At 40.6% G+C, this 144,179-nt stretch overlaps 2 protein-coding genes across 6 annotated transcripts in view; both read right to left on the bottom strand.

Annotated features, from left to right (window-relative positions):
- Window positions 1-55,784: 55,784 nt before the first annotated feature.
- CRLF2 (cytokine receptor like factor 2) lies at window positions 55,785-104,748 on the bottom strand. Of its 5 annotated transcripts, none has more exons than XM_063340515.1 (10): window positions 104,417-104,733; window positions 98,909-99,004; window positions 92,211-92,322; window positions 91,281-91,453; window positions 89,572-89,711; window positions 88,686-88,848; window positions 86,597-86,711; window positions 85,492-85,576; window positions 65,291-65,391; window positions 55,785-56,902 (listed from the first exon to the last, which is right to left on the bottom strand). In XM_063340515.1, exons 1-10 carry the CDS (start codon window positions 104,475-104,477, stop codon window positions 56,887-56,889), a joined length of 1,062 nt encoding a protein of 353 aa, XP_063196585.1. In that variant the 5' UTR covers window positions 104,478-104,733; the 3' UTR covers window positions 55,785-56,886. The 5 variants fall into 5 exon arrangements, with proteins under 5 accessions (XP_063196585.1, XP_063196594.1, XP_063196566.1 ...); XM_063340524.1 differs by having other exon boundaries at window positions 55,787-56,781; XM_063340496.1 differs by lacking the exons at window positions 55,785-56,902; window positions 65,291-65,391 and adding an exon at window positions 82,333-84,283 and having other exon boundaries at window positions 104,417-104,518; window positions 104,623-104,748.
- Window positions 104,749-142,000: 37,252 nt separating this feature from the next.
- The window catches only part of LOC134522497 (interleukin-5 receptor subunit alpha-like), a 17,835-nt gene continuing 15,656 nt past the window's right edge, over window positions 142,001-144,179 (bottom strand). Inside the window, exon 10 of the mRNA XM_063350253.1 lies at window positions 142,001-142,426. Within this exon, the coding sequence (XP_063206323.1) occupies window positions 142,301-142,426 (126 nt within the window). The 3' untranslated portion in view covers window positions 142,001-142,300. The remainder of the gene's footprint in view (window positions 142,427-144,179) is intronic.

The raw sequence follows: 144,179 nt of genomic DNA on the forward strand, positions 1-144,179 counted from the left end.
CCATTTGATGAGTCATACACAGGTGGTTGCATTTGCATGGGAGGCATTGATACACACTTTTTCACTGTTGGCTAAAAGAAGTAACAGTAGATGGTGAGATCAATAGTATCTGCCAGAAGACAGGAAAGTTACAATTCTCTACAGCTCTGCCTTGTAAGTGGAACCTGGAAGCAGAAATCAGTACTACCTTCAGTCCTCTGCACCATATGCAGGGGCAAGGAATTTCAAACACCAGCATTTTTTCCTTCTTTAGCGGTGTACAGGGGGTAATTTTTTTTAATGCTGGAATAAGGTCTTGGAAACCAAAACACTGTCTCTTCCCTGTTAGCTACTAACCATGAGATAAAAGACACACCCCCACCGTATTTGTTTTCTGCTTCAAGTTATCTACAACATTTTTCTGAGTAGGATGCATGGAAAATACTGTCATCCTGAATATCCTAGTGGCTGGCTGTAGTTCTCTGCCATGGAAACCTCTCAGAGGTACCTAAATCTGGCCAAGGGTCTTGAAGACCTGTGATCCTGCTTCTCAAAAGAGCAAATATGGGGAGACATCCTCAGCTGTCTACATCCCAGGAGAGGATTACAGGCACTGAAGTCAAAGGACATTTCTAAACTACAGTGACAGAGATTTCAATGACAGCCTTCACCAGTGCCTTGCGAACAGGGTAGCCCAAAGAAGAAGCTGACTACAGGCAGGTCCTCCTTCACACCGCTGATGGTTTTGATCTGAGACCTGCTTCCCCCATCATCCTCAGAGCCTCTCCGGCACCTGCTCCTGTATGAGTCTGTCTTTTTGAATGTGGGTGTGAAGTACACGTTACTTCAGATTAAGCTAATCCCAATGTCACCTGAAAAAGCACCAGTTCTTCCCTCTCTCTACTGTAAATGTGTCCCTTTCTACATCCTGGCAGTATGTTTGTCTCCCTCATGACAGTGTCTCTCGCATCTTACTCCTTCTGTGATTAAACAGGCAATGAATAAACCACATAAAAACTCATTATATGAGTTGGGGTTGAAAGCAGGCAATTTACGGGTTGGCAGCTCACTCAGAGATCAGTTTTAGAGCTCAGACTGTAACTAAGTCGTGCACCTGACATTGTCCCTTCCTCTTCCCTCTCCACCTTCTGAATGAAAGCTTCCTGTTGCTTGCCTTGTTTTGCTGACCATTTACACATGCCCTGTCAAATGAGTTACAACGGTTCAGATGAACCAGCGCTACCAAATTTCCTTGCTTATGAAGCCAGTACTCTTAGAAGAGGGAGAAAATTGGTTGATTTGGAGTGATCTACCATTCTTCATTTTATCCCATTTTTTATTTTCTTCACTGGCTTAGTTGTTCTTCTGTTCAAAATGCATTAATGCAACTGCTCCTTTAAGGGTCAGCAGTTCATTGATTAAAGTTTAGACCATTTTTTGAAAAAATAGAATAGGAATTGAAGGTCATTTCCAATGTTAAATCCTCTATTAAAATCACTATAATTTCCAAAGACAGTATTAATATAGTAAAATAGGTAATGTTTACACATAAATGGCATGCAGAATGTACAAATTTGAGCACTATATTAATGTCCGAGTGACAAAGAGGTAGCTGATTTATATGAGACACTTCTTTGTGGAGAAGCAGAATTTTAATTCCTTGTTTCCATTCTCAGCATATTGGAAATGATTTCGCATCATGACGTGGATTTTAACTGGTGTATACATCCTTGCAAGTGATAATCACGCACATTTGGGAAATTACTCCCATAAATGTTATTCCATTTGAGAATCCTATGTTTTAAGTATCATGTTCAGCACATATTGGAAAGAAGCTTGTGGTTCATATATGGAAACATCATTTGTATTTAATCACACAGTTGGGAGTAGTTATAGTAACTAAGTAGATGCAGGCAGTTTAAAATGCACAGATTGTTACTGCAACCTAGCTTGCCACGGGCACTTTTTCCCTTTGATAGCTCAAGTGCCGAATAAATAAAGTACAATCAATGCTCAGAACTGGTCGAAAAAGCTGTGCCATGTAGGTTATGCTGTCAGTCCTACTAAATAAGTCCGCACAACTTAGCTACAACAGTGTGAAAACAAAGGGCACATGGGCAGCCTTCTTACTGCCTTTTGTGCATCATCTCTGGCATCTGGAGGGCACAGCAGCAATTTCATCAGGTTTAACTGGGGTCCCCTCTGTGCTGTTTTTATTTTATTTTATTTTATTTTTATAGCAGATGGAAGCTGGGCTAGGACATTCACCATGTCTCCAAGCATCTGTGTGATGCCAGCTGCACGCACAGGGTCAGAGGTGTGACAGGGTGGCTCCTGCATCAGGTCTCACCAGGCAGTCTCTGTTCAGCACCTTTCTCTTCAGGCAGTGTTTAAGCCAGTGTTTGACCAACATTGGAAAATAAACATGTGCTTTTCCAATAATCATTCAGGGACTGAGTTTAAAGAACAAATGAAATTAATCTAGATCCTGAAATTATTTTCATAAATGTATCAATCTACAGGCATAGATACAACAATGGTCAAAATATAAATCTATAGACCTTTTGGTCTTACTCAATTTACATCAAAGTTATCAGCTTAAGGGTGTTGGGGCATAAAATCTTAATATCCTTTCTCATTAAAAATTATAAAAATATATGCAGTTGTATGTATGTATTGTGTGTATGTTCTGATACATGTGTACATACACGCACATGCGAGAAAGCCCTACAGAAGAGGATGCAAATGATTCTGTGTTTGTCTGAATATAATCTGATTTGGTGTAAGGCACTGAAATACTGCGGAAATGGCCCTTAGAGAAAAGCTGAAGCTAGACAAATAGATCTACACCTGTACAGTAGCATGCCTAGTTTTTAAAGATTTACTTACACAAGTTTCCTATAAAACATTAAAACATATCTATGCCCATGTACTATGGCAGAATTGATACAAATTTTGCTGCCTCCTACATTAACGTCACACACACGATGTTTGTTTTTCCTTCCCTCCTTTTCCAAGGTATAAATGAACTGCTTATGTGGAGTTCAGTAACATGACTGTACAAAATTAGTTACAAAGAGAAATGTCAGAGTTGATATTCCTGACACAGCCTTTCTAACTCTTGTTATGTCTTAGGCTCGCATATTGGAGATGGAATAATGCAGCAGTCCAAGATCCCAGGAGGCTCCTGCTACCATTGTCTTTTAGGTTTCTAGCCTGTGGCCTTGATTGAAAGGAGAGCTTCAACTGGGACTACTCATTCCTTATTATTAAAAAAATGGGTATTCTGGCATGCCTTTGTGAGGGAAAAAAAAGAAAAAAGGACAAAAAAAAAAAAAGGAGGAGTTTAAAATATTTGCTCTCTGTTCCTGTGTAAAAACTTCTTAGATGGAGTTTGGCAATTGATGTTGAAGTAGAGCTAGACAGCCTTTGAAACACTTACTTAGTTCACTAGCATTATGGAGGATCTAGTTCACTGCAGTTTAGATTCATAGACAGCATTTTGCTTTTCTGTGATCAAAATGCCTGTGCAGTTTGAAGGGCTTATCATCAGAGTTGAATCCACACAGAGCCTAACCTAAGAACAGCCAAGAAAAGCATACATTTAAAGGGCTTTGATGCTCCATCACATAGCCATTCAGTGGCTATAATGGAAGAGGAGTACATGACAGACTTTGCTCATGCCTGTCATTCATAAATCTCAGTTACATATACCAAGCGGTCCAGATTTCACCGTGAAATTGCGTCGGTATCTCGCTCAGCTGCAGAATAAACTCTCACTGCTTTAATCGTGTATATTACTTTTCTTTACTCATACTACTGAGGAACATATATGCCAAAATTAGATTGTTTTATTTTCAAGAAGAGCTCTTTAATATATTTACATATTTTAGCAGATGGTGTAACCTACCACATCACAGGAAGCAGGCTTATTGATGTGTTTCATACCTCTGGTTAAAGAATAAATATGTGCAGGTGCTTAAAGTTGAGAAGTAAGCTGAAAAATAACAGATTTCAAATATTAATATTACATGCAGGATATTTTTTTCTAATTTGTTCAGTCAGAATGAAGTCCTTTTTAAAGCAGTTTGGCAAAGGATTAGGACTTGTAAAATGTGTCTGGTTGAGACAGTAAGTAGATTAGCCAGAAGCTGCGATATTTTTGCCATTCTCTTCAGCAGAGGCAAGATTTTGGCCCATGGTCTAATTTTGCAATCTTTCATCAAGCAAAATTCATGAGTATCAAATATACACAGAAGTGTTCCCACATGGACCGTCACTAAGGCTGTGAACACACAGTAAATAATGTAGTGGAAAGGGCGAACTTTTTTTTCGGGGAACGTAGTCATTCAGACGAGTGGTTATTGCCAAATGCCACTCTGTGTAATGACTTTCTCATCATCTTCAGATGTATTTCTGGTAACACAGCTCTCTCTTTTGCAGCATACTATCCTTTCTTAATCCAAAAGCACGCGGTACTTCTATATTGTTCTATCTATTTGTTTCTCTGAGATGAACATTACCAACTGCATCAGCTCTTTCTTGATTCTCATTTCTGAAGTTGGTTTATACATTGTTGTGTCGTTTCATTCTTGTAACCATGCGCTTTTAATTTTTTTTTATTTCTAATCCTTAATAAGAATCTTTTCTCTTCAGTAAGAATACATACTTCAGCCTTGCATATTTCCCTCCTCATTTCCTCCCATTTATTCAATCTACTATTCTTATCAAAGCAATTAACAAATGTGCATCGATTTTTATTGTTTCAATGAAAAATGAACGCTTACATTATTTTAGCAGAGGAAAAATCCTGTCAAGTAAAGACCTATTCAATTGTTTAATCAAATAATTCTTTCTGAAAAGCAAAATAAAATCTCCAGATGCTTGGTAGCTATAATAATTACTAGGGTTGTACAAGCTACATCCGTACATTCCCTGAGAATGCAAATATTCGTCTTTAATAAAGAAGTCCCATAGCCTCCTCTTGGTATCAGAAAACCTTGTGCATCCAAATGCATGTACTGCATGCCTCTGGAAGGCACCCCAGGTGAGAGGGCCCTCAAATCCTTCAGAGAGCAGGAGTCAGGAGTGGGCTCGTCTTTTCCTTGATGCTCTCCCCTCCCTCCATGGCCTGTCACTCCCTGAGTGCCAGTGTCTGACCGCAGCCCTCCTCCCCAACACCCCCCAACTCCCCCTCCTCCCCAACACTCCTCTGCAAGGCCATACAGGGGCTGCTTTTCTTATCCAGTGTGATATTTTTAGCAGGCCTGCTAGTCTTATCCTTGGAAGACGTCTGCTACTTATCCTGCTCCCTGGAGGCAGCACACAAAGAAACTTGGAAAAGAAAAAAAATATAAAAATCATCTATACTTGTAGGGTAGCACAAGCAGAAGTGGTCACTGGAGTCAAGATTTCACTGTGTTCTGTTCTTGTGCATCAATGTGAATGTGTGACCTGTGGCACAGTAGCAAGGGATGCCAACAAGACTAACAAACAGCACCTTAGTAACCTATCGTCAGATCCTGAACTTTGATGTACTTCCTGGAGAGTAATTTCCCTTGAAATGTTTTCCTTTTGTCTCTTGGCAAAGAGTTTCCACTGGGCAGCCCCAGGCCGGCTGCCTCCCCGCTGCCCCAGACGTGGAGCTGAGCTGAGAATGAGTGCTTGTGGGGCAGAGGACGGAGAGCCCCTGTGTCAAACCCCAGAAGGAGCCCAGTGAGCTCTCAGCAGCAGAACAGCCTCCTCTGTAAATGTCTGAGGCTCATGGGCCATCCCTCTTCATCGACACAGATCTGTGGCTGAACCTTGGTTTTCCACTTATATTGGCTAGAAGGTTTCAGTCTGGTTGACGTATTCGTCTAACCCACATCCATCCAACCAAGTAATCCTTCAGGCTCTGCCAGTGCAGCGGGCAAAAAAGCCCCAACTTTTACTGAGATATGAGCAGTGCTAATTGCCTGCTCTTTGCCAGACCGAGCAATATGTTTTCCAGATTCCCTAAAAAGAGAGTGACTTGCTGGCTCAAAACTTTTTGTCTTCCTTCATCACTTCTAGTATTTATTATCCTCTAATTCTACAGTAATACCCTAGGTCTAAATTAGGTCAGTGACTCAGTAATTGGCAGTGTTCTCTGTAATACTGCCACTGAAATGGTATGGGGACTGGATTTCTCAATCACTTTTATATGGCCCAAACTATACAGAAGTCAGGTGAGGAATTTTTCCTCTTGCAGATTAACCTCCAGGTTCCAGTCTTTATTGAAGCCTGTCAAGAGTTTTCCCCTTGACCTCAGTGATTGCTGGCTCTAGATTAAAGATAGATTGTCACATGGGTGTTTTTTTCAGTTCTTATAAGATCTCTGGGATTTACAGCCAGAAATCTGTCTATAATTGCATTTTCAATCCAATTATATTGAGTCATCTGCCTATCTATTATTTGGTAGATAATATTTTAAATATTCTTTGTAAAATTTCTCTATTCCACCTTAGCCATAGCTGTGCTGACTCCATGGAACAGAGCTATCAACATCCTCCATGATACTGTTCTTGCATGCCTCACACAGCAGACATTTCCCAATGGTTTGTGGGTTTTGAAAGCAAAACATTCATAAAAATGCTACCATTTGTAATCTGCTTTGATCTCCAGCACCACCTGGGAGTTCATAAGATCCCATTGTTGATCTACAGGAAAATCATTGCTGGATTTGACCTGTTCACATTGACAGTCACTAGACTTAAAATAAGAAAATCAAAGTACTGTAGTACAATAAAGTCACGAGTTGAGTTGCATCTCTCCCTCACAGGGAAACTTAAAAGAGCTGAGAGAGTTTCAGTGATAGTCCATGTCTGTTATATAAAATATGAAAGCAAAATGAGGAGGAAGAAGGCGTTCCCACCTGAAGGGACTTTACAGTATAAAGCAGCAGTGAAAATACAAATGTTCCTGAATTACAAAGGAATAAAAAGAAATGGGAAATGTCATGGATCAATTTGCTAGTGGTTGTGGAGACTCAGGAAAGCTCTTAAGCTTACGATTCGGTGTAAGCATGTAGGTAAATCACTTCTTCCCCTCCCTGCCTCCACCCAGGAATAAAAGTATACTTCCAGTATGATGCAAGGAAAAGCTTCTGTAAAATATTGTCAGGCAAATCATTAAAGGAAGGATTTTTAAAAAAAATAATAATTTCAGCACTGAATGGAGAGTGCTGAGACACTATGGGACCCAATAGGGTCAGCCAACCACAAAAATGGAAAACTATAGAGAGATCTTTGCCATTTATCTAAGCATTAGTTTCTTGTTCCATAGCTTTCCATACCTCCCTTGTCTCCCAGAAGTGCCATATGTGATCCTGCTGCTCATCTGATATATACTGCAGCTGCAGAACAATGGAATGATGCCAAAGAAAGCAGAAAGGTGAGTGAACCGCTTCCACCATAGCAAACACTAAAGGTTGGTAGCCCCATATAGGAACTATTCAGCCTGAAATGCTCTTAAAATAAAGGAGACTACTAGTAGACGGTTTGTCAGTAGGTCTATCTCCCCAGCAGGCATCACCCCTGAAGCCTGTGGGCTGCCCCTCACAAGCTGTCATTTCCTCTCAAGCCACATTTTGGTGCTACTGCTGTCCCCAGAAGAAGGAAAGGAGAGTAACAAGTGGTGCAGCGTAGGCACTGCTGGTGACCTTGTCCTTTAAAGGTAGGCACAAAGAACTGGAAAGGTGTGCAATAAAAAAACAACAAAAAGGAATGCTTTTCTATACATAATTAGGCTGTGTAACTCTCTTCCGTAGCTGTTCTTTGTAATTATTTCAGAAGAGTGACTAGATGTGCATGATCTTACCAAGAATATTTGGTTATCACCATCAGTAACAACAGCTTGGGATGAGAACCTTGAAGATGAGAACCTTGAAGACCCTGGTACTGGGCTTTGGCAGAGACACGGAGAACCTCAGGATCGATCCATTCATGTGATTCCTGGCACACCTAGCCACTCCATAGAGCAGTTGTCATCATTTTAGAGTGCTTTAAAACTCAGGGAATATTCAAACAAATGCCTCAAGACTGTCATCACCAGAAGGACATTAAACAGATGGGATTTGTTTCCCTCGGAACATCTATTACCCCTTTCAATAAAAATGTTAAGATTTTGGTGAGATTGATTTGCCTTTGATGCTTTGTCCTGTGCTGTGGAAAATTGCTTAAGAAGGTCAGTAAGTAGAAATACAACATGGATCAGCTGAAAGATTTCAATAATGATGTGGCATACATTCAGGATGTTCTCTGTGTCAGTGACAGACGAGAACAAGAAGTTATTTTGTTTCTCAGTTTTGCTGAAACTTGCGTAACTCTAATGGGAAATTTACTACAGGCCTGCCTGCCTTCTACTGAAAATGAGGAGAAACTCCCATTGTCTCTGTGAAGCTGAATGTATCATTTTGCGAGAGGAGAGTATTGCAGTGGATGGGTGTGTGCAGTAGATACAATCAGTGACTAGTGCTGCTTTATCATATTTTTTAAAAACAAGGCAGTAGCTCAGTTCCTTTGGAAATCATACAGAGGATTATCTGGATTTTAAATCAATATCAATAAGTCTGGGGCAATTTGCTTGGAACATCTAATTACTTTTCCCCTCCCACTAGATTTTCAGGCCAGCTGGTTACCTCAGGGCTTCAAATACCTTGGGATCCATCTTTCTCTCAGAATTGTTCTCAATTAACTTTGCATGCCTGCTTTAAGATCTTGGAGTTGGCAGTCCTAGGTGGCAAAATCTTCTATAAATTTATTGGCAGCGCCATTCTAATAACACAGTGTATGCATTTTCTATGCATTGCATATGTTCACATCCTGCCAGTATTGCTTTTAAAGATGTTATGGGAAGGAACAGAGAAAGATACATTGCAATTTTTTTCTGGTGAAGATAAATAAATAAATACATACATACATACATACATACATACATACATATACCAACACCAAAATAACCTTGTAGCTGTTTGTTAGGACTACGATATCCAAAATTAGTATTGGAATTCATCTAAATATCTGAGAATTCTGCAAATACTGTATATAAAAGACATTGGCTCTATCATGATGGAAGTTAAACAGGTGGCAGAGCCTCATTTGATCACGCAGCCCTAGTTTCTCCTAATGGTATTCATCCTCTTATAATCCGGGGTTACCAATGGTAGAAAGTTATCAGCAGGATTGCAGCAACATGTCTGCTTTCCCTTTCTATCATTTACAGCAGCTCCTTGGGATGGGCTCTGCCAGAAATCGGAACAGTCTCCCATAGAATGTGTGGGGAAGCCTCGCCATCACTGAAAGGTCTCTTTGTACCAGACAAAGCACTAGGAAAACCACAGGTATATCCTTTGTTGACAAGGAAAAGGACTAGATAATATGCATCCAAACAATAATTAGATCTGGGAAAAGGCACAAGGGAAGGAATGATGGAGATCTGAAAAAATTATGAAAGGAAAGTCTATTTGGAGCAGCTGTCCGCTGTCTCCTCCAATACATGAAGTAAGGGGCACCAACACAATGGTGAGCAGTTCAAAAGAAACAAAAGGGTAGTTTCCTAAACGTTAGTTTGTTGCCACAGGTAGTGTGGAAAATAGTGTGAAAGCATACATGGGTTCCAAATAGCTGCTTCAGTCAGCTGTTTTCTGGAAGTCCGTACTGGGGAGGAAGCATCATTACATACGTTCTGATTTTCATTATCTTCCCCAGATAGCTGATATCGTTCACTGCCAGAGACAGGATATATAACTAGATGGTCTGACCTAGTCCAGACATTCTTGTATATTTTATGTGAAATATTGTAACTGACTGTGAACTGAAATATGTTCCCTGAAATATGCTATCTTTTTCTTTTAAACTCAAGGGTTTGAATGAGTCTCATCACTATAGGCAAGGAACTTTTTTGTCTGCAGGAGCTCTGGGATGCTCAATTAGGTTTACGTGAGCCTAAGGGAGAGTCTAGTGAATGATTCCACCAGGATTTCCTCACATGCTGTGTAGCATGGGGCTTGGGGTGGGAAAGAGTGAAGGAGAAAAGACCGAGTTTAAGGCCAGAAAGAATCGGCCAAGCACCTAGACTGCTGCACAGATAAACACGAGTCAAATACAGTAATTTACAAACAGAATTCTGCTTTTTAGGCAGCAAAAGATGCACTATTCATCATTTCTTTGGGTTGCTCCAGTACTTACGCTTACTATTAAAAAAGCATGCCATAGTATTTTTACCTTCAAATTCCAGCCAGTGGTTGTTGTAAGATCAGTATTTGTGAGACTGTTGAGTCTGATAGGAGCTGCTATATTTTTCTTACAGATGTTCTTATACTTCGTAATCAAACCATCTCTCAGTCTTGTTTTTGAAAAACTCTCCTTCTTGCTCTTTGCTTCTTATTGTGAACGTTTTGTGCAGTCTTTAAACGTTTTTGTGTTACACGGAGTTTTGATTCTTTGTGAAATTTAGAGAGTGTTACTTGCTTGATACTGACGCCTTCCTTGTTGCTATGTCAAAGTCAACCCTCTAGACCACCTGGGAGTCTTCATTGCCATACCAGTAGATCATAAATGCCACTTCAAAAATGACCCATAAAGCAAATGCCAAAAGCAGAATCCACTGTGGTCTTGATATGTGTAAGAGCTATGTATGGGGAAGTTGTAGTGAAGACTAACTTACATGCCTAAATGACTACTTTAGATTTCTAGTTTGCAGATTCATTTTAGGACCCTAGTGAGTACATCCACCTGAAAAAAGGGCCTAAGTTTAATGGAAAATGGTGAGTGTTTCTGAAGATTTCTGGAGTGTACACATTAGCTGAACTGGGATCTCTCTCTCTTATAACCTTTACGGGCACTTATGTCGCTCCATTGACATGACGGGAAGCCTTAGGAAAGTTTTTTTAACAAACACTCAAAATAAATGTACTAATTAGGTGCCTCATAATACCACTTGATGTTACACACAGCCCATCTATCAACATACACACAACACTTTTTAATGTCTGAAGGCAGATATGCTTACCCCAGCTCATAAGTATTCTGACATAGTTTAATTAATCAACAAGAGGATAATTGCTGGGACTCGAAGAGGAACAACCACCCAGGTATACTGGTATCTGAGTGGAAGGACCTTAATAGTAAGCATAAATTCTAACCAGGCTTATTGGAACCTGAGGAGGAACGAGGGGAACATCCCTGCCCACAGGAGTGGTGGGGGAAAGACATGCTGTCCTTGTGTGTTAGTGGTGAAGCGAGAGTTGTCTCACAATCTGTTGTTCAACATTCATTAAAGCAGCACTGGTGAAGGAGGCGAGGACTGAACTCTGAGGCTGTGAGTTAGATTTCCACTTCTCTTGCAATTATTGGTAGCTATTGACAGTGAGTCAAGCAGCAAGCTCAACACCTTGGTGGTACCTGTAGAGTTTGTGGACTTCTTAGGAAATAAATTGTTGGGTAAAGCCCAGTGGGAAATATGGACAATTCACATGCAGTCTAGTTTATTTTTACTCAACGAAGAATATTTCTCAAAAAGAAGGAAAGAAAGAAAAAAAATAATTGTTCTACTACAGCAGCCTGTAAATTTCTACCATTTTAAGTGTCATTTTCGAGGATTACGCTGAATGCTGCAAGAGAGCTAAGTAGTGAAAAAGCTAGCTGTCTCTTCCTACAGGAGGAGGAAAAGATGATCCTGGCAAATGGGGCATGCTGGGAATATGGAAGTTGTCAAGAAATTCTTGTTTTGAGGTTACCAACACTTTTACCCACAGCTTCAGTCCTCGCCAGCTCTAGCCCTCTTTCAACACACCAGTCAACTCCTAATTGCACATTGGGATACAACATGCACTTTTGACTCCAGAGTCTAATTTAATGAAAAGGTTTGCCACCTCTATGGCCAGAGAATGTCAGAGGTGCTCTTTGCATAGACGCTGTTTTTTCAACCGGTTTACTAACATCATTTTGCTATTCATACCTAGGGGATTTAGGAAAAACACAGTTCCTGACACAGTTACCGTGAAGGCCTAATGTTCATAAATGCCAGGTTGTCAGTCTCATCAGGTCTAAGCAACCGAAATAGAAGGTGCTTTTTAATGCTACCCCAGAGTCAATTAAAATACAGTAATGCTGACATCTGCAGAATACAGAATGATCAAAGTAAAGAATGCCCATACAGCTTCTGACATAAAAACAGTGTGTTTGGCGGCAGAGTGACACAGTGTAACAGGTCAGGTAATTATGAGAAAATCTATGATGTATCTGTTGCAATTGCTTAGCTTCTTTCCATTATCAGAGCCATCAAACAGAACAGCGCTCTCACTTCTCCTGATGGATCGTAAAGCTAGTGACACCCTCGCTCTCCTGATACAGATGGCATCTCAGGAGCAGCTGAATTAATTTGACAGTAAATAGGTGATAGCAATTGCTGTCTTCTCTTTTTTATTATTTTTATTATTTTATTAATTGCACCAGGACAGCTTTTAGCACTTCTAGGAATAGCTCAGAAAGCCGATGCCGTGATTAGCAGTGTACCCTCCTCTCCTGTAGACCCCTTCCAATGCTTTTGCTGCTGTTTTATTTACATGATAATTGCTCAATGGCAACAAAATTTTATTCTCCCCCATCTCCCCACCAGTATTCTCCCCCATCTCCCCATTCTCAGTATGAACTGTGAGCGTTAATTATGATGATTAAGGAATTCTCTCATTTTTTTGCCTTGATGTGTTTATTAAATTAATGAAGGAATCTGACACATGGGCTTGTATGCTTAGGGTACAGTTATGCTAAAGTCATGGGTATATTTCAGATGGCTGCATATTTTCTGCCTCAGTAACATTATAATTGGCTTAATGGATTTTCAGTTATGTGCATTGGCTTTCTACCCTCTCCAAAGCAGACTAATTACAGCTTTTTACATTAAATTCTAATAGATTTCAATTTATCTCCTCTAAATTATCACCATAATTACAGTAATAAATTAGGCATGTAGCTGTCATTAATCTAAACAATTTCAATTGTGTATCATAGCAGCACAGACTATGTTCCCTAAATGTGTATTCAAATATATTCCTAACTGTATAACCATTGTGTGGGAGGGTCTCATTTCCCAACAAGCTGCAAAACCCAGAAGGCAGAATGGAAGGCGAGAGGGGAAGAGAAGGGGGTGGGGAAGCATGGAAAAGGGATGAGAGAATGGAGTAAAAGTCAAAACAGCCCAAATTTGAGGGACCACTGCATACAATTAACAACGTCTGAAGAATTGCCTTGGACAGGAACATACCTGAAGCATCCTGGCAGACCTCAGACTCCATCACTAATCCATGACTATTTTTTTCCCTCTTATATAAAAACGTGTTGCAAATGTTTCTTTACTCAAGCACACCTACTTGAAATTGCAGCTGGCTGAAACATGAAATTTTACCTTTCATAGGAAATTTTGGCAGGGACAACTTTGGTTTTGTTTCTCATTTAGCACAATTTCCAATTATTCAGAACACATCACAAAATGGAAATTCTGAAAAATTTCATGGAGGAAACTCATGTGACTGTTGCTTTTTAAATTAAGAGCATTCCTCGCTTTTACCTTTCCCCTCCACCGAGAGCTATTGAGAGAAGTATTGACTTGACCCTAATCAGCTTCACAACTGCTCTTCAGCAGAAGGCTGCAAGGCACTGATGTGCTCATGCCACTTTCCTTGGCAGCTGCCAGGCTTGCAGGATTTAAGTTTGGGACAGCTCCCTTAGCATCCCTGTGTTTCTTCCCTTCCTGTCTAGGCATTCAGAATTCCAAAACATCTGGCTCCCCGTGTGCCTGAAACCAAGGGCAGCTGGACCCTTCACGCCGCAGCATGGTCACAACCAAGTCTGCCTCAATAGCAGTTCAGGCAGGATTGCAGCAAACTAAGACCAACAGACATATCACTCCTCGGCTATGGTGTGTGTTGGCTTCTGTACTGTGCTGTTCCCTCCCCTAGAGGTTAAAGCTAGGTTGGCTACACCTACAGTAATGCCTAGCCATGCTGATGTGCTACACAACCCCTTCCCAACCACAGATCCATGAGGATGGGTGGGACCACAGGAGTTCGCTGCCCTGGCAAACATGTGGACACAAACGTATGTCCACCTGTGGGAATATGTGGACACCTTGCACTGTTACCAGAAGGGACATCCAGGTTCTTCTTCAAACACAAAGCACTGCTGGTTCAGTGAAGGGCCATTTTCTTATGGCACATACTCTGCCTGCATAGTTTCCAATTAGCTCCATTGACAGTACATTTTAGCAACATACAATACTGGGGTACTTTTATCCTGCAGAGGGGAGAAAGATTTAGATCTGTGTTGTAGCCAGCACTGCTTTGTTACCCCAACATGTAACATTATGTAACACCTGGACACAAATTTGTATGTACTGAATAATTCGCTGCTTCTAATCATCAAAATACTAAACTACAAAGATCCTTATATGGTTATGGTATATATCTGTGAAGCTTTCGGCTGCTTCTGTTATGAAAGTGCAATGGAATTTGTGTAAACGTTAAAAGGATTAGAAAAGAGAACTTTGTAAAAAAGTCCAAAATTTCAAACTCCTGTACTACAGTAAAATAAAGTAGCCTCAGAACACTGATACCATATATATATATATGTATATAACATAATGTTTAAAGCTTTCCTGAGCGCCGAAAGGGAATACCTAATGTGCAGTTTCAATTGAGTTTCCATATATAAAGACACTTACTACATTTCTGTTATACCTCCTCTAGATGAAAAGAAGTCACTAACATTTTTCGTAGTGACTAAATCATTTTGCAAATTCAGGCTGTTCTGTGAATTTGGAGAGGTTTAAATTGGTAACACTTAAAATAATAGCACATTGATTTGTGCAGCTCCGCAATGGAATTCCTCTGGAAGGATGTATGACCTCTCCATTAATATGAAATGAGCTCCTTGTGATACCTTAATGAATATGCAGCGTCCCCTTAGTGACATGAGTAACATTTGAAACCTTTATGCATTTTCAAAGGGCATTCACCTCAGCTAATCCTCAGAGCAGGTTCATTCATAGTCATATTTCCTGTTATCTGCTTACAAAGTTAAGATGTTCTTACTGTTTGAAATTTGTCACTTACTCCAGAAGAAGAAGGAAAAGAAAAAGCAAGCGATGGCTTTAATGGGCAATGTGCCAAGATAAATGGTCCCTGCTGTGCATGTTAGATTTGATGCAAGTGTTCTTTGTGTAGATACTACTTCCTGTACAGAATATTGCAGCCTTATGGCAACCTTTGTCCTTTGTCTTGATGATTGTATGAAATATTAATCTCTGAAACAGTAATGCTAAAAAGAAGCATTCTGCAGTGTATCTGGTGGCTACAGCTGTGGACAGGGATTCAGATGTCGGATCCTATTCCTGTCTGCACCATAGTCTCAATGGGTTCGTTTTTCTGTCTCTCAGCTCCCTCACTTGTCAAAGAGGAAACATTATCGTTAACTAAGTCCTAGGGGGTTTTCTGCACCTTACCTAGATAAGTTTGGTAAAACACACTGAGACACCATATGGGATTGGATGGTAAAGCTTTCTGATTATTCTAACTAGAATTAATACTGGACAGAGCATGCCATGTTATTTTGTTGGCTGACCATAATAGTTAGCCTTGAACATCCTGACCTAAGAAGAACTTTCCAATCTTACATTCTTGAAAGGTTATTGCAGTTATTCCTCAGGATAATTCAGTGTGTTTCTGTTTGAAGGCACATCCTTAAGGATGTATTTGTGAAGCTTTGGGAGGCTGATAGTCTCACAGTTCATTTTCATCTTTTGGGCAGTGAAAAAGATCAAACAATGGGTACACCTTTTCTTCAGGTCCATTGGTAGTTAACATTCAGAATGCATTGTTTAGAGATGATAAAAAAAAAAACACAACAGGTTTTTTTTGTCCTACACGTCACTCATGGAGGGTATGAAAAGCCTTTGTAGACTATTATCCTCCTTGTTTCTATATGTCCAGAAAGAAACACACCAAAACAGGCATGTTCTGTACCTACATATCCTATATGGAGGAGGCAGTTCTTTTCTGTAACCCCTTTTCCACTCTAAAGAATCTAGAGAGTACATCAGTTGAAGGGAATAACAAAGCCATTTGCTGCTTTTGCTTTGTTTTTTTTTTTCACCCACCCGATGTCTCAGGCTTCCTCAGAGGCCTACTTACATCTAGAGTTACTTCTTTTCTCTCTCTTTTTTATTTAAAAAAGACCCACACCTTAATTTATTGCTAAAGTGATTGCTGGTATTTAATGCTCTCCACAAAGCCTACAAAAGCCTGCTATAGAAAGAGCAAAAAAGGGAGAAGGGGAAAATAGGGATGTAATGTGCTTGGGTTTTTTTTTCTTTTCCCAGCAGTCCAAAGCTTACAACATCCATCCCTGCTTATATGGCTGTATTTCCACATTGTTTATAGCCAATGGACACAGGGATGAAAGGCGTAAGTAAAGGGAGAGGAAAGAATTGCATAATTAACTTTTTAAATTAATTCATGACCCAGTTAAAAGGACAAGGAGGGGGTTATTAATTAATTAAGGTGGGAAACCCTGTGGGCATGTGAGATTTAGAGAGTTTTAACTTACCAGCCAGGTTAAAAGGCTTTCTAAGGGTGTACTCAGCACTCAGTGAATCTGGAATGCAGTTAATGCAAAAAGAAAAGGTGAAAATATATTGTAAAAGGTTTTTTCAAGGGGAATAAAAAGTCTAAAAAGACTGAAAATTAATTAGGAAGAATCCTGACAAATGTTTAATCAGAATTTGAGAAAGAGCCCAGCCCAATTCTTAGCTTTTTTAAGCCTGCTTAGCTCTACTGAGCACAGTGGATGCTTGATTCTGTAAAGATAGAAATTTAGTCATGAAATTTATTTTTAAAATCTTCTCAGGTCCTAAGAATTTAAGCAGAATTGAAGGATTAATAGCTATAGCAATAGTAGCAGTAATAACTGATGTCATACTAAGTGAACTTTTTTGACTCTCTGAAGATATTATAGACTGTCTTTGCAGATGTGGCACTTAATCAAAACACATTTTAAATTAGCCATCATGAGTTCCTTCTTCTCTCATGCATCTGTGACTGCAAGTGCCCATTTATAGTATATTTGTCTTTATTTCCCTAAAGGCTGGCATCACCTGTGCTGCTTCCAGCTCTTGTCCAGGTACCTTGGGGTAAAACTTAAAATTTAGGTGAGTGTAAGAAGACCTTACAACTTGTTTTTTCTTCCTATTGTCTTTCTTCATATATCTAGGTGTCTTTAGGCTTTGCAGTCTTTAAAGTAAGGGATAAACCTTCCATGAACTATTGGCACAGCCAACAGCAAATATGCTAGTCCAAGAGTTATTTTATTAATTTATAAAACAGAGTGTTTTTTCTCACTGATAGTATTTGAAGTGGATTGCATGGTTTACTGTTTGTTTATTTAGCAGGTCTCACATTTCAATCATTTAATGATAGATATCAAGACTAATCACTTTCAACTGACTTTAAATGCCACCTACTTTCGTTAGCTGATAATGGCTATGTGTCTCTGTCTCACCTGTGTTTGGCAAAATCTCAATCACACTTCAGATGTTGTCACAAAAGCTAATTATGCAGAAAACCTTTGCTTTTTCCCAGTTGCCCACCTTGAAATATCAAAGATTTTAAAAAAAAACCCCAACAAACTAATAAACAGAAGATGCCAGACAAAGTGATATGAAAGTGGTACTACAAACCATTTGAAAATTATGGGGTTAAGGGGAAAAGAAAATTATGATCAGTAGAGACAGGCCACTGCTAATGGAATTTGGGTCTTTTTATACACAAAAAATGTCATACTAGCTGTGCTGTATTACTGTTCCCTAGGCAAGTAGCAATCTTCATTGCTTTATGATTCTCTTTTTCTTTATCATACTGCAGCATTTTGGTGTGAGAATTTTAAAATTAAATCTCCTTATTGTGCAGGCAGGATGTCCAGTTTTATTCTATCAAATGCCACGGAAACAAAGGGAACAATCCATTTTTCCTGATAGAAGCCAACAGTTCGTAAGAGGTTTGAGATGAGTGTAAGGATACAATTTGCCTAGAGAGTGCCTGAGGATCAAGACAACCTGACTTTCCACGGAATGAGTCTGTCAGCTGGCATCTTGCAGTAATTGCTTCCCATGGCAGGACCTTACCAGCCGAGGGAGGACTGCTCTCGTCAACCCAAGAATCAATTTCTACAGTAGCTGAATGATAATTGTTTGCTAAGGCTCGGGGAACTTGTTGCCAAGCCTGAAAAAGGGGCTGAAGCTATGATTGGCACTCATTAACCCGGGATTTGGATTTGATCATTTACCTTAGTAGAAGAATGTGTGGGGGTAAAGGAGGGAGAGGACTGCAAAATGTTCTTTTGTTTGGAAGAAACAAATGCGATCAACTGCAGAACGGGTATCTGAATGTCAAGCCTGAAACCATATCTGTCTTCGCTCAAAGGGACCAAACAGCATGCACTATGAGGTGATTTGAATGCTTTCCCTCAAGTAGAAACATCTCTTTGGAATTTTTTTTCCTGATAGATACCTCTGTTTGTATGTTTTGTTCATTATGGTAAGTACGTCCTGGTGACTGATATCCTGAAGTTAGATTGCTGAGTTACATGGCAAAGAGAGTGGGAGAAGACATGCTAGATGTCCAGAAGACTAACTTCTGACTTACATAGTCACAAAAGCTTGTGCTTTTGCAAGAGGCGATCACCACTGTCTACCTCTGCTGCAGACATTCATGCCCAGCTGCAGTTGTGCCCAGCAATGTTAGCTGGACAGCTGTATGTGGTGTGTTCTGATCCTCACTGAAGTATGCCTAATGCCAGGTTTCCTGCCACACAGCAGTTTAGCAGGTAGACCAGACACCAGATTTAGAGTATCATCAGCTTCCCATACTGCCTTTACAGCTGTCTTTCCTAGTGCCTGTGATTATTTATGTGACCTTTCAAAGTCTATTGATCGACACATAAACATTTTTATTTGTGTATCACAACCAGTGCATTCACACAAGTCTGCCAGTGCTGGTTCAGGGAGAAGCACAGGGCAGTACCTAAGTGGTATTTATGACTAAGTAGTACGGTATTTAGAAGACTGCTTCAGAGTCACACTCCATCAGGGAGACCTTAATCATCTTTGGTACCTATCAATGTTTTTGGAAATTCCAGACCAAGCTCTTCACCTCAGCCCTCTCTTTTACTCTTCACGTATATGGGCATTACTAGAAAAAAAAACAGTCTCTGTTTCATGACTCTGGTCTCACCAAGACTGTCCCTTTCAGATCCTAGTGTGTTAGGGTCTCCAGAATGGCAAAACTGTGGCTCTTGTGGCCTGAAAGTGGCCCAAGGGTGTCTGTGGAGCCAGTAGTGGCTCTAATGAGTATTAGGTCACAGGGATCTCAACACAAAGTTTTGTAGTACGTATTTCAGCATCTTCCTGTGCATATAAAGCAATGGACATTGAAAAGAATAACATTGTGCAAAATAAGAACAGTATAGTTTGTTCAATATCAAGATAATACTAACATGACAAGGATATTTAGCTGTTAAGCATCAGGAAAAAAACCCAAACAACAGCCATTGTAACTTTCTCCTATGCAACCTTATTAGTGCTCATCCCAAGTTGCCTCATGCTGAGCATCTCCCAAAGCTCACCAAAAGATGTGGTGTATGGATCCTGTAGAGACAGGAAGGATGTCCTCTTTTGCACAACATCACAGCATTGGAAATGCAGCAAATCTGTAACTCTTCTGTGCAGGCTTGTTTTGCAGGTCTTCCCATGCCTGGTTTGTGTGCACCTTAAAGCTCACTTGGCCATCCGCACTTGTAATAGAAAGAACAAAACAATATTCAGATCTGGGGGACTGTCTCATCATCAATTAGAAAGTATCTGTACTCAGCCATGGTCTTATTCCCCACCTACAAGACACACAGAGGTCTTTCATTTTTCACCCTGTCCAGAGGTAGTTTGGAGTATTTTCTCACAACTTTCCATTTCCAGGGAATTTCAGCTCTGAACTTTATTAGGTTGTTGTTTCCAGTGCGTTCTGAATGCAAACTTGGTTATTCAATTTACATTGCATGGCACAGACAGTGTCACATCACTTGTAGTCCCTTAGCAGATCAGTCGTGTCCTCAGTGGCAGCAGTACCAGGGTATTTGGATGTGAATTTGGCAGTTAGAGTAATTAATCGCTAGACGTGCTAGTTTGGAGACAAACATCCTGCAGTGAACTGACCTGTGGAAATCTCCATGTTAAACATAACTCCCCTGTTCTATGGCCTTCTGATTTGCGTAGGTTCATGTGAAACACTGAGTGACTTGAGAGGAACTACATAGGTTCAATGGCTTAGTAGAACAGAATTCCTCAGATACTGCAGAGTGCTTCTTTAGCTCATGTGACAATTATATCTCAATTTGATCACAGGGGAATACATTTCCTCTTTTCTAAGACTTTGGACATTACATGCTATACCTCCAGTGCTGGTCTACCAGCAAATCAATGTGAACAGATGTCAAGTTACTGAATCCCAGCCTGGCGATGGGTTTGCATTCAGATTCAACTGGGGGAAAGCAGCTTTGTAAAAACGCCAACTTTTCTAAGATTCACAGCCAAGAAAGTTATACTAAATGAATCTTGCACATGCAAAAAGCCACAGTCCCTTATTAAACCAGTCCCAAAAGAGCCAATGTCCTTTAACTAGAAGGATGTATTATCTAAGGAACATGATTCTCAATCTAAATCTAGAGGTTTATATGTGCAATACATGCACAACCAATGGAAACAGTGATTTTATGTCTGACATACTTTCTTACGTATTTTCCAACTGGTTATGAACTACTCCTTCTTAGCGAGCAGATATGGTACTTCACACGGATTTGGAATATGAATGACTGCTGTTCTTTATACCGCAAGAAATGCTACGCAGCTGAGTTCTTCTGATCATGTATCCAATGGTTTGTATAAAACAACTAGGGTGACATGCCTCTTTTATGTGTCAGACAGATTTAATCTGTAGGCCTGATATTTTCACAGAATAAGGCCCTTAAATGAGTATCTTCAAAGGAACTGCGTGCCTCCAGCTGTTCTGGCGGGGTAGTGCCTAGCCAGAGATGCAAAAGGAGAAACACTAGTTTGAAGTCCAGGTAATCTGTCTTAAACTGTGGGTTTAAGAAACATGAAAAGACAGAGAAGAAACCAGGCTCACCAAAGTTACAGGAGACTGTTGCCATGGAAGTATTTTGTGACAGTACTTTGTTTTGATGGCTGGTTTGGAAAAGGCAATGGCCTCTCACCTGCACTCCTAATTTTGTTGGGGCTACTTCTGTACTCCCACCAGGCAGGCCCATCACTCAGGAGAAGCTGTGTTTTGGGGGCTATATTATGCAAACAAATGTAGAAGCCCACTTCTGTGTTTCTCATGCTCCTCCCCTCTAGTCTGCTAGTGGAAAGCAATGTGGCACTGGTTATCTCTGATGTACATTTTTCAGCCAATAAACATTTGCATTCCATACCTTTATTTTCCACATTCCTGTAGAATTACAGGAACAGTAAGCATTAGATTTGTACTTGTGCTTTCAAACAACTTACACAGAAGTTGAATTATGCAACTTGCTAGGATGAGGATAAATCCCTGCACACTACCTTGAAAATATGAGGTTTAAAGTGAACATTATTGTATCAAAGTATTTCACAGCCAAGAGTCTTTGAAGGTTAAATCGATGAAATATGATGAAATTAACAAAGTGAAACCTTATATCCAAAGATGTTTTCTTTGTTCTTGAATAGAACATCTTACATCAAGGTCTCTATTTGAATGCCCTTACAGCATACCAAAATAATAATTAGGAAAAAGTCCCATCAGGTTATATATTTTGTGGTTAATGGGTTCTGCTGTGTTTCATTTCAGAAAAGCAGCTCAAGAACTGCTTCCTCATTTATGTTCTCCTTGGGACAAATCCTAATCCTAAACTGGTATTAATTTTCTTTCAGTGTCTAAATCACCCTGTGTACAGATGTCTCCATTTATATAACTGGAAATCATTGCAATTATTGTGTTATCTCTCCCTCTCTCTCTTCATCCTTCTGCTGTACCCATAACCCATGGCATCCTATCTGTGCTAATGTTTGTCACCGCTCTCTCCTGGAATGAGATGTGTCGGAGGGTGTGTGATAATCCTAATTCGTAAGAGCTGCTTAAAAAGAGGATATAATGTCAGCACAGACACAGCTGACAGCTAAAGAGATATTCTCCATCACTTCAGGTGTTACAGGTGTCTTTTGGAGAAGAATCTCCTATGGCCATAATCGTCAGTAAATCAGCCCTGTTTCACTGAGAGTGAGGTGATTCCATGGCGCAGCCCCATTAAGCAATTAATGGTGCTGTCAGCTTCTAGGTGTGAACACCGCTGGCATTTGTGCCTTTTTCCTGAATGACTCACCCAGTCAAATTTACCTCAGCAATAATAGTGTTTCCTCAGCAATCCCATTCTCTGCAGGAAAAGAACATGGACTTAGAACAACACTGATTTAGGATAGAGATCAGTAGCCCATGAGGTTTTTTGTTTCTGTGAGAACCTATGAATTTTTCCAAATTTTGTGTGGGCACATCTGTTAGTCTCCCCTCCATGTGGTGGATTCGGAGTCAGCAGGACTTAAACGGTCTCCTGCCAAAAACCACATAGCTGCATGAATGCCGTGCTGAACCTGACCTTATAAGCCCAGCTGGCTTGTGGGCTCCTTGGAGGATATTTTTATCCTAACACTGATATTTGTTTTCTTTCAGCATATAAATCACCCCATGTACAGTTCTCCACTTACACTGATGGTCATTATATCATTATAATGTGTAGTGTTATTAGCTTGGCCCCTTCACTGTTCTTACACAGTGTTATGGCTTTTGAGTTGAAGATGTCTTGTCTCCTTTTGGCTTGGGGCACAAGGATATGAATGCATCACTCTCTATGAACAGCTGTGTAGGCATGTGTCACGCTTAAGGAAACCTAGGCTGGTGGAATTACCAGTTTTAGTTAATTTCTATTTTGATTGCCCTCTTCTTTGATTTCTGCCCTTATGGTTGTGAACCGCCAGGTAGCACTCCAATCCACACGATTTTTTATGAGGATGTTGCAAGCATGCAGTGCCTGTTTATTCCTCAATGGTGAATAGTTCTCTGTTAAAAAGAAAAAACCCAAAGCCACTGTTCTGCCGTCATTTACTATGAGTAAAGTTTGTTTCCCTTTATTATGTGATATAGTTTCTTACCTCTTCTATAACTCAGCAAGTAAAGCTCTACAACTGGGCCACGGGGGCATTAATAGCATCCCTATTGCAGAGGTGGTGGTGGTGAGAGCGGATCAACACAGGTAGCTGGGGAGTTACCCTGCCTGTGGTGCCTGCCCTGCTGGGCTCACTGCCATGCCAGCAAGGCCACCAACGCCAGCAAGGCCACCAACACCAGCAACGCCAAGGGAGCATGGGAGCTCCTGTGCACCACCACTCTGATAGCATATCACTCCCAAAGGACCCCAAGCCTGGCATCTGCCCTCTGTGTGCTCCCTACAGCCTGTGAAAAGGAAAATAAATGCCTCACTTGATTTTTTTTTTTTTTTGTTGGAAAACCCAATAAGCCAAACTCTTCAAATACACACTATGTGAGGAGGATTTAAATGTTTGGGAAAGGTTGTATTCCAGCGCACATCACTGGAAGGCTGCCAGAGGCAGCCTGGAGCCAGCGAGGAGAGAAGTGTTTATTGTGGTCAGCGTGGTAATATTGAGGGCAGCAGGGACAGACCAGAAGGAGACTGAAACCAGAACAGCTGAACGTAGAAAGTACACAGAAATTATAACCTAATAATAAGCCTCTGAGAAAGCAGGCGTGAGAAGGAGATGCCTGATCTGTGGAAAGGCTCAGGTAGCTAATTTCAGGAGCCTGGCTGAGGCAGAACGGCTGCTGTGACAGGGGCACTGATTTGTTGCCGACCTTTGCACTAGCAACAAAGGTTGGGAGCAAAGGGCCCTATCCTTACACCTCCGGAGCCGCTTAAAAACTCTGACCTCAGCGTCTTCCCAGCTCTGACTGAACCTGCATCTGACAGCAGGCAGAAATGCTCTTCCGTGCTTTCCCTGCAAAAGGGTTTTACAGCTATTTTTCTACTTCCTTGTAGTTCCCTTCCCTTCTTTTCTTTTTTTTTTTTTTTTTTTTGTGTCTTATTTTCCCCTTCGTAATGGAGGGAAAAAAGGTTAGATTAGAAAACTTCAATTAAGCCTTTAAAAAGACCATCTGCTGAATGCTGACTGGGGTTTCATGTAAACAAAATGCCTGTGCTGGTTACAAACAAATGATCTTATCTATTGTATTGTGTTACAAATTAAAATTAGATTAAGCCACCTACATGGTACCGCCGCTGAATCTTAAATTTCTTATGGAAACTGAATGTTTGCTGCAAGTATTCATTCGGCCTGATGAGAGCCTCATTATTTTTGTACCAGCAGTACACACTGGGTATAGCATAATCAAAGCCTGGGGGTACGTATTAATTATCCTTTTGAATAGTGATGAAATTTTAAAAAGATCTCCTTTAGGCTCACATCATCAGCAGATGAAACAAAGCTTTGCACAGCTTGTGAGCAGTGGCTCACATGTGTTTTTACATCTGTTCAGGATATTTCAATTTGAAGCGCAACAAGCCAAGTCTGGGATTAAAGACCCGGAGAAAGAGGGGGGAAAAATCTGCAACAATAACCAGACCCCTCCCCTTCCTGTCTGCAGCGGAGAGGGAGAGTGCCTTCTCCATAGTAAAACCTGGCTCCATTTTGCTTTTCCTTTTGGTGGCGGTGGAAATATTATTTAGAAGAGGGGTGTAACGCTCTGAGCCAGTGCACTGCCTGTGGGTGCCAGGACTAATTACGTGGTCCCCTGTTCTTGTCTGCCCATTGCGGCACCCGGTGAGGTTCTAGTTAAAGCTGTCAGTGCTCCTGAGTTTAGTGATGTTTCCTTCTCTAGTATGGATTACAGTCAGGTTAAAGACAGGAAATGTTTGTGCCCCTGCCCCGGATTCCTGCAGATGCATGTTTGCCAGCTTGTGAAAAAATGGGGAAACGGGGATGCCCTTCGTCAAGAGGGTTATGCCGTCCTCTTTGAATGCCATCGGGTGCACGCCGCAATTGCTTTGCTGGAATGTAAAAGGATCAGTTCAAAATACTTTTAAAAGCAATGTCAAAACTGCAAGCCACAAATTGCACAGGTTAAGTCCTACCACTGTGATGAGTAAAAGCAAAAGTGGTCAGTCAGAATGGAGATGTATTAGCTTTCGGTGGGAATGGATTGCTGTGGTTCGGTGCTCAATCAAAGGACCGGATTCTCAGGCAGCCATAAAGCTAGAACCCTTCTGAAGTCTGCATGAGCCCTGACTTGATAGACACTCAAAGATCAAGCCGATCATGTTTACAAGCCCGTACGCATACTGCTATTTGGTGGGTCTTCATTTCTTTTTTTTTTTTTTTCACTGCTTCTCTTGAGAGAGAGGCAATAGCCACATTAAAATAAGAGAGGCAAGGGCAGGACATGAACAGAATCAGTGCTGCTGACCAGACATGAACTGAGATTAGGTGGTTTTTAAAAGTTTATTCATTTTTACTTATCAGAGCAGGCCAAATTCTGCACTCATATACTCTGCTTTCTAAAGATGCATCTTGATTGTAGCCTAGAATGTCCTCCAGAACTTGATTTTCTCAATGGACTTGAGTGAAAGCTGTATAAATCTACTCGCAAATAATCTGTGGTTTACAGGTTAAAATACATCCTTCAGTTTTTATGACAGATCAGAAATATTTTAGCTAATTGTTTTAAAAGTACATAGAGACACCACCAAAGGTAAGTCATATGATCTATTGAAAATTTTTACTTCCTTGGTCACGTATGGTGTTTTTGAAGCAGAATAATCTTCTCAAAGGATATGATTTATAATTCACTTAGTGGATTGAGGCTGGAAGACACATAGAAACAGAATCAAGAATCTCCCTCTATGGGCCATTTTGAGATACCATAAGCATCTCCCTGTCGGTGTTATGTTGTAAAACAAGTGGGACTCAGGAAGGGATCCCGGGCCCACCAGAACATCTGTTCCCTATGGGTCAGTTGTGTAGGTGGCAGGGGATAACCACACAAACAGCGAGAGAGCACAGTTTTGTTCACAAGTCACAAGGACTTGAACCCTTTTCCACCGACAGGGTAAAATTGACTTAGAGCTCTGTCTAAGTAAGGACTGGTAGGAGAAGGCCCTACACTCTACTTTCCAAGCAACAAATGAATGCTGTCGTTATTAAAAATTAATTATGCTAATGAGTCGAAGACTACACTCCAAGTTGTGTGGCTTTTGCAAGCTAACAGCTGTTGCAGTTCCTTCTCTGTGCTCAAGCCTGCACGGCCTGTCATTTACTATTCCTTACAGAGTCTGGACCACGGATCATAACAATATAAATATGGATATATGCTTAAAAACATGATTAAAAATAGTTACTGCTCATGGACAGTAGCCAATTTGCCAACATGAATAAACACAACGCTATTTTTAAAAATGCAGCATGACATATAATGGACAAGCCTGTAAAATTCAAATAATGAAACTTTTTCAGAGTTAGAAATGACTGAGTGTTAAAATCTGCTTTCCTATAAAATAAAAAGTGACCAAAAGTATTTTTTTCGTATTTATGAAAAAAAAAAAAGTGCTTGCAGGCTGAGTCTTTGCATGCCAAGTTTCAGCCTAAAGCGAAATTTAACAGCTGAGTTATAAACCCCTAAAAATAGGTTTTTGTAATGGAAGTGCTGACACAACTTTATCTATCACAGTAAGAATGGCACAGCTATAATTAAAAGTACATAGTGTACTTTGTCTTTGACTAACATAAATAGCTGTCAGGATGGCCTCCAATACAGTTCTCCATGTTATTTTGAGTCCAACACAACGGAAGCAATTCCTTATTCCTGCATGCTGAGACAAATTATCTAAAATTATAGGGTCCTTGGATTTCTCTACAGATAGCACCCAAACACCCTCACAAGGAGATGTCAAGTGGCACGAAGAGCTCCAGATATTTTAAGGGACAAGAACCTTATCCTGATGCTGCCCTATGAGACCGAATTTTATGAGACTTGGTTTTCTGCTCCACTTTATTATGTGGATGATCAATCGTTTTCACTGGTTTTCACTGAAACATCACTGGTTGTCACTGAAACACCAAGATGATACCCATCAACTAGACCAAGCTTTTGGCTTTGGGTGCCTTTAAATTGCTAGATATCGCTGTGGCTTCTTGTTTTTGCAGTGATACTTCATTGAAGACGTGATATGTAATTAAACTTTTCTAACAAGGCTTTTTCTTTCTGACTTTTTCCAACCCTTCTCTTAACATTTCTAGAAAAAAAAGCTCAGCCATATTTATATATTTAATGACGGTCTTAGCTTTTATCTGGTAAATCATCTTGTTGGGTTGGTTTTGCCTCCCACCTCTTTTTCCGGTTTCTCTCTTCTTCCTGTGTATGTTGCTCTTCCTCTGCCCCCCTTTGCCCTCCTTTCTCTCCATAGGACTCCTTTTCCGTTCTGCCTCTTTCCCCCATACTTTGCATCTGTGTCTGGCTTTTTCTAGTGGGGCTTCATTCTGAGGTTTTTTGCACATCCAACTCACTGAAATCAGTGAGTATTTTGGGAACTAAGTGCCAGACTCCTAACTTCTGTCTCTCCTTTCCTAAAGCACTTGAGCTTAAACATAATAGTTGAAAAAAATTCCTGAAGTCAAGCACCTTATTTTGCAAACACTTCCACACACGTGTAACTTTGTGTGAGTTGCGTCTGTTATGGCTTGAGTCCGAGAGACTGGGATTGAGGCACAGCTTTCAAAATACTTATGATTTGACCGGATTTTTTTCCAGAGAGTCAAGAATTCTCTTGCCCTGGTGTAACAATAGCTTGTGTAACTTGCACGATGTGCTGCCATCTTCAAAGGTGGGCTTTAAAAGTGCATTCTGTCTAAAAAGAGGATTCCTCCCTTAGGATGTACTTGCAGCACAGGGAAACTGCCCACACCTCTGCTGATGCAAACAGGAACAACTCCATTGTTTTCTCTTCATTTAACTGATTTTACTGTTGCTGTAGCAATTTAACCAGGAGGGATGTTTCAGAGACAAATATGGGATACACATTGCTAACCATCAGGTGACAAAAGATAGAAAGCAGACAATAAGAGCTATAATAAAATATCTGATAGAAGAAACATGAAACAACATTATTTTTCTAAGTAAAATATTCTGTGTCAAGGACAAGAGGAAGCTTTTATTTTTTCAAACCACATTTTTTTCAGTGAAAAGCAGAAAAAAAAAAAACAACAGAATTTTACTTAGGGAAAGTTGAAACCTAAGATTTAAACAATTTTATGTCCGTTTTACATATGTTTAGTTTAGAAATTTGGGGAGGTTTTATGAAATTGTAAGATATTAAAAAAAATAGTGAAATTAAGATACTAGAGAATTAATTAATTTTAATTAATTCATAATGCTTATTTTTCACTTTGAAGCCAGTAGGGGGGAAAAATTAAATGAGGCTTAAATAAGAGATATGCTTTTATTGCTCACGATGTAATTGAAAGACAGATAATATTTATCTTTTTGCGTTCCTTCCTGAAGTCTTTCTTTTTGTCCTGAGCCTACTCACACAGGTCTGCTGGATAATGTTGAAAATCGCACGGCGTCCCAGGACAGCCCCTCTTTTCAGGTGGTTTTGGCTCTCAATTTTCGGCCTCCTGCCTAACACAATTCACCCGAGGCACGGCGATATCCCAACATAACACAAACCTTGTCATGTCTTATTGCTTAAATAACACAATAAGGAAATTAAAAGGCTTGCAGGTTATGGTTTTCCATTGTTACGGCTTATGAAGCCTTGAAGAATTTCAGGAAATTGATTACCCGGGGGGTGGGGGGGGGTGGGTGGTACCTATGGTTGGAAAAAAACCCACCCCAAGAACAACAAAGACCCTCTGACTAAAAGTCTTTTGATATTAATACAAAATATAGACCCTTGTCCATCCTGGCAGAGCTGCGATCAGGCAGCGATATAAGCGCTCCGGTCCCGGCGGTGAGCAGCGCGGCCTGCCCCGGCCCGGGCTGCATCGGCGTGGGCTGGATGCCCTCTACCGGGGGATCCGCCATTAACCGCCTTGCCTCTGCTCCCTCCTCCGCCCGGGCTGGGGAGCGCGAAAGGCTTTAGTCGCTTCACCTACGTCTTCCTTCGCATCAAAATGTAATGGGAGAGGGGAAAGAAGGCTCTAATTAATGCCGAAGCTCTTTCACGAAGTTCTTGCCGGGAAGGAAAGCAATGGTGTGGCTTGCAGCAGCACAGCTTCAGTGAGGGAGGCGGAGGAAAGCCCATCAAGGCTCCTCTGCCCCCCAGTGTGGCTCCTGGTATTGCCCCTGGCAGACGCTTGCCCCAGTAGAGCCCTGCTGCCTGGGGGCAGGAGTTTCTCCCCCAGCCTCATGTTTTGCGAGTGAGCTCGGGAGGTCTGTGCTGCGTTGGGCTTCACGAGTTTAATAACAGCCTTAAGTTTCATCCTCCGAGGGGGGAAAAACCCAAACCCACCCAGAGGCAGGGTGGGTTGCCACCCATGGTAAAAGGCAAGAAAGATGGCAGCAGGAGAGCCGCACACGGGGTGGTGCAGCCCACCCTGCCCTGCAGATTGCCACTGACAGGCCTTTGCCCCCTCATGGCTCCTCACTTTCCCTCATCCCTGGTCCGGGGAGGGCAGCTGGGAGGAAAGTGCTGATGGACCCTTGGGAGGGCAGCAGTTCTTGACCGAAAATGAGCCCGGCCTGAAGAAGGCCGGCCTTGGGGTGCCTGTGTAGAGGAGAGTGCCTCCTGCGGGAGCGGGGACCCAAGGCCTGCTGCTGGGCAGGATGGGGAGCACACAGTGTCAAAGATAAATAAATAAATAGACAAAAGGAATGAAAAATGGGGGAAAAGCATGTGTTTTCAGCGGGGAGGCCCGGCCACCACCACCGCTGCCAAGTTTTGCCGGCTGCGTGAGAGGTCTGGTTTTAGCCACGTAGGCAAGAAAATTTGGTCTTTGTGCAGAAACTCTCCTCCAAAGTCAGCAGCCGGTGCAGCGCACCCTGCCAGCGCACAACTGGGTGGGATGAGGCTGTTTCAGCCATACCCCAGGATCCGATCACTTACAAAGGCTTCAATTAGATCCATCATGTTATCTGGATGGTTATTTTGTGACTTAATTCCCCCTGCTTTTTCGCAGTGGTAATTAAATGAGCGAGGGGAAAAAAAGAGACAGATTAATTGATTGAACTGATTCCAGGAGAAACCATTACTCCTGTTCCTCTTCTGCACTATATGGTGTTTAAACAACTCTGAAATAGAGCTGGGTGAATCCTGCCAACATATTTCTGTGAGCGTTGCTTTGATTTTCAAATGAATTGTCTTCATCTGCTTTTATCCCCCTATTGCCTTGGCTTTATGTGAACATTTGTACAGTGTAGCTTGCTCATGAAGAGGAAAAAAAAAAAAAAAGCTAGCGTGTTTTAATACAATGGAAAATGAATTTTGTTTCCGTGAGCTCAAGAGTTATGTAGTGACAGGACAAAAGTGGCATCGTGTAACAGACCAATAATCACTAATGACAATGTTCAGATATGCCACAGTGCAAATGAATAATACTATGTCATATATCGAACAAAATTTATGAAAATTATTTAACAGAACTGCCAAAATCATAAACTGTAGAAACTCTGCATCTAGAAAAAGAGGTGAAATGTCCCAAATACTGCAGTTATTGCCAGTTATTCACTCTTTTATTGAAAAGATTAGGAATATTTTTCTTTTAAATTGTATTCAGCAAATGTACATTTATAAGTGTGATGGCAGCGAGTATAGAGCATATTAGTCAAATCTGTGTTTAGGGAATATGAATAATGTGTATTAATCATAAAAGTCCCTTGGTAGTAACAAATATACTTACAGATTTTTTAAAGTATTTTGAAAGGAAGGAAGGAAGCAAGAAAAATCACACAGGAGTACACTTTTAAGAGAATTTTACAAAACAATAATCAACATTAAGGAAATGCAATTTTTCATCTAGATCTAATCTATGGCTTCATAAAATCTCCTTGTTTAACAATTATTCAGAGAGAGACTAGGAAAATATAGTGCTAAAAATCATAATAAAGGTTTCCAGAAAATTTGAAAAGTGGGCAAAAAAGCCACTTAGTTACCTTCTCTCAATCTATAAGAAAGATTACTATTTTGGCTTGTGTTTATATGCAACTTTTCGTCTTCATAAATTGCTTCATACAGCAATATCAGATTATATGAGGTTACAGAATGGCTGAAATTTTTCAAAGGTATGTTTTTTTTAACAAGCAGAATTGATGTTTAAGACAATGCATTTTCCTGAATGGTGCATCCTTGGCTTAATTGTCAATACTGGAATTCTGGTTTCATCCTGGATGATTGTTCACCTCAGGAATATGCTATGGATCCTCTTCCCTTCCAGACTGACCTGCATATTTGGAGAAAGCATTGTGATTTTAAACCTCTCAGAAAGAATGCAAAGGCAAATTAGAATGGTAAAGAAAACATGAGGGAGCAAGGAGGAAGTTTTTGCTGTGTCTTTCTCACCCAGAATGTAGCTGAATATACACACAGTATATACAAAAGTCTCAGTTTTAAAAATAACTGTGTTCCTTTGGAAATTATGTAGAATACAAGATATAAAATTGGCTTTATTATACAGTATACAGATTTCATATAGAGCTTTCTGTAAAAAGTGACCAGAGAGTTATGCAAAATCAATATGAGGCTGTGCTGAGGTGGGGGGGGTGGGAGAAATTGAAATGAATTCAGACATGAATATAATATATAAGTCAAATGAGGTGTTATCTTACTTCATGAGAAAGGGTTTTGCTGCATTATCAAGCTGAAGCTGGGCATGATTCTTTGAGAATGATGTAGCCAAACAGTGGAAAGTCCAAGAGGAGGGTCTTAGAAGATTTGAGCAAAGGAAAAAGACTAAAATAGTTTCTGCTTTGTAGTAAATATGCATTCATTACTTTTTTTTTTTCATATTTATCACCACAAGCAGTTTGACTAGGAGTGGGGATTTTTTCTAAGTAAACATAAACCTGGGAGATGAGGCTTTAGTCTGTCTTCCTTTCCCCTACCAAATAAATCTCCAAACCTTTCACCGATGGCCACCGTTGCCCAACTGCCTGGCCCCATCAGTGTCCTTAATCGTGGAGGGAGCAAGGCAGGAGAAACTCTGTGTGGGAGGTGAACATCTTTCCTTCTGCACCGGCACGGGTGGCCTGAATTCAGGCAGATAAACGTTACCTGCAAAATGTATGCATAATGCAAGGGGAAAGAGACGTCAAATTCAGTTAGAGAATTAAAATGTGCTGTTTGGAAGTAGCTGGTAACTTGCGGCTAGATGCGTACATGAGAACTTATAAAGTCCTTATTACTCAATGGCGCCTGATTGCAACCTACTGGCTAGTACATTTTTTCAGCCAAGAAGGGGGGAAGAAATGCCTCCTGGCAGAGCACAACTAAATACATTGGAGAAAATAGTTGTTATTTCAGGTGCACAGGTTCCCAGTAGAAAATAAGTTTAATTAATTAATTTATTTTTCTAATTTGTGAAAATATGCCTAGGGTGACCTCTAGGCACATGTGCAAAAGCCATAAAACCAGATTCATTCATTAAGCAGCTGACACAATGTCAACCAAGGATAGTCAAATAAACAAATAACATGTGAGGAAAACTCAGACTCCTCCCATCCAACTCTCCGTAGGAAAAAACGCCTTTGAGAGTGAACACACTTGGCAGCGTGCCTTGGGCTCCTTGCTCACCGCCTTTTTTGGGTGACAGAGAGAGTGGACTCTGAATCATGGTGATGAACCCTCTGAATTTTTTATTAATTGTTCATGTCATTCAATTAAATACCATAAATGTACCCATTTCTTTCTCTCTTTATTTTTAAAAAATATGTTAAATGTGAAATAGGAAACAGTTACAAAAAGGAGTGTGTAAAGCGTTTGGACCTCTGGGATTGGACAGAGAACTGGAAATCAGGATTTCTGGCTTCTCCTCCTCCACTGCCATCACCTGCCACTCTCCTGCTCTCTGATCATGGGGAAGCTACGTGGTCCGAGTGGTTAGATGTGTAAACACAGGGCTTGTCTGTTCCTAGTAATTCCATGTGTTGCTCTTTTGCCAGTGTGTGCTCTTTGAACCTTGCTACAGGTTGCTATAAACATTGAAATTAGCTGAGGAAAAAGCATATGCATCTCAGTAATAGCATTACAGAAATAATGGAAGAAGTCCAGCCTCTTATTGAAGCATTAGGGAGCATCAGACTCCTGTGGACAGGTGGCAGCGGTGCTGAGATATCAGCGCTTCACACCTTTCCCAGCACCTTCCACATGACTGTAGTGACTTTGCTGTTGCTAGCGTCTTTGAGGTCCCTGAAGAAAGTCCCGATTGGGACTCATCCACTGTGATGCCATCAGCAGCTACAGCTTTCCTCTCACAACATCCTTGTTATGTATGATGAAATAATGTGTTATGGTTTACCTTATAAATAAGCGTTTTTTGAAAACTTAATATTTCAGCTGTTTGACAGGCAAGTTTTTCCATAGCAATAAAACCAGGTTTGTGTCCAAACATCCCTTATAACCCCCTATTTATAATCACGTAGGGGAAAAAAAAAATCCTTTCAGGCTACAACTTCATATTTGAGTTCTAACAGATGAGATTCTGTTCAAACTGGAGCGCTGTGGCTGTGATGGACACAGAACAGGGCAAAGTATATCTGGTTTTCAACCTGGGAGGAAATCTTCCCCCTAACCTGCCCCCCTCAAAAATGTTTTCAAGAAAAGATCAGACACGGGTTTTTAATGCCTGGGGAAAAACAAAACATGACCCACAATAGATTTAGGCAGTTCCATTTTTGCTTGCTATTTTTAAAAGCATACATGTTATTTAAAAATAATTAGCTTGAGCCAATTTATGTGCAATGTATATATTGCACATATGTCTAGAGGAAACCAGAAACAGGGTTGTATAATCGTAACCTTACTGCACTGAAGGCCTGGCATAATTACCATTGCGAGAGAGAAAGCCAAAGAGATTTTATCTGTCATATTTATTTCCCTCATGTAAATATATTAAAACAAAACAAAAATAAACTTTTGATGCTCAAAGCTTAACCCAGTTTATATAGTATGCATTTCATTCTTTGTTATTATTATTAATAATAATTTCCCACATATTCATGGGCAGTAAAGCACTTGAGATGGCAATCTGTAAGGCTGTTTTTTCAGCAGCTGCAAATTTCATCTGTTGCTCATGAAAAAAAAGACATCTTCACATATACACGTGTGTTTTTCCCTGATTTTGTTGCTGCGTGGCAAGTGAGGCTGTACGGGGCAAAAGTAGGTTTTACCATGCAAATGTGAGCATGTGCATCTGCATAGTCATCTGGCCCTTTAAAATGTAATTAGCCAGTATAATAAGGCTGCTGTGTATGTGTAATATCATCCTATTTAGTGAATCATAAGACTGAATGTGAGGAAGAAAGTCTATTGAGTTGAGATTTCCCAGAGGCTTTGCTGGAGCTTGGACTGGCACATGACCGACGCTTTTCTGTATCCTCAGATTCAACACCAGGGCCAACTTTACTTGAAAAAAGTAAAGATCCTGTGAAATAAAAACCATATGAACCCTGCTAAAATAATACAATTTGAGTAAATCAATGCCTTTGGACTTTCTCAAAAGTATCTTAAGAAACTCACTGAAAGGGAGCAGTGCATTTCTAGTGAGTACCAGTTAGGGAGTTTAACACACTCCTCTGTACCTTGGTGACCTTGCAGGAGGTGGGATAGATTTTCCCCACACGGAGTACACATCTTCATTTTGCAGCACATTGTAAACACACTTTTCATAGTAATGTCTTGTTTTGTTTTGTTTTTTCATAGATTATGCATTAGTAATTTGTGCATCGTATGCTGGCAAGCGGAATCACAGTATATTGCACACGCTACTAATGTGAGACAGAAACCTCAGCATATTCTAGCTCTTTTCTCATATCTTGTTAGCATCTGTTTGTGGTAGGCTGGGATGATGAGGTGCTAATATGATACAGCGAAGGAAGTGTAATCCATGAACATTTTTGTGTCACATTTGTGTAATATATTACACTAATCTGACCAGACTTTCATGTGCTCTTACCCAAGGAATGCCATTCCAGCCTCCTCCCTTCCCCCATCAATGCCTTTGAAGGTTTGTGAATGATTTCCTGTACACAGGCTGTGTAAGAATGTGCGCACATTCTTTCCCTGGTCCAGGACGGAGTGCTTTTTATGCCCGCTTGCTCTCAGCGTAACAATGTTCATGAACAAATTGCACTAAAGAGGGAAGCATGTTCAATTATATTCTTCTTTCTCTGCTCAGAGGTAAATGAAGTAGAAGGTGCACTCTCTCCAATAAGCGTCAGATCCATTCAGAGCACTTCGTGCAGTGTCTGGGGGCAATTTTTTAGCAAAACTTTTATGAGGCAGCCGTCTGCAGGTTGCACAGCAATAACTAGGATGCCTGAATTGGCAGCCATTGTTTCTTTCTGAGAAGTACCATCAACAAATGGCATCTTGCAGACTGGTTCTGATTTTCACCTTGTTACTTCATACTTGTCCTTGGACAATTTTCTAGGTCTATTTTTCCTATCCATATTTAGTTTTGCCCTAGACTGTTGGTTGTTCAGGTGACAGCTGTCTCTTCCTATGTGTTTATGTAGCTTTAGCACATTGGGATCCTGCTCCTGACTGGAACTGCTTGTCAGTACTGCAATAGAAATAAATGCAGTAGCAAAGTGAACTCATAAAAAAAAGAAAAAAATGCATTATAATTATAATATAAAATGCTTCATCTTGCTGATCTGATTCAGAAAGGGAAAGCCAAATCAAAATTCTGGATGAAAGACGTGGAATTAGAAAGTCATAATGGTTTTGGCAAGTCATTGTGCATTTCTCTTCCTTGTGGATCCTCAGCGTAAGTTAGAGTTTATAAGGAATAATGAAGAAAAGATATCTAATAGTGAAATGTGACTGGACTGTGAAGCTCATATATATGCATATATATATATGCATGTGTGTGTTTGTGCCCGTCCTTATTGTAGGTATTCATCTGAGACTAGAATGCCCTGTTACCCATGATATGGTGTAACTCTTTAGGTGGGTCATCTTATAACTCCCCAAGAGCTGCATGCAATGTAAGATCATAGCTTGACTATCCCTGTGATAGGCAATGCAACAGATGCTCATTCTACCATACTAAGATCAGTTTTACTGGCTGTTATGTTGCATTTTTCTGCATTAGAGAGGTTAGGGCTTCAGGAAACAACAGCTCAACAGTCCTGGCACTTGTGCAAGGCTATTCCTGTTGGAAAAGCAAGGAGGAAAGCAGGGTGCACATGTTCTAATAAATTAAACGGTGCCTGTAACATTTCATAGCACCAAAATACAATCTTGAATACTGTCAAGCTGTTGGCATGCTTTGCCTTGTACTAAGGAGCATTTCCTGAGCAATTCCCAACCAACAGCCACAGAATGCAATAGAAGAACCTACCCAGCCCAAGATGATTAGCAGATTTTTGTTTTGGACTACAAGTAGCTCTATGAATTCCTTCCCTGTTGGTTCCTACTTTGCTTTCTAGCATTTTCATTTTGACAGATATGGCAGGACCAAGCTCAACTCTAGATGACATTGTTCGTTGCAAAGTGAAGGTGGATTTAAAAATATTTCTCCTTTAGTTGTGAGCCAAAATTGGATAGTATCATACTTGAATAGCTGTGGGAATATTTATCTAGAATAGCACAGTGTGGCAGCATATAGTTACCCTATTAGCATCTTATCGTGTCAGTTTGCCTGAGTGTACCCCACTGTGTTCAGTATAATAAATCAGAAGAAGTCTCAGAGGTTATGCCTAAACTGCATGCACCTATGGTCCTTCTCAACTACTGGTCCATGAAACATACTCTGACCCATCCAAGATTTGAGGTTAGAATGACATCCAGCTGTACATAATCCTCTCCTGAACCTTGGTGGGGTTTTTGTTTGCTTGCTTGTTTTTTGTTTTGTTTTACTAGGGAAAAAAAGCCCCACAAGCATGCATTGTGAAAAAGAGACATAATGTTTTTCCTCTCCTGGGCAGTGACCAGAGTGACTGGTGGTGCCACACAGCACTTTTGTCCAGCCCTTCAGTGCAGCCTGTGGGAACTGGAGCAGATATGCAATGCAAAGGCAAACCACGCTTATATCTTCCCTAGGCAAGAAAGTTAGACATAGCAGTGTTTTGGTATCACAAAACATAATATTGGTGAATTAATTTCAGCAGAGGAAGGACCAAGACCCCAAGTAAAGCGTTTGTGGATAATGTTGATATAAAAAAGACAAGGCACTATGTATTACAGTACATTAACCATTAGCTTGTTACAACAATGTGGAAAAAAAATGCATCATGTACTGGCTTCCTATTGATGTGATAGGGTTTTGAGCATAGCTACTTTACTGAATGTCCTGGTAAAACAAAGATGAATAAAATTAAAATTAAGATTGTATAAATTGTAAAACAGGAAAAAAAAAAGGTAGTAGACAGAAGCTTTCAGAGTCCCATGAGCTGTTTTTAAAACATTTTTTTCTCTAAGAGCTACTCATTTTCTTATGTCTTTCCCTGACAACTTTTTGCTTTTTATCTCATTTTAATAAAAAGATAGCATTTGAGAGCATCTCAGAATCCAGCATCTCAGCCTCTGCCTTTGTTGTTTAAATTACAAAAAGAAGAAGAAAAGAAAAACCAAAACCAAAACCCAAAGCCTTTCAAGAGAACCTCATCAACGTGTTTTGGGCCTCCTCTTTAGGATTCAGAGCTTCTTTAACTGCCATTAAAATCAGGAAACTTGATCATCCCCTTCAACAAAAAGCCATTGAAACAAGACTCCAGTGCAATAAGAGAAAACACTACTTAAATTATTGTTTAATCTCGTATCTGATGCTGTCGGTTGTGAAGTGGAGGCTTAACAATGACAGGAAAAGGTGCTACCCCCAGACTTCCCCTGAGCTAGTGTGACCTCTTTTCTCTGCACTCATCTTGCAGAAGATTTGAAAGGAGGAGCATTCCTGCGTGGTCAGGTCCTGGGCTATTGAGACTATACAGGCCTCATGACTTCTGAGGGGGCCCTCTCCAGGCCATGTGCCACATGAGAAGGAGAGAGATGAGGACAAGAAGACTCTGCAGTGTAGAAAGATGCTGGGGGGATCGCATGGCGTTGGTAGGGAATTGCCTAGGAGGAAGGGGTGATTATCCTTCAGATACCAAAGAGGCATTACCATGGCTGGCCAGATTTATATTGTAGCAGGGCTGAACAGCTTGGAGGAGGTTAATTCAATATTTACAAATGCTTTGGAAGGAGCATATTGTTTCTTTCGCAAGGTTTCTACTGAAGATAGTGAAAATTGTTATATAAACTGGACAACCAGAGGGAACTATATTTAGACTCTGGTAGGTCATTGCCCAGTTAATTATTTACAGGAAAAAAAAAATCCAACATGTTGGAAAACACTGCATCTTATATATTGGCTTTGGACTACATTTGTTTGCAATCCAGTTTGTTACTTTGAAACTCGTGTCAATAATATATATCTACGAAAGGAAATGTTTTATCCCAATGTCTCCTTTCTTAATATTTGGTCCTAAAAGCGACAGTTGATGTGGTAAGAAGTGGCAAATGCTTTTTCCAGATCTCATGAGAAAATCAGTCCCCTGTTAATCATTTAAAAATTTGAAAATATGTGCTTTCACCATGATGAAAAAGTGCAGGTGCATGCAGAAGAGTAATTCTTATAAGATGTTATTACAGTGATTAATTTAATGATGTTATTTCTGGTAAGCATAATTATTTACTGGGAGCTGAATAACTAGAATTTGGGGTAGCTGCTGGCCGAAGATCTGTATTAAGATCTGTGTTTCCAAAGTATCATTTTTCTGTGGCATATGACAGGGAATATAATAGAACTAGTTTGTTATACCTACAAGTTCTTTCCTGTTAAGCAAGACCTCTTTTAAAGATTAGACATGTGTCAGTAGAGTCAGTGTTGAAAGCACATAGTCAGTCCTATCTGCTGGTAGAGAGCGCTCTGGATATACTTTTGTATCATCTATGATGTTTGAGCATGCTTTAGGAAAGGAGCCTCTGAAAGCTATAAAATTATGGGTTTGTTAACCATACTAACTGTCAGCAAAGGGCAAGTGATTTGTTTAAACAAGCAAACACTACAGTAATTAGTATTATAATATAACATGGAGGAAGTTTTCGAGTTCTATAAATATGTGTGAGACATAGGAAATTGGTCTTTTGGGGGTGATTCTGTAATAGAGCAGTCCAGATAATTGAGTTTGTGCAGTAAATGAAATACAATATAAAGGGATTGGATTGTAACATATGCAGTCTTCATCAGTCTAGACTGGTGTCTGCTTGAACAACTATTGATAGCCCAGCATGATGTATACTAAATCTCCTAAGTTAGACTTAAAGTTGAAGAGTTCAGATGAGACATCATCAGACTTTCCATCAGAAGAATGAAGGTAGGATGAAATGAAAAGTAGGGTGTGATGATGCACACATTTTCATGCTTAGACTGAGAAAGGTCTTACCTAGAACCGCTTCCCACTGGAAAAGCAGAGCTGAAAAATATTTTGAGACAAAATTCAAAAGCCACAAGAGCTTCTAAAATAATCACCAAGCTAAGAATATCTTCATATAGAATTTGGTCAAACTCAGGCTAATATTTTTAAATTCCCATTGATTTCAACAGAAGCCAGATCAGACCCTAAAATATTTTTTTCACTTATCTTAAAAACAAAAGAAATGGGTAATTCTATGCACAAGCACTAAACAGTTTTAGCAAACATATCTCTCTCTGGATTTTTTTTTTAAGAATGGAAAGAATATTCAGCTTTATACAGATGAAACAAGCATAGAAACCTCTGTATTCATAGAATAGTATTTTTTATCGTTTAATATTGCTTACGTTTGCTCACTCAAACAACCAAGAGAAAAATGGTAGGTAAGTAGACAATATAGGGAAGATAACAGCACTGTCATAAAAGTGAAACAGTTCCTCAGTCACTTGAACTAATGCACTTTCTTTCTTGTGAAGAATGTTGCCCAAATTATAAAGTCTTTATAAGACTAAAGTGCAGGCTAGCTGAACTTTTTATTTTGCATTAGGTTCCAAGGTCCACAGAACCACCAGGTCCATATTTTATACCCACACAAAATAGGCTTCTCAAAGGATAAAAAAAAAATCCAACTCATAGCGCACAGGATAGAAATGAAGAGCAAATTGAAAATTATAGTTTTCTTGCTACAACAAATATGGTTTACATTTATTCTTATGTAAATTTTAGCTTGTCTTGTACCACTGAATTATTTGGCAGAAGTTGCTTGACCTCAGTGGAAACAGAATCCTTGCAGGAGGTCTGTGAGCAGGTTTACATAGGGGAGAACCATAATTTATTCATTACGGTTTTGATAAGGATCTTCTTTGGGATTTTTTCCATGCTTCTACGTTTTGATCTCAATGGAGCCGAGCAGCACAGTTACTCAAGCAAAAGGTACCAGGGTAAAATTTAAAGATTCTTGAAGATGGCTAAGCAGAGCTGACATGGGAGCTGCTGAAGTGCTTGATGGGAGCAGGACTGTAGGCACACAAGACATCTAAGGGAGGAAGTTCTTCTCAGAGAGTTTCCTTCCTTGTAGTTCGTTCCCAAGAGGTTTGCTCATTATTTGATTCTCAGAGGCAATCTAATCACTGCTGGCATCACTTAGCACTTCTGGGTTCAGTTCCCCAGTCTGCCACTTGCACTTAGAGTAGTTTTCCCTGGTCTCAGTGTATCCTAGTTTATTTATTTTAAATAAATCCTGTTTTGTTATTTATTTTGTTCACTGGAATTGAGTGAGATTGATTGATTTAAAATATTTATATATAAATAAACATTATATATGTATGACATTACCTATACAGTTTTAAATAATATAATATAGTCTTCTTAATATATTATTTATTTATAAATTGTGTAGACAACTGCAAGCAAAATGACACACACATATTTATGTAAACTTATGTATGTGTCTAGATTATTGAGATTACATTGGTACTTGTGAACAGACAAAAAAAGTCACTGCTGCTATCCCAGTTAAAGTAATATCATCTTTACTTCTTTCTTCTGCATTGTTTTTTCTCTTTTTAATTGCCTTATTTTTCTTGAAGTAAAGGCCTTAAGTGAGGAAATCTCTTTGCAAGCCTCCAAATTAAGAGCAAGCTTCCTCCTTAACACACTTGGTTAAAGAAACCTTGTCCTTAACTGGGCTCCTCACCTCCATTAGAGTAAAACGTATTTGTCCCAGATGTATATATAAATGTATAATGCATACAATATTTCTACACTGGCAACTTAAAGTTTTGAGGACAATATTTTTAAAGCGTCTCTAACCAGATGTGCCTTGTGCTCATTCTTTCATGCCTCTGACCATCTCTAAACATTTTATTTTACCCATTTTCATAAGGATTCCATTCACAGGCAACTTCAAAAGCTTTGTACCAGTCTTCCTGTTGTATAGGATGCAAGGGGACCCGTCATCTCAGCCAGCATCCCTGCCACGAGCCATTTATTGCAACAAAAGGCACTGTGTTAACGACATGGCTCATCATCAGTCATTCCTGGTGCAGAAGATGTCAGATCCACTGCTGGAGAACAAGGATAATTTGGACTTTGCTTTTTGAAATGGAAAGATGGCAGGGGCTGTGAACAGTCACCTGTAAATTGGTGGATGATTTTATACTTTTTTTTCACAATAAATCCCTACTCTGAACCTCTTTTTTTTTTTTTCTTTTTTTTTTTCTCAAAATTTTGCCTTTGGAAGGCATCTTAATTTTAATCAACCTGGACATTTTAGTTTACGCTCACATTTTAAATTTAAAGGAATTTTATAAATTTAAATTCCTGTTCTAGTGTGAAATGTTTTTTTCATGATCCTGTAACTGAAAGGGCTGAGAAATCAGTACTACAGAAATTGGAAATATTTTTATAGAAGTCTCCAGAAAATTATAAGCCTGCCTGCTACTGACACATATCTCTTAAAGTTTTGGTCTCACTTTTGACAAGCTTAACACTAACATTGGCAGGAACACAGCTGTGTGTTCTGGTAGGAGAACATCAGTTTTAGCCAGTATTTGTGCTGGAAATAATTTTACAGGCCTTTCCAAAGCTTTTGCTCAATTTTTTTTTTCATGAATTTTTGTGAAAAGTTTGATGATTGGTATGTGAGTTTATTGTTATATCCTTTATTACTACACTGTTTCTGATTCTTTTTTTTCCTTAAATACACTTCTAAGCAAAATTGAAACTTATGTCACCGAGGATTTCAGCACAATATATATAGCTCTTTGCATTGAACTTTGGACGGATAATATTTCTGGAGATAAAGAACTGGTGTACTATAAGACCCCAGATTTACGGGAACCATTTTTGAGCTAGGTAAATAAGCCACCATCTTCCAAGCACGTGCGTGACTCATTTAACTGCAAGTAGTGTTTACTTACACTTGCGTTAAACACATGCTTAAAATTAAGCATGATCATAAGTGCTGAAGAATCAGGGCCTCCACACATAAAAGGAAAAGTGAGACATGTAAGTTATTTGCATTCAGCTAAAGCATTCAATATGGAGTCTCATGAAAATTGGACTAAAAAATTAATTCAGTTTGGTTTGAATATACATGCTCTTCTGTGGTTTGAAGAGTGTTCAAAGGAGCTTGGTAAACAGTTAAGTAGCAAGTATCAAACTAGGTTAAGGTGTCTAGTGAGGTACCACAGGGATCTCTATTAGGTTTTATTTATTTAAGTGTCATTAAGAACTAGAAGAGGGATCCTGTTAGTGAGGCATATAAAATGAATGTTAATGACCACAGTTTAATTAAATTCACAGTTAATGCTGAATTAGAACAAAGTTGCAAACAATGAGAAATAATAAAGCGGGAGATAAGCATACGGACAGGACAAAATAAACTGAGGATCAGTATGAGAAAACTGATACAAGTGGGGGAAAATATTGTAAATGCAAAAGGCAGCTGTTCCATAGGAGGAAGAAACAAACAATCCAGAGATACTTAGGAATGACAGTGAATAGTAAAAAGCTCCACACAACTTTTTCTTCTTGGTGTGTCTGTATTCAGAAAGTATTATGTCATTGGGCTGTTTTCCATACTACTTTTGCGCACTGACTATGATATTTTGTTCCTATATTGAATTATTTTTTGTTGAAAAGTTATTGATTGATTCATTTAATGGATTACAAAATAAAAAGCACTGTCTCAGAATGCTGGTAGAAAGAAGAATTAGATGTGCAAGTGGTTATCTGAGACCACAAACACCTGAGGGCAGAATGGGTTTTATTTTGGACAGTAAAGAGCATCTTATCTATTGGTAAAAGGATGGAAGTTAAAAAAAATATCTGATGTGGGTTTTAAAAACCATAGTTTTTGAAATTTGGAATGATTCTACCTGACTGAGGGACATTATCCTATCAAAAAAAACCCCTCATAAAACCCAAAAGTTTATTGCCAGCAGGAATTTCCTTGACAGAGGAGAAACCCGTGTAATCAAGCCATACATTTTTGACTCTGACTCCTAAGTTTCTGTGACACAAATTGTTCATACACATAAAATGCCAGTGAGGTGGCTGTAGTGTCTGGTTTATGTGGTTCTATACCCTGCTAGGAGTAATTAATTCATTGATTTTTCTTTGTTAGTCAACCGTGTGTTCTATAGCACTTGTAGCTGCATTGCTGGCTTGGGATACGCAGAGGTGCACCTTGCAAACTTTGAAAGCTCTGACAGAGGTGTTCTTGGTGTCCTTATTATGTAGCTTTGGGGAATAGGACAGTACAGATTTCAGCATGAAAGTTAAAAGGGGAACTCATTTGTTATTTTCTGCATCTTACTGATGTCCATTCCTTCCACAGGCCCCTCTGATTTATCATCCTAAAGCTTCAGAATGGCTGTAGTTGATGTTCTGTCAAAGCTGCAAGGGGAATAACTAACAGCTGTGCATGGATTGTATTGAAAAAAACCCACATCCTATGATTTTACTTGTTCTTTTCTAGTTGCAGTTGGAAATGGTACCAACAGATGCAGTTTAGTAGTCTGTTTAATTTATGAGTTTTTTGCCTGGAACATAATGTGTCCAAAGGAGTATTTAGACTTTTTGGTTAATACAAGATGGTTAAACCACAACTTATGAGCTGAAACGCATCTAATGTTATTCAGTTAGCTCTGTGTTTACTACCTAACGTACTCTTATTTTCTTTCTCTATTTGCTTCTCAAACTCATGACTTTCGACATGGCTTCCTTCTCCTTTGTCCAAAAGTAAGGGCGCACAACACTCGAGACTAGCTTCCAAAATGAGGCATTAGTCACTTGCAGTGAATTGAAAAATGATTGAAAATGCTAATTGAGCTGCCCCCAGCTGTGAAGATATCACAACTTTTTCTCACTCAAGGCTCCCAGGAAATCTAAGTTCTCCACATGCTAAGAAGCACAGTTTAACTGGGTGCTATCTTAGCAAAATCTCAGGAGGATTCAGAGGGGAGTCGTCCTCTGACAAAGTCCCCTGAAGCCACCAATCAAGCCTGTGTTTGAAGAGCAGACCAAAAACACTTGGACAGGAGAAAAAACTCATCACAGATCACAGAAAGCCATAGCAGGAGATGGATTAAGCACACTCATTGTACAACAAGGTGATAGCTAGAGAGCATTCAACCAGGACATGGGAGGCACAAATCCGATTTTTGCCTGTCTGACAGGATTTGAAAGTCCATATCTCCGTTTCTCCGAGGAATGCCCTGTTTATGCATTTTATCCAATGCAATGTTTCAGGTGAAACACATAAATACTCCTTTATATCAAGCAATCATCAAACAAAATACAAAGGAGCAGCTTTTGATGTTCAGACTGGAGCCCTAGATTTCCTATTGCTACTCTTTCTCTCTCCCCCTCCCATTTCCCTTTACTCAATTCCATCTCATCTACCCATTAGCTCTGGTACACTGAGCGTTTGGATTCACGTTGTAGGACACCCAGTTCTGCATGCATTGGATTAAGTGCTTTTTGCCAAATTTGTCTTCAAGATTTTATTCTGGGAGCTGAATAAACTTGCAAAACTTGGTGATTGGGTTCCTAGGTTCCTGTTTTGAATGCGTCTGTTCCTACAGGGAAGCAAATAGCGTCCCTCTAAGGAAAAGTGGTAAAGCAGGCTGATATGGAATGCAAATATGTAGCTTCACCTGGATAAAGCTGTGCAAAACATAACAAAAAATCTTCTGTTTACATTTTGAGAGCACTAAACTCAGGTATTGTCTTGGAAATGTCATTATTTAAAAGATAATAGCCAGCTGTAGTCACACACCTTGGTGAGTCATTAAAATAGAAAAGAATAGCAAACAATCCGAATTAGTAAGAGAATGCCTACAGCTACTGCTTTAGGTTTCAGTTTTTTTAACTTCTTTCTCTTCTGACGTCTATGATAAGTGATAAAAAACATACATTCCTTATTTTTCCTCGTTATTCTTCTTTGGCACCCTGGCTCAAGGACCTCCCACAAGGTACAGTCTGTAGCTTACAAGTATTTGTTCTTTCTTTTATGAACATTGGCCTTGACTTTAGCAGGAGAGAGAGATTTTCCTTCAGTAAGGTACAATTAAGTAATCAGGGGCAAGAGCAGCCTGTCCTTACTAGGTTGATTAAGATCTGTTAAAGTCAGCATCTCATTTTTACTACACATATCAAGGCCTTATCTACTGCAGAAGTTTGGACTGCTCTAATGAAATCAAGAGAAAGTGTCTTCATCCTAGGGTAACAGTCCACTAAGACTTGAACCATTAACTATTTCAGAAGGAAACCACACACCCACCGCCATATCTGTACTGATGTAAAAGCAGACAAGGCCTATATAAAGTGTGCTGCGTTCATGCGAGGAAAAATTCTGTGGGCTTTGATAAATACACAAGAAGGATAAATTCCACAAAAAAAGTAATTTCCAAATAATTAAAAAGAATTGCTGATGGTCACTTTTTAACTGAAAAGAGTGGCATTCTAAACAATACTTGTTACTCATAGAAAAGATCGGATGAGGTTTACCATAGTTGTGATTCTGTTTTAACTTCCTGAAAGACTTCTTATGAAGAGTAAAGCTGAGATGTCTACCTTTTTTTGTGTTATGCAACTTTATAAAGAAGAAGTTATTTCTATTTTTCTTGATTCTATTGCTGTTCCAGTGAAAGCACTTTATAAATTTCTTCTTTCTCATGAGCTTTCAAATGCCATATTTACTCATCCCTCTGCCACCAACTTATGTCAGGCATGGCAAACCATGCAAACAAGTTCTGGGTCACTTAAAAGTAAGCCTATTTGCACTAAAAACGGGGCCAGTTCCAACTGCTCACTTGAGTTAGTGAGATTTTCACTGATATCAGGCCCATCTTCTCTTTCAACCAAAGGACTGAAGAACCTTGGACTGCAGGTGGTTTTACATTCAGCTATGAACAGTTCGTCCTGTTAAGACCTTGTGTTTAAAAGGTGTGTTGGGACCTTTGGACAGGAGAAAACCTGTAGGTGCAGGGGACAGACTCCCAGCATAGGCAGTATGAAAAGTCAGTGCCAGGAGGAGCAGGACGCAGGGGGAGCAGGATGTAATGTTGCACTGTAGAGATACACAGACACAGTGTCCAAGGACGTGGTTCAGGTGTACCTCAGATGGCTTTAACTTACTACTGCCCTAACAAACAGTACTATGCCTGTGTTCACATGGATTTCATCAGCTGAGGGCTTAAAAATACTCTGGAGAACCTTGCAGCATCTATGCTGAGCTCCTTTCCATCACAATTGGACAGCTACTGATAACGGAATAACCTGGTTAAAGTCAGCTTAGATATTAAAGTCACTGCTTTGAATTCTGGTATTCTTGTATTTGGATTTCAGATTTAGAGAAGGGGCCTTCTGCAGTCAGTAGACGGCCAGTGGCTTTGTTACTAAGAGGTTGCTGGCTGTAGGGCTGCAGAATAATTCCCGTACTCTGATTTTCTTTAACAAGAACACACTGATACCTCCTTCTGGAAAAAGTGCGTGCTATAAAGAACCATTTTACCAGGTTTCTCTTGTGGGATTTCCCATAAATTCTTCTTACAAGAGTGAAAAAGATAAAGTTAATGACATTTAATAGAAGTGAGGAGCTGGAGAAGGTTGCCCGTTATGCTTACGAGGCATTGCTGGAGACAGCTGCTGAGGTGGATTCCTTTTACTTTCCCACTATCTTTTGTTCTCTCTGATTACATAGACAAACAGCATTATCAGTAGCTCCTCGGTCCGTAGTTGTCCCAGAGTCCTCGCTCAGAAGGGTTTTCCAAAGTAGAGTGGATGTCACAACAAATTCATCAGAGCTTCCTTATCAGTGAGCTTCTCAGTGGGCTGAGAGGGATGGCCCATGTTTCCCAACTTCTCATCCTTCCTCCTACCCATCCAAAGCACCGAGACTCACATCTGTAAAGTCCCCAGGGGAATGATAGCACACAGCAGTGGTGTATGGTCCTCTCATAAAGCTACTGAACTGTGAATGAAATGTGTCTCTAAAAATTACTGTTTAGTACAAACTCCATGAGAAACAGCAAATACACAAACAGGTGTAGGTGTAAAACTTGAGTCAGCCCATTAGTTTTTACTTGAAGCTCCATATTAAAAAAGGTTGAAAAAAAAAGTAGGGCAAGAGAACATTTCACGCCTCAATTTAAACCATTGTTTTTCAAAGGAAATGTAACTTGAAATAACCATGTATTTGTTACTAAGTGGAAGCAAGTGTTATGCAAACAAAGAATCATGTGTGAAAGTAATTCTTATCTTGCTGCCTGGACTAGTTGGGGGATAAAATAAAATAAATCCAAGTCAGGTCCAAAAAGAAAATGGAACTCAAACCTCTGGAGCACATAGAGCAGGGACTGAACATGCTGTAAATCAGGGGAAGTCAATTGACTGCAGTAGGAAACGTGCTCTCTTTGTGCACACCTGTAGGTCAGGACTAGCAAATGCACTATTAAAAGCAATATCCCTACTTAATTTTTAAGTACTGTTTACAGATCAAAGTGCACTCATTATGAATATGGGTGTCATGTTTAAATAGTCCCTGCTTTACTGCCATATAAAATACTCTTAAGATATTTCCTTTTTACTGTGAAGTAAAACATTCTTGGCACCACCAGTCCTCCCCTGCTCTAAATATCTCTCCTACTAGCAAATGGTAGATATATAAAATAGCTTATTTAAAAGTTTTTCACTGTAGCTCGTATCATCTCACATGGACATCAGAAAAAGTCCAAGCTACATCATCCATAGGACTCAGAAAAAGTTCTGGTTGTTTAGGACAACTTCTGAGTCTGCTACAATAAGGAGATAATACTGTATTCTGTAGGTGGCTCCATGGATTTAAGAAGAGTTTATATGAGGAGAGCTACTGAATGCTATAAGTAAGAAAATAAATACCAGTTCTCAGTAGCTCACAGGTGCATCTTCTCTGTGCTTGAGGTCAGTGTCCCCCAAGTTTGCTGAAACCAGGTTATGCCCCTGCTCTCGTCCTGCTCCCAGCCCCTCTGCCATGTCCTCAGCCATCCTTTTTCCTAAATGCCCCCTCCCTCCACTGCAGGCTGTACAGCGTTCTTTTCATTTGAATGTAAAGATACCGTCATGTGCAGAGGAGCTCTTGAGCCATAAATCAATAGAGACTGGGAATGCGTTTCACAAAAGTATTGTTATTCATTTTGTCCTTTTAATGCTCTTTTTTAGAAGGTATTTGACTGAATGGACCTTTGATCTGATGTACTACGACATTCTTCATTTCTTGTGGTTTTCCTCGTCTGTCCAGCTTTCACTGTGCTGTTGTGCAGCCTACTTTAACAAGCCCAAATGAGTTTTGTGTCACGCTCTATCACCAGTGGTACACATCTAAACAACCTAGTCCTGAGATACAAACAACAGTTGCTAAAAAGCAATAGCAAAATTTTTCCTAACATGTTCTTCCAGATGGTCTCTCTTCTCCAGAAAACGTACTCCAGAATAAATGGTTTTTGCAGTGTCTTTTGAAGGTGGGTGCATTCAGATCAGGATGAACTAAGGAGGGAAACAGATTCCTCAGTAGGGCCCTTTGGTGAAATCATTCTGCCTTCTCTCAGTTGATGGTACAGCGTGGGGTTGTTGCTCAAGCATCATAGCTTGGAAGAGGTAATCAGGACTTCCTAGTGCTTTCCCAAGTTCCAGGTAAATAACCTTTGAACTTTTGATGGGCCATCAGCACTTTAAAAAAGGATTACCTTAACTCATCCTATTCAGAAAGGATATTTGATATGAATAATTTACTAATATTTAAAGGCTCAGTACTTGTAATTTTCAGTGCCTGGGTTTCACGGTGCTATCTTTAGTCTACAGTGCTTCAGATTAGTAGTACAGATGTTATTCCATGCATTTTGGAATTTCTGTACTACTTCTTACCTTCTAAATACACCAGAGGCAGTGATCTTCACTGGCATTGATACACCGGCGAGTTTGATAGTCTTGACTACAGTTATTCTCTAATACAAATCTAAATCAGGAAAAATGTGACTGAAGTCAATGCAACCAATGTGACCACAACATGACATGAACAGACAGCAGACTGACCTACAGGTTTTTTCCACCAGTGTAAAGTATAATACCTTTTTGTCATCCCTAATTTTAACTTTGTCTTGTATTTTGTGCCTTGTGTTTGTATTAGTTACTCTGTGGTGCTGAGTGTAATAATACAGCTTCTGCCACTTGTAAAAAGCACAGTGGGACTTTTTTTTGGTACAACCTGAAATTACAAAAGCAGCCAAGCAGAATTTAGTCAAACTTAGGAAGCAAATATTTAAGTCTGACTAAGTCTATAAATAATAGTAACAATCATCTCAGGTTGTTAGCAGTTCAGAAATAAAGGCTTTGTAAATGGAAATGTTTTCATGTCATAATTATAATGCAAGGGAAATCAATACTCTTTAGTCTTAGAAAATAGTTTGGAAAAAAGACACTAGGAAAGAAGTAGCCCCTATTCTTACCTCAGGTTTAATCCCCAAGGTGGCAAAGCATCTTTAGTTCACATCAGTTTCAGTTTGAGTTGATAGGGGTGCATTCAATGTCCCACAGTCGGCCCCTCACACCTGGTTGGGGTTTCTTTCATCCTCTAAAGCATGGATGGCCAACTTCCATATCCTAAAAGCTATTTTTATTCCCAGCCAGGTGCTACGGGGCCAAACAGATATAGACGTATTGCTACAGTGCTACTCCAGTTGACTGGACCAAACCCAGATCTGTGCCTTCTCCCTCCTACAAGATGATATAGGAACAGGCCAATTGCTGCCTGGCCAGTGTTCCCCAAGCCAGAGAAATGTCCTTTCAGGCTGAGTCTTGGCTCTGAGCCATCTGCTGACTAGTTTGGCACAAGGCTATTCCAAATCTCTTCCCTTTATTCTTCCTACCTCAAGGATCTGAGTGATTAGATTCCAACCTCCTTTCCAAAACCACCTTTTTTACAATACTGGCACTGTGTCTGCTAGTGACAACCCCTTCCTAAAAAATGAGCTTCTTCCTGTGAGTTATTCTGAAAGGTTCTGTAATACTAATCTGGTGTAGCCCCACCAAACAGCATTACCCTTTGAAACCTTTGCTAAGAGTTGCTTGTCTCATTATTTTCCTCTTTTTTCATGGCAGTGGTCCGGCTTTTCATGTGTTTTCCTTCATTTCAACTGAGATGATGTTTTAAAGGGATCTGCTAGAAAAAGTCTTTCTGAACTCTCTCCCTCTCCTAGGAAGGAGGCAAAACAATTTTTATTATAATTGCTACAAGGTATATTCTATTTTTAATTATATTCACAGTAAATTAAAATAAACATCATATAAATTAACATTATAATTAAATGGAATGAAAAGACTTTAAAGACAAAGGCTTTAAAGCTAAAGGCTAGTGGCTGATTTTAGTTATGCGAACGAAGAGTCATGTGGCATAACTTAAGTGACAGCACTGGTGCTGAGCTCAATGGTATCCACTGAAAATCAGAGGAGATGAAGGAAGGTGGAGGGTCCTTAACGTGAGAAGCTGGTCAAGGGAAAGGCAACTGTCAGCTTGCTGATGTGCTTTGCCCTTGTCCATTATGATTTAGTTCTTTTAGTCCAGTGAAATATATTCATATCTGTAACAGAGTTTTGAATATTGACAAACTGAGGACTCAAGGATTTCCTGGCAGTGGATGCATTTCTGTAGGAGGCAAACAACAGACGCAGAAGAAAACTGTGGAGTGCACAGTGCACTGTAATGGGCAACATCCTGATAGATGGATGGGCAAGATTTTCCCCTTCCTACTCTATATATCCCATGCTTTTTTGATCAAGTCACTGCCCATTTATTACCTGTCCTTGTGACTCTGTAGCTGCTGCTTTTCCTGTAGCAGCTAGGAACAGCCAAACTGGAAATAAGGTACAACTTTTAACTATGCTGGTAAATAATTATCAGAACTACTTCACTACCTCACATGCAGACCTGAAGTCAAACCTGGTTATTTTCCTAATATATGTATTCCAACTTAACTACCCACATCACAGGATTTGATGCAGAAAAAGAGTGTGGCTTATGTTGTGCCCCGGGTCAGATGAGATGCTCACGCCGCTCCCCTTTGGATTTAAGGATCCATGAATCAGACCCGGTTCTTTGGTTTATTTCCAGAGAAACTAAGTAAAACAATCAGAGACAGTCCCCGAACAAACAAAACTGGCTGCCTTGCACCAGTGGAAGTAAATTCATTTAAAATGTGTTTTGACACCTAAGCTCAACCTAGAAAAAGAAAGCTTCCCTTTCATTGGTAAGCTCCGCCTCACCTGCTTAAAAATATTACCACAGATGAAGTTTCCCTTTTTAACAATAAACTATTTAGTAAATGTTGGGCTTCAGCCTCTCACCTTTACAGCCAAATCATTAATTATGACCTTTTTAGTGCTGTTATTAAGCAGTTCCCCCTTTCCCTCTCAAATTATTTTCCTTTTCTAACAGTGAACCTTCTGTGTCAGTGGCTTATAGACTGGAGCAGTTGTAACCTGTAAGTAGCATCCACAGATCAAAAGGGAAAAAATGTTTACTGGAAAGGGGCAATGCAGCAAAGACAAGAGGAGGCAGTACATGGATGGGCAAAGCAATGACTCCTCTCTCTTTGTCCCTGTTATTAGCCAGGATTGTTTGGGGGTGCCTCTGCAGGGGCAGCCATCGGGATTCACAGAAATATGGAAGTTTAAATCATATGAGTCTCTGACTTCTTAGGGGATATGGGAAGGCTTGCAGGCATCTCTGCAGCAGGCAGGCACCCAAAGCAAGCATGATGGGCTGCCATGGGCACCTGCTCCCAGCAGGGCTGTCTCCAGCACTGGCTCTGCTATGGCCTGGGCACTGCCTGGGGAGCCCTGAGCGGAGGGAAGGGTCTCCATCTGAGGAGGATCCATCGCGGTCGCCCTGGAGACTTCTCCAACACAGTTCACAGAAAGAAGGAGCAACTTTTACCTTTGAATAAAAGAGGCCCTCCCTTTACATCAGCCCAGTCGGTACTTCCAGATGGGATGGGGAGGCATGGAGGGATCCGCTCTTGGAAGGGTCTCAACGACAGCTGCATCAGGCTTGTATACTTGCATTTGTTCAGGGTGAGTAAAGACTACAATGCTGACGTGTTTGGTGTGAGAGCTGAGGCCACTTTTGCTATTTGCATTCACTGATGCTAACCATCTCCTGGCCGCTTCCCAGGCTGCCATTCACACTGCACTCCTAGCCTGGTGGGAATCCTTTCCCTTCTCTACTGAATCTTCAAGGCATTTAGTGGGGGATCTGCAACGTGACTAGCAGAGGGGGGAGACAGTACTCCCATAGCTACCTGTGGCATTAAAATTGAGATACCTTTTTTTTCCTCAGTAAGTTAGTTTTAAACTTATTTCCTTCCTTCCTTCCTTTCTTCTCTCTCTCTGAGTTGCTACAGAGGTTGAAATCACCTCAGGAGAACTGAAACAGGGATCTGCTGCCACCTTCCGATCACTTGGAAATCCTTCTATGTCCCCAACAGAGAAACAGTGCGATGTCATAGAAGTGGCTACATTTCACTAAAGAGTGAAAATATTCTTCTGTCATCTACAGCTGTACCTTATATTAGTTTTCATCAAAAATACACTGAGAACTTTGGAATTAATACAATATGAGTGAAATATTCAGGGAAGGGGTCCCACTCTTGTGCATATAGTATAGAAAAGCATTACACGCCCAGGTTCAGTGCAGGTACCCAAAGTTTCCGGTGAGCTCAGTCAGTACTAGAATCGTAGAATTGCCTAGGTTGGAAGGGACCTTTCAGATCATCTAGTCCAACCATCAACCTAACTCTGACAAAAAACATCACTAGCCCGTCTTTTAAATACCTCCAGAGATGGAGGTATTTACCTCCAGGGTAAATTTACCTCCATATCTCCAGAATGACTTCACTGGCCATCAAAATACTTTTGTCTGTCATGCCCAAAACTGGAAACAGACACAGAATCCATGTTATTCTGAACAATCACAAAAACTTTAAACCCATCACTACTTTCATTTATTAAGAAACTCAAAAGTTTATAGTTTGTAATATTTAGCATGGCAGGGATGGAAAAGGACATGTGCGAACAGCCTATTCCTGTAGATGGAGTTTTTAAAAAACTCAAGGGGCTATCCCTTGATTGCTCTGTAATCACTTATTTCAAACCTTGAATTATTCTGGTATGTAAATACTGATAATAGCTACATATAACAAAAAGTGGCCACATACACGTGCATACACCATATTCATCTGTCAGAATATTTTCCTGGGTCTTCAGCACCAAACCCCCTGACCTTTACCACTTGAAATAAAGGCTCTTTTGTCTATAAGCAAAGTAGCAGGCTGAACAGTAATTTTGGCCAGCCACAAGAAAGACAGCATTAAGCATTTACTTCTCAGAGGCATCAATATTGCTAATGATTTCAAACCCCTGACTCAGGCCTCCTGAAACCATTAGACAGGCCTTACAATCATCAGTGCTTAAGACAACAATAAAAATGTAAGGGTTTTTTTATTATTATTTTTCACCTGTTTTTTGAATCTTTACAATTCTGTGTTTTAAATTTTCGTCAGTCACCCTGGCAGACAATTTTGAGGGGAAACTCAGCTTGTCCTGTGATTACCTGGCTGCAGGAACTGGGGTCTTAAGGGGGGGAAAAACCACACACACGCATACACAAAAAAAAACCCCAATGAAAATGTTAAAAATTGGATGGCTATGAAATCAGGAAAGTCAGCAGCGTGAGTGTAAGCTTTTTTGCAGCCCACCAAAGTGTGCAGAATATTAGAACCCCCTTAAGCTGCCATTTAATGGTGGGTACTGTCCCATTACAGAGTTGACAGCAGCCCTGGCTCAGACTGACTGCGTAGGCTCACGTGAGCTTTGCCGTCCCAACCTGGCCAACAGAGAAAGCGAGATATCACATGTCAGGCTCACACATTATCCCCTCGCAAAGGAACAAGCCCTGGCACCTGGGAGGAATATACCTTGCGGCACCCCTGCTTAGGCACTGGAGGTCCTCGCATGCCCTGGCCCCAGCCGCTGCTGTGCCTCCAAGACAAGCTCTGCCCCTTGCCCAAAGGCAGAGCTAGCTGGGTTGTATGCTGTGCCTGATCCGGTCGTGGGGAAAAACCACACCTGAAGGGCCAAGTCCTTCTGCGTGAGATCAGCAGCCTGGATCACAGAGATAAAACTGTGTTTATGTGACAGGCCACGCCAAAATTGAAAGTCTTCAGTGACTTAAGAAGAGTGACAGGGGACCCTGATTTGTTGCAGATCTTAACAGAGGCTAATACTCAGAAAATGCTCAGCATCCACCCTCAGAAAATCAAGAACAATGATGATCCCTAAAAGTAAAGCTCTAACAGCATTAGTCTCTTCTGAAAATCTCAGCAGGAGTTTTTAATCAGGGTCAGCCTTGTAACGAAGAGACAAGTAATGATTTCCTATAGTCTGTAAAATTCTGATGAAGGTAAAGTAAACATTGTTATTACAGGGTTACAGAGTCAATTTCCTATCACTTTTCACTAGGACTATTGTAGGGAAACATTTGGGTAACCACATGTTGTGCTAAAAAAACCCTAAACACTAGCAATGTTTCCTTTTTAGGAAAAGAGACTTGTGAATGATTTAAAGCCTGATTCGGTAATTTGGGCTCTTTTTTACTCTGAAAAGGAACGGGGGAGAAGGGGGAGGGTGCCAAAACTATATTGCACATTACCAGATTTCCAGGATTCTGCATTTTCTTACTCATTAAACTTCACATTGAATATGCATCACTTCTCTGCACACAGTTCCAGCCCTAGGGATTGTACAGTCCAAATGTATTTTAATTACATTATTTATTATTTAAATTAATTTAATTACAAAAAATAACAGACTCTGCACATGTTCGAAAATGCCATGCTGTACAACTAAATCTTGAGTAATTGTTAAATTTCTTGCAGGCCTCCTGCTAGGAAGTACTGTTTTTCTTTAAAAGTGAGAACACTATTATATCCGTCAGTGGAAAGTTTACACATTGTATTTCTTCTTTCATATGCTGTTAAACATGAGGCTCTCTCATTTCCCCCTTTCTTCAGAAGGCAGGAGACCCATCTGGTAATATTCTGCAGATCAGCATTTCTTAAGGAGAGTTTGATTTAAGTGGTGGTTTTGTTGAAGGCAACGAAAAGAAACTTATGAACCTGGGTTACAGCACTAGGTCTTGTGTTGTTATTAAAGTTACTCCATGCTTGTTCCATGCCAAAGATAGAGCTGTCTTTAAGCTGCAGAGAATAAGTAAGAGGTATTCTTTTAGTTCTCATCCCAGTGTGTTTTAGACTTGCAGCAAAGTAAAAATGGCCAGTGTTTGCATAGCTCTTGACTTGCCAGCTAATTCAGCTAATTTTGTTTTGAGAGTTGAAAACTGATGTGGATAAAATAAGAGGTCCTTCATAAGCTCACGTGTTGTTAAAGTTTTAGGAAAAAAAAAAAAGAAAAAAGAGAAAAGAACCATTTTCAAGACTGATAAGTGTCTGCGTGCTTTTTCACTTCTGTTTTCTGGCCAGCACTGGTTGCACAGGTGTTGAGATACTGTAAGAGAGATATTACCGTCTTTCTTCCTGGACTAAATGTAGTGGTTGAGCCTCTTTTCCTTTCTCAATCTGAGCTGGGAATCCAGAGCAAAATGTGTGAATACTGGGAATAAACCTTTCTTGGATGAAAGAAAGCAGATACGGGATTTTGCTATAGAACAATGTTCCAGCAAAGATCAGGAAACTTTTCAAAAGTTTCCTTTTGGGAAAAAAAACAAAAACAAAAACAAAAACAAAAACAAAAACAAAACCCCTTCTTGACCAGAATTCAGGTTCATAATACAACTATATTCTTCTTTTTTCCAACCCTAAATGCCCCAAATTACCGCAGATTTCTGTCTCCTCTTCAGCAGGACTTCGATTCTGTAAGAGAGAGCAATGCATGAAATCCACTGGAGAATTTTCTTCTGCTGTTACTGGTGTTTTTTACAGATTTTAGTCCACAGTGATAAAAGCTCAGTATAGGCATCAGGCGGGGAGAATGCTGTAGAGGAAATGCCAAGTCAGATCAGCAATCTGTATAGTTCATATTTTGTTTCAGGAAAGGCTAGTGACAGATAATTCAGTCCTGGTCATTTAAGTAATTGCATCATCTGCAAATATTACCATCTCAGTACTCAGCATCGTACCCAAATGGCTAGCAATTATGTTAAACAGTTCTACTCAAACACACTGAGGCAGCGAAATGTTAAGGTATGCGGTGGTGAAAAATGCACTTTTAATTTTAGCCTGATTTCAGCCAATCTGGCTTTAGGAAATTAGCTGAGGTCCAAAAATACTACTGTACTCCAGGCTGTCTTTGTAGTTGTTGTAGAAAGAAAAGCAGTTGTAAAAGGTAACTAATCCAATCTAAGTGTCCCACTTGCGATCTATAAATAGTCTACCTTGGAAGAGTCTACCTTTCTCCCTCTCTCTGTAAAGAAGTGCCAGCAGGACAATTCTCTTGGCAGTAGTAACAGACAATTTATGAATGCCTTTTTTTTATTCCACACTATAAGACAGCTTATTTGATGGACTGGCTTCCATCAGACACTTAGACTTTCCGAAAGTCCTTTCTCTCCCCTTGGTAGAGAGAGCAGTGGATATTCTTTTCCTTGACTGCAGTAGGGCTTTCAACAGTGTCTGCCGTAGCATGCTCATAGAGAAGGTGATGAAGTGTAGTCTCGATAAGCAGTGATGTAGATTGAAAACTGTCTGAATGGCCAAGCCCAGAGGGTGGTGATCAGTGACACAAAGTCTAGTTGGAGGCCAGTAACTAGCAATGTGACCCAGGGGTCAATACTGGGTTCAGTCATGTTTAATGTTTTCATTAATGATCTGGATACCCTCAGCAAGTTTGCTGATGACACAAAACTGGGAGGAGTGGCTGATATGCCAGAGGGTCATGCTGCCATCCAGAGGGACCATATCAGTCTGAACAACCCCATGCACCAATGTATGCTGGGGGCTGCCCAGCTGGAAAGCAGCTTGGTGGAAAAGCACCAGGGGGTCCTGGTGGACACCAAGTTGAACATAAGCCAGCAATGTTCCCTTGCTGCAAAGAAGACTAATGGTATGACACACTGCCCCTTGACACACTGCACCTTGACCAGCATCGACATGTAGGCAAGGTGCCACACACTTCATCCAAAATGGCATGTAGGGCATGCTACTGCCATATGAGGTGTGATTCTCTCAAATCACACTATCATTGGTGGAGCCAAGGGGTGGCGTGACTCTTATCTACATTCAAAAGGCATTTGCACAATTGCCTGCTCCTGTCAGATGACCTGGACATTAAGTGTCCCATGGCTGGAGCCATGGCATTGCTTATGCTCCTGTGTTTGCTACCTCTGAGTCTCTGTGTGGGTTCATCATTGCTCGTCTTTCTCACTACCTCAATAAAGTTTGGTTTATAACATCTTATCAGACCTCGTTACTGTTCAGACCAAAGCTGGGAGAGCTGGAACTGTTCAGCCCGGAGAAGACAAGGCTGACAGGGGGATCTTATCCATGCATGTGAATAGCTGAAGGGAAAGTGTAAAGAAGAGGGAGCCAGGCTCTTTTCAGTGATGGGACCAGAGACAACAGGGACAAACTGAAACACAGGGGTTCCCTCTGAACATCAGGAAAGACTTTTTCACTGTGAGAGTGGTCAAGCACTGGCACAGGTTCTCCAGAGAGGCTGTGGAATCTCCATCTTTGGAGATATTCAAAAGCCATCTGGACACAGTCCTGGACAACTGGCTGTAGGTGGCTCTGGGTTGGACCAGATGACCTCCAGAGGTGCCTTCCAACCTCAGCCATTCTGTGACTCTTTGGTGATATCAGAGAATTTTAGTTTAGAAGTTATAGATTTGTGGCTTTTTCTTATCTGATAGATTCTCTTCCCACTTAAATGAGCCCAATGTTACTGACACAGGTTTAAAAGGAATTTCGTATTCATAATGAGGATGGTGACTGATGGGCCCAAGCACATTATTTGCTTTCTGTAACAGACTGGAACTTTCTGTTTCCCAACTTCCATTTCCGTGGTTCCTCTTTTCTGTGATCTTTAAAAGCTCATATCCTTCGTTGGAAGGATTTCTTACCCTCTGTACCCCCACCTCTGATTTTTGTCATTGTCTTGTAGTTGCCCTCACTAAACGTTATTTGAAGACAAAGTGATAGTATAAGACTTTAGCTTTTATCCAGAATGATACCATGGGGAGATATATACTCCATGCTATCAGGGCCAAAACAAGTTTCCCTGTTTCTTAAAGTTTCATCTTCACTCTAAAAAGCTCTGTCCTTAGTGACCACAGCAGAGTTCAGGATTTATAGGCACAGTGGTGAAGTTCAAGAGAGTTTAGTTAAAAGCTTCAAGGCAAGAACCTGAAAAAGTCTCCTCTCCCATGAAAATGCTTGAGATTTATGTTTCAGTGAGACTTTCTACCCCTTAACACAAATGAGATGTAAGAAATTCATCCCTCACTGCTAGATTAAACACTCTCCCACCTTCCCCAAGCCTAAACTTTGCTAATTGTGAGAGTCATGAAAGCAAAGGTGAACTGCTTCAAAGTCTGGATGAGTATTTTGGGTACTTTTGAACCCAATATAACCTTGGATCCAATGGACCTCCGTGCATCTTGCATAGTCCTATTTCCTAGAGTCAGGATACATGCAGATGTGATACCTGATACCTTTGGCTTCTGAAGAGGGTGATACCAGGCAAGTTACAATGCAGAATAATCCTGCCAGATGGAGCCACACTTTAGAAAGAGCTGTTCATTTGGCCCTTCTCAAAGAGAAATAAAAGGCTGGGGAAAGGGGAGGGTAAGCGAACAGAGGGAAAAAGTGATGACTCCACAAAAAATGAGTGGGCTTTGCTGAAAATGAGGTGAGCCTTGGGGCAAAGCAATAATAGAATAGTAACTTAAATTGATAAAATACCTTTCAGCATGGTCTCAAAGGACTGCACAGTTATTAAAACCTAATGCCAAATTTAGCGCTACAATAAAAAGACAAAACAAAAGCAGTTCCACAATATAGTGAAATATATAAAAAATACCAAAAATAGAGTAACTTTAAACCCCAAACAATCTTACTTTCCCCTAAGTTTGGAAATATGAAGTGATTTTCAGGGCATTGAGTACTGGGCTATGTTGTTTTACAGAGAGAACCATAAAGTAAGCAGTACACATTTTTGGGTAGGGGGCACACTGTGGGCAGAAAGCAAACCTACTAATTGTGTCTTGGAAATGCCCTATACTCTAGGAAACAGTTTTTTAACATTGTTCATAGACTTTAAATTGAAGATGGTCCAAGAGTTTGATCTTAGAGAGAGAGGAAGGCAGGCAAGGAAAACATGGGCTTTTTTCATTGGGTCACAAGTTATTTGGCTCAGTCAAAGGATTATTGTCTAAAATATCAGGGTTATGAAGGAAATCAGACTATGTGACTGTAATCCTTTTTAGTTTCAAGAACATGCATATCTACCAGGAATTAATGTGTTTTATTTATTGTGGATATAAGTATAGCTGAGACATTCTGGAGCCGGAAGATTCTTCTTGCAGCTTACATCTGGTCTGGACATCCTATTCTTTCCTTACACTTAATGGAGAGAAATGGGCTTCTTCCTTCGTTATTCACCTGCTTTGCTAGAGGTTTCTCTACTAGGAGGTGATGAATTGTGTCCTAGAAACTCCTGTTTCTCTCCATCAGCTTTACAAGGAGTTTAGTAAGACAGGCAAAGGTATAGAGCTCTCCATTTGGTCAGAATTCTACCTTGAGCTGGGGGCTGAAGGAAACAAATATTTTCCATTTGTGCAGAAAGACTAGAAGAGGCCAAAAACACTGTACTGGCTGAAATTTAAATAGAAGATACGGAATTTGGATGAGACAGTTGTAGGTATTTCTTATATGCCACAAAGCAATTTTGGAGTAGTTAATGAATACATCTGTTTACAGGACATTCCTGTAAAACATTTTTTTCTGTTTAACCGTACTGAATGCAGTTGGTTAAGCTAGGACTGCATTCAGGTATCAAGATATTTATTTGCACGCCTTGCAATTTATAAAACAAGCTGTGTTCTCTCTCTTGTGCTCTCCTTTCACCCCTTCTCTCTCTGATTTGTTGCTGAGTGGTAAACAAAATCATGGGGAGTGTAATGAATGACAGGCTGTTTTTAAAAACTTTACTTACTGATTTACACAAAACGAAAAATACTGGCAGAATTACACAAAAAAGGGCTTCTTTGACTTCATACCACTTAAGCCAATACATTGTGACTGAAAGCTGAAAAAAAATGCAGAACCTGCGACCCCTTAAAACGGATATCCCAGAGAAAATGCACTATCCCTTCCTCTATGGCTTTAACTTCAGTAACCTGATACCTAAATTGACAGTGCAATCAGGATTTGATAGGTTTAAAATCAATTAGAAGAAACTGGGAATAGGATCAGCAATCTTCAAATACTGACTAAAACCTGAAAATCTATAGTTGGGAATGGATCTGGAAAATAAAACCAAGAGGATTTGGAACATAAAGGAAGAAATGACCTAAAAATTAGCTGTTTCCCACTAGGCACAGAGGAGAGAGAGATTCCGTTCACTGTTTTAAGTAACGATCTGTTCTCTTCTGCATCTGAAAATAAAGGCAACAGCAAGGCCGATGCTCACAGGGTCTCCAAACTGCCTCCTTCCATAGTTGTTTCCAAACAAACCCAAGACCATGATAGTAAGTTTGCTCAAAATAGCACATTCTGAAAATTCCTGGAAAGTCTTAGTCTGGCAGGTCATGAGGCACAGGTGCTTCATGACCATAGCCTACAATAAGGAGAGTAAAGGAACTGAATGAGACTACTGTACATCTTAAAATTTTAAGTGAAAGACAGAGGACACTTTAATTTCAATGCAGTTTACATAGCAATGGATTTTACATATCAAGAACAGAAGCACATCAAAAAGGAGAGAAAGGAAAGGAATGCAGTCCTACAGAAACTGAAGTTAGTAGAAATGGTCTGGAAAACTATGAGCCAAATTTTTAAGAAAGTCAAAAGCTTCACCCTTTTAGAGAAGTGGATTTATTTATTTTTTTTTAATATAAAACAAAGAAGGCATCACAGAGCTAGGAAAGGAGAAGTGGTAAATAAAAATCATGAAGCTGTGGTTGTTTGAGGGAATTTAGGTGTAACTGAACTGTAAAACAGTAATAGTACTACTGTTGGTAACAGAAATATGAAGAAAGCAGGTATCAAAAAGCATAATTCTAAACCCTAGAAGAAAGGAAAGCGAGGTGGGTATAGATTAACACAGGAAATAGGTCCCTTCCAACCCTACTATTCTGTGATTCTGTGTGTGAAATGAGGAAGATGACCTGAAACATGGAGTAATCGCCCTCCCAGTTCTGCCCAAACACCGCTATCTCATTAAAAAATATGGTGCTGTATCTTCACCCTGGTGGCAGACTGAAACCCTCCAGGTAGGACATCACCCTGAAGTTGAAGAGGGGATGGGTGTTCCTCACTGTCACAGGGTGAAGGTGAGTTCCCATGTTTAGGTGCAAAGGAAAATTGGGTTGTGGAAAGGATTATTTAGGGATACACACGGATGGGCATTTGAACTGAGGAAGCAGCAAGGGCTGAGGAGTAATGTGAGGAGACATATTTAGCTGTTTGGGACTATGGTTAAGAAAGTTAATTTTAAGGGTAGGGTGTATAAAATGATGAAAGAAGATTGAAAAAGTAACCTATATATACTGGGAGACTGAGAAATAACCAGGACATTTATTATCTCTTCATTGTAAAAAATGAGTCACTTTTAAGCTATAGACTCAGTATTACAGTTTAACATTGTATCGGCAGGTCTTAGTCTGACAGGGTTGGAATTACACTGTAGAAACAAAAAAGGTTAAGAGAATATGGGCTGATAAATGGCGGATTTGTGGGTCAATAAAAATTGTATCTATAAAAGTTAAAGGTCCAAATGGCCCTGTCAAGAAAAAGAAGGTTTTACAAGCAATACAGGTAGATATACCAGGTAATATACTGTAAAAGAAACCCATTTGCAAGCTGGGGATAAAAAATAAATAGGGACAACATACACACACAACACATTGTTCTCTACAAGAGCTAAATAAGAAAATGAAAGCCACTTTATTAGCTAAAAGTCACTTCTGTTTTAGGACATAGTCTGAAGAATGAAGAGGCAGATTAAAGGTCATCTAAAGAGGAATGAAAACTAATAGTTTTCCTATGAGCCATAGGCAGAATCAATTCTTTTCTTTTTATTGTTTTTAAGGTATCTTAATAAATTCAGGGAGCAGGACACTGCTGAAATGCCATAAACTGCCCCTTGTAGGTCAAGGGAATTGAGAACTGGACAAAGGAAGTGACACAAAGAGCTAGTAAAGTGTTAGAAACATGAGATCTGAACATTATTTGGAAAATGAGGAACTTTGAAATTAGAACTCATGTATACTGTTCACTGCCACAATACGGAATATATGGATATCCTTCTTGCAAATTCTTCTCAACAATCAGCGGCCATCATCACTTAACTTGGTGTTAATATGCTAGTAATCAAAAAGCAAACAGTACAGATGGAGACTATAACCTGTGACCACATAAAAGTACAAAAATTATACAGGTCCCTCTCAGAAATTTCTAGGAGAAAATGCTAAAGATGAAATAGATTAAAAAATGTTGTGGGCTTCTGGAAAGTGGTAATGAGACAAATCTTTATTACGGAAGTTTCCTACCTTTAAAAAAGGAAACAAGAACTAAGAAGAAACAATATCTTCCAGAATCCTGAAATTAGAGTAAGTTTAGAGAGTCCAACAATTATAAAAAATTACTGGAAGTGAGAAGAAATTGGACCTCCTGCAAATTAGTAAAATGCAAAAAACTTTACGATACAGTTAAAACAAAGAATGTGACAAAGGAAAGGACAGATAGATGTGTAACAAGAGGGCTTCAGAGAAAATGTCTGGTTTGGCAATCATTTTAATTAGTGATAGTAAGACACTAGCGTATAGTTCAAAAGGGACGGCATATTATTTGAGCAATTCTGTGGATCTCAAATTTTCAAAGCTGGAGGCCAGGGGAAGAGGTTGTCTTCATGTTTTATACCTGCTTCACTTACAAATACAAAATAGAGACTGAAGAGAAATGTGGTCACAAAATTTTACAAACTTCTGAGGAAGTTGGTGCTTTAAGGAACAAATTCTTTCCCTTCCAAGCAAGAAGTGTATCTGTCAGAGTCTGAAGCTCCAAATAAATGAACAATTTTGGAAAAACTGAAACTGTATATTTCAGGGATATTCTGTTTGTGAAGAAAAATCATTTGAAATAAAAGAATAAATTTTAAAGATTTTGGAGATAAAATGAAGTTGCATTTTTCTACTTTTTATAGAAGTCCGTGTGTTTTCGTCATAAAGAATGGAAACCTTCTCAGGTTTAATTTCACCACTGGTTGCAATACCCATGGAATCCTGTTTTATTGATCTCCATATGAAAGCAATAGAACATGGATCCAGGAGGGAATGTGAAGGTAGTTCAATATGCACAGGTCATGTAATTCTCTGTACATGGTCACCTCTTCTTTAAAAGCAATAGTACTCTAAACATGTAAATTTAGCTGTGCTTCTCAATATAAAATAAACAATGAAAATCCAGAAAATTTAAATGGCTGCATTTTTAAGGAAATCTAACTAGAATGGAAAAAAAAAGTAAGAAAACCCACAAATTCAATTGAGTTCAAAATGCAATAAGAAGCCTAAATATAAGCCTTACAGGAAAACATGGCAGCGTATAAAGTTCCACATCTACCTGTTGCAGCCTTCTGAAGAGACACTGGTTAACTCTTATTTGCCATATTATGAAAAATAAAATCTTTCATGAGGACCACAACCATTTTGTGCTCAGTAGATATATATATTTTATATATATATATATATATAAATAAAGACTAACCATGATGCAATAATAACATTGGAAATGAGACACTTTGACAAACTAGTTCTCCTGATACCTGGTGCAGGTGTAAAATAACAAAAGGCCTTAAGTAATGGGAAGGAAGAAAGATCTTTTCAAGGGGAAAGAGCAGTTGCCATTACAGGCAATATATTAAATTTCTTTGGAGTAAGACTTGTTTTACACAGAGAAAATAGTATGAAATAATACACCAACAGAAGCATTTCCTATCAACTATGCAATTTTCTGGAATAGCTGTAGAGAAAGAAGCTCTTTTTTTCTGTTTCTGGTGGTTACGCTCAGAAGTATGAGTGTGCTGGAGAGAAATTGCCATTGTAGTGGAAAGCACTATCCTTACAGGTCTCCTAAGCTCTCATGTGAGGAAATTCACTTTGTGCAGAACAGAAAAGAAAACAAACGAACAAAAAAAATCACCTACCATTCCTGTGAATAACTTCTGGTAAAGATGCTGCTCAAATGTGTAAGGAAATTTTCATCCTTCTCTCTCTTGTTAGTCATCAAAACATGATATGGGACATCCTGATATGAAAGGAAGAATTACATCAAGGCAAACTGTAAAGAAGAGTCAAAAGAGGCACAAATATTTAGAAAGATGGAATGTTTGTTTTAGGATGACATGCTACAGATTTGGTAAATCTAAATCCCAACTCAGATACTTTGAATACTAATAGTAATATTAAATGATATAAAGTTTCCCTAGACAATGGAGATGATTCGAACTTCAGAAAACTTGTCACCAATGTTTTCTTCTGTAAAGTTATAATAACTTCAGCCTTTAGGTAGTTGTCTAGTTGTCTGTCTGGTGTGTTTGTATGATTACTTGTTGCTGTTTCTTGAGTTGCCTGAATGAAAAAGGTCATTGAGCTCTTTCTAAGAGATACCTGCACCATTCCTGACTGTGTTCCTTAACAAACTTGTGACTGTGCAATAGGGATGAGTGTCCTCAATTTCACGGTGTAGTTGCTCACTCAGCCCCAAATAGGAATTCACCATTTTCTGACCGGCTGGCCTCTAAGAGGATATCAAACACTTTCCCTCTTTCTTTGTGCTGGAAAGAGAGTATGTATTTGTTGTATCCTTGTGGAATTCATGCATGCTCATAGAATCATAGGATCATAGAATATCTCAAGTTGGAAGGGACCCATAGGGATCATCAAGTCCAACTCCCTGCTCCTCGCAGGACTGCCTAAAACTAAACCATATGACTAAGAGTGTCGTCCAGACGTTCCTTGAACTCTGACTTGGTGCCATGACCACTTCCCTGCGGAGCCTGTTCCAGTGACCAGCCACCCTTTCAGTGCAAAACCTTTTCTAAATGTCCCATGTTGTTAAATATCTCCAAGCCAGCACAACAGACAACTTTTATTCCCCAAACCTAGAAAAGAAACCTGAAAGAGCAAATGATGTGGAGGAGAAAAGAGGGTTAGAGTTGGGCTAATATTAATTTTGAGAAAATAGATATTTTCTGAATTTGTATATCTTCTGTTTCAGTTTAAGAACCAATGCCTGTAATACAGCATTCTTTTTTGTTAATTGTATACTTTTGAGAAAAATACATTCATTATTAACATTTCAATATTAGAATACAACTGCTGAAATTTTAACAGCACTAGCGCCCTATCAAGGAATTATTTACATCTCTCTTCCCCCTTCAGAAATATACAGAAGACATTAAAACCACCTCTGCTGTGTTTATTTAAGCATAAATGCAATGTCTGATGACTAGCAGTGTTCAAAGTTGTAAAAAAATAATGAGACAGTTCTTGTAGGAAATAAAAAAATTATCTCAAAGAAACAACATAATGTCCAGAGCACTGGGAAACCCACTCTAGAACCATGCGAGTAACTGACCAAGCTTCAGGTGGTGTCAATTTAATAGAAAATGGTAACATTGAACCAGAGATTCAGAAGGGCCACTTTGAACAGTTAGAGGGATTGATGTGGAAATGCTAAGCTCCTGGTTGACAGCTGGGACTTAAATGTCCCATTTCTCCTCTGCAGCAGGTACCACTATATCTCTCCCTGAGGGCACACCTCACCTCCAGTGGTCCTTTCTGAATGCTGGTCTAACGCACCTAGTGCTGTGTGAGCAAAGGCAGGGGAGGCTACAAGGCCACACTTGCTTCACACGTGCATCGTGGGTCCCATTTGCTCGCTCATCATTTTCTCAAAACCCACCATCCCCCTTCTGATGCAACATGTGCCCAGGGGGCCTTAGGAGACATTTTAGAGCATCTCTGAGCGGTTCTTCATGGGCAACAATGGAAAGCTGTCACTGGTCTTTACCTCTCAGAGGCAGAGTTTGTACGTATGGCAGGGTCTTGCACATCTTCTCACTCTTCCCCCATCAAAATGGGGTTCCCATGCTGACAACTATATCCATTAGGATTGCTAACTTAGTTTCCTTCACCCCAATGGTAATAGAACCCAATTTCATCCTCCTTCCCTCCTCCGCAACGATGTTTTTTACTGAGATCAGAGACGCCAATCTGAGCCTAATAAACATTAGTAGCACTGGAGCCTAATTTTTTTCCTGAACAGACCCCTTATTTAGTTAGATTCTTTTGTCACATCATCCATCACAACCATCAGGTTTAGCCTGTTCCTGTGATTTGGTTACATTTAATGCAGCAGCTCAGTTAATTATGTGGCCTCGTAGACACAGCAAAAGTTTTGTCTTATATGCTGTTTGCTGAATTAGCATTTTATGACTAAGCACCGATGACCATCACTGTACAGCCTCCTGACAAAAAGGAAAATAATCACTTACACCATGTCACATTAGAGATGGAGATCATTCAAGGGAAATACACCACTCAGCTGAGAATTGTTAAATGGGCTTGTTTACAGGGTGAAACCTCATATAAAGCAGAAGTCCCTATTTTACCAAATATAAAACAATAACAAAAATAAACTTTAAACCAAAACAAAGTGCTCTCCTGCATACTACTTGGCAATTTGCTTTGGTGCTAACTTGCTTAATCAGGAAGCTCAATAAAAAAATGTTCATTTTATGTTGGAAAATCAGCATGTCTGTCATTTCATGTTGCAACCTTTCCACATTTCAGCCAACACTGGCCTTTGTCAGGCTTATATAATCTTGAATTTATTTTGATGAAGTCTAATGCCATCCAAACTGCCAGAATTACTTAACTTGGCTACTAATAAACAAAGTAATAAAGGCTGTTCTTCAGCATGGACTGCATGATCTTTATTAAGCTTGATGACTAACCAATAAGTTACTTGATGAAATTAAGCTTTTTATATGTAATGTGTATACACACACATACATATTCAAATGTATGTTCATACACACATTATTTGTAGACAAAAAATATATTCATTTCCTCCCAAGAAAAAACAGAACTCATGCCAAATAATTTTTCTAGAAAAGACTATATTAGGTTAGCAGAGAAATCAGTTGCATTTTCAACACTGTGAGAAATTCAGGTATAAACAATTCCAGAAGAGCATACATACGAGGAACATTTTAACAGCTGAATTTCCCCATTGCTTCAGGCACCTAAAGGTGTGAGTAGACCTCAAGGAGGACTTTCAGAAGTGTTTAACAAGCTTCACTCTCTAAAGGTTTTTTGTTACACCCAGGAGGTGGCTACTTCATGTTTAGATACTTACTCACATGGGCAAATTTGTCCCCACTGTATTTTGGAGAGAGATTATGCAGATTGACAGCACCTCAGAAATGACAAAAAAAAAAAAAGAAGAAGAATCAAATCATTTGGGGCTGAAAATCTACCATGAAGCCACTTGCACAATGACACTCTCTTCTACCGAAATTTTTATTCAGCTGAGAAATGTTGTGATTTGTCTGGCAACCTAATCTAGCTCTTATTCAGAAGAAGGTAAAATGACCTTCTGACCTTACTCTTGTCTCTTCCAACTACTGTGAAAGTAAATAGTGAGATGCCACCCAGACATTGCCAGCTTGATGCTGGCATGGCCTGAAGAGCTCCTTGTGCTCCTGTGGTTGAGCAGATCCATGCCAACTGATACTATCTGCAATGCAGCCATTTTTAACTTTTTACTGATTATAATGAGTTTTGAACCAACTTTTTTGACAACTTCCGGGGAGGTTTTGAAAAACAGTTAACCTAGCAGAGAAGTGTAATTATAAGGTAGCTTGGCAAAGCATTCAATTACTGAGATTCTGGCAGAATAGCCCCATTTACTGGGAGGACCTCAGATCCACCTGATGTTCCTTATACAACATGTCTCAAAGCTTCTGTGATGTTTCACAACAGTCATATCACAGGTGGCACTGGCAGTAACACAATTACGGATGTCTACTACCTTTTCCTGGAAGTTTGTTCTTTCAGCCACTTTGAATTTTGCTAAACTTTTTCTCACTGACTGCTGCCCAGGCTTTCACACCCCTTCAGTCAGAAATTTCAGGAAGTCTGACAGAGACAGTTCAGCATGAGAAAGGTTCGAAAAGAAAACAGAACTAACTTTCCCGCTTCTAGTCTGTGAAAATAGCTTGAAGTCCTAAAGAAGATGTTATTATACCTAAGAAATAATAATTATTTTCCTTGAGAAAAGAAGAAAATTAATTCATATAGTCTCAGGCTATAATACTGTGGAAATCACCTCTTCAGAACTTCTGAAGAGAACTTATTCTTAAGAGAACTTCATTCTCCTCTAATGTCTGAGTAACCATGTTCACATGCTTATGAAAATAAGGCTTGTACGAACTCCAGTCTCAAAGAACTCTTTACTTTTGTTTTCTGTAGAGTATGGTCAATGCCCGCAGCAACACTTTCTGCATGCCAGCTCTGCTTACCTTGCTCAGCTTCTGAGGAATATAAAGATTTCTTGGACTCCACAGTTACATACAGGCTGACCTGCGCTTAATTTCACTCACAAAGCAAATAATACTGATGCAAGAAAAGGATTAAAGTTTGTGCAAGGCCATAGCATTTTCAGTGGTGTCCAAAGTGGTAGTCCTTCTGGTTGTCCCACAAACTTACGAGGTTATACTGGATAAAGAAATTAGGGAAACCCCAGCATTTTTTAAGCTGGGATCTAGCAGTTTCCCACCCATAACGTTACACAATTTATTTCACATTCTAAATATATGTTTATCATCCCACAATATACTTGGTAAAAAAATGTTACAATTACAAAGTCACAACGCAAAGAGACAAATAAGAGAATTACAGTGGCCCGTGTGCATGCATTATGATGCAGTCTTTAATTACAGAGTCATGTCCACCCGCAGGACCCCTGCCTCATTCAGTGCACAAGGCAGACTGTGCTCACGAAATGAGGAGCCATGCCGTATTTCTTTTTCTTCTCATCATTTAATATATGTCCCCATGCCTAATTTGCTGCACACCATCCAAACCTTGCACTGAATACATAATTATTCATTTCCTAATGAGCTTTTCCCTGGTGCTTTTTTTTCATAGTATCCTACTTATTAACAGAAATTAATGAATTTATCTTCATAATGTCCCTGTGGTATCATTCTCCCCATTTTACAGATAGGGAATTGTCAAAAGTACCAGCTAATTTGGGGTGGTAATGTGAGATGCCTGAGGTCTGATTTCTCATAGTGTATAGCAGTATGTATGCTCAGAGTAGTGCTCCTATTTATCTTAGTGACTGCTGCAAAAGCTCAGCAATTCTTCAAAAAAGATTGCAGGATCACAAGTTGTATGTCCAAATCTGAGAAGAGAGTGTTTATATGATTTTCATAGAAAATCTCTGGTGAAGACAGGATGGAGTCTGGTTTTCCAGGAGCACTCAGTGACTTCTATCACCATCCTTTTTGTTCATCTGTCTTATGCAGTGCCCATCTCCAAAGCATCAAGTGATCTTCACTCATGACACAAACGGATTCACTCCTAACCACTGTTCATCCTATATTTTTAATGAAGTGGGATTCTTATGATCTTTCATTTCAGTCCTCAGGCGTAACATATATTCATATAGTGATGAATTAAACCTAACTTTATTTGGCCGTTTTCTAATGTTGGACTACCGGGCAATTTTGCAGTTTAAAGATTCTTTCAATGTAGGCTTGTGGCTTAGAACTAATTAATTTGAACACAGAGGATGTGGGGAAAAAAACTGAACAGCACCCAGGCATACGTGTGTTCCCACACAAGCAAACTCACTGAAGCAGAACCGGGGTTGTCGGGTGCGCAGAGCAGCCCTTTATTCTTCAAAGTATGGTGGAAACTGGAAAAGGGAGGAAACGCTTGCTGTGTGGACCTCCCACTAGAGGGGGGTGGAGGAACACATTTGGCCAGTGACTTTGGAGCCTTCTAACAAAGCAGAAATGTTGAAATTCAAAAGCTGGTGGTTTTTACACAGGTGGAATTGGTAAGGGGTGTGGATGTATTGGAAGAACAGTAGGAAAGCTGTGGTGCTCTCATTTTACCCTTTTCCTATACACATGTACTGTATGTTCTTGATCACAGGACAGCTATGTAGTAGCTTCATCATTCCTTCATTGGGTATAGCTGCATATAGCTATCCTCTACTGAGATCCTAAAGGAAATACGTCTTAATGGATACAATATATTCTGTGTTCCTGTTCCTCCCTAGCTCCTTTCTTCATTTTTTTCCTCCAGTATCTTGCCTCGCCACTTCTTGCTCACTCCCATTGTCTGCTCATAATGCTCCTCCTTAATGATTTTCCATCTCTCAGGCATGTATTTTCCATCTCTCAGCTCTGTTCAGCTCTTGACACCTTCTTTTTCACCACATCTCCTTCAAACCTCTACCCCTCACGCCTTCATTCCCGCCCCCTCCCCCTCATTTCTTACTGCACTTCCAAGTGCAGGTCTCCCATGGCACACCACAGGGATGGAAGAACGTGGTGTGGGCTCAGAGTGGGTGCATGTGACATCCATGACCAACGCTGGCAGAGCATGCTTTGCTGCGTTTGGGATGGAGCTGCCCAAAGACTGGCAGCCACAGGGTCAAGCAGCGTCCCATTTAGTTAGGAGACTGGTAAGACTTTACAAAGTGTGTGTGAGGTTTCAGAGAGGCAGGAGGTATATGATTTATCAGAAGTTTGTAACTTGGCCAGATTTGTACAAATTTACACAATACAAGGCACCATCCTTACATGAATATGACCTTTATCCCAAATTTTGGAGGAGCCAGAACATTTCCAAGGCACAATTTTCTGTTTTCCTCTTTTGTTTGTAATGTGATTTTAAAAATGTTTAATGTAGTATCATTGTAAAAAGTAGCTACACCATTTATGCTGAACAGCAAAGTAACCTCTGTTACTCAAAAACCTTAAAAACAAAAAGCATAACAGAAACAAAACCTCCCTTCAGCAGTCCTATGGCATAGGGGTTTTCAGCCCTATAGTTGCGGTTTGTCAAGCTATAAATAGCTAGTGAGTTTTAAACTGTTTAGTGATGCGAATTTTAGCTAACATTATATCTGTTGCATACCTCCTGCACTATATACCCACTCTAAACATTACTAGAGCTCCGTTAGAAACTAAAGAAGAATTTTCAATCATAGTTTGTATAGTTACCGCAAACCATGAAATAACATCAGTGGCAGATGTTTGCTTCAACCCAGTGAAGACCTGTCCATTGGTGGCATGTTCTCCATTCCTGTGTTTAAAACTGGGTTTGGCAAAATGCTCCATGCCCTCGTCATAATAAACTATGTTGGTTCTTCTGTCACAGCAACGTGATAAAGTAAGTGAAGTCATATACTCAACCTATGCATATGTCACATATAACCAGGATATGATTCGGTAAGAGCGAGATCCGTCACACAAGGTAAACTGAAAATTTTATAGACTTACTGATCTTATTTTTGGCCAGCAACCTTTTTAATAAGCTTGAAAGATATTCTGGCTCTGATGTCATGGACCTAGTTTTAGATGACCAAATATGGAGACAGACTCATAAAAGTAGATATTCAGCTTTTAAAAATTTCTGAATGGTTATAAAAGCTTTGAAAGAATAAGTTATTCAGATAAAAATATTTTGAATAACGCGGACCAGAAAAGTCCTGCCTGAAAAGAATACAAGTAAAAATAATGTGGAATGTCTCTACCCACATTAAAAATATTCATATTTGGTATGTTTTCATTTACTATTATTTATTTTCATCTTTCAGAGAATTGTATTAAATTATAGTAGTATCTTATTTCTTGAGATCAAAAGAATCTGCGTTTAATATTTCATAGGGGCAATTGTCCGTGTGGTCTCATATTATCTTATTGGAACATCAAAGCTTGTTTTAGATTTCTGCTAGTACCCCCCTGGGCAGATCCCATGTTCACATGGAAGCTATTGGTTGAGAGTCAGGACTGACTTTCATGTGGGGGGCGGAGAAAAAGACTATCTCATACCTATAAATGGACCACCAGGGGATGCTTTGAAGATGGGATGGAGGCAAAACATACACTATGTGTGAATGATTACTTAGGAACTTCCTTCATGTGACTGCTGGGAAGAAGTTTTGTTTCTAATGGACAAACCTGATGACAGACCTGGGGAAATTTGACATTTCCATATGCTTTCTTTGCTGTTTTGCCTGAGTGTAGGCATGTTTTGAAAGGCTATTTAATGAGTAGCTGTTGTATACAGGAATCTCTTTTTTCAAAGATTTATGCAACGGCTATTTACATTCATTATACATATTTCTTAAAAGCCCCAACCTCTTAGTTTTCAATATTTATTTAACACAATTGTGTAGAATTCCAGTCCCTCCTGTATAAAAAGCAAAACACAATAACCAAAGTGATAGCTGCATTCTTGAACATTCAGTCAGGATTTATCTCTTTCAAACTCACCCATGTAAAAGTTAGTGGCCTAGTCTGAGCTGACTGTCTTAGCTGCTCTCTAGTCAACGGAAAGAAACAGAAACCCCCCAGAAGTTATCCAAACTGACTCAGATATCTTGGATGGGGTGAACTGCTCTCTAGAGATACCTGCTGCTTTCCATAGGGAGACACTAGATGATTTCCTCGAGTGGATGTGAGACAGCTAACACTTGGTCAGCTCAGCCAGCTAAATACCATGCTTTCGTACCAATTTGCTTTTGGAGACACTGCTAAGGATGTCACAGTGTTTGTCTAGGACATTGTTTCTAGACATCAAGGGGCCTCAAAGAGCCATCCTACTGCAGCTCATGGGCTGTTACTGGCAAGCAAGAAGTATTCTCCTAGAATACAATATAGGGGAAGAATAGAAAGCAAACATAGCTCTCACTTTTTGAGAAAGTTAGAAGTAACACTAGAGAAAACAGAGAGCTAATTTTATCTTATTTGTAAACACCTGAAATATTATTTTGGCCTTATTTTTTCAGTATTTGTCTAGAGAAAACATTGTGATGCTTTTTGTACTTGAAACCTTCTTTCACGTGATTACATAGCTTGTATATAGCATTAAACCAGGCAGAAATTAAATGGTAGTACTCTTGTGTACATGTCCCGCTGGACTGTAAACATAAGCAGCATGGAAGATTTTATCCCTGAAGATTTCATGGTACTTGATGGGATTGTTGCACCAGGGAGAACTACCTGCTTGGAGGATGCTGTGAGGGAAAGTATCCTGAGTGATTTTTCAGGTTGGGTTCGGTGGAAGAAAAGAAGACTACTTCAAGCTATTCTCGTCATGTAACCAGAGAAAAAACAATATTCTGTTTTGAGAATATGTGATGTGCATGTTGGTTACTGAACTGATGTTTTTAGCAATTTGTAGTGTTCACTGGAAACCTACAGAAATCAAACTACTTCTTTTGATCTTCATCAAACTTTGTAACTTGCAGTGTCAGTTCTTCTGAGCATCAAGGTTATTCTTTGTCTTCAGCTGTCTAGTACTTTTTATAGCCCTCCTTGGTACGATGTGCATGCTCATATTACATAGTCTGTAAGACCCCTTAAGGCTTCTTGCACTTAAAAAGTTAATGTATTGAAGCAATAAACTGAACTTTTTGCAAAATAACACAGGACAGTGTGAAAATGATATTTTTCCAAAATACCTGGAGGCAGCTGACTGTACTGTCAGAGTACTACAAGGACAGAAATACATCTGATACTACCAAGATGCTTTCTACATTGGTGTGTGGTCCAATAGCTTATCTGTATCTGAGAGGACATATTTTTATTAGGTTTGCTAAATCATTTTGCCCTTCAGGCTGACTTTGTTTCCAAAGTTTCTTCCTTGTCTTCAAAGACTGAGCTGCAGACGTCTACATAAATGCTGACAGAATGCGTGAATGGCGTCAGAGCATTTGTATTCCATCTTCAATTCTTGCTTCTTTTAGAGCCCTGAGAGTAAAATCACATCAAGACATCAAAAAGATTTGTTTTCTACTGTTTGAGAGCTAAGTTTACCACAGCATGTAGTGCTATCCCTTCCTTGCCCACCTACCTCCCTGCTTCTTTTTCAGTTCAGCTTTTTGCATCCTGTAGATGCTGCCTATAATTCTGTGCACTCTTTGTGTGGTTTCTAGTACAACAGAGTTCCAGACTCAGTTCTCTCTTAAATACTACCTTACTAAACATGCTAAACAATAATATATTACACTATTGTTATAGAAATTGATGTTATCAATTGCCACCCTCCACTTTCCTATACCAGTGCAGGTCAAAAGAGTGGAGCAACCACGCATTTTGCATTTACACAGATGTGTGACCAGTGCAAAATAATTTGCTTATCTTTAGGCAATGATCTTGAAGGGCTGGAGAAACAGGGTGGCAGGAAATTAATGAAGTTCAGCAAAGAGAATTGCAAAGTCCTGCACCTAGGGAGGAACAACCCCAGGCACCAGCATAGGGCTGACCATCTGGAAAGCAGCTTGGCAGGGAAGGCAAAGCTGGTAGACAAGAAGCCGACCATAAGCCAGCAATGCACCCTTGTAGCGAAGAAGGCCAATGGCATCCTGGGCTGCATTAGGTAGCCCTTTGCCAGATCCTTCCCCTCTGCTCAGCACTGGTGAGGCAGATCTTGAGTGCTGGGACCGGTTCTGGGTACAAGAGACACAGGGCCATATTGCAGTGAGTCTAGAGCAGGGCCACAAAGATGATTAAGGGAATGGAGCATCTTTCATGCAAGGAAAGGCTGGGAGAGCTGGAGCTGTTCAGCCTGGAGAGGAGAAGGATCAGGGGGGATCTTTTCCATATGTATAAATACATGATGGGGACAGGAAAGAAGATGGAGCCAGGGTCTGCTCAGTGGTGCCCAGTGACATGAGGCAGTGGGCACAAATCAAAAGAGATTAAATTCAATCTGAACATAAGAAAGCACTTTTTACTGTGAGAATGGTCAAACACAGGAAAAGGTTGCCCAAGGAGGTTGTGGAGTTTCCATCCTTGTAGATACTCAAAATCCAACTGGACATGGTCCTGGGCAACCTGCTGTGGCTGACCCTGCTCTGAGCAGGGGGTTGGACTACATGACCTCCAGACACGTTTTCCAGCCTCAGCCCTTCTGTAAATCTGTGTGGATCTGTGATTTCTCTTCTTAGATGATCAAGGCCATAAGTTTGAAAACAAGATTCTCTGCCTTTTTGCAGAAGGAGAAAGAAAGAAGAGGAAAGAAGAGGAACAGATCCTCCAAATTTCCTCTTTTTTTTCAGGTTTTATTATTCTCTAGGAATGACTGTCTAAGTGTCTTTCCTAAAAAATACCTGTAAGTTTGGAATAAAATTTAAATTTTAACAGCTAATGGAAGATGTCTATATTGTACTGGCTATAAATTTTCTGACTCTGTAGTACAGTAAATGTACTTGCAGTACAAAATCACATAGCGGTTTATATAAGCAAGACTTCTAGTCATCACTTTCAAAAGTGTCCTTCCAGTCAGATTCTCTTCTTTTTCTTAAGAGAGTAATTTATTTTTTCTATGAATTTCTGTGTTGCTGCATAAGCAGCACTGGAACAAAAGGTTGTGTAAGTTCTCTGTCTTTCAACTCCTTTGGTTTCGCAGCTTCAAAGAGCCACATCAAAATATCTTGCAACAGAACAAACACCAACTGGATTTTCTTTCAGCATTCAACAGATATCACATTCTGCCAAGTCCCCAGCAGAATATGGGGAAATTCTGCCAAATCTGTCCTTGACATACAACAGAGCCCGTTAATACTGAGGTAGCTTTATGGGTACGTTGCAAAATTTTTTTGTTGGTTTCTTTAAAGACACTTTCACATCAAACCAAATGGTTCTGTAAAAGTCTGATATAAAGCATTTGAGGTAAAATCGTACTGTTGAAAGACATTAGTCAGTTGCCTGAGCTTTGTCTTTTAAACCTATGGCACCTAGATGCTCCCACTTTCTCCCCATGCCCTTCAGTTCACTGCTGAGGGCGGTCATCCCCCTGAGTCCCATGGCAGCAGAAGCAGCACCTCAGCCAGGATGTAGACTTTGAAAACAATTCTGATTTGACCGATTTCAACCCAAGATTTGGAATAACTTCACAGTTGTGGGTTTAATCAAAATTAAGAGGAAGTACAGAGTCTCTTCTGATTGCGTCTTTTACCTCTTGTTTTTAATCTACACCATATTAGCTTTGCTACCTGTTTTAGTCTGGGTGGTGGTAACGCACTGAGATTTTTCTGATGTGGAGATCTTCTCCAATACCTAAGTGTTTGAATCCTTTGTGTTGTTGATTGTGATCTAGCATCTTCTGCAAAATAGCATGCAAGACATATGAGACATTTGCACGCATTGAGATACCGTGAGCGATAACTCAGCTCTCAACCATCTGCTAGACCCTTTGTTTACTGCTATTCTTTGTACGGAAGTTCAAATATTTTGGAATGAATGGGGGGAAAATTGCACAAGGAGCCCCCCAACTCAGCTTTAGGTTTTTTTATGGACATCTGCAAAATATGATAGGAAAGAAAAACATCTGTTTCCAGTGTCTTTGCTCTATTGTGCCTTTCTAGTGACTCATATGCAAAACTGAAGCCAGGCTGTTTGGGGCATTCTCTCCTTTTTCATTATGTAAAAAGCCCTGGGCAAACTCAATACAGAAAGGTAAGATACTCAGAGGTGGAGCAGGTATTAATAGGTCCACAGTAAGCCTGCTTCAGCTTCACAGCTTCTGGATGAAGAATCTTTTGGATGGAAATGAAGATTAAGTTCTTGACTGCCTAGTGGTAACACCATTGTTCATGGCAAGATTTACTGTAAAGTAGAGGCAGACTTTTGTCTGTATCTATTAGTTTCACCTGGTCTTAGCAATTTAATGCACTGGAAATGTGGTGGTTAGCCTTGCAGACCAGTGTACCTGCCTCTGCTGTCCTGGTCCTGCTGTCTGTTTTGCTTGGATATCCATGAGATGCTGAGCAATGCTTGTGTGACCTGGTAAGTGGCTGTGGTGTTACGCTGCCTCTATGAATGCATTTAAGTGGTGGTACAATTAATATTTGAAAATCTACCCTTTATGAACCTCAGGTGAAAAGCATTATTTACTTTTATTGTTGACCAAAATAGCTTTGAAGTTTAGGCCTCCTTGTGCATGCAAAATTGAAATTTTCCCTTCATCTTACAGGCAGGAAGTGACCCTCCTCTCACCCTCTCCCTGCTTAACCTTATAGCTCAGCAGTTAGAGGATTCACAGGACATGTAGAAGTTGGATGTGGCTTTGAGCAGCCTGGTCTAGTGGGAGGTGCCTCTGCCCATGGCAGGGGAGTTGGAACTAGATGATCTTTAAGGTCCCTTCCAACACGAACCATTCGATGATTCTATGAAGTCAGGCTCTTATTGCTCTGCTTTTTAGTAAGAAGGACCTCCTATACTCATTAAAAAACACGATGCGTTTGTGTATGCTGTTCTTACCCTTCTTTCAAAGCTCAGCTCTTTCACAAAAATAAGACCCTTCCAGTCTGGCTGGCTCAGAGGAGTAAGAGGATGTATGGCTCTGCAGCCCAGAGATGCAGGTACCCACCAAAGCAGGGGGCTGATCCTTTTTCCATGGACTTCATCACACTAAAGAGTCACCGCACAAAGCAGAGCTGTTTGTGCCGAGACACAGCACTGTAGGTAATACATGCCCCTCTCCATCTTTCTGTTGGTGACTTTCAGCTCTTCCCCAGTTAAGAGGTATACTCAGGACATTTTCTAAGGGACTCATATGCCTTCTATGGATATCCGAGCTTTCGCAAGTGTATTAGGGATATCTCATCTTTTAAGTGGATTGTGCTGAAATTTTTCCTCTTATTTATATAATTACCTAGCAGTGCAGAGACCTAATGTTAGGATAGAGAGCTTGTTCTGTCTCTCAACCTTACAAGACATATTGCCTACATTTTATCAACCCCTCTTGTTTACTTATTAAAAAGCTGAAACCGGTTATATTCTTCCCTTTAATAACCTTCCAGGAACGCAGTGATAGAGGCTACTTTTTAACAGAAGTCTTTTGCAGAGCAATATAGAGCAGGAAAACATTTATCAAAAAATGGTGGTCCTTGGGCATATTGATACAAGGAAAACAGAGAGGAAGAAAGCAAAATTAAGCCATGAGAGAATATTTGTTCCTCCTTGATTCTGTATAATTATAATATTATATAATTCAGAAAGGTAAAGATATTCCTTTGGTCCCTCTTCTGATAACATTTTCAGTCTGCTTACATGTATGCTGGGAGATTTTTTAAAATACGGTGCATATTATTACTTTCTCACACTTATCCTCTAAGAGTAGGAAACCAGAAGCTCCAGCCACAGAGTGGGCAGACATGAATCTCATCACTAATCCCAGGGATTTCAATTGGAGAAAGAAACGGTGTTATTTCCCCAGGAAAGAGACACAGGGTCCGTCATCTGCAGCCTGTGATAGAGCATTCCCTGCGGGACTGCAGGGCATGGAAGGAGGCAGAGCTCTGTCTCTGCCTACTCCACATCCAGGTGAGGAGGAGAGAGAAACCCCAAACAGCTGCAGCTTCTCGTGTTGCAAGCTGCAGGCTCCTCTCCAAGCTGGCCACACGGCAAGTGTGGATGCACGCAGGGACCAGTTATTGCTCAGGGTGAGCGTACACCTGCTAGTTCCCTTTCACCAAACCTTGTGCTGGCAGTTGCCAGCAAGAAACTGAGCAGGAGCAACCCCTGCAGATGACACTAATCCAGCTCACAAATCATAAGGGTTACGTGAAACCTCCAGTAAAGGATGAGTTATTATTGCGTTTCTTCTCTTATTGCATAATACCGCTCTTTCAGCCACTAGATTAGTCGGTGATAGATGTCTACTTAGATACTCAGTGACAAAAGGTCAATTAGGGCCATGTTTTCTTTTCCCACGGAAAATGCTGACTGTTTGCCCTTGGTATTTTGACAAGTTAGACCTGTGTGGCTTTTCCAAAACAAATGATTGTATCTAGACCAGTCTTTCAAGCGTTCAGTGAGTGTGACCCTCCATTTTCATCTTTGCAGGTCACATCGTTTTCAGGAAAAGGGCAAAGCAAAATAAACTATGTTTGCATGGCTCAGTTTAGTGACTGCAAAAATGCAAGCCACCAAAAAAAAGCCAAGGATGGTTTTGAAAGTTTTTATGAGTACACTGTAAGAAAATTCTAGGTTCATTGCAAAAGAAGCAACCACTTTCTGCTCAAAATTATGCATTTGACAATTGCGCAAAACATATTACCAAATAATTTGAAAAACACTAATGTATTACAAAAATCAAAAAGAAACAACGACAAAAAAAGAGAAAGCAGAAGTTGCAAGACTGGCTTCAATAGGTCCTGTTACTTGTTTAAAAACAACCATGTGATTTCCTCCTAGTTTTCCTCTCACTGAAAATCAGACATCAAAAGCAAAGCAAACAGCATAGATGTTCAATCTATCAATGTAAATTGGCTCAGCTGGTATAGCTAGCACATAAATTGCATGAGGAATAAATATACAGTCTGTTTCTTCTGCTGTTCAGAAAATACAGTTCAATTAGTCTGGACTACCATATGACACACAGTTTCTCCCTTTCTGTGGGATATAATTAGGAACACGATGTAGCATCTGAGGGACTCATGCCTTTGAAGAACATGACAACTTTTGAATAAATAAGAAGGAAGATGTGAAAGTTGCCGTGTATCCTTCTTCTCACTGTGGGGAGTTGAACAGGCCTTTTCCTGTCTGGCCATTTAATTTGCTCATTTGTAGCTAGGCTTGCATGAATCACCGCAAGCCTGCTCTGAGAGATGGGCTGCACAGCTGTGTGACCATCTGGGAAACAGGAAAGGAAGGAGAGGAGAGGAGAGGAGAGGAGAGGAGAGGAGAGGAGAGGAGAGGAGAGGAGAGGAGAGGAGAGGAGAGGAGAGGAGAGGAGAGGAGAGGAGAGGAGAGGAGAGGAGAGGAGACAGAAGAAAAAGTTGTGACAGAAGGATGGAAAATGTCAGGTGGGAGATTAGGGAAGCCTCACGTTACTCTCTTTCCAACTTGTCACTGTGACAGTAGTTGAAAGCAGCAAGCCAGCCTGCTATTCTTTTCAGTAAACCATGTGGAGCGACGGCTCTTGAATTTTGCTACAGAGCTGCCCAGCACTTTCTTGCAAAATGAGCATTAGGCCAACAGGCAAAGATGGGTGAGAAGGCTTCATTTTTACAATGTAAAGAAAGTCCCTCTTATTTGAACAGCAAGGTAATATGCAGCATTTTGTAACAGTCTTAGAAGATTAAGCGTTGTATTGAAGGCAGCTGTTTCTCCTGAATGGCTTGGGACCAAAGTGATGCCCTTGCAAGTCTAGAACCTGCGTAAGCTAAAGATATTATTTCAGTCAATATGTCATAAAGGAGAAACCAGTCCTGATATGAAGATGGGGTGACTGGTTGTACAGCATAACTGAAAGGGAACTCTGTTCTCAAACTTATCTGGCTTGCTAATATTCCTCTCTGAAGTAGCATATCCATCCAAACCCTCTTAAATTTGTTGTAGAAAGCATACAATCATATTTTCATAAAGACATTTTGTTACATCCTTCAGACATGTTTTAGCTGGGTCCAGCTTCTCATACTCTAACTGATCGTCTCATTGATCTTTCACTGAGCAGCAGTTCAGCCTGAAGCCACAGTGTGCCCAGGAGGGCTGGCTCCCAGCTCTTCATGCCAGGAGCTGGGGCAGAGGGTGCCATGGGCACCAGGCATCCTTCCTGGGGAAGCAGTGCCTGCTGTGGCTGAGAGCTACCAGGTTCTACGTCTCATCAGGGATAGGCTATGGCAGGCACCAGGAGAGCAGAGCTCAGGGACATGCCTGGGTTCACCCAGCTCCCCCAACACCCACCACCAATTAATGTTGCTGATTTGATAAGTCTTGTTGTGCCGTGTTTGATAGAATCATCATCAGCATTTGGGGGACGACCCTTCTGGTTGCTTAAATCCTGTTCTTCATAACTCGGTAGATATTTTTCTAGAGTTCTCCAGGAATGGAATTTTTTTGGGGAAAAAAAAATGCTTTGTTTTGAATGTCAATAATTCCCTATGTTTTATTTTCTTCATAAGGGGATGTTTTTAAAATAAATATTTGAGATATGCGGGTGTTTTATTTGTTTTATTTCTATTTTGTTATATACAATGTGAATATGGTTGTATACATACACAAAAAGAACCTTTATGTCTATAAAATATAATACAAGATACTATAGCTTGCACTAAAAACTTAAATTACTATAACATTTCAGTTCAGGAACACTGCTTAAACAGCAGCAACTTTTTTTTTTTTTTCCCACAGTAAAACTTCAGAAAATATACTAAAAGATTTTGAATTCAGGCAGCAAATTGTTTGCTCAATAGAAGGTGGTTTAATTAAGGTATCTAGCTAGCTCTGTAGGCAACCATATGAATGCATGGTTCAAACATGAAATAACAAAGCAATACATTCTGGGCTTTCCTCCCATTTTATTGTTTGAATCATTGCTGGAACAGCTTCTTATCTGTTGTGAGCCACTGTAACTTCTTTGGTTCTCATGTAATAATTACATTTTTATCAGCTGAGAATAGCAGAGCTGGATTCTGCTCATCAAATTATATACAGCTTGCATTAGTTTAAAATCTACTGCATTCTTACGGTGCTGTTGCATACTTTGCATTTCCAGAAATATGGGGTGTACAAAAGGCCCCAAAAACTTTGCACACACCTGTTTTAGATAGGAAGAGGCAGAAATGTCTTTAAGATTATGGGAAGTCCTTTGTTAGCATGTTAATCTTATTAATGAATAATCAAATCTGAGGTAATGTCAAGAAAAACTTGGAGAATGTGCCTGAACTATCCTTGCAGTTAGTTTCCCAGTTATTAGCCAGAAAATTTCTGGATTTTTCCTTGTACAGCAAGAGGCTGGTCTATGCAATATGAATAAGAAGTCCTAATTTGGCTCAACTGCTGATTGCATTAAAAAACAATTTGAAATAAATGCAACTCAGTTAAATATAAATAGTGTTCAAAATAGACCTCAGCTTTCTAGAAGAAGATGCTTAGTCATAAAAAGACTATGAGATACCGAGGACCTGACCTCAGAGGAGGCCCATGAAGCCCTGCTCTTCTGGAGGAAGCTGCCTACACAGCACTACTCACAGGATAAAATGTGACTCATTACTGTACATCCTCACTCTTCTGTTCTTAGACCTGGGGCTTATTCTTTCTCTTTATAAAACCTTTGTTGTATGCCATGCAGCACGAAGTTTTACACTGGGAGAAGCAACTTACAAAAGCAAGTTTTCTACTCTAAGGAGGGCTTGCAAAGCAGTATCCTATCACTGTGAAAATGAGCAGTATATGGCCTGGTCTTTGTGAGAAAAAGACCACTAGCAGAAAAATTCCTTTATCTTCTCTCTTCATTTTGGGAGGAATAACAGTGTGGTTTTCACTGCTCTACATACTCCCTAAGCGCGAGGACTGAACCTGGGCTCTGCGAACATGTATTATGGAGGAGCTCTTGTTCTCTCCTGTCCATAACAGGAAAATGGGACTCAGTTTAGTCTTAGAGACAAACCCGAATTAGAACAACAAATCTGAACTCTGTTTATTATCAGGCGGTTATTTCAAACACTGAGCCTGCCCAAGTGGTCTTAAGTGCTGGGAAAGAACAGATCAGAAACCGGATAACCCAGCCTAGTGTCTGTCTTGATGTGAGTCTACTCATGACAAACTTTTCTATTCAGCCGCTCCCCTAAAATAATCAGGATCTTTTATGTAATTATACAGATTTTATAACATCACATACATGTCATCGTTCATTAAGATCTGGAAGCCAGCAAAGGAAGCTATAGTGTTGGATGTTGGCATCAGGCAGGCAATCTGAGCTGCTTTGGGGTCATTATTTTCAGCTGCTCTTGAGAAACTAAAGATTTTTTCTTGAGGCTCCTGTTTGTCACAATTCTTCTCATCTTCTTGCTGGCTTTCTGCCTCTATGATGCACTCTGGCTCTTCATATTCTAGCTTGGTTTGTACCATTGCATGATCAGTTTTGTCTATCCATTCCTAGGAAAATGAAAATGTTGACAGGGCCTGAGATATCAATCAAAAGAAACCTGGCTGTAAAGACACTGATTTTGCTTTAGTAATGGCATGTTTCCAGGATAAACCACAATGGAGAAGGTGAAATGGAAGCAATATAGTCAAGCAGTACATAAGATAGCACGATGGAAGAAAGGCAGGATGGCAGGAAAACAGACAGGATTCCACAAATGCATACAAACTCCTACTGATTATCGAGAGCACATTAAATAAATCTTCGTATTTAACCAGGGCCTTTAGAAAACCTGGGATGTATAAAATAGTTGGTGTTCACTCCTTGACAGACTCATGCATTCTTTGACCCAAGCCCTGACTTAATCTAAATTGAGACTGAGTTTACATGGAGATTTACAAAACATAGCATTTCTGTATTAAAACTTCAGTATTAATTTGCATTTATGTCTTTCTTCTTCAGTTTCAGTTTAAAGCTATTTTATATATAGAATGTTTTCAGTTTGTCTCTGGGACATTATTACTACTCTTTGACATTGCCATTGGGTTTGAAAATGTAAATACATGACCATGACCTGTCTCCACTCAGAGGAAACTTAGTAGTAATTAAGATAAAAGACAGCCCAATTAATACAGGAAAATACATGGCATGTATGATGTCATGGACTCAGGAAGCAGCAAGAAAACAAAAGGAAAAACTGTGGTCTATCCATTTGACAGCCGTTTCGTGTCTAAAGGTTTAGCAGCCATACACCTCTGTGTCCAAGCAAGGATGCTTCCTACTGTGACTGATGCCTCCAAAGGCATGAGTGCCATCGCTGGCTCAGCACTAAGCCTCACAGCAAGTCACAAATATCAAGGGCAAGACCAGGTTGAAGCAAGCTCCCTGAGCTATCGTGTGCAGGAATGGATGCAAACACCAGGATGGCGTCTCACTGGATATTGTACCTCTGGACACCCTTAAATTCTTCTCCAGCAATTTCTCTGTCTCTTTCTATCTAAGTGTCTCTTCACAGTGCCAAAACAGCACTACACTGATTGTATGAGCTCTGGTGTTTGCTCTGTGCATCCTCTTGGTGATGTTGCACGAGGGGAGGGGCTTTTCTCTTGGATCAGAGAGTGCTTATGGTAATGTCTGTGTAGAGCAAGTATCAGTAGCTACTTTCAAATTATTCTTAACATTGTAGAGTTTACAGCCTTGCTAGGAAGGGAATGTTTACCTGAAAGTTTCCATTATGATCATTGAAGAGATCAGCAAATACGTATTTTGGATCCGGTATAGCAGGCATGACTGACTTCCGAAGCCTGCAAAGAGGAAAGAAAAATACAAAGGGATGTTTTCTTATAGTGCAGTCATTCATACAAAAATCTACTTCAGCACAGTTCTGTAGCTACAAATATATTTTACATGGCAGTACTCTAGGCTTAATTTCTTTTAAATGTGTTCTAAAGTCAAAAAGCAGCTATAACAGTATGATAACGCCATCAGGCTAAGAGTGATTTTTCTGCTGGATTTTCAACCAGCCCCATCCTGGTAGAATCTGGACTCTATACAAACTTGCAGCTAGTCAGCAAGTGCCATTTTGCTCTATGCATTAGTCAGAGTTTTACCTTCCCTGGCCACATTCCCCTGGGCAGGGAAGATGGTGCAGCAGCCAGCTGTATTGGCTGATTTAGTGAACACAAATGTAAACTTGAAACATAGAAATATAGGATAAAAAACTCTGCTTATGATCTAAAAGGGTTATCATAATCGCATACATTTTCAGCTCTGAAAATACTGCATTTTTTGCTTTTTTTTTTCTTTTTCCCCCAACGAAAAAGCCAAAATTTGATGTCTTTGCAGGTTTTCTTTGTTGTTTGGTGGTTTGGGTTATTTTTTAAATTGTAGATTCTAAACATGAACGGAGTCATTCAACTGCAAATCCAAATATTTATATAGTCTTATTAAAGTTGAATGCACTCAAGCTTGGTTCAGCCTACCGCAAACAGTCATTGAGTCTGATGAAAGTTACACAAAAGATTGTCAGTTCAGACGAAATAACCAAAATAATTGGCTTCTCAGGATTTAACTAGTTTTCTGAAAAGTTTTCTGAAACTTTGTCTTTTACCAGAATTGTTCTGTTTTTGAAAATTAAAGGCTTTGGTGTTTGGAAGGCCAGGATGCATTATTGCTCAAACAGTAATTAAGCTACTGACTTCTGCATCTTCATTATTACTTTATTTATCAGCTAAGAATTTTGAGTGCTAAGAAACTTCATCCTGAATGATAGCTCTATTTTCATGACATGATTATTTAGTAGTAACCAATAAAACTAGATTTACCTCTGCCATTTACACAGAAGAATCAAAAGAATAAGCATCACTAGAAGTACTGCCAGCAAACAACTTAAAACTGTTACTGTCTTCGAGTGAGATTTTATATCGTCATCGCATGAATCTAGGAATAATCACAAAAAAAGTATGTGAAAAAATTATTTTTTGCTTTAACTGTAAATATTCCTAATTACATTAGAACACTGACTTTTCTTAAAAAAAATATAAAACCTTTTAAGAACAAATAAGACAAGTTCAGTTGTTCAACTGAAACTGAAACAAAAAGCCATTCTTCCCCATCCTTGCAACAAAAGAAAATTGTTCTTTTATTTATCTAAATTGACCTGGTACAGGACAAAGGAGCGGATTTACAGGTAGAGCAGAGGCGTTATGAATGAATTGAATATTTCTTCTTAACTTCATCCCATTGCATTGACAGTGATAAAGCAACTTTGTGCTAAGATCTAAATTACATACAGCTACTTACAATCACCAAAGCTGCAAGTGCGACTTTACATGTAGCCTAAATGTCTTCTTTCCCAAGATAGAACAAAGACAGAAAGAATATCTCCCCCGTCCCAGCAAACAAAAAGCCAGCAAACCACAAGTGCTGATACCCAGAAAGTAACTAGTGGCAGGACATCATCTAACACACAGGTATATAAAACTAATGCATTTGTGCGCTTTTCCGCATTCTCAGTGTTCTTCCTGAAGCTTTTGTAATGCCACCTGAAAACTCTTCCTACTCCTACTGACCTTCTGCTCTCCACATAAATACTAGAAAAAAGAAATTATTATTTATACGGGAGCAACTGTCCAGCCTGTTCCACCTGCCTGCTTTGTCCAGCTTGCCGGCATGCCACAAGAAAAGTTGTGATCCTATGAAATTTCTTGAGCACAGCTTTGTTCATAGTTGCCTCTGGTGTTAAATTTGGAGTCAATAATAACTCACTGAAGCCCTGAAGTGAAGTGCTTGCCCCAGTGAAGGGGCTGTGCCAATGTCACTTCTGATCCAGGGGCACCCAGAGCAACCGAACCATTAATCTGTCTCCTCTGCGCTTTCCTTCCTTGCAGTTACCTGTCAAGGCTGTTGATAACAGGTGGGGCTGTTATCTGCGCAGCTCTCAGCGGTGCACAGGGCGACATTGTGCTCTGTGTTTTCTTTAGGGCATTTGCCAGCCGCACCTGAGGACATGCTTGCAGGCTCATAACTTGCATGGTGGAGGAGGCTTCTCTGGATGTCAGCGCTGTGGCTACTACTAGTGCACATGCTACATGTACCTACTCTCCAGGGTTTCATCCCAGCTTTATGTACCTAGATTTTCATCAGGTGAGCTAATAGCCCATTGCATTTTAGAGAACTCAGATATGGGTACACTGGACTTTTGGGTGTCTCATAGTTCTGATAAAGCCTAGTGGGTGGCATTTTGTGCTTAGCTGAGGTGATACGAAAGTTTTGGGATGGTGTACAGTCTTTACTACAGCAAATATGTTTTTTGGTTTTGATAACCAGTAGAAATGCTGTTTCCATCAAAGATCTAATGGAAGTGAATGACACTCAGTTAATGTGTCTGGTGGGAAAGCGCTGATACAGACTTCGCTTCCTTTTCATCTCTCTTCCCCCATCCTCCCTGTTTTGATCAATCCAGCACATATAAGCATCAGACTGCTATAACCTCTGGTCCTATAATTCAATTTACTGTACTTTCAAAACAAACTGCCTTCAAAAACAGGCCATCAAGGATTTTCTTAGCATCCGGGTTTGATGTCCACATATCATATGTGCGTGCACACACACACACACACACAGAGACCCTTCCACACCCCTCCCCCCCCATGCATCACATCACTGTCATTGGTGGACAATGTAATACGAACAATAAGGACACTCTTTGCTGACTATGGCATAAATTGATAGTGTTATGGGCCATCAGGAACAAAGTGAACAGGAGTTATACATGGACAATTAGACATCCACATGAACTTTGATAACAGGTGGACCACAACAGCGCAACATTAATTTGTTCCCAGCCTCTTTTGCAGTCAACCCTTCCCCATTTTGTACTTAGACAATATATGAATGTAGCACAGTTGTTACCTAATAATGTGCCATTCATCCAAAATGTTTCTGCTGCCCAGTCACTGCTGTAATTAACTACGTTGCAGTAGGGTACTAGCCTCTTCAGTCTGACCCGGAAAGAATAGCATTTCCTTGGATCAAAGCCTTGCTCTCCAACACTGCAACACTTAGAAGTTCTGGACTGAGAAGGAAGGCATATCATCGTTAATTCTGGTTTTCAAGACAGCACTTCAGAGTGCCACACTCAGTCATGGTCACAATTAGGTTAAGGGATAGGCCAACACAAAACATCAGAACTGAATTTTAACTTCTCTGAGTTTAAAGGAATTCTGTTCCTTGACTAACTCTTTACTATTCATAGCCATTCCTCATTGAAATCGAGTGAAGTTCATAACAATCGTTACAAGATGCGCTATGCTACAGTTGCATATCTGCAATATGAAAAGACACCTCAAGCCACAAAATAATTACAAGTTATATTTGAGACCAGACAGGTTTAAGTCAATGAAATAATATTCAGAAATACTTAACAGATAACTTTAAAATAAATAAAAATCCCACATCATCTCTTTTCTTTCATTCTATTTCATGGTTTTTTTCTCCTTTTTTCTCTCTTAACTACTCTGCTTTCTGCTTTTGTCTTCCAAAACTCCTCTATTCTGAATGTATGACCTATCCCTTAGATTGTCCTCAGCTCTTTGCATGGCAATTAGATATAACTCAAAAAGTAAATGATTTCTGATATGACAGGGATCCATGATCCTAAAAATCTGTTTTCTGCTTCCAGAGATATTTGAAAATATAGGATGGGGGAACAACTTGACAAAAACCCTGTTTTACATCATATGGGAATGCTACTTCCAGCTTCTTCCAATGTGGGTTAAAAATGTCATGTCCAACTCACTTGCCAGTCTTTGTCAAACTTGCTTTTGTATTGAAGCTCAAGAGTTAAACACTTCACAGCTCTCTCTGGTTTGTTACAGCTTACAGTAACGGTGTCCTCTTTCCAGAAGAAGGTCACGTTTTCTGGTCGATTGGGCTTTACTAAGAAGAAAAACAAATTATGCTATGGTCTCTTAAAAGGAAGCACTTTGCTGTTAAAATTATTGTTGTTCCTTCCTTGTCTCAATGTTTCTCTGAGTAGTAAGTGAAGAAAGTGAACTTTTTTCTTGGAGGATGCACTTTTGTAGCTGACCTCCCTATTAAACGTCAAAATCGAGCTTGACACGATGACACTGCTCACCATTCGAAGTGCCACATTCAAAGGTAGATACTATCTCATGTCAGGAACCTATTGCAAGCACTTAAGGAAGGACTCTAGTCTCCTCATACTCTCTGCAATCAAAAGAGTCTTCTTCACTGGAAAAGGACTGACAAATTCAGTACCATAAAACGTACAAGACACACTTGTGCAGCTGCTGGAGGCTATGTGGGATATGGTGGGGCATCTGAAAAAAGCACTGGGTGTCTACCTGTGCACAACTGAATCTACCCCTCACTGTTTTCAGATGGTCCGAAGAGCATGCAAAGGTTTGATCTATGTAGCTGGTTATTCTGAAATAAAGGGCTGAGAAGAGTGTTACCTGCTTCCTTAACCCTTCTAGTTGTCTTTTCGTATTATGAAAATTCTACCTTCCTAACGTAAAGACCTGAGTTCGATTCTTGATATTTGTGGTTTTTTACTTAACCCTTTTGAAATTCATTTTAGTATAAGTGGGTGTTTAATAGCCAAAATTCAAAGATCAGGCTGCAGCTTTCCATAATTTACCAGATATTGGTAAAATTATGAAACAGAAAAGTATTCTTAAAGTTAGATGTCTTGGCAGGTTTTTATTTGATTCCTTTTGCTAAAACATTATTAATAAATGCTAATAATGTATTTGGAATAGATATATTTTTTTCAGATAATTCTGCATTATATACTTTCTATGTGATTTTTATCAGAAAAAAATCCCTCCACTTTAAATGCTGTAACTATGTGCAATTCCAGATTTTCATAACCCGATTTCACACTAGATGTGAAATATGTATTTGGGGGCAGGAGGGACTTAATGAAAACAGGAACATTGTCTCTCTACTAGTGGGAGGATGTCTCTTCTAGTCTATGAGACTGTACCAGAGCCACTCAAATAGTTTCTATTGCCATCTGATGATGGTTTTAGACAGCCCCTTTGATAAGAAGTAGTTTGCTGCCTCACATCCCACGGAAGACGGCAAAAAAATGGAAGGTTAAAAATACAAGAAAGATCACACAGCCAATGCTAAGATGAGAAACTGTGAACTTTTATTGATTTTCCTGATAAGAATACTGAGCAGGCGTGCACTAGACTAAACACACCCATATAGTTTAGCATTTTCATTCTGATTTTGAAACTGTGTTTTGGGACAAATCTGGCTGCCCTGTGTAATCTCACTTAGCTGCAGTTGCACACGGGCCAGTGTAACAATTGATGAGAGCAAGAGATGAAAATCAACATGAAATAACTATAGTTTGGTTTTGGCACACATACTAATAACACTTTATACACTAATATAACTGATTTCTTCTCAAACTAAGAATGAATCAGTGAAGACTTTAGGATTACCAAAGTAGTTATGATTTTACATACTTACTATAAAAATCAGATTTTAGTGTTTTAGAAAAAAGCTCTTCACTTCCATTACTGTTCCTGATAGAGATGGCAAGGGTGGGTCCTTCTGTCTTAAAAAGACATCCAGAATTATAATCTTGATCCAATAAATAGGTGGGACATGGCTTCCAAACTTTGTTCTTGCCTTCAGCAAATCTGTAAATGAAATAATATTGGTGAATGCAACACTCTTACCAGTTAACACAACTTCATTCCTTTTCTTTTTGTTACTGTTCTTTCTTTTTTTTTTTTTTTTTTTTTATTTTTTAAATGCTCCTACCAAGGGAAGTCTGTGTATGGAATTTCTTGAAGCAGCAAATTTCATAGTGGTGTGAAGGAATTTGTTACCCAAACCTCACTGACTTTCCAGCACTGGGTTTTGACACAGTCTGAAATTATCAAGTTTCCTTCATGCTGTTGTTGTTGTTGTTTTCTAATGAGAGAAAGACTTGCTCAAACGGATGTTTTCATGAACCTCTTCCTAAGATTGTACAGCTAAAAGTTCTTTTACATGTACCAGTCAGAGAGAAAAGGGAAGATCAAGTACTATGACTGTCTTTAACCAAAACATTAGATTTCTGTTAGTCATTAATGACGTCAGTCAATAAGGAAAATATACACATATGTGGAAAAAACTCATTTGATGGTGTAATTAGCATTAGCATTTAGCACAACAACAGAAGAGGGACAAATCTTTCATACAATGTTTGTCGTGACTGACTGTTCCGCAGGCTTTCTGATTTGTACACTTCTGTAGCAGGCTGTGAATATAAACAGGTTTCATGCTGGATTATTAACAAATGTTAAAAGGATTTTCAGGTACACTTCACAGAAGACTCAAATAGACTTAGATATTTCAGCCTCCCAAAGTAAATCCTTTCATAAGAGAAGAATAGGCGTTGTTAATACGCACGTATAAGAAAATGACACATTCTTGCTGGGAAATAGTTCTCTTGCTGCCCATGTGATCTGCATCTTCTCATTATTGAAATTGATTATTGTGGTGCTGATGGCATCTTTCCAACCTACCCAAGACATTGACAGAGAATATAATTTCAGCAGTGAGTATGAAAAGCATCCCTTGACATTGGTAGGCAATCAGTGTTTCAAAGATATATATGCAATAGACTCGACCATAAAATAAGAAGACATAAGAACATCTAAAATGCAAGAAAACAGAGTAAAATAACCTAGAGAGGATAAAATTAGAATTTCAAAATAGCAAAATGAATGCATGCACAGCAACACCAGAGAGCACCCTATGGTCCCTGGGCCAAAAGGTAGAGACTGGTTTACATGTATGCAATGCATAGGGCCTATACCTTGAGGCCAGCTTTCCCCCATAATACCTGCTAAGGTTTTCCTACTAAGGAAAACTGTTTGGGAAATAATGCCACGTGGAGCCTGTCTGTAAACTGTCAAATGTTAACTGTAAGAAACAAGGAACTGACACCACCGGTCAAGACCAGGTGAAGATCCATAGGAACCCAGAGCAGGTCAGCACAAGTGTGTGTGTACTGCATATTTGATCTATGCGATCCTGGACGATTTCACCTTACAGAGAAGAAAGATCATTTAATCTCCTCTGACTGAACGCAGATTTTATTGCCTCTCCTGACCTCCTCCTTGTTATAACTCTTGCAAGGGACACAGGTATTTTAGTTCCGTGTCCACCAGGATTCCACAATCAGACACTGAAGATAAATCTGACATTGAAAAATGGAGAAGTTAAGAAGGCAGAAGAGATTAGAAATCCATGCTATATCAAGGAGAAGGACAAATAATTTATTTTGCATTCTCTAAGAATATTTACTTGAATGAATGAAAAGCAAGAAAATGTATCTTGACTATCAGCATGAAACCACTTAAGGGTAAAATTTGCAGATTGCTGTCTCCAGGCATGAACTGTCCACCACTAAAACCTGTTGCTGGAATATTCTTGCCTGGCAGGAGAATAGAGTAGCTTTGATTGCTGTCTACGTTTCATGCCACTCTGGACTCTTGAAGGTGTTTAGAATGGAAACATTTTAAAACATTTCTTATGAGTTTTTTGTCACATACATTGATCCTGAATGTTCATGGGCATCAGGCCTAACTATTCTCATGTTTGCTGTCTTTTGCTCCATAATCAACACTAAGAATGTGAGAAAGGCATGTGGGTTGAAGTAACCATTTTGTCTATTTTTATGGCTATATCTCTGCTTGTAGGCATTTCATTACTTCTGTAATCAGAGTTAGTCAAAACATTTTTGCATAGATGTAATTGTGTTGTAACATCTTGTTTTGTCAACATCATTCAAGAGACAGTTATGACAGAAATCCAAGAGACACTGGGTAGATGTAGCTGCAGGTCACTGCCACGTGATTCATGGAGCTCTGGTAAAAAAGATTCTGCTCTTACTCAAGAGAAGGACTTGAAACTAACTCCTCCATCTCCTAACTAATGCCTTCAGGCTTGTTCTGTATTGTTTTCTCAAACTGAAAATCTCATGTGTTTTTCTGAAGAATAGAGAAGTCAGTATTATTACATGCTGAAGCAAAAACGCAACTTCAAAACCTCAAAAGCTATCATAAAAAGGATTTTATCCAGCTGTTTCTACCTCTGTTACAAGAGACTACCTAGCTCTTCTTTCCTAACTCCTCAAGCGCTTTGTATGACCTCTTGGCGGGTCTAAGACATGATCTTGTCTTTAACTAAAGCCACTAAGAAATATGATGGCAAAGTGCCTAACAGTGGATCCTTGGTCTGCGATTGCACTAACACGTTTTAATTTTTATGGACTAAACTCTAGCATGTTTGTGCTGTGCAGTATATAGTGATATTGTTTGTGTAACTGAAATCTATATGACCATTAGCATTTCAATTTTCTATAAAGGTAGTTAAATGTATATTTAATGCCTATTTGAGTGTATAATTACATGTTCTACATCTTTAAATAAAATTAAATTTATAAAAAAGAAAGTAAAAGCATACTGTACTACTGTACTGTCCTGAGATCATTTTTATGAGTATAGAATGAATCCTTTCAATTCCCTTTAGAAGGAACAAAATATGTATTTTCCACTTTTTCATAATTAGTCTGCAGATATTTTTGCTTTGATATTTTTTGTCTGTGCTTCAATAATGAAAATAAAACCAGGAAGAGTACTTGTTTTCTTAATCACATATTTTCAAGGATTATCAATTTCAAAATTAATTTACAATGCTGTTTCTCTGTGGACAATAGTTTGGCACAGTGACAGTTGGCAAAATGCTGTTTGTAGGGCATGTTTTTGAATCAATTTTTAAGTCAAACATGAATGAAATTCTTCAGTTTATCCTCAGAAGGTGGCTTAACGTCTCTGCAGACAGCTGTGCAACACATCTTCGTGCGCTTGACGAAAAGATTTCAAATAAGCTATGTGCTAGGCAGAGCAGCACGCAGTCTCGACAATAGGACATAACAAAGAGTGGGCACCTGGGAGTCCTATCTCAGGCATAGTCAACTAAACCGGGTTGTGCCAGGACCCTTACCAGAGGAAGGATGCCAGCTCAAAACCCTCACTTGGACTTGGGCAGCTGGGCAGACCCACGGAAAAACACAGCAGTGATTTTTCCATTATTTGGAGGCTGGGCTCAACACCCAGCGTTCATCCCATTGCTCTCCACTTGTGAGGTTGCAGCAGTTGGCCCAGGACGTGAAAGATCTGCTTGCATTGATTTCTAGTGTTAAGCAAATGGTGCGCGTTGGGTTTATCTGTAAGACTGGTCTCAGATTGCTCACTACTGTACAGCTGGGCAGCATAAATAACTTTTTTTTGTTTTAAAAATATGTTTATAGGGAAATCAGTGGAATTAACACAGATAGCAGTCATTCATAAGTTGTGTGAGAGAGCACACGGAATTTGCTCATGCAAATTTTTTGTATACAACTGAGAAAAGCGCTGTTGCCAATAATTTGATTGAATTTGCCTTTCAAATAGGTGATGTGTGCTTGGGAACCTCCTTGAACCGATGACTCTGTATCTCACGACCCTGACATTGCCAGCAGAGAATAAGAGACCGAAACAGTAAAGATTTTGGTAAAGTAACAACCCGTCCTTCCCTCTCTGTAGAGATCAGCTCTTGAAATCCTTTTTCAGGCTGCCATGTTTTCCCCCAGTTCCAATGTGCAAAAAGGACACCAGCATCAAAACATTAAATCCCATACAGTTCCTTTAATGGGGTGTTTGATGTCTTCAAACTTGCAGTGGTTTAGTTGAGATGTGGTTGGTTCTAGAGATGGATAATAAAGATAACAGACAGACCACACGGGATTCCCACACACTAAGGAGTGGACACTAAGTAAAACCTGAGACCATGATCTCACTGGCCTGTTTGGAAGGCAAGAAAAGCCACCAATTCATTCTGATCCTTGGACAACACTCATTATTCTCTATTTTTCAGGTATATCGTGATAGCTCTATACTACTAGTTAGAGGCTGCAATTCAGAGATGCACACTAACTCTTGGGTTTGGCAATGCATAGTTTTTTTGGATGACAGAGACGAATATCAGTTTGGCTCCAGTCCTGCAGTGATTTATGGATGGACTTTGCACACTCTGAGTAGTCCACTTGACTTCAGCAGGATTACTCAGAGAGCATTAACTTAACAACACATATAAATCTTTCTAGGATCAGATCCTTTTTCTGCAAAAAAACCCTACACATTATGAATTGGAACTCTGGGATTTTAACATTTAAATATAAACTCCAGCAACTGCAGTTATTTATGTACTAAAATGGAAGGTAATACGTTATTAAATACTTAAAGAACAAATAGAACCATTTAATAGAAATGGAACAGAAATTGTAATAAACTATCTGGTGATATACACATATTCTTTCCTTTGGTCTAGTTTTTAAAAGCTTCATAAGAAATCGGTCTTAACATAATTAACTAGCTACGTAGGGCAAAAAAGTCTTTACCAATCTTTTATTATTAACGACTGTATTTCTAGAACTCTAGTCAGGGCAATTTTCTACCATGCTTTCTAATTTCATGAGTTTTGTAGCCTTTTTGAATGTGGTATGTGATGCATTTCATGTAAGTGTTCAGTAAACATTTGCATGCATCTTTTCAAATTATAGCATATACATGTTATGAAATTCACATTTGAACATGAGAAGATGCATAGCTTAAGTGAGATTTTAATACTTTTTGATTACACTGACATCAAATCCTCTGAGGATATGTACAGGTTATCTGAAATATGGCATTTCCTTATGATAATCTTTCCTTTGCCTTAAACTGAAAAGACGTTTAGTTTCCTTTTCCTTTTCCTTTTCCTTTTTTTTTTTTTTTTAAGGACGTATACTTCTGAAGGCAGAATAATTCCTGTCTTTTGCTAATGGAAAGAGATAGGTGGAAAGAGAGAAAGACAATAAAGGGATTTCTCCATTTCTCTCCCTTTCTTTATGATGGAACTTTTATGAATTCTCCTGTAACTCCATGGATGTTTTTCAGCTAATGTGACAGCTTTTCCACAGTAACTGTAATAATTTAAAGCATTCTTCTCTTCATGATCCTAGAGGCACACAACAGACCAAGGTAATAAATTTATCATTATTCTTTGTATTATGATAATGGGTAGATGACAAGGTCAAAAATATTATGAAGAGGCAGTCCCCAGGCTAAAGAGGGATGGCGGCAACTTTCTGCCTGAGGATGGTCTGCTAGTCTAGCTAGGTGTGCAGTATGTTGCAGTGCTGTAGGACACATACTGGTGCTCTGGAGCATGAACTTCAGAGAGAATTATCCAAGCCTACATCTTTGGTAAAACCAGAGGGGCACTGGTAGGGCTCCCCACGAGACTTTAACCTCACAGGCATTGCTGGGCACCTAGCTCTTCTCAGGTCAGAGAAGCGTGGAAAATACCACTATGCTCTGTGGAGAAATTACTTTTACAGGGGGAAAAAAAGAGAAATTTCCTTGCACGATAAATTATGCAGACACAACCATGAGCAAGAATATGAGCAAGTACGTTCCACCTCCAAGACAGTTTTCAAAGTTTATTACTGAGAAAAAATACTATTGAAGGGGAACATTGTAAAAAGGCTGAATGTCATGGAACAGATAAAGAAAAAAATAAAAAGAAAAAGGAGAAGCAGAATGACAAACTGCAAAGATAACAGAATGGAACATGCATGTACTGGAACAGCTGCAACCTCATTGAAGCATAACAAAGAAGAAAAACCACTTTTGATTTCCTTACACTGGTGAAACCCGATAAGTAACCACATGTTGAACTTCCACATATTGCAGCACACTGCAATAGAAAATACTATAGAAAATAATATAGAAACTACTGGAGAGCAAGACCCAGATGTGAGCCCACACTCTTTAGTTACCCTTAATAGTACTCATCTATGAGAATAGTTTCATTTCATTAATAGGAGCAAATGTAGGCGAAAGTGCAACTCCTTGAGCACCAGACTGCTGAATTGAACGCACAGGACAGACACTGAATAGACTTCCTTTCAAGAAAGGGAATAGGACAGCAAGAGAGTTTTTTATAGATATTTTGAGGCAAACCATAATCCTTATAGCATAATTCTTATAACCCGTTAAACTGTGTGTTTGGGGTTTTTTTTCAGAAGATCACCAACCATTGCTAGGCATCACCACTCTGCGCATCAAAGAAGCACAACAACTGTAATTTTCAACTTTTGTTCTACAAAGTCATCCCATCAGTATGGCATGGCTATAGGTGGTTGCAATCTCAGGACAGGGAAGAGTCATGTTCCCTAACAGGAGGGCAAATGACTCACAGGAGCAATTAGCGCTGGAGAATCAGCTGGTGCTACATTGCCTGAAAACGGTACTTGCCATACACGTGACAGAACAGAGAGCTGATTTATATGTTGATAAGATGAGGGCATAACTTTAAAGCATTTCTTTCCCCTCATAAAATTAACAACAGGGAACTTGTGATAAATTAACGAGTGAAGATTAGATTAGTTGTGTATGCGTTGGGCTTTGTGTTTGATTTCTGTAATAATCCAATTATCTTTGGCAAGCTGTAAGAAATGTCACTGCAGACAAAAATATGAAACAGAGATGTTCTTGTATTTAGTAGCCAAATAACCAGTGTTTAATGGCTTTATTAATTTTGCACTTTAATAGTATTTTTACCTTGATGCTTTCTCACGCACAAGATATTGCTGGATATTTTCCCATCGTGTTCATTCTTCCAGAGTACTAAGTGCTGGTCTTATCTGGAATCTGTTCTATCGATCTTTGTTCAATATGAAGGCTAGTCTTTTTCAGATGCAGCACACTCTGGTAGAACCTATGCCTTAGTAAGTAGTCCTGCTTGAAGTATTTCTCTTTTTAACAGTGGACACAAGCTTACCAAGTTCTACCTTGATTTTTAATTAGAAAACTGTCTTAGAACTCTGTTATTATCTCCACCAAAGTTTTATTTTTTTTAAATCCCCTTTCATCTCTGCTGGATATCAATTTCTGTTTGTTTGATTCTTTTCACCAAAAATGTGCTGAATATTGTAGCACATGAGATAAAGTATGCACAGAAATATTACTAATTAATGTGTCAATTTCTTAAATAAATATTTGTGGATTTGAACTTACCAGGAGATTGTGACTGAGAAGCCACCAGGTTGCCCAGTGTGAAGATCATTGAACATGCTTGAAAGATGAGTCTCATGGTTGGAATGTTACAACAGACTGTGAAGAGATGAGTAATCGTAATCTCTGGATTTTACTGTTTGATCACTTTATACCGGAGGCTGATGGGAACTGGAGGAAATGACTACAGGAAATAAAAAATTGACATATCTCTAGCTATAAACAAATCAGAAGTGCAGGACTCCAGAATGCACACCTTCTCCATACAACGTTAAAAAAAATAGTAGTTAATTTCTCAGATTATGAGTCTCTCTTTTGTCAGCGCTTTGCCTTATCTTTTCACATCTGTATCAGAGGTGACCATAGCCCTGATCCAAAACGAGGACCAGGAAGCTGTGCATATCGTGGATGAAGGCACCGATCTCAAAGTGCCCAGTGACCTGAGGTCTGCCTGGCACCCCACTCGCAAACCAGGAGCTGTTACTGCTAGCAGGTGTTTATATGGCCGCTCCACATGCCTGATGCACCTCAGCTGGCTTGAGCCGCTTCAGAAGCAAAAGTTGTGGACCCTTTTGTGACAGAGAGCGCTGAGCCACCATGGGTAGAGAGGCTATTACCCAAAAGGTAGCACGAGGATGAATTTTCTGCTGTGTTACCTGGACACATCTATGCTGCTATTGCTTCCAAATATATCCATATACCTATCATTTCTTTTGTGTATATATATATATATACACACATGCTGTACCTATACCTTACATATCAATATACCTAAAATTATACATAGGAAGTGGGAAACAGAATAGTGTTTTGCCTGACATTAAACATATTTTAGAAATAAGAGAACTTGGAATCTTGTAATAATCATAATTGTCATGTCCAAAGAAATATATTATCTATAGATCTGCAGTAAATTGGGCTTCAGCTATGTCCACATAGTAGTGCAGCAAACAGGAGCCGTGAAGCAGTGGGATGAAGCAGTTGGTGCTGAGGACCCAACAGCCACACAGTGTGCATGGGGACAGGGGGAGCATTCCCTAGACTAGCACCAGTCCAGGCCCATGGGCTGAATGCCTGCTAGCAGTCAGAGTCTGCTAGATGCCCTCCTGGAGCCTAGCTTCTGGGGAACCTAGGGAACCCAGTGCTCCACTGTGTGAACAAAAACATGATGATGATTGTGAGACTCACCTCACAAGGACAGTCCTTATCCGAACTGAAAAGTCAGTGTCGCCCCAGCCTGCCGCCCTTCTCCAGCAAGAGCTCAGGGAGACAGCCCAGAGTGGCAAAGAGCTCTCTTCCCTGGGCTTGCTGGCTGCTCCCTTATGTCCTGATAAAGGTTTACTCTTTACTTTTCTAGGGACATGTGAAACAGGCAAGTACATCAACGTACTTCAAATCCAGTCTTTCCCCTCATTTAGCATCACACAAAATAAACTACTCCATGAAATCAACAGGTAAAAATATAAACAGTAGGCCCCAATTCCTATCTGTGTTTCCTAGCTGGTCTCAAGCTTTTTCTCTGCTTGCATCAGAAAAAGTACAGGAACTTTCTTCTCATGCAAGGACATGCTTGGGAAGATGAAGGAATCAGTCACACTGCATGCAGTGGCCTGGGCACACACACCATACGGCCTTCTGGAGACCCTGTCCCCTAGATGCCTTCTTGCCTCAAGTTTCTCAAGCACGGAGAGTGGAAGTTTGCTTGCTGCATGCGGTACTAGATAGGGAGTTGGATTGTGGAGTTAGGAATACATCCAGCACCTCCTCTGTGATTTCTGTTTAAGGCTTATTTTCATTCCTCGACAGTACAGTTGGTCAGATGAGACCCTTATCAGCTTTGTCACATCATCAAAGTCTCCAGCCAGGTGATGTGGTACCAATTTTGATCACTTTTCTTGAGTTGTCTGCTTTCACTGGCTTATTCATCGTATGTCCCAGGAAGACCTATTCAAATCCCAGTTACTCTTGGAAATGCCAGCCCCACAGCCCGACACACATACAGTACTCATGGAATCACGGAATCACGGAACTTTTCAGAGTTGGAAGGGACCTCTAGAGATCGTCTAGTCCAACTCCCCTGCTAGAGCAGGATTGCCTAGAGCACATCACTCAGGACTGCATCCAGACGGGTCTTGAAAGTCTCCAGAGAAGGGCACTCCACAACCTCCCTGGGCAGCCTGTTCCAGTGCTCTGTCACCCTCACCGTAAAGAAGTTTTTTCTCATATTTGATCAGAACTTTCTATGTTCCAGCTTGTGCCCGTTACCCCTCGTCCTGTTACTGGGAACCACTGAAAAGTGTCTGGCTCCATCCTCCTTAAACCCACCTTTTAGATACTTGTAAATGTTAATAAGGTCTCCCCTCAGCCTTTTCTTCTCCAGGCTAGAGAGTCCCAGCTCTCTCAGCCTTTCCTCATAAGGGAGGTGCTCCAATCCCTCAATGATCTTGTTGCCCTATGCTGGACTCTCTCCAATAGTTCCCTGTCCCTCTTGAACTGGGGAGCCCAAAACTGGACACAGTACTCCAGTAGTGGCCTCACCAGTGCAGAGTAGAGGGGGAGAATGACCTCCCTCGACCTACTGGCCACAGTCTTCCCTATGCAGCCCAGGATGCCATTGGCCTTCTTGGCGACAAGGGCACACTGCTGGCTCATGGATAATTTACTGTCTACCAGGACCCCCAGATCCTTTTCTTCAGAGCTGCTTCCCAGCAGGTCCACCCCTAACATATACTGGTGCCTGACATTCTTCCTTCCCAGGTGCAGGACCCTGCACTTGTCCTTGTTGAACCTCATTAGGTTCTTCTCTGCCCAGCTCTCCAGCCTGTCTAGGTCACACTGGATGGCAGCACGGCCCTCTGGGGCGTCAGCCACCCCACCCAGTTTGGTATCATCAGCGAACTTGCTGAGTATACACTCTGTCCCCTCGTCCAGGTCGTTGATGAATATGTTAAACAATACTGGTCCAAGTATTGACCCCTGGGGGACACCACTGGTTACAGCCCTCCCAAATTGACCCTGCTCCATTAATCACAACCCTACTCTGTTAACCGTCTAGTCCCTGCTTTGATCAAGTTCCTCCAGGGAGGCATTAATTCCTGGAATTAAAATAACAAGAAGCACAGAACTGAAATACTAAAATAGGTCGTAAGTGATAGTTAATGGAAAGCTGAAATCGCTCACGGTTTCCACAGTCAGCATTGCAGAAGCCAATGTGACAAACAAATGAAGGCAGAGAGCCAAAATTCTCTTGTTCCCCAGGACAGGGAAACTCCCACATGTCCCCATTTGAGTTAAAAACACATTTCTCTTCCAGAACATATGTCTTGTTTTCACTAGAGTGTGATGGAGATGAATTTGTCCCTGTCTGCTTATCATACACGTAAAACACACTGGACTGCAGACCTCCTAAGGTAGTTCATTCTTTGGGGGAAAGGGGTGTGGGGAGACAACATGCAAAGAAAAGCTATCTAAAATACCTTCTGGCTTATAATTATTCTGATTTTGTGACACTACATCAAAACCAAGGTCTAATTCTCAAGTGACAGCAGCGCATTTTCACTGACCGTTTCCTCCTACCAGGTATTTTGGTACCTCAAGTAATTGTCCCTCCCACCAGCCTCTACTTCCTTTTACGATACTGAGGGCCTTTTGAAGACAAACAAAATTACTCTTTTCACTACTTTTGAAACCAAACCTAGGGCTGAAGTCCTGGGGAATAAAAAACAGCAACTGAGACAAACAAACTGCTTGCACAAACCTGATATCCTGTCAAGCTATTTTTGCTGCTGCCGAGAGAAACATCAGATTTGGCATTTGAGGGATTTAGGGCTTGGGCACTTCCCACCTCCCCCCGATGGAGGCACACACTAGCCTAACCACCTGACTCAGGCTCTGCCTGCTGCCTTCTGGTTACTTGATTTGATTTTTTCAAATATGGAAGATCCCAGTCCATGAACTGAAAAGCCACCTGTGAGCCACAGGTCTTTTCCTACCTGCCTGCCTGAGTGTGATTGATTAACTTGTCCAGATCCTCTGGGTCATTGATCCCATGAGGACAAGGACAGAGCATTGTCACAGTGTGCCCCCTTTTCAGGGTTCACTCGCAGTGCAGCGTTGGCATGTTTGGCCTAAGAAAACAAGATCCATCCTAATATTGCAAATTCACTCAGGAACAGGGAAAGCAAAGAGTAACGGTGAGTTGAAAATTAGCAGCTGGGGCATGTGATTTTGACTGCCAGTAGAGACAACTGTTAACAGGATACCCAGAGAATGAGGGCAATGCACGTGAAGCAAATAAATCAAAAGAAGCCCTTCTGACTTCATTTTGCACTTTGGATCAAACCACACAAACAGCCCTTGGCCCTCTGCCACCTCCTCCACCCATGACAGCAGCCCTCAGAGGTGGCTTCACTTGCCAGCTGCAACCTTCAGCAGCCTTACTGACTTTCATCAGCTTCCTTCCTCTCTTTTTATTTCCCTTCCTATTATTTCATCAGCGGTGTAAAATGAGTCTTTGATCACTACACAGTTCAGCAAAGCAAATTTTCTTAGTTTATTTCTTCCTTTATCTGGAACCTCAACAAACAACAGCCCACGAATAACTTCCATTTAATGTTATTCACTTACTGATGGCCTTGGTAACGGACTCCACAAAAAGCCCTGCAAAATAGCAGAGATTATCTCTTTTCTGCGGCGATGATCCCTTGTAATTTTTTGCATTAACGGGAAGTGATTTCAGTGTGCTTTGAGTGGGTGGGATAAAGGGAACGATGACCCATTTATAGAAAATAGTGAGTCCCATCATTCCATGACAAATCGGCTTAGTCAACTTGAGTCAGTGCAGCCCATTGTTCTGACAGGACAACCTGATTCCCTTTTGTAATATGCTGCAAAGTGTAAAGATATCTACCGTACTTTTTGGACTGCTATCCACAGACAAAACTTAGAGGATTAATCCTCAAGGGTCCCTGACATTCGTAAAATTCATGCTCTTGTGCAATCACTTCAAAAAGTGTCACTTGGTCTTTCCTCGTATCACCATGGCTTGACCTGTCCCAGCCTTCTTTATGAATGGCAGGAAAGCAATGGAGGGAAAAAACAAGAAAAGATGTCAGGAGGTCTGCATGGGTGAGCAAGGAGCTCCTATCTGAAATCAAACATGAAAAGGAAGCATGCAAGAGGTGGAAGCAGGAGCAGATGACCTAGCAGCATAAAGCTGCTTTTCGATCTTGCAGGGACAGGGTTAGAAAAGTGAAGGCCAACCTGGAGTTGAGTCTATTAAGGGATCTGAAGAGAAACAAGAAAGGATCTACAATTGCATAAACAGTAAAAGGAAGACTAAGGGAAACATGGGCCTGCTGCAGAATGAGGCAGGGTACTTGGTGACAAATGACACAGAAAATGCTGAGGTACTCAATGCCTTCTTTTCTCCAGTCCTTACTCGCAAGACCAGCCTTCAGAAACCCCAGGCCCCTGAGACCAGAAGGAAAGTCTGGAGCAAAGAAAACTTACCCTTAGCAGAGAAGGACGACGTTAATGAGCACTTTAACAAACTGGAGGTATGTAAACGCATTGAGCCTCACAGGATGCATCCGTGCATGAGTGCTGACCGAGCTGGCCGAAGGGAGAGATTCTTGAGAAGTCGAAGAAAACAATCATCACTTCTATCTTCAAAAAGGGAAAGGAGCATTGGGGAACTACAGGCTGATCAGCCTCACCTCAGTTCCTGGGAAAGTGATGGAGCAACTAAACCTGGAAACCATTTCCAAATACATGAAATCGTGGTCAGCCAACCTGATAGCATTCTACAAGGACACTGTCTTGGTGGATGGGGGGAAAGCAGTGGATACTACCGTGGTTTTTTTGTTTTTTTTTTTTTTAACTTGTTTCCTGTGCAACCTGCTCTAGGTGACCCTGCTCAGGGGGGTTGGACTAGATGATGTCCAGAGGTCGCTTCCAACCCTACCATTCTGTGATTATGTGATTCCGTGATTCCGTGATACTGTTTACTTTGACTTTAGTAAGGCCTTTGACATTGTCTCCCACAGTATCCTCATAGACAAGTTGACAAAGTGCAGGTTAGATAGGAGTTTAGGTGGACTGAAAACTGGCTGAACTACGAGTCCCACAGTGTTGCAATTCATGGAACAAAGTCCAGTTGGAGGCCAGCAACTACTGATGTACCTCAGGGGTCAATACTATGGCCAATACAGATTAACATCTTCATTAATGACCTGGACACTGGGATGAAGTGCACTCTCAGCAAATTCGTAGATGTTAAAACACTAGGACGAGTGGCTGATACACCAAATGGTTGGGCAGCTATTCAGAGAGACCTCAACAGGCTGGAGAGTCGGGCAGAGAAGAACCTCATGAAACACAGCAAGAGGAAATGCAAAGTCCTGTAATGGGTGAGGAATAACACTGGGCTCCAGTACATGCTGAGGGCTGACCAGCTGGAAAGCAGCTCTGCAGAAAAGGACCTTGGTGTCCCAATGTACAACAAGATGAACATGAGCCTGCAATGCACTCTAGCAGCAAAGAAGGTCAACAGCCTCCTGTGCTGCATTAGGCAAAGTATTGACAGCAAGTCAAGGGAGGTGAGTTTTCCTCTCTACTCAGATCTGGTGAGACACATCTGGAGCGCTGGGTCCAGTGCTGGTCTCCCTAGTACAAGAAAATTATGGAATGAGTCCAGTGAAGGGCCATAAAAATAATTAAGAGACCGGAGCATCTTTCATACAAGGAGAGGCTGACAGCCTGGACAGGGCTTAGGAGGATCTCATCTGTGTGTATAAATAGCTGAAGGGAGATGATGGAGCCAGACTCTTCTCAGTGATGCCCTCTGACAGGACAAGAGGCAATGGTCAGAAATTTAAAAAAATGAAACTCGGTCTGAACGCAGGAAAGCACTTTTACTGTGAGGGTGGCACTGGCATAGGTTGCCTATGGAGGTTATGGAGTCTCCATCTGTGGAGACATTCAAAACCCAACAATACGCAGTCCTGGGCAGGCGTGAGCAGGGGGGTTGGACTAAAAGGTTTTGAGAGCTGCCTTCCAACGTCAACTGTTCTGTGATGTTCTGTGAAAACACAGGAAATGTCACACCACTTTGCATTTACACATCTGAAGTATTGGAGTTCTGATACCTCCCTATCTCCCATCTTCTAAGGATGTGCTAGGGTTAGAAAGGAGAGAGAAGGGCTGCAAAGCCAAACAGAGACAGGGAGCAATATTTGTAAGAAGAAAAAATGGAGAGAATGGTGCTTTGCAACTTGTAGAAAAGAAGAGTGAGTGGAGAATTGATAAAGGTCCAGAAGTTCATGAATGACGAGACAGTAACTTAGGAGTGACTCTTTGCCTTTTCTCACAACATGGGACTTCCTGACTTCATAAACGAAGTTATGAGGCAGCAAGATTAGAACAAACATAAAATAACACTATTTCTGATAATATATCTTCAAACAGTGGAGTGTGCTCTATAGTGAGCAAGTTACAGCTTGGCAACTGATAACGCATTTTTGGTAGGTCTAGGGGTGCTTACACAGCCAACACCAGTAAGCATGAAATAAGAGACAGTGGACAGCGGGGGAAAGAGGAAAGAGAGAAATATCACTTATCTGCTCACAAGAAATAGAATTTGACACGAGCAGAAAAGGCATGCTCAGGAACCTGAAATTTTAATCATTATGGATAAGAAAGAGGAACAAATTGCACAAAATGGGACCTAGTCATAGATTTTCATATCAGATTATGATGAAAAGATCTGGTTTCTTAATGTACAAAAAACCGGCCAATTTTATCACATAAATCCTGGACTGGCTATATTTGATGTCTAAAACTCAACAAACATTCATATATTTCTTTCTCTGGATGGATCTGCAAAGTTTCATCCAAGCAATGTGTGTGGAGAGCCAAATTAAAATCTATTTTAAATTGGCAGGCTCTTGCAGGAATTTGCCCTGAAGTAAGAAAGCAGAGGTTGTTCCAGATGAAGCAATGATTAACTTGTATATGTGCACAAGAACATTACCTTTCTAGCTTTAAAATGCAAGTAAGCTTAATTACAGATTCCATACATGATTGCGCTACAGAGTTTTATCACTAAAGAGGACTGAAAGTTTCCTGCTGCTTTGCACTCGTTTGCATGATATCATTACAATCTGCCCAACAATACTTATTTTCTGAACTTACTGGAAACTTTGAGCTTTCATTCATTCTCAGGCATTGCCTGTTAGCTAGTAATAGCCACAATAAGCAAGCATTCAAAACTGTGAACTGCACTCAAAACTGCAGAGAGCAGCATGTAAAAGCCTGATCTGCCGTCATTTGTACCAGTGCCATTCTCATTCAGCCCTGTCGTATACCTGCCTGCTACTCAACTGCCACCAGTGACAAAACCTGTGCCAAGGGTTTATTGCCACATTTATTTGCTACCCGTGCCAAAACATTAAGCCAGACTCCATATGTACTGCACCAGTAGGCAAAGCTGTCTCACACAAATTTATTTCAGAAGGTCATTATTTGAGCTGCCAGGTGAAGTATCCCAAAGTAAGAATAAAGAGTCATGTATAAGCTAAACGCTTTATTCAAATCCTTTTGTCTGCATACAACTTAAACACAGAGAGATGAGTCCAGACCGCAGAAAGAAGCTGCTTCTTGAATGGATCACACCTGGATCATGAAGAAGTCTTTTATGTGTAGGACCCTGCTTGATGTGCTGAAGAATATGGAAAGCATATGCTGAATGAATCTGGGTGCTACAGACATAAAGAAGAGGGTGTCCTGATAAGAATTGTCACATGCTGTGCAGGGCATTTGTCTACACGTCAGAAGTTCTTAACTTTGATAAGGTCTGTTACAGACATTAACAGCTTCCATGTAAAATTCAGGTCCCTATCTAAAAGAATAAGCATGCTTGGCCATTGCAAAATAATGTATCAGCAGAAATATTTCGATGTCAGCAATTAAAAAACTTCATTAAAAAAAGGAGAGGAGAGGAGAGGAGAGGAGAGGAGAGGAGAGGAGAGGAGAGGAGAGGAGAGGAGAGGAGAGGAGAGGAGAGGAGAGGAGAGGAGAGGAGAGGAGAGGAGAGGAGAGGAGAGGAGAGGGAGAGGAGAGGAGAGGAGAGGAGAGGAGAGGAGAGGAGAGGAGAGGAGAGGAGAGGAGAGGAGAGGAGAGGAGAGGAGAGGAGAGGAGAGGAGAGGAGAGGAGAGGAGAGGAGAGGAGAGGAGAGGAGAGGAGAGGAGAGGAGAGGAGAGGAGAGTGAAGAGAAGATTTCAGTTGGAAGGGACCTACAGTGATCATCTAGTCCAATTCACTGACCACGTCAGGGCTGACCAAAGGGTAAAGCATATTATTGAGGTAATTGTCCAAATCCCTCTTAAACATTGACAGACTTGGCGCATTGACCACCTGTCTAGAAAGCCTGTTCCAGTGTTTGACCACCCTCTCTGTAAAGAAATATTTCAGTGTCAAGTCTGAACCTCCAAAGTAATAAAAATAAAATAAAACATAAGTATTTTGGTTGAAGTTGACTACCTTCTAAAAAAAATCATACACAAGCAAGCAGCTAACATTACATAAAAATTAAGAATGAACAGTTCAAGTTATAAAGTACTGAAACATTATAAGCAGAAGAAAACACTTTTAATGGGTAGTATACAGACGTTTGCCTATTAGAAGGCATTACCTATCTCATTTAGAAAAAGTCTTCTCATTATTCCAGTCAAAAGTGCATGTTTAATTTTTCACCATATCCCTTTGTTACGTTTCATCCTTGCCATGTGTATCCTTAAAAACATTTGCAGTAAGTACTACGTTTTTGTTCATAGTATTATGCTTTTGAGTTCTGTGGAAGAGAATAATAGAATTATAAATTCAAGAATGCAACTGAACCCATTTCTCTTTTTGGGACATCCTCAATTGTTGGAGTATTTTGCATCAAATGGACACCTGACAGTAAGTTACAGTTCTATTCTCTTTCTCTTTTCCCATCTATTTATGTTAACATCATGTATGTGATCCTTCAAATACAAGTCAAAATATTGCCTTAGTCCCACATCTAAACTGAGTCATAGAATCACAGAATGATTTGGGTCGGAAGGGACCTTAAAGGTCATCTAGTTCCAACCCCCCTGCCATGGGCAGGGACACCTCCCACTAGACCAGGCTGCCCAAAGCCCCATCCAGCCTGACCTTGAACACTTCCAGGGATGGGGCATCCACAGCTTCTCTGGGCAACCTGTTCCGGTGCCTCACCACCCTCAGAGTACTATTTAATCTAAATTTCTCCTCTTTCAGTTTAAAACCGTTACCCCTCGTCCTATCACTACACTCCCTCATAAAAAAATGGTAAAGCAAATTTTACGATATGGTCTATAAAACAATCTATAGAAAACAGAGGAATAGTTATGTACATGTGCATTTGGGATGATCTTTTGACTGCATAATCCTTAAGATTATGTAAAATTAAGATCCATAAAATTCCATTAATGTTCATTAATAATAATAATTAATAAGACAATACAATTGTGTAATTACAGCATTACAGTCCTGTAATGCTAGGAAAGATTTTAGGCTAAAAATAACTTCTGTGACTCTCAGCTACTCCTCTTTGAAAAAGTCTGATTCTTCCATCTCACATAATTGAATATTTTGACCTATTTTTGAAAATTCCAATCCTCTGGCACGTTCCTTTCCAAAATACCTAGCACAGCTTCCCTTGATCTTTCCTGGTAAAAGGCAGAGCTCCTGCAACAAACTTGCATTGCATGCAAGGGGCTTTATTTCTGTTTCCTGAAAAGGTAAAGAAGCTGAGAGGAATGCAGCCTGAACTGGTGATCAACATATGTGTGCAGGACAAAGTTCTGAGTAATTAAAAAATATATCAGCAATAATAGGTAGGAAGTTATGGCAGATTATGTGGGAGAGGAAAAGAAACCTAAATAATGTGTTGTAATCCGGAAGAAAAATTGTTTTACTAAGGTGAGTATATTTTTCTCTCTCTGTACCTTCCCCACATTAAAAAAAAAACAAAAACAAAAAACAAACAGAAAAAAAAAACTGAGAGAAAATAAGCATCCTCAAACTAGATACCAATGTTTCCACTGCTAAAGAGAAGGACCAAGTAATGGAGCCAATACCAAACCAGTAATCTTTCCTTCTCCCACGAAACAGCTATCTCATGCCGTCTGTCTCATTTCTCCCCGAGTCCTCACCCGCTGCGTGCAGTAGGCAGGAGACTGCACCAGGAATATATCAGGGCACTATTTCATCTTCCAGAGTTTGAAAGTATTTTGGAAAACATCCAACAAAAGTTGCAATGCAAAGTGGTGAAACACCTCTTAAGAAAGCATAGGATGAACAGAGAAGATCTGGGGCTCAAACAATCATTTCAAGACTGGTTCATAGCCTGTCCTGGGAGTTACTCACAGGCTGGGGCCGCACTACTGAGATCCTGGCCTGCCTTTCAAATCATGAGAGAAATAGCATTGTTTCTGAAAATAAACTTTGATGTCCCACACATGAAGGAACTGACCCATTGACCCATTTATTGCAGAAATTCATAACTATCACTGTCATGTATGGAGCCCATAATGGTATCTGGTTCTCATTTAGCCAGCTCATGCGAAAATTAACTTTAATGGAAGTTAAGATGTTAGCAAGGGTACGGGAGGGAAAGAATAAGATTTTGTCTTGATTTGCTTCTGTGCTTGTAGACAACAGATAATCATCCCCAAGGGTGCTGTGTGAGGCTGGAGTCTGCTAGGAAAGTGGGCAAGTGGACTGACAGCCGAGAGGGTTTTACCTGCAATATGCAGATGGTCACTAGGGCGTGAAGAAGACAGTCATGAGGTGGGCATCAGGCAGGCGCTGATTTCATGTTGGTGTTCTCATAAGGCATTGCAGGCTCCTGTGCATACTAGTGAGTCCCAAATGGCTGGGAAACTCCATGAAAAGCACCCTGGAATTTCCAGCCGGCTTCCCTCCGCCTCCTCCCTCCACTGCTGCAGACATCGATGGGCAGGAGATAAGGATGAAGTTTAAGCGCTCTTCCGGAGAAGCATCTGCACATGCAGCTGTACAGAAGATACTGAAACTAAGATAAGAACATTAAGAATTACTTTTTTCCATTCTACTTTTAACTTCTTATGAATGCAGTAGTTTTCGGGCGTTATGATAAAATGTAGTTGTTGGATTTTTCTGCTGCTGAGTGACAAATTTGACACTCTGAGTCAAATTAGATTAATGAAATAGGCCTGTTCTGTTGTTTACAGTTGTTTGGGCTTTTTATTAGAAAAAGTCAAGTGATAGATGTTTCCCAATGCATCTTCTTTGGCTGCAATGGTGCAAGCTGCAGCAACAGCAAAAGCTGTTTTTATAACCTTCCACCTAGCAGTTCATTTCAAGAGATTGGACTCCAGTTACAACATGCACTGACTTAGCTTGAAAAAAACAAACCCCACTGGATTTCACCCATTGCTGATATGAAATACTGTTGGTGTTTCAGCAGCTTGCCAGTGGAGGGTGTGTTGAAAAGGGCTAAATGCTTTCCACAGTTATTGTCTGGGCTCAACTGTTAACAGCAAACTTTTGTGGTATCTAGAACCAAACTTATTTAAAAAAAAACATAAAAGAACTGTTCAGTGGGAAATAATGATAGACTGAGTTGTCAGTAATCTCAGGATATACTGAGATGACTGCAGATTCTTATCTTTGGAAAGCGTTTTAATCCTTGTCTCAGGTATTTGTTTTGAAAGATGCAGGTACTACACTCATTTCAGCCACCATTATCCTTTTTTAGATAAGATTAACTCTTCAGAAGAACGAACTGTCCAAAAATTACAGCATGCTATGTCATTCTTCTGAAACTATTGAGCAAGGACTTCCAGGAACATAGGATTTTATATTCAGAAGTGGAACTGATCGCTGTTGGTACTTTCTTTTGTAGAATTTTTATTTGCTTTCTCAAATCACTACATTTCTTCTTCCACATAGAGTTTGACTGAGAATCAGCATTTTTCACATTAACATGTCTAAATTCAATTACAGAAAGATCTGCAAAGCCGGTACTTGGAACTGAGCTCAGTGGACTTGTGATGCACTGAACAGTTCATTCTAGTTTTCATAACAGATTCTATCTCTCCTGAACCAACTGTACTCGCTACTCTTGAAAACTCCCGCATTCCACCATTGTTGTTGACACTGTCCTAAAAATATTCCAGACTGCAGTTATTGTTTGAATATATTCTAGTGCTCTCGAGTTTAAATCTTGCACAAAACCTGATAGCATCAAAGATACTTTGAACAGATTTCCCTTGGCCTTGAAGTCAGGTATTGAGTTAATTTAAATTAAGATTAAAATCAACAAGAGCTTAGGTCAGTTACAGAGCAGTGCAGGAATCAGACTACGAGACCAGGGGACCGTGAAGGGGAAACACGTAGGGAACAGAATCTCCATATGTTGATGTTGCTACCCAAAGAAAAATACACCTCGGTCGCGGTGGTGGATTTGTACCCCTCACTGATTTGAGGAAACACGAACAGATCCTTTCGTGCAAAAAGCACCTGGGCTGCACTAGTAGCGTTTGCTCCAGATAGCAACAGTCCTCAGTTTTCCAGGACTTTGAACACTAGTGGGTTTTACTGGAGTATAAGCTTTGGGAAGAGGAATTGAATCAAACTTCGGAGGACCTCGAGAAGAGCTGTAGATTAGCCGTAAAAGTTAATGTGTTTATCAGGAAAGAGTTCACTCTGAGGATTGTTATCTGCAATGAGCAGCAAGCAGGGAGCAGAGATACCTGATCTCGCAGCCCAGTAAGGCACCTACAGCACGTCATCTGAAAAGAGACATAAAGGAAGGCTTTAAATTTTGTGCTTGCTCTAGGAAGATCATATTGTTTGTTTTCTTCACTTCTCCCAATTCTTTTATAAGCATCAGCTATTTCGAATGTACCCTCCAGAATAGATATATTTCCACTTTAACTTCACCTGCATTAAATGAAGGGTGATTTCAATCTGACTAACAGCAAAGACTTTTCACGCAAGCCCGCTGTGATTCTTTAAACGAGAAGACGAGGCGCCTTAGCAAGTGCCCGGCTCTCTGAAGCATTGCTTGAGGCTGTCCAAGGAGGAGCAGAGGCTCTTCTACAGGAGCAGGCTGGTGTCAGAGCTGTCGCTGCAGGGAACAAGAGAAATTGTGTCTTCCAATGACAAGCAATAGCCGGGCAAGCCTCCAGCATTTGGCAAGATAAGTGGAAGCACATTTGGATTCTGATGGGTCTCAAAGGGGTTTTAATAAATGAGAACTCCTGAAAATTTGGTTCACCAACCAGCCAGGTTTGATCTAAACGAACTGAAATATCAAGAGTAAGATTTGCTAATTCTCACAAAAGAAACACATACATTGAATACTTTTTACAACTTACCCCAAGAAATTGTGTCCCCCAGTGTGTGAAAAATGGGATGTTTTAAGGCATCACAAACTGCACACACATCTTTCTACATTGTGTCAGGGACAAGGAAGTTTTTCCATTGCAAACGCACAAAATAAAGTTATTTGTGTCTTGCAGTCAGCACGAGATGAAGGACAAGCCAGTGATATTGTCTGGCTTTCGTCTGTGTTCCTGTCCAGCCTCTTTCTTGTTTTTTTAGATTTGCTCTTCCACAGGTACCTGCCTCTCTGCAGTAATAAGCATGAGCAAAAATGGGTGCCAGATGACCTAAATGCATAAAAATAAGGACAGGGTGCAAGAATTTAAGCTTTCTTCTGTTTTTTCCACCTGATGTTCTTGACATGGTGCACCAGAAAAGAAACCGCCAGGGTGTCAGCAGCAGCCAGAGAGCACTGCCGGTCTTTTCCTCCTGCACAGTGAGACCACACCATGTGTTGCCACCTTCTGCATCAGCAGCTTCTTCTGGTTTTGGGTCAGCATTGTGACCAGTGCTTCATCTGAATCCTGCATAAGGAGACAGAGCATGCACGTGATCAGCAGCCCTAAAACCGACTGCACCACATACTAGAATAATATATTCTGGACTCTGCGTCAGATTGTACTGTCAGAGTACCTGGCTGCCCAAATGGAGCCAAGTGAGAATCAACTGGGATAAGCAATAAACATTCTTTAAATGTATAAAGCATATTAAAGGAAGAACTCTGGCTTTTGAACCTGAGATCAAAGAGTAGGAACTTGAATTTCCCAGGCACTAAAGGGACAGATATACAGTCCTGAATTTTTCAGTTGAAATGTTTTTGCTCATAAATACGGTTAGTAAAACTAGATAAAGTTAATTAAAAATAATTCAAAGTTGCTCCACAATAGCAGCTACAGCAGCAAGAAGACCATGCCTTTATATTTGGAAGTTTTCTCACTGCTTCTCCTTTTAAGTCTTACCTTTCTATATTATTCACATTTGTAAAGTAACTCTGTAATGCTATTGATATAATTCTTTCCATCTTTTTTATCTGCAGAGTGGATAAATTTTCGTGTTTTCCCTCCATTTATTTGCAGTCCCAGATCACAGTGCTCTATTACTCACTTCAGAACGTAATGCAGGAGAAAATCAAGTATTAAAGACCATTTAATGGGATGGAATGCAGGAATTTACAGCCCTGGAGGTGTCTTTAGGCTGGGACAACAATCCTTCAGTATGAACGTGCAGCTGCACCTAATTCCTCCAGCCATGCGTAGCCCTGAAGATCATACAATTAAGATGTGACTCCCATGTTGGTAAATACACATTTTATTGTTAACTGGCTTTTCTGTTTGAGGTGATAGGAGAGATCACGCTGAGATGTTTAGCCAGCTTCTTGAAACCTATGGCTAGAACCTGCTATCATGATAAACTGGAAGACACCATAGTTTACGCTTTCAGCATTGTAATCCATCCTGACCTCCAGCGCATGGCAATAGGAAGCTCCATTTTTGTGGGCAATCACCTGTTTGGTGCTGAGAACCTTCAGCACAGAGCAGAACGGAAGTCAGCTGCTGACAGAAAAAATCGCTCTCCAAAAATTAATGCCTATGGGAAATAAAATATGCCAAAGCTGCTACCCAGTAGTGGGCAGCTTCCACACCATGCCCTGCAGCTCTGTCACAAGCAAGGGGCATTATATATCACTCTAAGCAAAGAGCTTTAATGCTCACCCGGTGTTTTTATGCTCTTGAGCGTGTGTGTGTGTGCACACACACGAACGCATCTGTATGAATGGGTTCTATAGAAATAGACACATAAATACATGCATATTCATATTCCATAACAAATTGTTGCTATACATACATATGAACATATATAGACTTATACATTATTATTATTATATACACTCATTATTATTTTACCCTGGGTAAAATGTCAGACGCATCGTTCATATTTTTGGATCCAATGAAATCAGATTTTAAAAGTGACTTCAGTGCACCCCTCAAAATATTGCATAATCAATATCCTCTACTATCCTGGAAGACTAACGTAGCAGTTAGCCTGCTTTCCCTGCTCACTCCCAAGTTGGAGTTGTTTTACTTCATATAAATTATATGCACGCAGAAAATGAGAGAACTTGCAGAGCAGGGGCAGTTTCTGCCTGTGCAGGGCTGCTTTGAGACAGTTGACTCCATACCTTAAGCATCACAGATTGAGACTAAATCTAAATACATTTTTTCTTAGGTTTAACCAGATGGTTACCGCTAGCTGGCAAGTGTCCTGACTTACTGACTGTGCCAGTCCCAGCCTCTCAGGGAGGTCCCATGGAGGCATCACCATCCGCTGGCACCAGCCTCTGCCCAGTGCTCCTCCGGGCACTCATCCAGTGTGGGGCCAGGAGCAGCTCTGGGAGGGCTTCGACTGGCCTCTTCCACAGGAGGACACAGCCATTTCAGTGTGAGAACAGGGACAAACTACATGGGGATAAAGTCCCCAACGGACTTCTTCAGAAAAAATAGCATCTCCTTAAGTTAATACTCTGCTGTCACTAGTTAAGATGTTGGACTAATGAGTAGCAGCTTCATGGATGTCAAGTAGGGATACTCCAGGGAATACAGGGAAATAAAATGGCTTTGAATGCCTGAGTAACTGAAAAGTTGAAAACCGGCTAAATTTTAAAACTGATCATTTAAGTTCACACAGAGCTGAGCTGAGAAGTGTGATACAGCCAGGCACAGGCATTGAAAAAGCTGAATCAGCTCCAGCTCTCCCATCCTAGAGACACCAGCAAGGTTACAGTTCCCTGTGTTTCACCTTGTTAAATTACCGTAATGCTCTGCTTTCCCCATAAATTACGTTCCACCGTGAAAAATGGAGCACAGCTTCCTTTAACTCGTTACATCAATAAGGGGGTTAGTCTTTTTTTTTTAATTTAATATATTTATTCAATTAGCAAACAGAATTCATATGAAAACCATTATTTCAACCTATATGTATTCAAATTATTAAAGTATTTAAATCACCAACTGTAAAGCTTTCAGAAGTGAAAATGATAATTTCTCCAAAGTTCCAATTTCATTAAATGAAAAATTAAATCACAATTGCAATGACATATTCAAATGTTTTTTTTAATCAAAGAACAGCAATAAGGTTGTCAATAATTGGTCAATAATTGGTTGTCAATAATTGTCAATAAATATATCAATAATATTATCTATGTGTAGAGAAAACTTTCCTTTTCAGAAGGTAGCCGTGCCTGGATGAAAAATGTTTCAGCCTTGGCTTATTGAAAATGTTAGGCCTCATCAAACATACATGGAACAACATAAGCACCGTGTAGCTGATACAGGCGGACACGGGAGCCCTGTCCCTCTCCTGGGACTAGTTGTTCACAATCTCCCACGGACCTGATTATGGGACAGTGACCTGAGGAAAATAAAAATAAATAAATAAACACAAGTAAATGCAAAAAAAATTAAGAAGAGCGCTGTGGAAGTAAAATATTTTTAAAGGGAGAGGAGAAGATTATTGTTTTAGAAACTTATGTTGTGTCTCTGTTTTGCGTTTGGGTTTCAAATGTCTTCCAAAATACACTCATGATTTCATGCATAATCAGTGTGACATGAAATTACAGTGACTGCTGATGCAAATGAGGTAATTGTGCATGCCAATTATGTGTTACATGCCTGTTGCATTGTTTGAATAACCAATTACTGAATTTATAGAGACAAGCATGTTAACTAGGAATGCATATTAGGCACATAATTACCACCACTTAATTCAGAAAATCAGGCAAAGCAGAATTTAGCTGGGGGAATGGTTATGAATCTTGGCATTTTTCCTAGGCATAAAATCCTAGTTTCATTATATGAATTTCTTGCATTTATACCAGCTTATGCCCCAAAGTGATTTAGAAAATTAAATAAACTCAGTAAAATCAGGCACGTGCCTAGCTAAGCATATAAATGGTCATTTTGATTACTTTGGCACTCCTCAAGTTTTCTGGGCAAATCTTGAGGAAGCAGAGTTATCTGTGGAGAGCTCTTCATTCTCTACTGAACTTTGGTGGCCTCACTGGCAGACTAAGCAGTCCCACATACTGTAGGCCAGAGAAGGGAGTGAAGAAATCGAAATTTTAGCCAGAGCGATGCCTGATGCATTCTACCTTCGGATGCTTGGTGGCCTTCGACTGCCAGGCTGCATTTTTATGCCCAGTCTGAGACATGGTGTCAGCCGGTGCCACGACACCACCCGCACAGTGGTGGTAACTCCCGGATCATCCAGAGTCTTACAGAGTGCTTTGACCAGTGGCTGGTCTGGATGGACTCATCGGTGACTACTAAGTCTCAAAATGGCATGCGTATGTAAAACCTCAATTCTGTTATTCCATTTGCTGCAAATGAAGCCAGAATACGCACTTGTCAACTTGAAAAGCAAAAGCTTGTGTTTAACTGTTCGTGGTGGTGGCTTTGTCTGTAGTTCCAATGCTAATTAGGTATTGATAATTCTTAAACAGAGATGTCAGTATAAAGAGAAGATCCAGACCAACATATTTTATAACTTTATAATCTATTTATAGATCATATTTTATAAAATAGGTATTCTATAATTGTTTCAAATCATAAACTAGATATTTTACAGACATTTATAACTATTCCAAGTGATAAAATCAATAATTTAGTTCTCTGTAAAGAACTCTCAAACAAAGTTCACAGAACTGGCAAGACATCTCTTCCAGACCAATTCTCGCAAATTTGTTTTTTCCCCACTGGGGATGTATCATTCCTTTCAACTGAGCTGCTTGTGTGTGTAAGGTTATGTGTGCAAGTCATGAGGGTAAGTCATGTATTTAGGAAAATAATAATCAGGCCTGGAGGTCCTGATTATAGCCAAATTGATTGGGCTGTTAGAAGTTTATATTTTTCATGTTTGTAAAACCAAGAGAATATGTTAGCAAAAAATATCTCCCTGGAATAACTAACAAGGTGGAAGGACTTGGGATCAATCCTTTAGCCCCCGTGGAAGGCTCAGCAGAGGAGGCCTGAAGTACATTGCCTAAGCTGTCCTCTTTTCTGCCCCGGGGGTTGACAGCATATGCTCCCGCGTTTCAGCACTTGAGATTCATGTTGCGCAGTTCTGTTGGGAATGCTGGTGGGCTCCCAAAGATGTGGAAACAGTCCAGTTCTCCCTTTAAAAACAAAACAAAACAAAACAAAACAAAGCAAAGCAAAGCAAAGCAAAGCAAACCAAAACACAACGCCCAAAACACTCCACCTTCCCCTCTTCTTTCCCTTCCCCTCCTCTCCTCTGTCCCCAAAGGAAAACACGTTGGGTCTGGTTAGCTCAAATCCTAATTTCGTCTGTATGCAAATTAAAGGAAACAAGGAGTCACCCAGGCTTACCGTGGTTTCAGAAAAGAGTAGTCATCTATTTTGAGTTTCTTTAACAGTCAATCTGTTTTATTCATTCAAGTCCATATTTGACGTCAGTTCCCTCTCTTTATGACAGGATTTAAGACCTTAACACTTCCCCCTGTGATACATCTCTCTTCACTACAGCTTTCTGATGAATGTACTCACATTAAGCCCATAGCAATTGCTTGCAAGCTCTGTGCAGCCTTAGGATTGCTGCATCCACTTCAGACTTGTAGAACATTTGTGTGCTTAAAAGCTACACTTTTTCCAGATCTGTGAGTTTGCTTTCATAAAAGACAACATCTTTCCTGACAGACCTTGTGTCACTGCATATTCCTCCATAGACCTAATGAAGCATTTTTAATGTTGAAAAGCTCCTATTAAAAATGGGAGTATGACAGAATATTTTTTTCCATAGGTAACTGCCATTTTTTCTTAATTCTCTTGTAGAAAAATGAGAAATGAAATCTAAAAATATTTTTTTCTTTTTTTGACAGCATTTTGCATTGGTGTATTTTTCACAAAGACAGTATTGTTTTAAATGTGAAAGATCAGATTTCAGGTAAATCTTCTGAACACTTGTAAAGTGCCACTCTGGTAAGTCAGTATATAGTTCTTGGTTTTGTCATTTGGCAGCTTTTCCAGACTGGGTTTTGGTTAGAGAAGTACAGGCATCTACGTTTACCCAGCAGTGCTGCCTTCATAAAAATATGCAAGGATTACATGTAAACATCTGTCTCTTGCTTGATTAAGATCTCTGGTTAGCGCTATTTATTTGTAGTCATGTATTTTAATTAGTTCTAAATTGTAAAAAGTACTATTTCAAGCAATAGAGAAAGTAGCAAAAATGGAAATGCTTAATGAAACTTACTTTTTTCAGTGTCTTGAGGTTTCACAAACCTCAGACTTCTCTTTTACATACTACTGGCTGATGCAGAATTACATTGATTCATGTCAGTCTTGTGGTGTTTTGCAACTTCTTTCATCTGTTCTCAAGTGAACCCGTGTAAAAGTTTATGAACATAAAATTGCAAAGGAAAGTTAACTTCTCTCATTCAGTCTTTCTTCTGGTATGAGTTTTGAACAAAAACCCCCTAACCAAATGTAACCTGAACTATTTGCCTGTTTGCTTCCGTCTGTGACGGCAAAATTCAACTTTTTCAGAAGAAGAAAAAGTTGATGAAATTCAACAGCAGAATTTTTTTCTTATACACATTATTTCTTTTCATTTTCATAAAAATTTATATTAATCCTACATATTTTTTAAAGTCTACACTGGAACTCAATGTTTGCATTTTATGCCTATTGTTTTAGTTATTTCCTTTTTTAATATACTTTATTTATAAGATTTCATTTCTTTGTTTTCTTTCTCATGTTGATTAGAAGTGAATTTCTCGTATAGTGGAAACTCCTGACATCTACCTGCCATGCCTTACGAAGAACTCCTGTATCATGTTCGTGTTGGGGTGTCCCTAAAAGCGATGCTGTCTCAATACTCAATAGACAGGGCTGGACATTTTGTGAGAGGTTTTTATCCTACCTGCCATTAGCCTAGTCCAGTACAGCAGGATGGGATATAAGTGCCTGGGGAGAGCCTGAGCTCTTTGCAACTGTGGAAGACTTTGTAGTGGCAAAGAAAGCAGGGAGATAAATGGACATTTAAGGATAGTCGCTTGCACTGATCAAATGGCTGCCCATCATACAACGAGCTAAAGATTTTTCTGCTCTCTCGGGCCGCAATTTACCTGTATTTCTGGAAAACTGTATGAGAACCTCAAATTTCAGGTGGTAGTTGTTCTGTTACTGTTATTTGTGCCCCAAGTAGTACTGAAGCTTTAAAGCAGGTCTTGAGGGGAAGGCTGCTTCTGTGTGGAGGGGAGAGTTAAAAGGCTTATGTACTCTGTAGGTGATGTTCCTACAGTAAAGGAGACGAAGGTGCAGTTCTAGGCTCTGGAGATCTAGCAATCCTCTGCCCTCAGGAAAGAGGACTTTGCGTCAGGGAATGTGGTTCACGTTGTCCATTTTTTGCTATCTGAGCTATTAATAAAAATATTTTGTTGTGCCTTTTAACAACTAATTACACTGAAGATTCCCTGTATCTAGAAGGGCAATCATATCAAAATACTCTAAAAGAGGACTGTATGGTCGTAGCAGTGTGATATCTTAGGTCGCTGTGTCTAGGTGGAGGTTAGATCTTTGTCTATATTTTTACAAATATCAGTTATGTTGGGGCTGGGAGAAGGGACTCTTCAGCCAGGTTGTCTTCTTGCTTTGTTACCGTGTGATTCAGCTGCAGTTGTTACTGACTGCTGAGAGGACCCTTCAGTACAAGACTAATTGGAAGTGAGGTATGCACAAGATAATATTCTTAAATAGGTAAATCTGCTTAACCGAAGAAGGGGAAAGCCAGCCTCTAGAGACAGTCTCTTGCACCAGCGGCAGCTTTGTTTTTTTCTTGACAGTCCCCATTTTGTTTTCTCCGTGAGTTGTTTTAAAAAGGAAGCAGGGGCCCTTCTCAGAATTGCAGTAAATGTAATTGAATTTCAAACGTTATTTTCAAACAAACAAACCATAGAAAAGTTGAGGATGGCGAAATATAAGCAAAGTTTTCTAAAATGCCGTTGTACAGGCAAACATATGTTTTGAGTTAAGTTAAGCTCATTTCTGGTAACAGTATTAACTTTGTGATGGCCATGACCAGCAGGCATATGGGGAATGGAGGGTGGCAGTTTTTATCAAATTAGATCTAAAGGAGAAGAACGTGTATTTAGGTTCTGTTTCTTTTTCTTCATGTTTCTTAGAAGGTAATCTGGAAAGGGCAAGCAGAAGCTGGGAGGGCTCGTAGAGAAATTATATTGTTTGGGGGCCGGAAAGGAGGAATCTGCTTTTGTTAAAGTACATCTTCTCAAGATGACCGTTTCTCTTTATTTCAGTTTAAAATGTGGTACTGTTATGGAAAATCATACTGCAAAGTTGTATCTGCTTTCCCTGCAAATTTTCTCCTTTGACTCAGTATTTGGGTATGACAGAGCCCCTGTGCATATGAAAGTAAGCAAAGTAGTTTTTATGCTACATTGACATTTCATATCTAGATAGTTATATTCTGTGGTTTTCTTTTCTGAAATCCATTCAGCTACAGAGAAATTCAGCAATCCATGGATAACTGCAGTGAAATAATCTTTGAGCCAACCCCTCGCCCAGTCTCAGTTACACCCTTACAACAGAAGGTGCTTCAGTGATACGGAGTAGTCATAAAAAATAGTCTTGGAGAGCCAAAGTAAAAAAGGCTTCCTGGGATTGTACACTCAGAAGAAGCTGGTATGTCACATCTCTATCCATTTGCATTGCTGATGAAAAGCACTTCTAAAGGGAGAAAATTCTCTCTTTAAGTGATTTAGAAGCAATAAATACAAGCTTCCTATGGCGCTCCTCCTTTGCACTGCCCCTCTCCCATATAGACCCATTTAAGTTGTTTTAACTGAGCAGCTTTCAGAGCAGAAGCTTTCTTGGTTCACCGCTGCGACAAGAGGACTAAACTGGGACACCTTCACTCACAGCTAAGGGAGGGTCAGCCTGAATGCTCAGTGCCTTGTAAAGCATGCATTGATTCACCACTCTTCTGCATGAGTGTAAAACAACGCTGTAACGGAATGCCTCAGTTTTATCTTGCCTTACCCCGGTGTAAATTACTGCCTTCAGCGCAAGCCTGAGAAGTGCAAGTTTGCAGTTTTCCACCCCATATAGCAGTCATCAACCACAAAGCTATGAAAGACAAGATTTTCCTCACTCTTTCACTGAAGGAAGAAGCCCACCGTACGGTGTAAGGAGAGCTGCAGGCTGGCAGCGGCGCCAGCAGAGCCAGCCCAGGCTGCAGCCCGTCTCTCACCATGGGAAGCAAATTGTCAGTCATGCTCACACTCTGTTCCAGTTCTGTGTTGAAATACAAACTTAGGGATGAATAAATTCAGATTAGTAGGGATGACAAGCGGGACAAAAGACACAAGGGACTAGTAATTTCTGCTGCAGCCAATGTCACATTAAGCAAGAGAAACAAAGTTTAGTGAGACCTAACACACAGTACTTACAGGGAAAAACAAACAGATCAAGATAGTCCTTTTTTCTTTTTTCTCTTATCTCCAATTTCATTATCTCCTTTATCAAGCAGCAAAGCAGAGATAGAAGAACACACTGAGCAAGTTTAAAGTTTTGTTTTGAACAAAATGGATTCTCTCTGCTCCACATGCGTGCTCAAGTGGCATCTTTGGACAAGGATTTTTCTTTCCAAGGAGGGAGGAATAAGATGGAGGAGGGAGTCAAAACATGAAACGTACCCACCAGTTGTAGATGAGACATTTCTGCAGGGCATGTGTCCTCATGCAGAGATGGGAGCTGCTGCATGCCTGCACCCACAACCCAGCGGTAATAGCCCTGCTAGTACGGCCATTGAAAAGGGCCCCCAGAAGGTCATGTGCCCCCACCCAAAATCATGGGTGGCTGTTCCTTAAGTCATTGTTACTGTGCCGATTATATTCTAACCTTGTTCATCATTTTTAGGAAGTTTCTATAGCCTTTTCATGAACAGATTACAGGAAGAAGATATGGGCCACACCTGCTTATACCCCTATCAAAGGTGGTGAGCATCTACACTTCAAAGACTATATATTTTCTTCCTCTTGCCAAAAGGTGCACAAGAAAGAAGAGGCAGGAGCTCAGCTCTAGACCGCTTCTGTATTCCTCCCCAGGGAGGGCATGGCTTGGTCTCCCAAAAGCCCACTCCTCCCCAGGCAGACAAGGTAGCCCCTCATCTCCTCTGTATCCAGTCTGGAGGACTCTATTCCAAGGATGACGTCGCAGGGCAGGTGAGGAAGGGACCTGGCACTGCCAACCCAGCCATTTCTCCAACAGGCATACCATGAGAGGCCAAGGGTAGGACATAAGAAGGGGACGAGCGTAGCGTGCAGCCTCCCCCTGTCTGGCTGGCTGTAGCTCAGGGGCTTCCTCAGTCACAGAAGTGTGCTTAATAGTTCTTGATGAATCAAAGGGTTACTGTCTGAGATTTTTTTAATCACCGTTTGACCTGATGTTGACTATCAGCATCCACAGCACTCCTTGGCAAAGACATTTGCAGCGTAACAGTGCATGTTGTCGGAAGAGATGTATCTGATTTGTTTAGTTTATAGCCAGTATAACCATTCTTCCTCTTAACTACCTCCCTTCCAAGCTGAAGGAACCTAGTTCCTTCTCAGGGGCAAGCTATTTCACGCCTTTCACCACTGTAGTCTTTCGCTTTCTAGATTTATTGTATTATTTTTAGGTTGGACAACCAAACCTGCATACGGTTTTTGGGCCACTGATACACCCTGTATTTTTACAATGTCATTGTAATATTTTCTGGTTTGTTGTTTATTACCTTCTTATTAATTCCAAACATTTTTGAAACAAACAGATAGAAAGCATACCCACACACTGCATAAGAAAAACCTAGATAGACCATCAGTTTGTCTTGACAGGATGTTTGTGTTATGATCCAACAGACCAAATTGCTGCTTTATATCAAGAATCATCTAGCTTCAGCAAAAAAATTAAACAAAACAGAAACAAAACAAAACCCCAAACAACTAACCCCAGCCAGCCAACCAAAACTAATATCTTTTAATCTTGTCTCCTATGTGATTTTTGTAGTATTGAAATAACATTTGTTTCAGGAGATTCAAATTTGTTTTAAATAGTTCCTACTTGCACAATTATATGAGTTTTTTAAGCTATGGAAAATGTATCTTCACCCTGATGTGATACTCAGGCAGTGTCTACCTCTCCCTCCTTCTATGGATGACTCTGGACTCTGAAATCAGTCTCTACCTTGCTGTGATGAACAGCCAGACTTTGTGCAAGAATTGTACGCACTGCACAGTGTTTCAATGGAATAAAGAAATTCCATATACTCAGTGAGAACTTTGCTAGTAGTTGTTTTGGGAGCAAGATTGATGTTCCTTCATAAAATTTATGTGACAGCTTGATTTGCATTCAACACAAGTGCAAAAATTATATTGTCATGACAGAGAGCGCTGAACATATCTTTAGGATGTGTGCAACCACAGTAATGAGTTGTATGCTTTTAAAATTAGGTATTTAATAAACCTATATTATTTCCAAACAGCCCAGTATTTATCCCACTTGGTTTCCTTGACAAATAATGTCATGCTTCTACATGCATTTTAAAACAATTTTTTTTCAGAGAGCATTTTTACTCAGCTTCACTTAAGAAAAGATCTTCTTTTACAGAGGTGAAAAAAATTTTCAGCATTTGGGTCTGAATTCTTTTACTCCTTATTGATTACAAAAATAGAATTTAGTCTTCCATGTTAGTAAGTATGAACCATACCAATCAGTTAATTTGCTGAAGTTTCCGAAGTATGTGTGAGACTAACTCAATTGAGTTCAATAAATTTATCTAACTTCATTAAAAGTCAGTTCTTATGCATGGTATATAAGTGTTTTGATAATTTCACTTTTCAGAATATTAGTGTGTCTTCAAGTGCCTTGAGCCTGATTTATTAGGTAAATGAGTTTGGACTGACCATGCTGTGTGTATATATGAACCTATGTCTCAGTCACCTCTGCTTTTTCCCTTTTAATCCTGCTAGCCAGCTTCATCCAGCGTTTGACCGAAGGTAAAAGACTGATAAATATTCAACGTTCACAAACATTAAAGTAGTCGTCATCAAGGGAGAGGGTAGAGCCTGTGTCAGGCCAATTCATTCAACTTTCACAGCCATGAAAGGATCCCCATAGGCAAAGGATGTAGAGTTCTTTTGTTACAGTGCTCATTTGTTTTACCTCAGCAGTAAAACACCAAGTTCAGCTTCATATAGCCAGTTTGGAACAAAAGACCCACATGATAATTTGGAAGGATATAAATTTTTGCTTATGGCTGTATCTCACAGATCAAATCAGCTTAGTATCACATTTCATGTTCTGAGCTCCTGTTCTGAGTGAGGCAGACAGTACTCATGACACCAGGCCAATATTAGGCTTCAATAAGATAATGAGTCTAAAATTCATCCCACTTTTCTGAACTGACTTTAGATGGAGTCATAAACGGCTATTTCAAGCAATCAGGGGGACATTTTCGGTGACAGTTGTCAGCCTTGCGTCTGCTCAAAAGAAGAAATATTAAAATGACAGAACTTTCAAATTAGCAGGTATATATGGTCAAGACAGAGCAGCTTCTGATGACAGGTCTGAGGACACAGGGCACCTGAGAGCCATTTTCTACCTCTTAACTATGTTCTCCGTTTGTGCTGCTACATCTTTGGTATAGCTAATATTTTTCCCTTATTTCTTTTCCACCAACTTTATGCGCTGAACTAGAACTCTTGCAGTGAGAGGGAGAGTATGAGAGAACTCTAGCAAATCCAGGGAGAAAAGCAGAAGGAAACAGACATCCTCAGGGGGAATGAACGATCCTTTGTAAGTGTCTGTCTTTCTCCATGGGCTACGGAGGGGTTCTGGTTTTCTAACAGAGGCACCTCACTTAAGTGGGATGAATTAGCGTATAGGCGTTTGCATATTGCTCCACACAAGGCAGCCTTTGTCTTGGTAGAAGGCTTGCCATACAAATATGTCTAGTTTTTATTGATTTGAGATTTGAGGGGCTGTCATGGCCATCATGATGATGTGCAGGTGCAAAACTACCCTGAAGTAAAGGGAACAAGAAAGGATGGCCAAGTGATCACAGCGGGAAGACAGGTACATAGATGAGGAACTAATTCACTGCTGTTTCTTCCCATCACCAGGAAAAAAAGTACTAAAACCCGATGTGAGATCAAACAAACTAAATAATATAAAAAAGACCCAAACGCAGTGATCGTCTAGACATCAAAGGGACTGGTTCTCCAGTCCCCTCGCCTTCTGCAGTGACCTATGCTCATGCAAGATGAGTGAAGAGTGGGTGGAAATGCAACTGCTCTCACGGGGTAGCCCTACACATGGCTGTATTCTGCCTCACGAAGTACAGAGCAGTGAAAAATCCAGCTCTGTTCTTTCAGCCTGAAAGCTGTGACCTTTGATGACATGTCCTCAGTGGTACTTCATCCTGTGGACTGACATGTGGGGGGAGCTGCACTAACCCAACCTTCGGTACCCCAGATTCAGATAGTCGAGAGCAGCATAAGCCTAGCATCCTGGGATCTGACAGGCTGGATGAAAAAAATGTATGTTGTGGGGTCAGCATGTCATAGAAGACATTTCTCCTCAGAGTCTCACAGCAGAGTTGCAGAAATTTTAAATATATATGTAAAAGAGTAGAGATCAGAATTGTAGAATACATTTCTTTGTGCACTCTGGAGTAAGTTTCCATTTGAGCTACACAGTGGCATTGTCTTAAAAGTACTGAGTGTTTGAAATCATACACACGTACGGTTCCAGGAAAGAAAAATAGTCTGAACATGTTTTGAGAATAGGTAACAGATTTTTTGAGGATTACTGAGATTTCTGAACCAAAATGTAGCTGAAGAGAATAATAAAAATCTCTGTAACTACACAGTCAAATTTCAGAGACTGGTTAGATGACCCAGAGGATGTTTGTGCCCTGACATCTAGTGGAGCTGTGAGCATTTGAGCTAGGTCCATGGTGCAATCCAAAGGGGAATTTTGGTGCCCAAGTCACACAGTGGAGAGGCAGCAGGATGCCACCCTATGTATCCATGCTGGGAGCTCAGTCAGGACATATTAGTTTAGGTCCTGAGGCGGTATGTCTGTGGTCAAGTAACACAGCAGCGCTTATGCAAACAGTTCCGCTTGTATATCATTATTCTGTAGAGACAGCTCGGGTATATCTGCATCTCTTGTGGTACCAGATCACTAAAAACCACCACCGCAAAACTGAAGATCCGCAGTGCCTCTTTGCTGGAGAACTGGCATAAGGAGCAAACTTTAAGATCTATTGTCAACACAAACATTTTGCTTAAATGGGCCTTAGTTGTCACAACAGCTTGGCTGCAGGCATAAATTTCTGTATGTCAATGATGCCCTGTGGGGAGCAACCTCCGAAGGCCAGAAAAACAAGAGGGGCCCATAACTTCTTGAAATGCAGCAGCACGACCCCTTGCCAGGTGTCCTAACTCATCTAGGAGGAAATGCAGAAGAGAACACTGCTGCTTGAACTCCTGTTTTTCAACCTAGTTGATGGGCATCCTTTCTTTTGAAACACAAGATTTTTACAAACGCTCTGGAAGCTGGAGTGCATGGGTGGTTTACCAGAGGAATTTACCAGTCACCTGTACCGTTAGACAACAGATCAACAAGGATTTTACGGAGACAGTGTGAAATACTCACTACAGTGTGTGCAAGGGTCTTTCTACAAAAGGGTTTTCTCCCCATTCCCTGGCTCTGGGATCTCTATGGCTGCTAAACAGGCCTGTGAAATAATTGCTGCAACTGGCTTTGGCATTACTGCGGTTATTACTTAATGTGTACATCATTGTACATCTTCCCTTTAAAAGTTTTTGCTGCCAAAAACAAATGTGCTATGGCTTGAGAGTTTGCTTTTGTGAGGTGAGTGACTGACACCTAGTGTTTAAAATCTATTCACATGGAAAAAGGGCTATATTTACTGAGAAGAGCTTCCAGTTGTTTTAAAGTACCACCCCATCAGCAGTGCTCCAAGTAGAGGGCTGAGGTGTCCCAGAAAAGTAGCATTTACAAAGATCACAGGACATATTGGATTACTAAATCAATAATCACCGTGGCCTAATAATCACCCTGTTTTCACTAATTTAATCATCTGAAGTGTGCTGCCTTTACCCCAAGCCTCCTTGTGCCATTACGACTAAGCCATAGCTCCAGAGCTGGGAGGGAGGTGACCTGCCACTAACCCGTGGGGTGGCCCTGGCAGCTCTGTGCTCCCGCAAAGCCCAGCAGTGCCCCAGTTTCTACTGCTGGGAAAGTGGTTTCCTCACCACTTTTAGTACAAGTCCGTGTGCTAGGAATATGGCAGGAGATGAACAACATAAATTCCTCAAATAGGTGTGGAATAAATACTAAATTGGCTAAAAAATACAAAAGTACAGCATTGTTCACACATTAAGGAAAAGTATAAAATCAAGAGGCTTCTGAGGTAGAAAATAGCCGCAGCTGGCATGAAGGACACAACATCTGTGGTTCCCTGATAAGCTACATGAGGTACGGGACGGGATGCAATTATTCCGTGGCTTTACCTTATGATGTATAGCGGATACAGGAATGGGATGATACCATGAAACAGATAAGCTGCCAATTAGCTGCCCGCTAGATGCTCAGAGCCAACATTTTGTCAAATTTTGACGAAATGCTGTCCTTTGTGCGAACTTTGCTCATTATAATGTCATTATAATACCAAAACACACCTCCATCCCGAAGGCTACCCGCCTCCAAGGTGCGACCACTCCCTCTTGAGTCTGCACCCTGAATTTCTCGTAAACTATACGTTTAATTGTGAAGCGAGAGAAATTTACACCAATCATGATAAAAGTATGTATGACTAAAGTCACTCAAACTCCACCTTGAAGATATGTCGTGGTTTAGCCTCAGATGGCAACAAAAAACCACGTGCCGCTCGCACGTGCCTTCCTAATAGAGGAAGGATCGTAAGAAAAGGCAAGACTCTTGGGTTGGGACAAAGGCAGTTTAACAGAACAGCAAAGGGAACAGGCAAACAACAACAACAACACGGGTAGGGGAATATACAAACGCGATTACGGAACCGCCGCTCCCCACCGCTCCCTCGCCGACCGGCCGGCCCCGGGACGCCCCAGCCCGCTTTTAAGCAGCAACTTCCTGTCCCCTCCCCCGGCAGCTCAGGGTGGGCGTGGCTCACATGGCATGGAATACCAGGGAAAATTAACCCTATCCCCACCGGAACCAGGACATTATCCACCCCTTATTCCATACCATCTATGCCATGCCCAGCAGGTTCCAATGAATTGCCACCACTTTCCCCTGTTATATATATATCTATATATATACACACATATAATGCCTTTAGTTTATGGGTCATCCCTCCAAAATGTCCGTTGAGTTCTTTTAATCCACGGCTTTGGGCTCCATCTGTTAGAACAGTCTCTCAGGGCAGGTGAGATGCTGGGTGGTGCTGGTCTGTTGCATGCTGTATTTTTCGGAGCTTGTGACTGGTGCACCTGGTGTGGCTCATGCACGCGGTCCGTGGGCTGAAGATGTAGATCTTGAGGAAACTGCTGGGCGCCAGCTGTTGAGATCAGTTCTTATCCCATCATCCCTGTGCCTTACTTGTAGTACAACTGATAGTAATTATAGCAATGAGGACATACAATGACAGTGTTACTTAGCAATTAACAGCACACAATCTGATTCATTGGCTATTCTCGCCCAAAATCAGATCCCCATAAGGTACACATCGGACTTCCCCATCCTGCCGCATCACCCACCAAGTGCACCCAGGTCCTTGGGCAAAAGCAATCCCACGGATGGGTTTGCCTTTGCCTGAGGCAGGACTAACCCAGACTGTCTTCCCTAGCATATTCTTCATGTGCACTACGGGGACTTTATCCCCTTCTACAGTACGTGGAAGTTTTGATTGGGCAGGGCCAGCCCGATTGTTAGATCCCCTGGTGTTAACTAGCCAGGTAGCTTTTGCTAAATGTGTATCCCAGTGTTTGAAAGTCCCACCACCCATTGCTCTCAGTGTAGTTTTTAACAGTCCATTGTATCGTTCTATCTTCCCAGAGGCTGGTGCGTGATAGGGGATGTGATACACCCACTCGATACCATGCTCTTTGGCCCAGGTGTCTATGAGGCTGTTTCGGAAATGAGTCCCGTTGTCTGACTCAATTCTCTCTGGGGTACCATGTCGCCACAGGACTTGCTTTTCAAGGCCCAGGATAGTGTTCCGGGCAGTGGCATGGGGCACAGGGTATGTTTCCAGCCATCCAGTGGTTGCTTCCACCATTGTGAGCACATAGCGCTTGCCTTGACGGGTTTGTGGCAGTGTGATGTAATCAATCTGCCAGGCCTCCCCATATTTGTATTTCAGCCATCGCCCTCCATACCAAAGAGGCTTCAAACGCTTGGCTTGTTTGATCGCAGCGCATGTCTCACATTCATGGATGACCTGTGCAATAGCGTCCATGGTCAAGTCCACCCCTCGGTCACGAGCCCATCTATATGTCGCATCTCTCCCTTGATGGCCTGAGGAGTCATGGGCCCACCGAGCTATGAATAGTTCACCCTTACGTTGCCAGTCCAGATCCACCTGAGCCACTTCAATCCTGGCGGCCCGATCCACCTGCTGGTTGTTCTGATGTTCCTCCGTGGCCCGATTCTTCGGTACGTGGGCGTCTACATGGCGTACTTTCACAACCAGATTCTCTATCCGGGCAGCAATATCTTGCCATAGGTCAGCAGCCCAGATGGGTTTGCCTCTGCGCTGCCAGTTGCCCTGCTTCCACTGCTGTAACCACCCCCACAGAGCATTTGCCACCATCCATGAGTCAGTGTAGAGATAAAGTACTGGCCATTTTTCTCGCTCAGCAATGTCCAAAGCCAGCTGAATAGCCTTCACCTCTGCAAACTGGCTCGATTCACCCTGTCCCTCACTGGCTTCTGCAACCCGTCGTGTAGGACTCCACACAGCAGCCTTCCACTTTCGATGCTTTCCCACAATACGGCAGGACCCATCGGTGAACAGGGCATATTTCTTCTCATTTTCTGGCAGTTTATTATATGGTGGGGCTTCTTCTGCACGCGTCACCTCCTCCTCTGGTGACATTCCGAAATCCTTGCCTTCTGGCCAGTCCATGATCACTTCCAGAATTCCTGGGCGACTGGGGTTTCCCATTCGAGTTCGCTGCGTGATCAGTGCAATCCACTTACTCCATGTAGCATCGGTTGCATGATGTGTGGTGGGGACCCTTTCTTTGAACATCCAACCCAGCACCGGCAGTCGAGGTGCTAAGAGGAGCTGTGCTTCTGTACCAACTACTTCCGAAGCAGCTCGAACCCCTTCATATGCTGCCAATATCTCCTTTTCTGTTGGAGTGTAGCGGGCTTCGGATCCTCTATATCCACGACTCCAAAACCCTAGGGGTCGACCTCGAGTCTCCCCTGGTGCTTTCTGCCAGAGGCTCCAGGTAGGGCCGTTCTCCCCGGCTGCGGTATAGAGCACATTTTTAACATCTTGTCCTGCCCGGACTGGCCCCAGGGCCACTGCATGGACTATTTCCTGTTTGATTTGTTCAAAAGCTTGTCGTTGCTCAGGACCCCATTTAAAATCATTCTTCTTCCGGGTTACTTGATACAGAGGGCTTACAATTTGACTGTAATCTGGGATATGCATTCTCCAAAAACCCACAATACCTAAGAAAGCCTGTGTTTCCTTTTTACTAGTTGGTGGAGACATAGCTGCTATTTTGTTGATCACATCCATTGGAATCTGACGGCGTCCATCTTGCCATTTTATTCCTAAAAACTGGATCTCCTGCGCAGGTCCCTTGACCTTACTTCGCTTTATAGCAAAACCAGCGTTCAGAAGGATTTGGACTATTTTACTCCCTTTCTCAAAAACTTCTTCTGCTGTGGTTCCCCATACAATGATGTCATCAATGTACTGCAGATGTTCTGGAGCTTCACCCTGTTCCAGTGCAGTCTGGATCAGTCCATGGCAAATGGTGGGACTGTGTTTCCACCCCTGGGGCAGTCGATTCCAGGTGTATTGGATGCCCCTCCAAGTGAAAGCAAACTGTGGCCTGCACTCTGCTGCCAAAGGGATTGAGAAGAATGCATTCGCTATATCAATCGTGGCATACCATTTGGCTGCCTTGGACTCCAGTTCGTACTGCAGTTCTAGCATGTCCGGCACGGCAGCACTCAGTGGTGGCGTGACTTCATTCAGACCACGATAGTCTACAGTTAGCCTCCACTCTCCATTAGATTTTCGCACCGGCCATATGGGACTGTTAAAGGGAGAGCGAGTCTTGCTGATCACTCCTTGAACCTCTAGTTGACGAATCAGCTCATGGATGGGAATCAGAGAGTCTCGGTTAGTGCGATACTGCCGCCGATGCACCGTTGTGGTAGCAATCGGCACCTGTTGTTCTTTGACCCTCAATAACCCCACAACAGAAGAATCCTCCGAGAGACCAGGCAAGGCAGACAACTGTTTAACTTCCTCTGTCTCCAAAGCAGCTATGCCAAAGGCCCAGCGGTACCCTTTTGGGTCCTTAAAATACCCTCTCCTGAGGTAATCTATACCAAGGATGCATGGAGCCTCTGGGCCAGTCACAATGGGATGCTTTTGCCACTCATTCCCAGTTAGGCTCACTTCTGCCTCCAGTACAGTCAACTCTTGGGATCCCCCTGTCACCCCAGAAATACAAATGGGTTCTGCCCCTCTATAGCTTGATGGTATTAAAGTACACTGCGCACCCGTGTCCACTAGAGCCTTATACTCCTGTGGGTCTGATGTGCCAGGCCATCGAATCCACACCGTCCAATAAACCCGGTTGTCCCTTTCCTCCACCTGGCCGGAGGCAGGGCCCCCCTAATACTCGTCATAGTATCCATTACTCACTTCTTGCAGAAATGACTTGGAAGTTCCTTCAAGAGGATCAGAAGCAAGATCAGGCCTTCTGCTTTGTCTGGGGAACGGCCCACTGGAAACTGGGGCGGCACTTTTCCTGGAGGGATCCCCTTTTGTGGTTGTCCTTCCTTGCAACTCCTGTACCCGTGTCCGCAGGATCGAAGTAGGTCGTCCATCCCACTTCCTCATGTCCTCTCCGTGATCCTGCAGGTAGAACCACAGGGTGCCTCGTGGTGTGTACCCTCTGTACTCTCTCTCTTGAGTGGGGAAATGCCTGCTTCTAATAGCTGAGATGCTGGCCCGTGCAGGTGGGGAATAGAACACATTCTCTTCAAGTTGCTGGACCTTCCGCGACAATTTCTCCACAGCTGAGACAAGGGGGGAAGAGAGACTTTCTTCATATCGCCGGAGCCGGCCAGCTACCTCATCCACCGTTGGTCCCTCTTCACCTTTCCATTCCATTACTGCCAGGGAGTTGGCATATGACGATGGTGCGCTTCGTACAAACTTCCGCCACATGGGCCTTGTGCATCGCACCTCATCAGGGTCTGTGGGTAAGTCGGCATTGTCCAAGTCATAATAAATCATCTCCCGCACGGCTAATTCTCTCAGGTACTGGATACCTCTTTCCATGGTAGTCCACTTGCTTGGCTGACATACAACATCCTCACTGAAGGGGTACCTCTCCCTCACGCCTGACAGGAGTCGTTTCCAGAGGCTGAGGGCTTGGGTCTTTTTCCCAATCGCCTTGTCAATGCCGCCTTCCCTAGACAGGGATCCCAGCTGCCTGGCCTCCCTACCCTCTAATTCCAGGCTACTGGCCCCATTATCCCAGCACCGGAGCAGCCAGGTGACAATGTGCTCGCCTGAAAGTCGGCTGAAATCTTTTCGCATATCCCGCAGCTCACTCAAGGATAGGGATCGAGTAATTATCTCTGGTTCTGCCTCTTCCTCCTGCTCTCGTGATGGCCCTGGTTCATCATCATCTCTTACTAAGCGAACTGATTTCTTTGTGTACTTCTTCTTCTGTATGGGGGCAACTGATACCGGCACGGGTTGGTTTCCTGGTTCAGTGGCAGTGTCTGCCGCAGGGGCTGCAGTAGCCGCAGTGTCCGCCGCAGGGGCTGCAGTAGCCGCAGTGTCCGCCGCAGGGGCTGCAGTAGCCGCAGGGGCCGCCGCAGGGGCTGCAGTAGCCGCAGGGGCCGCCGCAGGGGCTGCAGTAGCCGCAGGGGCCGCCGCAGGGGCTGCAGTAGCCGCAGGGGCCGCCGCAGGGGCTGCAGTAGCCGCAGGGGCCGCCGCAGGGGCTGCAGTAGCCGCAGGGGCCGCCGCAGGGGCTGCAGTAGCCGCAGGGGCCGCCGCAGGGGCCGCCAGTCTGGTTTCCATCTCTTCCCCTTGAGGGTGCTGCATAATTCTGAGCAGTGCCTGGTAGATACTGGCCAGGGCCCAGCACAGCGCGGTGAGTTGTGCCTCTCTAGAATAGCCACAGCATTTTCCCTTCAAATATTCTACCACTTTATCAGGGTCCTGTAATTGTTCAGGGGTGAAGTCCCAGACCATTGGAGGTGAGTAGTTCTCTAGGTACCTGCCCATGCTCTCCCACATGCCATGCCACCCCTGACTATCCAGCCTCGGAGCAGATCTCCGGGTGGTAGTCTTAAATAGTTGCTTAACCCTAAACAAGACCTGGAACGTATTCAGGAGACATAACACTAGGAGCACGCTGGTTTGAGTATCCCAAGGATATTCAAGATTCTCAAAAGCTGTCATACCTGACCCGAAGGAGAAAAGGGAGGCAAAAGGGCTGGGGAAACTATTAACAAATTCTGAGAGACAGTGTCCAATGTACGGACAGGACAACAAAACCACATAAACACCCCAAAATAGCCATCTGAACAGTGATGTTATCATATCATAAACAGATATCGCACAGGACAGCAGAATGATAATCCTCATCCCTCTTCCAGACATGGTAAACAGCATCGCAGGGAGTACATAAGCCATATAGGAATTTATGTAACACAGCCATGAGAACAAACCAAGCAACATGATGACCAGTGACTATTTACCTAATAAAATAAATGCATACAAGAAGAAAAAAAAAACCAAAACCGTTTTTTTCCACGTTCTAGTTGGATTCTGTCGTTATCTCAACCCTTCGAGCCCCACGTTGGGCGCCAAAAAGGACTGTCGTGGTTTAGCCTCAGATGGCAACAAAAAACCACGTGCCGCTCGCACGTGCCTTCCTAATAGAGGAAGGATCGTAAGAAAAGGCAAGACTCTTGGGTTGGGACAAAGGCAGTTTAACAGAACAGCAAAGGGAACAGGCAAACAACAACAACAACACGGGTAGGGGAATATACAAACGCGATTACGGAACCGCCGCTCCCCACCGCTCCCTCGCCGACCGGCCGGCCCCGGGACGCCCCAGCCCGCTTTTAAGCAGCAACTTCCTGTCCCCTCCCCCGGCAGCTCAGGGTGGGCGTGGCTCACATGGCATGGAATACCAGGGAAAATTAACCCTATCCCCACCGGAACCAGGACAAGATAACAAATAGTATAAAAATAGCCCGAGAGAGGGGGGATACCCAGGGAAGACACCACCATAAAGAATTACATCACTGACTTCTGGGATCAGTCGACGGGCTGAGCCTCTCTTCCCCCCCATAGGGACGCCTTTGGGTAAGACTTAGATTATACCGAGTGCTTCCTCGGGAAACTTAGAAATTTCTCTAGAGACTCTCTTTTCCTACATTTAAAGCCAGGCTGTATCGTTTATAACTTTGTCGCGCGTTTTGTATATGTAACAATACTTTCATTTGCACGTGTTTTGCAGACAGTGTATTTATCACCGGCAATCCTAAGAACCTATATATCTGTTGTTTAAATAAACTGCACTTTTTTAAGTAGCTAGTCGTTTTGGTTTCTCACTGAACGCGACCAAAGACTCGAGAGTGGCCGTGCTAGTTCATGAGCACGACTAGACTGAAGGTGCAGTCCACTATTAGTGTATCCAAATCGTAATAGTTTAATACATATTAAACGCGATTGGACTGATAGTGCTTAATTGGGCATCACTCAGAATTTAAACCTAGCCGCACCTAGCCTCCCACCTCGGTGAGGAGTGTTAGAACGCAAGGGGGTTTATCTTCTGCTAAAACCGCTTTGCCCCTTTTCACGCAACAATAGGTTATCTTGAAGCTTCGTAATTTCAAATTACCAGGACTAACAACTGCTCACCAGGCACAGCCTTTTCCTTTAACATACACTGTCTTCAATTTAAAGGAATCCAAAATATATATTGCATATGGGACAGGTATTCTGTTATTTTATTCTTTATTGGTTTTCATGAAGAAATAATTTGACAGATGTAAAGATGCAAATAATTTACAGTTTTTATATAACCCTGAATACCTCATATTTCACAGACTCTTCAGTCAAGTAGAGCAGGTTTACAATGCATCAAAGCTGACTACATTCACAATATAATGAATATATGTTACTGTAAATTCTCCTCAGCCTGCTGAAAGTGGGCACAATTTTGCTTGTGTCCATCTCTTTCTATTGTTGCCAGATGTTCAAACAGTCCATGGTATATGCATCACTATTTCTTTTTATTAAATGTCCAAATGGGATCAGGGATAAAGCTTTCCCATCCTGTGTGTTTTAAATAAAACATTTTGTTCTATAAAAAACACCCTGTGATTCAAGATGCTACTGAAATGATGTAAGTGGATAAATCTCTTCTCCATATTATGACTGGAAGTTCAGTCTAATAATGTTTCCCCACATTAACTAAGTGAAGATGAAATGGGTGACTTTAATGAAGCCACCCAGTGCTGAGGTTTTCTGGGTTTAGATGTTGGCTGAGCAGCACGCTTTGCTTATCTCCTGAAGATAGAGGTCATACACTTGGTTTCAACATCAGCAGTGAACTAGTCCCTTACTGTGGGAAACGCATACAATGCCTCAGCTGTTCCTCCAACTGCTCTAAAAATATGGGTGCAGTTGATCAGTCAAAGGCTGACTTAGACCAGTTGTCCATTTTCTCTCTAATAGTGCCAGTAGCAGGGGCCTAGGGGAGAAAGTAAGCAGAGGGAAGATGCATTCTCCCTGTGTCTTGCGATTTATGGGTGGAGGACCACATGGAACAGAAGAGTTGACTTTGTATCTAGCAAGTCTTTGACAGATATTTTCTCATGGTTTTGTCCAGCTTCTTTCTAAACCCATGTACATTTTCAACATCGTGTGGCAAGCAGCTCTATAGTTTAAAAATTGGAAAAAGGATTCCCCACATAGTAGCCTTTTGCACAAAATCAAGGATGAAACGAGTGTGTGTTAGCTATTGTGGTCTAGAATGTTTACATAATCACTGCATTTCTCATTTTCTCCATTGGTCAAAAAAACAAATGAAAGCCAGAAGCCAAAACAAGCTTTAAAATACAATTATTTTTCATCTATATGAATGCAAAGTGGCAGCTTGCTGAATCCAAACTAATTTTGTGAGGTAATGAAAACATAATATTGTTGTATGGTCTGGAATATTAATTCTTTCATTCTTTCCCTCCACTTCCATCTCTTCTTTCCTTCTTTGTTAATGTCTTGATTTGCCAAGGTATTATGCATGTATTTTTTTATGCTTATGTGTTTTGGATTTACTGCAGATAAATAGGTATGTCTGTGGTTTTTAGAAGTTTTTACGGTCCTAGAGGATGATAATAAGAAAACTGAGTAAAGCTATGGTAGCTTTGACTCAAAGGTGTTGACTGGTTTGCTGGGTCTATGTCACTCCAAATGTTTTCCTAAACTAGATACCAAGATTGTGTTCTCTAAGTATTTGTCCAATAGTTGGGGGTTTGATCACTTGCCAGGTTTCAGGAGAACCAAGCATGGTGACAGGCTTTACATGCGATTATCATTCAAAACTGTGACCTGGATTTTTTTCTGAGATTACCAAAAATATGCTGACATTAGTATATTCTGATGAGATATGGTAATACAACTCTTAGTGCAATGCAGCACTAAGCCACCAAAGCATTTTTATCTTCTCAGTGTCATCTTTATCTCTAGAGTTACTTTGTAGAGGCTGTCTGGTTCCTTTAGATATAAGTAGAACAAGTTGTACCAGTTAGCTAGCGCTGGTTATTCAAATGCCAGTACATAACGTGTACAGCTGTAATGGAGAAATACAGGCAGTATGATAAGGACACAACATGCACTGTACACTTGGCCCTGATGAATATTGGTGGCTTTTTCCATGCAGACATCGTTTCCTTGACCACGTTTCTTCCACATGTATACCACACTTGCACAGTCTTTATGTTTGATATATTTCACTTTGTTGAAACTTATAATCATGTACAGTTATGTGCAAATAAGATGCTTATTATTATGTGCAAATAAGATGCAAGTCTCCACTTGATAGTGAGAAGAATAAAATTGTGAACCTAGACTTTGGCCTAAATACTGTGGCCCAAGATTCTCTGCCCTTGGTCTTGATCAAAGCTATTTCTGATCAAAACTGCTGTTGCTGGCTTAATAATGTTGGTCTGAAACATGATGAGATATGAACTGTGACTCCTTTAACTGTGTTGGAAAAATTCGCAAAGGCAAAGGATACACCTTTCAAGCCGTTCTTTGGCTGAAGTATCTCCTTTCAACTGGGTAGGGAGGGCCAGAATCACTAGGTCAAGAAAAGTATGTTTTGCCAATGTAGGCATCTAATCTGAGTCTCATCATTTAGGGTCTGACGAGAAAGAGTGGAGAGTCATCCTGTCTCGGACACCTGTTCTAGATTGGAATGACATGTTCACTGGAGGTCTTCTCTCAGTATATATCCCAGGGCCCTGGCCAGTTCTGTTTGATTAGACACCCAACTTAGAGAAGGCTAAAATTAGGGAAGATGGATCCTGTCCCTAATGAAGGCCAGGTCTTCACGGTAGAGAGGAAGGTGGACTTCTTTAATTATAACAGCGCAGTTAAAGCAGCAGACCTGCCCTGAGTTAAAGCAGTTTGAAAACATGAGGAATATTTCTCATTTAAAGCAGGGTGGTTGTACAGTAGGTGGCAGCAATGGACAACCTGACGAGATTTCGTGCAGAGTCAGAAGTCTGAGGGTTGCTTTGCTGATTCCCTTCATCCTCTTGCAATTATCCTTTCAAAGCAAAGGGAAGGGTCTGTTGTGCCTTCAGAAGCTACAGCAAGGCACACCTGATATCTACATAGTCACTGACGTTCAGGAAGAATTAAAAACGTTGGGTAATGCTCCTAGCCCTAAGTCCCTGTGTGCTACATGTACTCAGAATTGAAAGCATAAAAATTGCTGTCATGATGTATCACAGGGCTTTATGATCCAGACAAAGGGATTTTGACTCCAGAGCTCTCTGCATATGTGTAAGTGGAGAGGAAGAGCCATGTCTCTATGCGCAATGTGCTGCCCAGTGTCTCATTAGGTTGTGCCACTTAAATACCAGAAGGTGGAATCTCATTCACAGGAGCTTCATTCACAGGTAAGGTGAAGGCGAGAACTTAATTTACAGGAGCAAGCCAGATGAGCTGAGTAAGATTTTGTATATAATTAAATGTTTATTGCCATACTGAGGGTTGCACAGTTTTGCTTTCAGGTAATTATATTTCATCATTATATATTGCACATTAATTCCCTATTGCAGCATAAATCTAGGATAGATTTAGAATAATATTCTTATTTTAAGGAAAAATTATACTATTTTGTAAACAAATTGGAAGAGTTTTTCTCATAAAGATCCAGATACTGATTTTTTTATTTAAAAATTTGCACTTTAGGATTAATTTTCCATACAACTGATATCTTTCAGTGTGGTGTGTGTCTGGAGGTTGCCGTGTGCATGTGGGAGAATTGTGTTTATTGACAGAAACAGAGGCCTCTTGTAAGCAAAGCAATTTTGATCTAAAAGAATTCTTCTATGTTCAGGTAAAATAGGTAAAATTACTTTTATCTATAGGTTCTCTGTCTTATTTTAAATCCTGGCACTGGTTGTGGGCTTCAAGCGATGCAAGCCAAAACTATAAAAAATATATGTATATCAAGTATATTTTAAGGAACAATATAATATTCACTGTGGCCTGATTTCATTGTAAGAGGTCTGGTTTCCAGATGTGTTTGGCGAATGTGTGGTACTTCTCTACCCCACTTAGCTCACATATGTTCTGATTCTTTCATTATATCAGTTCTATATCCTCACCAAGAAAGGAATATGTAAGTTCATGACACTTGTTTTCTAAATGCCTCCTGTAATGATTTTTAAGTAAAATAGTAATTCTTCCCCTCCTTCCTGAGAAAACATGCCTGGACCATGGCTGATGGGATAAACTGCCTTGTCTACGCACAGAGATGGTGTCTGACCATGCAAGAGAAAAATGAGTATGTTGATTGCTGGTTTTCCCATCTACGCTCAAGACAGAGAAGGAGACATTATGGGAGCTGTCATTACTGAAACTTGATTCAGTACCTGATATCTACCACTCGTCTTCTCCCTGAGGATATGCACAGGCACCAGGCTGACAGGTACAGGGCGAAGAGCACTGATGTTCAAAGGTAAGGCCATCCTTACCTTCTGTAAAAACTACAATGCAACAGGAAAGGTAGCACTACTTAGTAAAGTTAATTGCTTTTTCCTGACATCATGAACTTGATATTATGTTGAACAAAGTCAATGATGGTCCTTTTGTTCTTCAGGCACTTCCAACTCAGGGTCTTGAGGTGTTACCAGACACTCTTAGTATTAAAGAGTGCAGTCTTCACCACGGTGGTGAGGGAGAGAGTTTACCAAAAAAAAAAGAATATTTAGGTGAATCAAATCTCTGCACAGAAGTGTATCTTATAAACTGAATGTTTCAAAAAAGCACAAACAAAATTTTTATATCATTCCCTACAATAACACAAAAAATGTTATTTCAAGTGTAACCAAATATTTCCTTCAACAAATATTATTTTGAACATGGAGAAATTTTACCAGGAATTAAAGCAGGAATTTTTTAGGTAGCTTCCAAGCCTTCCAGAAAATTAGGTCCATCATTTATTTGTATTTCCCACCCACAAAAACAGTTTACGGTCAACAGAAATGTCTTCCTTGAAAAATCGGGGCCCTATATTCCTTCTCTTGTAGTCAATAAATACTGTCTCAACTAACAGTTAAGATAGTCTGCCCTGGTTGTGTACCTCAAAATGAACTGGCATGGCTCACCACCTCATGGAAATGGAAAGAAAGGTTTCTTTAAAAGGACAGGGAAAAATAAATAGCAATAGATGGTCAGTTCGGAACTTTAACTTCTCTGAGTTATACTTATTTAAGCAATCATAATACAGCTGAAAACTTTGTTTTCTTTACCTTGTCTAAAGTTTTCTCCTTTTACTAACTTCAAAGGAATAAGTCCATCACATGAGAAGACCTTATGTCTTCACACCTGACTCTTCTTTCTGGTTGATGTCTACTTACACAATGGAGTGCCTCAGAAACTGGTTTTTTGGGAGATTTAGAGAACCCTTGTGATCTTCTGCTGCTGTTTCCAGAATCATTCATTGCTTCCACCATTAGTCATGACCAATCAGATGTTGAATAGCTAGTATGAGACTTGTATGAATTCATGTCTTCGAAGACATTGATCTATCAGACAGTACTTGGAAACTATTGCAGCATTACGAAACACTAACTCCAATTCCATTTTAACCCAAGCGGACTTCAATATTAGATCATATTGTCTGAGGTGCTGTGATTTTACTGGGCTGAAGATCAGTAGTAGAGACAAACTGCAAGGTACTGTTTTGCCTTTGTGATCCAAAGCTCATTTTAAGAGTTGCACAATGTCAGAGCTCAAAATATTTCAAATTATTGGGCTCAGACAAACTCCAGTATCAGCTTTTCTTAGATCTGTCAAAATATTGTCCACCTCACAGAAAGGTAACTCTTGCATATAGATAAAAAAAGTGCATCCTCCCTACGGGTTTTCTAATCCAGATGCCTTCAAACGTCTCCACTGTTTGAGAATGATCTCGTCTCCGTTCTCTTCTGGTGTTCCCATAGTAACCTCTGAGTGCATCTCCATTTGCATTGACATTTGTTTCTGTTGAATAAAAATAATATTATGCACAACTTCTGCATTCAATAGTATTACAAATTCTGGATATTGTTACAAGCATGCTACTTGTTTGGTATATCTGGGTTTAGAACAGATTATTTACTCTGGCGTGATAACTGGAATACAGGGGTCATATGAGTTACTCAATATAAAAGTTGCTCATAGGCAAATTTGCTTAGTTGTTCTGAACCTTAATTTTGTTGCTTGTCACCCTCCTGGCTGATATGACTATGTACCTAAGGACCTAAGAGTTATGTCAAAGTCACAGTCTAGCTTTCAGGGGTTATATTTATTTGTTGGATAGAACAGATTATTTCAGCACCCAGTCTTCTTAACTCTTACAATGAGTCCAAAGCCAATGTCTTTACTCTTCCAGGTGTCAGCAATATTTCAGATACTGATATGTTCCATATGTTTTATTCAATTTATCTTTCCTAGTAGTGCCATCAACAGTCATCTCAGCCACTTGTTGTAATCATCTAGACAGTAATTACACGGCTATGCTGAGGTCTTCCTGTCAAAGGTATATTCAGTGTTTGTAAAAGTTTGGGACAAAAATGTCTTCTTTCTCTGTTAGTGATGTGAAATATATTTTTTTGTGGTGATCATTGATTACTGTGATTTTTTTTATTTATATATTAAATAAAAAGACCCCCCTAAATAGCAATATATGCAGTTCTAGGGTGGAGGGAGATACAGAAAATAAGTTTGATGATGACAATTTTATCTTTACATTCTGCCTTGTGGCCAACACAAGGGGAATTATTAGTTAATTTGCACAGCACTACTGGTGAAAAGGCCACCAAGGCATTTTTGCAGAGAAAAGGTGGTAAATATGGCACCTTTGGGGTCAAATTTGGTCAAATAATTTTGGCCAGAAATGGCTTTGAATCTTAAGAATAAGAGACTTGGCTTCAGTAGAGTTCAGGAGCTCTTGGGCTTTTCTTTCCTGAGAAGATGACTGTAAAGAAGAAGAGGAGCACAGGGTGGTCTTGGGAGCCAGCCCCAGGCTTGTGGAATGAACTCCAGCTGCCAGTTCAAAACACTTCAATCTTGTTGTTTGTAATATGATTATATAGCATATGCACATCAGTTTTTCCATAAATTTGTCTTTGAGAAGGTAAAACAAAACAAAACAAAACAACCCACTCCTCTTGCCTCACGATTCGAATTGTGATTCATAAATTGAGATGGTCCATGGTTTCTGTCAGAGTTTGCAATCATGTAGGTATATTCATACAAAAACTGAAACACAATACTGGAAGGCATATATTTTATCCCTGGGAAAGATGGCATAACAGCTCACATTGTCAATCGTTGGTTACATTGCTGAATGCACTACTAGAAGAGATTATGATACTGCAGTGTAAGTACAGTAATAAAGTAGGACAGAGTAAAATTAATAGAAATCCTGCAGAGGCTCTGAACAAATGTTTTGAGTACACAGGATGGAGAAAATCCTTATTACAGTTTTCTATTTCAATGATATTTCCCCCCCAAGAGTTTGAGCACACCTGCAACTTCTCATCAGGTGTTCCAGAAGAACCAGATAAGAGGCAATCTTACCATGCCTCCTGGAGCACAGCGTCACCAGAGTTGTAGGGATCTATACCGCTGCTTATACCAATGCCACTGCATTTTTTCCTTTAACTCACACAATGGCAGACAGCGATAAGAAGCATTGAATGCGCCTGCCAAAGAGCTCCATTCATGATAGCCACACAAATATTGCAAATAT

This window comes from Chroicocephalus ridibundus, chromosome 1 (genome assembly GCF_963924245.1).
Source record: "Chroicocephalus ridibundus chromosome 1, bChrRid1.1, whole genome shotgun sequence".
Lineage (NCBI taxonomy): Eukaryota > Metazoa > Chordata > Aves > Charadriiformes > Laridae > Chroicocephalus > Chroicocephalus ridibundus.

What these genes read in the sequence shown, in the direction of transcription:
- CRLF2 (XM_063340496.1), bottom strand. Translation starts at nt 104,477, where the DNA reads ATGCGTTTACATACCTCCAGTTTGTTAAAGTGCTCATTAACGTCGTCC. An exon ending in TTCTCAGTCACAATCTCCTG is followed by an intron (nt 92,323 to 98,908) that starts GTAAGTTCAAAT and finishes TGTCTTGGGTAG; the next exon opens with GTTGGAAAGATGCCATCAGC. An exon ending in ATCATAATGGAAACTTTCAG is followed by an intron (nt 84,284 to 85,491) that starts GTAAACATTCCC and finishes TCATTTTCCTAG; the next exon opens with GAATGGATAGACAAAACTGA.